This window comes from Haliotis asinina, chromosome 1 (assembly GCF_037392515.1).
Source record: "Haliotis asinina isolate JCU_RB_2024 chromosome 1, JCU_Hal_asi_v2, whole genome shotgun sequence".
Taxonomy (NCBI): Eukaryota; Metazoa; Mollusca; class Gastropoda; order Lepetellida; family Haliotidae; genus Haliotis; species Haliotis asinina.
The window spans coordinates 98,753,843-98,883,793 of NC_090280.1; the positions used below are offsets into that span (position 1 = coordinate 98,753,843).

The following is a 129,951-nucleotide window of genomic DNA, read 5'->3' on the forward strand; positions in this document are numbered from 1 at the left end:
GACACCAGAAGTGGGATTTACACGTTGTTGCCATGTGTGAATCGAAACCAGGTCTTCGACGTGACGAGCGAACGCTTTAATCACTAGGCTACCGTATCACCCCAGACAATCCTTGAGAGGACCATGTCATCAGGGAAGAAAGCTGAAAAAGTGGCCAGGTCAGCCTCGATTCCTCTATGGAACTACATATTGATACTGGAACCACAAGGGTACTTGTTCACAGCCATTTTGTGTCCAGGACAGACTCTTGCGTCTGCAATCATCCATCGGCACTATGTGTTAAAAACACTGCAGCCCGTATCATTACAAGAGCAAAACGCACAGAACACATCAGATTTGCCTAGATTTTCGAAGCTCTCTTAGCTCTAAGACAGTCGTAAGTTAATGTTAATGTATGGCACTACTATCTTAGCACTAAGACAGCTTTATCTAGGCCCGGGGTCCCGTTTCATAAAGTGATCAGAGCGCTAAGGTGATTGTAACTCCCATGGACACTAAGTCAACTTACTTATTTGGAAACAGATTACAGATTAAGATTAAAATGCAGCAGAGAGGGTTCTGGTGATCCTGGCACAGTCAGGCTGGTAAAGCTCATCATTAGTTCAGGGCCCTTGCTCCCTCTACACGCAGCCCGGACAGCGAATGAGACTTCTCCCAGGAGGATTACCTAGTCGAACCCACCAAGAACTTTCCGGAGGATGTGAAGGCTCCCCAACACTACAGCCTTCTGCATTACCCAGATTGTCAGAAGGGTTGTGCTCCCGGTGGAGAACCCGGGCACTCTATTATTACTATTACTTACCAGACTATGTTTTGACCATGTTGTGTGTGTTCCTAATACATCTATGGGATGGTTACAGATACCCATAAGGAGTTGTATATACACATTATTTTGCGGACCATTAAGAAACATTGGTCGCTTTACTTGTACAGGTGAGAAAAGAATACCTAAACCTTCGATCTGTGAGATCTGACGATGTGCGTCATAAGATGATACGATATGTGCCTTAATACACTGATATGCACTGAAAGAGGAGGATGACCAATGGTTATGTTGTAAAAGATATATACATTCTGTGATGGCAAATCATGGGAGGAAATTTACTGCAATTAATCGATGTTGTTTACCCCCTGTTACCTTTGTGAGATTATTGTTACCTACTATATTTTTCAGTACTTTCATATTCTTTAGTGTGCGTGTGGTGTAGTCTGGTGGTTTAAGCGTTCACTCGTCACGCTGAGGACCGGGTTCAATTCCCCACATGGTAACTATATGTGAAGCCCATTTCTGGTGTCCCAAGCTGTGGTCTTTCTGGAATGTTGCTGAAAGCGGGGTAAAACGCATTCACCCATGTTTCCAGTTTCGTTTGTTGCTTCAGCAATATCCCAGCGATATGGCGGCGTGTTGTAAATAATTAATTCTGGACCAGACAATTCAGTGATCGACATCATCGCTGAATGCAACTGAGATACGAGACTTAGTGTGCAACCCTGACCACCCGTTATTCGCCTCAACAAGCATTGGTTTCTGAAGATCAGTTCTAATCGGGATCGTCACACGTTTCAGGTTCTTAAACTACAGTCTTTTTCTGCAAGACAACTCTAGATAAATGCAGTCTTACACGTACAAAATTAGTGATAATCTCTACCACTTAACGTCAAGTTTACATTTATGTTGACATAAGTCTTTCTTTGAACTTTTAAGTATGTGCGTCTCTGGGGTATTAGCCACGTGTTACCTTCCAGAATCGAGATATTTCTGACCTTACCGAGTTACAAATTACCTTGGGAGTTGTGTTTCGCCCATATGCCGCACATCGACATTTTTTTCTAAAAAATGGGCCCATCTACTCCTGTGATAAATTATCAGGAATGAGAGACATGGCCAGTTGCCAAACCTTTCGTGGTACGTACTCACTGCATTGTTACTTACTTCATAAACATGTAAAGACGTGTAAATATTGTAAAGATATGTAAAGACGTGTAAATATTGTAAAGATATGTAAAGATGTGTATCATGTGTGAAGCAGACAAATCTTGAGTTGTTCGTGTACTGGACAGTTCTGAATATACATGTTCAATAAAACGTGAATTCCGTATATTAACATTTTTCAGCAGGATATGCGTACAAGCGAATAATTCTCCGGTTTATTGGTTAGATTGGTCGTCGGTATTCTGATACCTCTCTAGTCGAAGACTGGCGCTGTGTGTCAACTAGTTATGGCTTTATGGCTTTATAAAATATTTTAGAAGCTTGCCGTGTTGCTAGATGTACTCACCTGTGGCTAAAACCAAGGATCGTATTTCGTATTTCATAATCATATTTGTGTTGAAAATACTCAAAGATGTATTAATAAGGTCGCAGGATAGATAAAGATGTTGAGAAGAGTATTTGTATTCCTATGAACATTCTCTCAGATTCACTAACACGTTTAACGACTGTTCGACAGGAAAGTCCCGAATGTATTTGGCATTCAAACTTGTTTTAGCAGTGTTTTAATCCGTCCTTGTTATCACTTTCGGAAGTAATGGCAGCTTTAAATATGATTCAGAAACGCCTCAATGTAGAATATCCGTTGTTTCACAATGTCCATAAATATCCAAGTTATTATTTTCTGAAACACAATGCTCACTGTTCTCGGACTATTGATTCAATATTAATTTCGCGCATTGTCCCTATACAGATTCATTTCACTCTCAGTAGTGTACATCGAATTAATTCATTCGGTTTACCAATTAATCGATCAAGTGCACTTGTCACTCAGGATATGAATCTACCAGATTACTGTTTGTTTTTGAGGCGAAAAGGACAAGTGCAGTTACTTTGCTTAATTCAAGAAGCACAAGAAATCAAATCATTATGTGATATTAAATTTACTGCCTTCAGTGGCTTTTGAAATAGAAACAGGCCTTTTTGATAGCCAAGGGATAACAACCATTGTATTAATTTGCGATAGTGGCACTGAGAAGCGTCTAGAACAAAATATTTAAAAGTCCTCTAGAAATGTAAATCTTGGCGTGGCGTGGCGTGGCGTGGCGTGGCGTGGCGTGGCGTGGCGTGGAGCGGAGTGAGTGAGTGAGTGAGTGAGTGTCTTGATGCTGCTTTTAACAATATTCCAGCAAAATCACGACGGGAAACACCAGAAACGAGCGTAATAGGGTGAGCACAGGCCTTTTTCCGAAACAAAATGTTTATGACGACCGATTCTTTGTTTTCTCTCTGATTGTTCCCGACCTTCCCTCACCCCGTCTTGAAGGATGTTTTATAGTACGGACCATTCCGCAGTAGGTTGTCAGCAACTGTCCACCTTCGGCCTTAAGTCTGAGAAATTCTCCTTTAAGGCACAGTTATGACAATATCATGGAGCAAGTCCCTAGCCAAACCACTGTTCCAATTGACATTTACTAGAGCGTCACTGCAGACAGTCCTCAGTTGAAATATTTATCTCAAGACAGCTCCTCTTTTACTTGTTTGACATCACCATACCTGGACATCACCACATTACCAGACCAGACCAGACCACCCCACCCAAAACACCCGTCCCAAAAAGAAAACACAAAACAAACAAAAAAAAACAAAAAAAACAATCAAGCAAAAACAAACAAGCAAAAACAAACAAACAAACAAAACAAAAAATGAAATTAAAAAAACTCAAAACAACACACACACACAAAGGAAAAAAATTAAAACAAAAGAAGAAAATAAAAACAAAAACAACCCACCTCCAAAAAAACACACAAACAACGACAAAAAAACCCCAAACAAACAAAAATAAAAATAAGCACACGCCCGCCCGCCCACACGCACGCACACGCGCACACACACTACCACCATTACCATCAAAGAAACACCAAAACCAAAAGACCACCAAAACAAACAAAAAATGAGGACAATGAAAAAGAAAAACCCAAAGAAAAAAAAACTAATGCAAAATGTACTAAAGCAACAAAAGTAACCAACATAAAAGCAACAACAACAACAATAAGCTTAAAAATAAATCAAATATTTTTTTTAAAAAATACCTGTTATCTAAAGCGACAATATTGCTGTCAAACCATCCAACCATTTTCCCCACAGCGCCAGGTCTGGTGGTACCGCCTATATGAGTCAGACACATCAGCAGTCGCCGCTGTATGGAGCTGGTGTTTAGTGGCTGTGGCACACACAGACAAAAGTTGGGAGCACTGGACCGCAGATTGGATCTGAAACAAGATCACATATAGATTCACGCCCTTGAAGCGCTAGCTCGAGACACCCTCACTTAAGGTAACTACCACACAGATGTTCACTCATAAAAACGTTTTTTGGTACATAACAAGTATTCATATTAATATCGGTATTTAACATGTAGTATTAAGTGCAATATTCATAACAGTGGGATTTTATTATTTTGCAGGTATTAAAGTTTAGCGTTAATGTTTTATCGCTTTTAAATGGCTTTTACTATATAACCCATCCTTATCTACACGCTCTGTTGAACCGTGACAAAGTTATTCTGTAAGCGAAACAATGTTTGTTAGTGTGGAGGGATTTGAGGATAGGAGTGGGGAATCTGATTATGGGCAGGACGAGTTAGGGATAAATATTCGTAATTTTGATTGATGGACTTTTTGAGACGACAAGGATTGGCAAGAATTTCAGGTGAGATGAAGGCGACACTGTTCGCCTGCAGGTGAACCAGTACGGGAGAGACTGTTCAAATATTTCACTGTATTGTAGCGAGAGGAGAGGAGTGCGCGCGACTACTGTTACACATGCCATGGAGTAAGTGTAGTTTACGCGATGTAGTTTTAGATAACAACGTCATAGTATTTGTATCGTCATAGAGTAGTTCTGTAGCTGTAGATATATTACCACATGTTAATAATATGTTGCCATATTTTTCGTCTACAGACAATGTTACCAAAGGCATATTTTCCGTCTGTAGACAGTTTTACCATTTTATTCGTTTGTGCTGAATGTTACCATATCATTCGTCTACAGACAGCATTACCATACTATTCGTCTATGTCTACAGTGTTACCACATTATTCGTCGCTATACAGTGTTACCATATTATCATTTGTACAGAATGTTACCTTATCATTCGTCTGCATACAATGTCACCATAATCGTCAATACACAAGGTTACAATATCACTGGTCAGCAGACAATAAATATTACCCTTTAGTACATAATGTAATGGAGAAGGCGTTCAGCTCTAGATAATATTGATACTGGTAGTAGAGCAAGCTGCTTACCTCAAGACAATACAAGTGTAGCTCAAGATATTATCATTTTGTTCGAAATGTAGTGGACTGCACAAGACAATATTTCAATGCTATTCGTAATGCTGAAAAGATGTTTAGCCATAGACAGTATATTGTGCCGTGGAGAAGGTGTGTTGCTCTAGATGTCATTCTCATCTTCCAGTATAGTCAAGTGTCTGGTATGTTACATTTATCCTTAGCCCAAATTACAACTGGTCTGGTAATCGCCCTACCAGGATGTATGGCCAGCAGACCAGCTACTCATTAACGTACCCTGGACACAACGACCACCTTGTATTGGACCAGAACAGTTTGAAACCACTAGTTAATATTACTAAGTTGTCATGGAGATTTTATTCGTGGGTTTTGAACGCACAGAAATGTTCTCTTTGGGCGTGCCCACCCGTAAATGCTCTGGTATGACAGTATGTCTGTTTCAGCTGCATGAGCCATGTCACTTCTCCTCATAACCCTGCAGTGATACCGATTGTACGTAACCTTTCTCTGAAATCTCAGTCCTGACCCACGCCAATTTAAAACGTGGATTATAACTGTATATCGGCAAGTAGGGAAATAACGGCAGTTACACATAGCAATTGTGTACATGACCTGAGCCTGTACGGAGGAACGCCGTTGGTAAGCTATCACTTGCATGTACAAATAACGACGGACTCACGACTATTGTAATGTTAACATTGTCTAACTCCAATCCTTCAACGTAGACTTACGATCGTTGTGTCGCGCGGATCTCCTTGTTGAATGACACTGGCCACGTCATTTTGCCATACGCATGTTTTCCTCTATCTTTGTTTTCTAGCGCATAGTTGAAAATGTAGTAATATTTTGAAAAAGAAAATGATACGTTTTTTCTGTATCTTCGTTGGTAGTCAAGCCTTCTATTCATAATAAATGCTTAACAGAGAAATAGAAAATGATACGGTTTTTTCTGTATCTTTTTTGGTAGCCAAGCCTTCTGTTTATAATCAATGCATAACAGATTAAACACTATTTGAAACAGAAAACTGACATGCTTTTCACTATCCTTGTTGGATGTCTATCTTCCTGTATATAATGAATGAAATATGAATAATATTTGAAACAGAAAATGATAAATGTATTGTGTGATGTTAGTCTATATGCTAGTATATGCACGGAGAGAAGTCGGAGAAGGAAGTCCAATTACATAGTGTATCAGTGTTAAAAGTTATACAGTTAGATGATTGTTTGTTAGCGTACAAGCTTTCACAGTTCCTGTTTCAGTTCTGTTTGCAAGAGAAAGCGTTCGCTCGTCACGCTGAAGGCCCATGTTCGATTCCCCTCATAGGTACAATGCGTGAAGCCAGTTTCCGCCATGACTTGAATATTGCTAAAAGAGGCGTAAAACTAAACTCACTCACTAAACTCACACAGCGATACGGGAAAGACTAAATAAATAACAGCAAGGCAACCAGGGAACATTTGAGGTAGTACAGCACCCGGGGAACACTTGTGGCATAAGAGCGATTCACACGGGGAACAATAGATATATGGCAGAAACAAAACCAAGGAACAATATAGGTGTTGCACCTGCCGGGGAACACTTGTGGCATGAAAGTGATATCACACGGGGAACAATAGATATATGGCTAAAACAGAACCAGGAAACAACAGAGGTGTTGTAGCACCTGGAGCACAGCTGCAGCATAACAGTGATATCACACGGGGAGCAATAGATATATGACATTGAGTTGATGGTTTCATGGGGCTCTTTGTCGTTGCAGGAATGCATGAAGTTAGTGATTATTTTCATTATTTGGTTAACTCCAGGCACGGTCTTTAAGTATAGAGTGTCCTTTATTCATGGTGATGAGTAACGCTCTGTTAATGTCATTCTTTGTCTACTTTGTCTCAGTCTCCCCCTGCTGCATGACAATTACTGTTATAATGCCACGTCACAAACACAAACAGCTGATAATTACCATCGATTAAAACAGCTGTTGCCACGGATAAAGTTCATCGTTATCTACTTGATACATTTGAAGATGTGCCCTCTACCTCCAGTGTTCTCCAGTTTTATTGTTCTAGTACCTCCCGTGTTCCCCAGTGAAATGTTCTTTTAATACTCCCAGTATTCCACGGTGTGATTTGATAATAACTCCAGTGTTCCCCAGTACGATGTGATTAAAAATCCAGTGTTCCCCAGTACGATGTGATTAAAAATCCAGTGTTCCCCAGTACGATGTGATTAAAAATCCAGTGTTCCCCAGTGTGATGTGATAATACCTGAAGTATTCCCTCAGAGTGATGTGATAATATCTGAAGTATTCCCTCAGAGTGATGTGATAATATCTGAAGTATTCCCTCAGAGTGATGAGATAATATCTCAAGTATTCCCTCAGAGTGATGTGATAATATCTCAAGTATTCCCTCAGAGTGATGTGATCATATCTCAAGTATTCCCTCAGAGTGATGTGATAATATCTCAAGTATTCCCTCAATGTGTAATACTTTGTTGATGTTGTAATACTTTCTGTGTTCCCCAATGTGACTGATTATACATCCAAGGCTCCTCTGTGTTATGTTGTAATGGTACCGCCAGTAGTCCTCTTTATGACGTTGTTATGGTACCATCAGTATTCCTGTGTGATGCTATTATGGTACCTCGATTATTCATCTGTGTTATGTTGAAATGGTACCGTCACTATCCCTCTGTGTGATGTAATGGTACCGTCAGTATTCCTCTTTGTGATGTTGTGATGGTAAAGGCATGTTTCTTTGTGTGGTTTTAGTATAAGAACTCCTGTGTCCCCAGTGCTGCGACATTGCTAGGATACCTCCAGTGTTTTACCAGTGCGACACGGCTATTATACCATCAGTGTTTCGTGTTTCAGACCTTCCCTGTACTTCAGACCAGTCATGGCCAATGAGAGGACTGCGATTATGGGGTCACGCAATCCACCAAAAGTACGTACATCTGTCAGACACCACAACATTATATGTGCTTGATATAGGCCCAACACCAGAACTACGGTTCTCAAGGTTGTATTGCACAATCGAATTGTATCAGCTTTACGTTGGTGGGCGTGGGGTAGTCTAGTGGGTAAAGCGTTTTCTCGCAGAGGACCCGGGTTCACTTTCCTCATGGGTTCAATAATGTGCGAAGCCAAATTTCAGTGTACATGTATTCACGAATGATGGATGAACGTAAGGCACAAATGTACATGGCCGTCAAGTACAGTGTGTTCACGATCTTGGATCTCTTCTCATGCAACAAGATGCCAGAGTAACAGCAAATGCCGAATCGTTACGTCTTTTAGAAGGCCGTTGAGCATGTAACCACGGATGATGGATGAACGTAGGGTACATGTATACAAGACCGTGAAGTGTCTGTTCTTTTACCTCCATGCCTATGGAGACCCGTGTAAGAATAGGCCTTCAGCAACACATGCTTGCCATAAAAAGCGACTATATGCTTGTGGTAAGAGGCGACTAACGGGATCGGGTGGTCAAACTAGCTGACTCATATCATCGGTTCCCATTTGCGCAGATCGATGCTCATGCTGTTGATCATTGGATTGTCTGCTCCAGACTCGATTAGTTACAGACAACCGCCATATAGCTGTAATATTGCTGAGTGCGGCATAACCCTAACCTCACTCAGTCGCTCGCTCTGTTACCTCCGCAGAAAGAAGACCAGGAGATGCTGAACAGTAGCTCCTACGTCACCAAGAAGACAGTTGCCCAAGGGATGCTGGACATCGCTCTGTTAATGGCGAACGCATCACAGCTCAACACCTTGTACTTGATACCGTCGGAGAAGCGAAATGGCATGCACTACACAATCATCGTCTTCATTTTCCTGTCGATCACACTTCAGACCATCGCGGGGATGTTCATCATCATCTTAGGATTCAGGCGCATGCGTACTGAGAAAGAGCGTAAAACATCAGAAGTGCTCAATAATTCTGTGGTGATCCTGATATTTTTCATAACAATCATCAACGTATTTGTCAATGCTTTTGATATCAATATGAAACATTCCGCTTGATAATGTCGACAGAGAGACTGGATTTACTGAACACAAACATCGATAAGTGTCGGTGATTGCCGATTGTTTTGCGCAAACAAAAGATGCTACTTCCGGCTGTTCATGTGATTTAGTTGCTGCTGACACATGTGTATATGATTTGTTTGACTGGCATTTTAGAAGTTGGTGGATAATAGAAAAGTATAATACTTTATGGACAACTACTTTTCTTTCATAGAAGAAGTATATATAGTATGCTATGGACACCTTGTCCCGCCTCCTCAACATTGGTCTCCTGGCTTTGTTACCGTATTATTTCCCGTCCCATTGTTGTTGTTGTTAATTCCTTTATGCATTCCTATATGCTGTCTTACTTAATCCCTGTTATATGTATAAAGCCGGTTCTGTGCTGTGTTGCTTCACTCTTGCTTGAAAACGGTATAAGAAGCTATATGGAAACGTCGCATCATAGAAATAAAAGGTGTCATCGATAAAGTCTTATAGTTTTCTAACATGTGTACATGGCTATTTGAATACTAGTATAAGCTACTCAACATCTAACGGAGACTCTGACGATATTCTAACTCTCAGAAGTGTATATTCCTTTTACAAGATCAAACAGATCTATTTCATTGGCCCTTTATGAGACCAACCAGAACTAAAAGAAGCTCAAGCTTTTCATCACGAGTGAATGGTCATCTCAGAAAGGGCGAAAAACGGTAGCTTTTGTAAGTGATTTTGGTTTTAACGCCACTTGGAACTAACTTGCAGTTGTCTCGTGGCATGTCACTTTCACGTAGTAGGGATGAGTGAGTGAGAGGTGGGTTTTACGCTGCTGTTATCTATATTCCAGCAATATCCACACATTGTATTCATGTGGGGAATCAAACTCGGGTCGTCGGCGTGACGAGTGAACGCCTAACGACTAGACTACCCCGCCGCCGCGCGGGATCCGCCAGTGCAAGGCGTTTCCTTGTGATCTGAACCAGTCATCAGAACATCCTGGTGCACAAATCCGCTATGCGATTAGCAGTACAACAGACAGGATGTGCCCTGAATAGTTTAATGTGCAATGCCCTTGTGTATTTCCTACTGGTTCTGTGGTAAGGATTATCGACAAACACGTGCGTCCCTATCCTTTATATGGCAGCTGAGATGCCGAATTGTTAAAGCGTGCACGCTTCACCCTGAAAGCCCGGTTTCGATTTCCCACGTGGGTACAGTGAGTGACGCCCATTTCTTGTGTTCTGCCGTGATATTGCTGGAATAACGCCACGCAACCATACTTACACACTCACTCACTCCTATCCCATGGGCTATAGTTTATTGGCTAATTGTACTTGTAGTCAGTTAAATGCACAATATGTCCTATGCGCTTTTTTTGTGGAATCTTTGAGTCCGAACTTATGAAACATTTTTGTCACATGAACCCTTGCATACGATATTGTCATAATCGTGAAATGAACTCTCCTTTTGCCTGAGTTGCCTGACTGAAGGTGGCTGTTATTTCACTAATGAGAAAACTTTGCCTTGATCATACAGACTGACGTACCGGGGTTGTATATGTGTTTATCTATTCATGTATTTTTTTAAACTTTAGAATTTATGACTGTGTCTATAAACGATTTGTTATATATGCAATGCTGCGCGACTGTCATTTATTTAGCGAGCGAGTTTACTTTTATACCACCTTTAGCAATATTCCAGCAACTGGATTTGATTTCTAAAATTCAAACGTTTGCATGGTGATACACACAGAGAGGAAACAATATGGATGCCAGGTTCTGAAGCTAGGTTCAGGATGTACACGTTAAAACGTTCGCTCATCTCACTGAAGACCCGGGTTCGATTTCCAACCTGTTACAATGTGTATTTCACCCACTTATGGTGTTTCCACCTTGATATTGCTGGAACGTTGCTAAAAGGAATATTGCTATAAATAAACTCACTCGCCCGGTTACAAGATACAGTACTTAAACGACTTTTTTAAAAATATATGGAAGTTATTAGCAATAAAACGTTTCATTTCTATTCATTTGATTCATTCAGCGACTACACGTGAAAATCCGGGCAAGACACTGGTCTTCAGCAAACCATGCTTGTCGTAAGCGGCGACTAACAGGACCAGGTGCTCAGGATCTCTGACCGTGTCATCGTGTCCCAAGCGCTCATGCTCAACATCACTCGACTGGTGGAGACTCGATTATGTGGGGGCCGCTGTCACATGCCGGGAATATTGTCGACAATCAAAGCATTCAGTGACAGTCCCATTCCTTCCTGACTGCATAGATAGGCAGACAGAAAGTGTAAAGGACAATTCCTAATTTTCATCGTCTGTAAAAGAGGGACAGTGGTTGTTGACAACTTTAACCCTGTCGCCTGCTGGAGGCACACGCCGTCGCCTGCTGTTAGCGACAAACACCGATTGTGTTTTAATTGTTTCACAGCGGTGCCAGCAGTGTGCGACCTTTATAGTGAGTGAATGAGATCAGGTTTAATTATTCCGTGAATAGAAATCCAACTGAGATGCGCGTGCAACACTGACTGAGACAGTTTACTTTCTGTAGGTAGGCCATCATAGGATACGAAACATCATGTTTGACAAGGCAATATAGACGTTATACATTATTTACACACATTTGATCTGATCAAGAGGGTGTGCTTACTACACATTTTTCTAAAGAATACACTGCATGGTTTTTTTTTCAACTTAATGATGTTTGAACACTGATCAAAATTTGATAAATATATACTTCGTAATTACATATGCATCACAGACAAAAAGAAAATATAACCCATCTCCTCGGATGTCAGTGTTGCACATTTTATATACATGTACGATCTAGATTTCAAGGAAGGGGTGGTGATGAAGTCTAAGTATACATAAATATCGTCTGTATTCTTTAAAATCTACATTTGAAGCATAAAGCTCTACATCAAATAATTATTCAATTGTCTTGCAGTAAGCTAAATGCGATGATTAAGTAATTCTACTCAATATGCTTAACCCTTTACACCAATACGCCTCTGCTTAAACACTGATATAAAATGATGAATATTGCCAACATCGTGACTAACCCACAAAGATCCAAACCCGTTTGTGATTAACAAACGTTTTACATATGATGCCCAAGGAATAACATTTAATTCATCTTCTATAGTATGTCTCCAAACACCATATGATTACTCGCAGCGATTAATCAGAAACTGATTCTTATTACCCCGGATAGTGAGTGAGTGGGTGAGTGAGTGAGTGAGTGATTGATTTAATATTTAACGTCACATCGGCAATATTTCAGCCATATCGTGGCGGATTACCCCGGATAACCCAAGCTGCCTGTTTGGATCTAAAAGGATATAGTCACATGACTTTATCCAACCGGGTACCCATTTTCTGCTGGGTGAACAGAGTCGATTTTGAACAAATTCCCTTGCCTAAGGTGAGACCACATGTATCACATGTACTTCATTGTGGGGCAGAACTCTCAGGAGTCAAACTGCCAAACACGGTCACCCATCCAAGGACTGCCTGAGCTCAACGTTGACACCAGCTGAGTCTAGATTTCTCATCAAAATATAAAATTGTTTAGGATACCCGTTTTCAGATGTATGAAGAAGTGTATAACAGTATCCTACACATTTAGCATAATAATCAACACTTATACAATATCTGCCACAATCAGCTAACACAGCATTGGCAGAAACATGTTTACCTACGCCAAGAACACATTTAGAGATTTCTAAAATAAAATGTGTCAATTTACTGTCACTCTTCCTCACACGTCTGCGCCATCAAGTAAAATTACTTCTAAATAGAAAATAATGCCTTGTTTATTTTCGCCGATAGTGTTTGTGTATATTTACATGACCATGTAGGGAAGAGTATTCCAAGATGTTTGTAGGAGTATTTAACAATTGCACCCTGAAAAAAACCCATTTTCATGAGGACGTAATGAACCTCCGTTTCGAAAAACCAATATCTCTGTTTTATCCACCATACGTTGTAATCCCCGCGTTGTATGGTGGCCATTCAGAATGTCATTTTTTCCTTGCAATCCAATCACAGCCATCGAAAATACATAAATCGACAGCGTACAGCAATAGCAATAATTCTAAAAATTCAGGTCGAACAGATATTCCTCTAATTTCTGCGCTTTCTAGCATTATTTGCAATTCTGTTCTAAATATCGTGAACAAAAAGAGGCTCAGGACACATCCTTGTCTATCTCCGCTAAGACAGTCAAAGTATTCAGGGACTGAGGTGTTGGTTATTGTGACAGCAGACATCTTACATAGTACATTAATGAACTGTCCATGGATATCATTCGTTAATAGTGAATACCAGAGAAGTGTTATGTTCATAGAATCAAAGGTTTTCTTTAAGTCCACAAACAAGCAATATAATCGGCAACCTCTCCTTGGTAGTTATTTCAGCATAAAACACTGTGAAGTAAAAGATATCAGCAGCTGTATTGTAGTCTTGCCTAAATCCTGCTTGAGTTTCAGAAATCTTGTCATAAAGAGCTGCAAATGTTCGCAGACGGTTGTTCAGAATTGAACAAAATATCTTTTTGAAAACGTTTATGAGTGAGATTCCTCTGTACAAAAGGCGACTATGCTTGTTGTAAGAAGCGGCTAACGGGATCGGGTGGGCAGACTCGATGACTTGGTTGACACATGTCATCGGTTCCCAATTGCGCAGATCGATGCTCATGTCGTCGATCACTGGATTGTCTGGTCCAGACTCGATTATTTACAGGCAGCCGGCATATAGATGGAATACTGCTCAGTGAGGCGTAAACCTAAACTAACTCACTCACTCACTCACTGAGATTCCTCTGTGGTTCTTGACCGCGTTAATGTGCCGTGGAGTGGTACGTTTAATCCCTTGGGCCGTTCAAAAGAATATTCGTCTTTAGTCAGGATGGTATTATATACAATGACTAGACATGGATTTAAAACTCAGCTCACGACTTCACCATCTCTGCTTTAATACCGCCCGGTCCAGCTGCTTTGCCAGGTTTCATGAATTTTATGGCTGCTTCAACTTCTTGGCGCAATACGTCTCTATTCATTAAACACATGATGAACTGTTCCTGATTTATTTGTGGGGTCTCTATCCTGTTGCACGTCATCTTATTTAGGTTTTGCCAGAATACGTTGTTGTCCTTGAAACGTACCACTAAAGTGTGAATTAAGAACTCTTTCTACTTTCTCTCCTTCTGTCTGCATAAATATCTGTAATTATTTCTTGCATGAAAAAAGTCTTTACTTCCAGTCAATGTGATAATTTGATTTTCTGTGATTTCAGGATTTCACATTCTCTGTACCGAACAGAACAGTTATGAAATTTATCTTAATACTTAGGTCTCTTTCCCACACCACGCAACGCAGCAGTGCATTGACGAAATTGCGGGTCGTGTCCACCCACATTCAGTCCCTTTCATCTGTGGAAGTCCATTACAACACACCCTCGCTTGTGAAAGTCCATTACAACACACCCTCGCTTGTGGAAGTCCATTACAACACACCCTCGCTTGTGAAAGTCCATTACAACACACCCTCGCTTGTGGAAGTCCATTACAACACACCCTCGCTGTGCCACCAGAGCTGAGCAACTGGAGGAAAGGGAAAAGCATGCTGTGACGTATTCCATATACACGTCATGGATGACCACAGTCTTCTCCGTTCTGAAGTTTTTTTGTCATTGCAACACTGCACCCTGGTTTTGAGAGCCCGACAAGCGTTTACTGCAATTACTGAAAACAGAAATGCCTCCTCAAAGGCAACGATGGCAACTGACCATCGAAGAATTAGGCAGATGCATAGGGATGCTTGAAAGTGGGACAACCCAACGTTCTTGGTGTGAGTCAAAGCGTGGTCTTCAGGACTTGGAACCGGTATCAAACTCACGCTTCAGCTACCCAATGACAAGGTCGAGCACGTTCGACTAAAGAGCGTGATGACCGGTTCCTTTTTCTTTCAGCAAGAGGTCATCATTTTGTGACGTCAACCACGCTGCGAAATGAACTGAGGAATGACACTCCTCCTCTTCGGGAGGCTGTTTTTCGGTCAAGAAGAGCATGAATTCACATCCTTCTTACCCGGTGTCGCCAGCAAGCACGTCTGGAATGGGAGAGAGATCATGTCAATGACTGGGCATTCTTACTCTTCACAGATGAACCAAGGTATTGTGTGGACCTCTCCTATCGATGTGCACAGTTGTGGAGAAAGCAGGAGATCGAATTCATGGGAAACTGGCTCATTAGTGGTTTGGGAAGGTACCAGCAGGGCCGTGAGTACTGATTTCCATGTGCTAATTAGCGGCACAATGACAGGTGTGCTTTACGGGAACGCGAGACGGTCATGATCAGGGCGATCATGGACGACGATGCACCATCGTGCCAGAAGTGTGTTTGATACACGTCGGTATGGAGTAGCCAGCTCATTAACAGGACCACAACCAGATAAACCACATTTGGAACATGCCTCAGGTTTCCATCTGACCTCATACTGTGAAAGCAGGTGCTCTAAAACTGCTCTCCGCTATGAGCGGATCAATCTTCCCCTGGTGTTTATTGGAAAGATCCATCACGTGGATCCTAAAACTGTAACTGATAAGTGTGTTATGGTAAATGACTTCTTCAGTGTTTTGGATATTTGTCTAATAGTAGTCTCATCTTGCCTACTCACCACGTTAGTTTGGCCTCTAACGCACGACAACTTCCTTTAAATTAAACATCAGGTACATACTGCTGCCACATAGCTATACTATTGTCGAGTGTGGCCATAAACAAAAAGGTAATGTTTATGAACAAATTGCCGTGCATAACCTTTAGTTACATAAAAAACATCACAATAATTGATTCGACAAACTTTAATGTACAATAATTTGGCATAATACAAAATTGTGCCAACACTTTTTACACTGCTGGTGGCAGACCAGCACAAAGCTCAAGGTACTGTATGGTAGGACACATCAGTTACCTCCCCTAGAAGCAGCCCTCCCACCCACTGTTATCCGAAAGCTTGTTGCACACCCACAGATCTGGAGCCAGCATGACAATGCCAAGGATACCAGTGTCACCATGTGTTCAACTTGGCCCAGTGAACAGATAGACAGATGGATGAATGGACAGACCAATAGTTCAAGATGATGAGAGGACATCAAGACAAAGAAACACATGGCAACACCTTCAGGAGCTCGTTACTGTCTGGAGCTCCAAACCTGTCACTTCACAATCTGAGCCGTTCTACGAGACACTACTCACCCTCCCTTGCGTCAACCTACTCGGCACCACCTTGAACGACACAGCAACCCCACCCCCATGTGACTACCCACCCCTTCCCCATGCCCAGTACATGTAGCCTGGCAAGTAATGATTGATGAGGGATATAAACAAATGGGGTCTTATGTTGCAACGCGGATAAAATGTGTTTGACATTTCCAGGATATGATGGCGTAACAAATGGTTTACTGAATAGCACTATCTCCATTATTATGACTTGTACAGCGAACTACAGTGATTAGAAGTATGAACATGGGTTTGATGTGCAGTCCAACTGCATGCTAGTATTCATTTAAAACAATAAAACACTTGGCAATTTAATAATGAAAGGTACTACCTCCTCCAGACTTCCTACTCTGAAACCTATCAGGAAACTGCTCCGGAAGATTTAAAATATTTCAAGCTAAAATCCAACGGACACACAAACAAATCATATTGTTCATCTAATGACAATGGCAACAGGTGAACCTTACAAGGTAAGATTCCATGCAAAGGCGTTTATTCCAATAACGTGACTGCTTACACTAACCACTAAACTGTACACAATTAATTTATTTCTTTTTCAAAGACAAAATACTTCACATCAGTTTCCAAAAGAGAACAGGAAAACATTTTTTGAGTCTTTAGTTGCCATACACATATAAGTTCACTTGACTACATTACCAAGATCTTTCCTAATGGCTGTTACATCTATCAAAACGACCACATGGTATTGAACACATCGACAACAATAGTCCTGCAGATTACACACAGGGACAATTCTCTATAGCGTTTCCCACACAACACATTCTTCTGAATACAGAGTACAGTCCTCCATAAAAATCAACATCTTAACGGACGTAAATAATACAGATTAGCCAGATCCAAAACCAATACCAAACCATACTGACGGTAATTTGTACCTAACTATCCATTAGGAAAAGAAGAAAACTGAGAAACCTTGTAGATCTGTCCTTACAAGCAATTCATATCCCCCTGAATTTCATAATGTCGAGTGAAAGAGTCTTAAGAAAGTAGCAAGCAGAGATCCTGGCCAGGCAGGCAGACAATCAGCATGCCCAACCATCTGACTGTGGATCCTGCTGCTGTAGGGAAGTTGTATCTGCAACAAGACAGTCCATTGGCTGCAGCTATCACGTGTGATGAGAACATGAGACACAATAAATATGTCATCCTGTCAAGTTGTTGTGGCCAGGTTATCTAGCCAACAGCTGTGTAAGCAGCTCTGATATGAATGAAACAATGGGGCTGTTGCCATGGAATTGCCAGGGTTGTGTTGTCATGGTAACAACGCAGTCAGCCCACTCAGCATTAGTCTGGCCACACAACCTCAACCTGTAATCAAAGGGAGATAAATCAGACAACCATAAATAATTGAAGAACTGTAACATAAATCTTTTGTTTTTCACATGCAGAAACCATCCTCAATACCTCCAAGCTATACTTAGGAGATAAACATCATGTGTTGGCCAAATTGTGGGTGCTATTGAGCATCTGAAGCATGGGAATGCATTTGGAACATGTTTCAAATGAAATATTCAAATACTCATTAACACCCGGAATTTGGCCAACACATAATGTTTATCGACATTGCAAACAAAAAAGTGAACCAAAGGGTTTTACTGCCTGCACTTGTTTATATCAAGTAAGGGTACAGCAGTGAAGTGTCATCAGCTGAGCATTTCAGCTGGTTCCCATGGTAGCATCTTAAGTTGCTCATTTGTAACTTCATTCTGACTTAACGTCACAATATGATTTGAATGACGACTACTGTTGATGACACAACAAAACAATTGTTTGCGATGTTTCTATGTGCCAATACGCTGGGAATTGTCTTGCAGTTTCCGGGAATCTAATACCATTTGATCATGTTTTCTAACCAATCGGATTGCAGAACAAAGTGACTTTTGGTTTACAATTTCTGATAAATCTCCACTACACCCTGGATGCATCTTCAGTTTGGCCCTTGTGAATTTATTACCTCCCTTGGCTGACTTTTTATCCAATCAGGTGTTAATACTGAGAATTTCACCTTACCAATCACAACTCACTTTCATTTTTTAAATTGTTTAACCGATTAAACTTGGCAACACATATCACGTAGAGATGCTCTGAAAGAAGTAAGAGTTCTTGCATAGTTTGTGAAAGTTTCGGTCCTGTCAATTTGTTTATATGATTTCCCTATCCCAATAATTATATTACCTCCCTTTGCTGGCTATGCATTCTCACAGTAGCCAATCAATTTAGCTGCCATTACATGCGGGCTTGCCAGTGTCAACAAAGACAGCGGTTGCAGCTGAGAAGGTTTGATTGCAGTGCCACTCAGATATATTGATGCATCCAGGGTACAGTGGAGATTAATCAGAACGTATACCCTGGAGATATTGATGATGATGATGCAGAAATGCTCTTTAAAATTTCCTTTTCTTCACACATAAGACTTTAAATATGGTACTCTGAATGAGGGAGCAAGCATATGCTCCAAACATCATGTTATCCACAATCCCTTAAACATGACATCCATAAATATGGCTTTTCTTAGGCTTTCCACTTCTGCATGCCCTTCAAAGATTTGATGGTACTATGCAAGCTCACTTGAAACAACAGAAGAGTTCACCTGTTACAACCTCCCAATGAGAGGCTGTCTTATCTCCATGCATCATTCCAGCAATAATCAAGTCTGGATCAGCCAATCTAATGACCAAGGACGTGTCAACTACATTAGGGAGCCTAACCACCCAATCCCGTTTGCTGCTTCCTATGGACCCTGCAGACCAATTCTCTACACAGATCTTCACTGGCTGGACACTTGTGCTGCCAAAGCTGGGTTATTGATGGCCTACTCTTCCCCGAACACTTGTGCTGTCAACTCTCTCCCAACACCTGTGATGTCACCTCTCCCCCGACACCTGTGGTGTCAACTACTCCCCTGAACATCTGTTCTCACCTTGACATAAGACGAACACGGCTACCATGCCATTCAATGCTGGCTACTTTCACTGGTGTTCCTGCTGCGCTGCTCATGTGTACTTTCGTCATCAACACCATCCCTTGGGCGGCCCGTACCAAAGATACTTGCATTTCTTGAGGTCTCCACTAGGGCATTGACGGGTGCCTTCACAGTTCGAGGCAATAACTTCAACCTGGGGCGCTGTGCTGCCGACTCTGTAACACAATCCATATCAATACAGTTGAGTCTATTATACATTGTAAACAAAAAGTCACTGTGTAATCTGATTGGTTGTAAAACATGATTAAATGGTTTTCGATTTCCCGGAAACTGCAAGACTATTTGCTGCATACTAACACTTAGAAACATTGCAAACACTTGTTTTGCTGTGTCATCAACAGTGGTGACATCATTCAAATCATATTGTGACCTAAAGTCAGAATGACATCACAACTCCAGACGCTACCATGGGAACCAGCTAAAACGGCCAGCCAATGACACTTCACTGTTGTACCCCTAGTGCAGGCAGTAAAACCCTTTGGTTTACTTTTTTGTTTACAATGTCATGTGTTAGCCAATTTCCAGGTGTTGCTAAGTATTAGAAGCACAGGAATATTTCAAATGTAACGATTTGATGCTGCTTTTCACAGTATTCCAGCAACATCATGGCGGGGCACCACAAATGGGTTCACACACTGTACTCAACTTGGGTAATTGAATCTGACAAGCAAATGCTTAACCCAATAGTCTACCCCATCACACCCTGTAGCTTACCAAGGCATGCTGAATACATGTACCTGGATAACAGTTCAGGGGTTCAATTTTTCTTAAAAACCCTCTTCCCATAGGGCAAGTGACTATAAGAAAGTAACTTGTCCTAACTTATTTTCCACTTGCCCTGATTTTTAGGAGTATTGATTATCTAGACATGTACCCAATTTCATTACATCTTGATCAAAACGCCTTAGAAATTATCCTAAAGACAGAGGTTATACTGGAATTGGATTTGAATAAACTAGGATCTCATGATTGGCATGAACAAACAGGTCTTAGCTTTATACGTCTTGTGAGTGAAAGGAGATTGAGAAGCTGGCCAAATTAGCCACAATACTGGCCATGAGGTTGATCAAGGGTTCAACAGGCTCAAATACCACAGCTACAAAGATGGGACCCATTCATTGCCTTACTTCGTGAATGTGTGAGCCACAATTCATTCTGTCTACATTTCTTCTCACCTGGTGAAGCTTCCCTCAACTCTTCTCTGTTGTCGCTGTCTCTCCGCTGCCGTGGACGGCCTCCAAAACCACTGTCCCGATCCCGGTCATAACCTCCTCGACCACTTCTGTAGCCACCATCCCTGTTGCCCCCCATTCCACCTCCCCTTGGCCCTCCTCTTGAGCCTCTGTCGTAACCCCGATCATAGCCCCCCCTGTCCCCTCCATATCCCCCCCTGTAGTCACCCCGACCCCCACGACCATAGCCTCCTGAAAGAGAACAAAACAACACGCCTTTCAAAGTTAAACATCACAAATGCTTACCAGCTGGAGCCACAGAAAGCATGCAAGCTGTTTTCCTTGCTATTGGAGTGAGTGAGTGAGTTAATGTTTAACGTCACATCGGCAATATCTCAGCCATATCGTGACGAGAACATTTAAATTAAATATATGCATATGGAAAAATCTGTCAACGGAGGACAGTAAAACAACTAGCATATCACAGTTTTAAGTAAAACTAGTATGGAAAGTTAAAACTAATAGCACTATTTAAACAATACATAATAAAAACAGACTATAGATCGCCAACAACTGCAGGTAGATCACCACACTAGGGACCATGGGGACTTACAGTACCTTTGCTACCTGCATGGACCCTAGTTGGATTTACATCATCCCCTCAGCTGCTGGCGATTGTACAAAAGGTTAGCCAAAATTAAAACAACATGAATACTACGATTAAAAACCTGGCAGACTTAAATTTACTGTGAATGTTTGTGGACTTACGTACCCTCTCAGGAGGACAATAATTTTACAATACTTCAACCCCCTTTGAGGGTACAGCCACCAACAATTCAAGTTACTAATTCAAACTACCAATCATTAAAATACATCTATTTACAGAAACATACTATTCAAAATTCACCCAAAAAATCAATTTCTTTTAAAAAACCTATAATAAAATGAGAATTAACGTTGGTAAAAAGATCCTTCATTGTTTTAACTGTAAAATATTTATCCCTTGTGATGGAGAATTCAACACAGTCAAGCAGAATATGCTTGACCGTGACTCTCTCATCACAAGGGATGCAAAATCGAGGATCCTCACCTTTCAACAGGTATGCATGAGTATATCTAGTGTGGCCAACACGACATCGTTGTAGTATGACCTCTTCAAATCTGGATTGACAACCCAAGTGGGTATAACCAATGTAAGGTTTTATCTCATGTAATTTATTTATACCCACTTGGGTGTCCCACTTCTTTTGCATCAGATCACGGATGTAAGATCTAATGGTGGCTTTGTAATCACTGTAGGGAATAAGAAGCGGTGTCACAGATTTGTTGAGTGCTGCCTTGGCAGCAAGATCGGCCATTGTGTTCCCTGAAATGCCTACATGGCTGGGTAACCAACAGAAGACGATGTCGTATTGGCCAGTAGCAAGATTATTATACAATTCAATAATGTCAATTAAAAGTGGATGTTTACATGATAAATTTTTAATCGCCTGGAGACAAGAAAGAGAGTCTGAATAGATTATATATTGTTTACGTTTAGGGTGTCTTTGAATATATTTGAGAGCTGTTAATATGGCGTTAGCTTCAGCTGTAAAAATAGAACTACTAACTGGTAATCTAGAAGATATTGTTCTGGATCCAATGACAGTGGCACAAGCCACAGCGCCACCATCCTTGGACCCATCTGTAAATAAGGATTTATAATTGCTATATTTATGTTTTAATTGATTATATTTTTGCTTATATTGTAATTCATTAGTCTCTGATTTTTTAAATGTGGTCAATGTTAGGTCTACTTGAGGCCTGACCAACTGCCAGGGAGTAGAAGAAAGAAGACGGGAGGGAGCTATGTTTTCCAGCTGAATCCCAGCAGCAGAAAGAAAAGGTGTAATTCTATGTCCCAGAGGTGGGACAAGAGAAGACTTTTTGTTGTATAAATCCTCATAAAGGGGATTGAAAACACAGTTATATGCAGGGTTAGAATGATTAGAGTATAATTTAGTAATGCATTGTAAAGCTAACTTTATACGGCGCTGCTCAAGAGAAGGTTCATCAGCTTCAACATAGAGACTGTCAATAGGTGAAGTTCTAAAAGATCCAAGACAAAGTCTCAGACCTTGATGATGGACAGGATCAAGAAGTTTAAGATTGCTTTTGCAGGCTCCCCCGTAAACGATTGAGCCATAATCAAGTTTAGAACGAACTAGTGATCGATAGAGATGGAGAAGGGTAGCTTGATCCCCTCCCCATTTTGAATTTGAAACAACTTTCAACAAGTCAAGTGCTTTCAGGCATTTAGTTTTAAGTGATTTAATATGTGGTAAAAAAGTTAAATGTGAATCAAAGATTAGACCCAAGAACTTGGCTTCCTTCACAACTTTAATGGGCGTCCCATCTAGAGACAGTTCAGGATCTTTATGGGGTTTATATCTACGACAAAAATGTATGCAGTTAGTTTTCGATTTAGAAAATTTGAAGCCGTTTTCAAGACACCATTTATTTATTTTGTTTAAACAAAGCTGCAGTTGAGTTCAATGGTATGCATATTTTTCCCACGGCAAGAAATATTAAAATCATCCACAAATAACGATCCATCAATTGAATCGTTTAAAACTTTTGATAAACTATTTATCTTGATGCTAAAAAGTGTGACAGACAGAATACTGCCTTGTGGAACACCCTGATCCTGATTGTAATGATCAGACAGGGTAGAACCCACTCGAACTTGAAACTGTCTGTTATTTAAAAAGTTGGCAATAAATTGAGGCAAACGACCTCGCAAGCCGAAGTCATGTAAATCTCTTAAAATACCATATTTCCAGGTTGTGTCATATGCCTTCTCAAGATCAAAAAAGATAGACACAGCATGTTGATTATTAATCAGTGCATTTTTAACAAATGATTCCAGTCGCACTAAGTGATCGACAGTACTTCTGTGTTTACGGAAACCACACTGTATATCAGTTATAAGGTTATTTGTTTCCAAGTACCAAACAAGTCGATTATTTATCATGCGTTCCATGGTCTTGCAAACACAGCTAGTTAACGAAATCGGACGATAATTGGATGGATCGGTATGATCACGTCCAGGTTTAGGTATGGGTACTACTATGGCATCACGCCATGATGAAGGAAAGTTACCCGATGTCCAAATATCATCAAAAATATTTAGGAGAGTTTCTAGGCAGGATTCTGGTAAGTGCTTCAGGAGTTGATAATGTATGTTATCAGCTCCTGTAGCAGTATCATGAGCTTGATCAAGAGCAGTATGGAGCTCATGAATAGAAAAAGTTTCATTATAATCTTCCCCATTATCTGAGTTGAAATTAATAGTTTTCTTTTCTTGTTGTTTTTGATACTGCTGGAATTTAGGTAAATAATTAGAAGAGGAAGAGTGTTTAGCAAGGGTTTCACCCAGTTTATTTGCGATATCTGATTTATCGGTAAGTACTTGATCTCCATGTTTAAGATGATTGACAGTAGATTTAGTACCTTTACCTTTAATTTTCTGAACCATATTCCATACCTTGGACATGGGTGTCCGAGAATTTATTTTAGATACATAATTTTGCCAAGATTGGCGTTTGTTCTGTTTAAAAGTATGCCGTGCTTTAGCATTTAAAATTTTAAATTTATTCAAATTATGCACCATAGGATGGCGACGGAAATAATGTTCTGCTTTTTTCCTTGCCTTCCTAGCTTGTTTGCATTCATCGTTGAACCATGGTTTTCTTATGTGTGGAACTGCAGAGGACTTTGGTATACACTCATCAGCTATGGAGTTCAATTCATCAGAAAAACATTTAATAGCATCAGGAACGTCAGTAAAACGTTCAGGTTTAAGCTTTTCAGAACACAGTGTTTCATATAAAGTCCAGTTAGCCTCTTTAAAATTCTGTCTTGATGATGGAGGAACATCGGATGGAGTTACAGCTTTTAATATAGTAGGAAAATGGTCACTTCCACAGAGGTCATCATGGACTGACCATTCGAATTCATTAAGTAGTTCTGAATTTGTGAGTGACAGGTCAAGAGCAGAAGAGGTCCCTGTCCCAGGGTGTAAATACGTATTGGAACCATCATTATAAATACATAAATCGTTGTCAGAACAGAAGTCCTCCAACAACTTACCTTTAGCGTTTATATCTACACTACCCCAGAGAGGGTTGTGCCCATTTAAATCTCCCATTATAATACAGGGCTTCGGGAGTTGGTCATAGAGAGCTTGCAGATCAGTTTTGGCAAACGTCGAAGACGGCGAAATATACAGCGAGCATAGCGTAAACGCTACATGTAAAGTAATTCTCACAGCAACAGCCTGCATATTAGTATAAAGTGATACAGGGCTTTGAATAACGTTTTGTCTGACTAGAATGGATGACCCGCCAGTGGCTCTATCACCCGGAGGTGAAAAAGAATGATATGCATTAAAATGGCGAAGGTCAAATGCATCTGTTTGTTTTAAATATGTCTCTTGGAGACATAACGCTGAAGGTGTGAAATCTTGGACTAATAGCTGTAATTCATGTAAATTAGTCCTCAAACCTCTGCAGTTCCATTGTACAATATTGTTGGAATAAACTATCTTTTGGGGGGATTTTGGGGGGATCTACCCCACACTCTTTTGGAGGGCGACAAGCTATGTGCCCTAGAATGGATGTTTTCAGAAACGTCCATATCTTCAAGAGACCCATATTTATTAAACAATTGAATTTTATTTTGTGACCCCTTAGGAGCTCTGCCACTTTGTTGCTTTGAAGCATCAGACTTAGGTTTGGGTTTAGTTTTAACAATTTGTTGTCTATCAGCTGTTGAATGAGACTCAGAGCGTGACTGTGAAGATGACTTATGATCAGAGGACTTTGATGTAGTAGGAAGTGATTCCTCAGTCTGGGATGATATAGCAGGGTATAAAACCTGTGGGGAGTCGGAACTGACCCAAGTCAAGGTAGTTTGGCATCCTGTGGATGATTTTGTTATTTTAGACTTGGATTCAGATGATGATTTTGCTACTGTAGCATGACTTTCTAGAAGGTCAGATCTCTTCACCAGTTTCTTTGCCTCAGAAAAAGAGATATTTTGGGTGAACTTTATTTTGTTAATCGCCATTTGCTCTTTCCATATTGGACACTGTTTTGACGAAGATGAATGGTCGCCAGAGCAGTTAGTGCATTTTTTAAAGTCACTGTCACAATCTTCTGTTGTGTGTGTCTTCTCACCACAGTGAGCACACACAACAGACAATGTGCAGGTAGATACACCGTGTCCATATTTCTGACATTTAAAACACCTGAGCGGGTTGGGGATGTAGGTTTCAACTTGGATATTGCAGTAACCCGCCTTTACTGATTTGGGAGCATTTGGCAATGAAAAAGAAAACAGATAGGTATTTGTTTGGATTGTTTCATTGTTTTTTCGGGTGGAAAAGCGCTTCACATACAGCACACCTTGATCCTTCATTTCGCATGCTATATCAAGCTCGGACATGTCAGCAAACAACCGATCACGATCTCTGACGATACCTTTACTTGTGTTCAAGGTCTTGTGAGCAGAGACCGTGACCGGAATGCCCACAAAAGATTCAATGTTCATCAGATTGGTTGTCTGCTGTTTCTTGCCACACTCTATTAGTAATGCACCCAAACGCAAGCGTCTAATGTTCTTGACATCCCCAGCAATACCTTGAATGCCCTTAGATACTGCGAAAGGGTTCAACTTCAATGGTGTCTTGTCCGGAGTCTCAATAAAGAGGAAACGTGGCCAATACTCAATCGATAGAGACGGTCTATGAGAAGTATCAACGGGATCAATTTCAAGTGGACGTTTGGTTTTTTTGGGGGGTATTTCATAAGCCATGATTGGTGTCATATGATTCATCATCCGAGCTCCCCACCCACCATGGAGTATCACAAGGACAATGCTAAAGCAAGCGGGCCTCCAGCTTGCAGCACCAAGGATACCCGGATGATATACTCCAGCAGAAGAATTAAGAGATTAATAATTCTACCAGATTGGCCCATGAGCCACCGCCTTCTGGCATAGGACTCTAGGCAAATTACAGAACAACATACTTCAAATTCAAAATGTTTTAGATTATATAGTCAAGTCCAAATTTACAACGATTCCAAATGATATATGTGCATTGATAAATATAATAATGCCCCATGCACAGGGCTTGGCATGACCAGCCGATTGGTCGAACCGGGCCTATTCGACCACCCGTCTAGGCGAAGTCAGGGCCGAAGTGGTGTATTGAGCAACAGGAACACGGTTGCAAGCTCCTATTGCTCTCAACCACCAGGATCCCCTCCTCCGCCGACACAGGGCTGCAACCCACGGCAAACGGGTTGGTGGACCAAATATCCTCCCGGGTCCACTACGGGGATGTCGGCGAGCTCTTGGCGTTACCCAGCACCCACCACGAGGAGGTGGCTCGCCACGGGTGCCCCTTGCTATTGGAAGACAGGATGATAGTGGCTACTCAGGCCACAGGCAATCGATGCATACGATATGCCCTATACTACTATACGAACAAGGTAATCCATCCGTGATATTGGATTCTTCGATTAACCTTGATTCTTGCTAATTTCTGGCTTGACATTGAAAAACATGGATATTTTCCGCAATGTAAATATTCTTTTTTGCTGTACAACTATGGCTCACCTTCATGAAACCCTTTTATTTGGCCTCATTAGGCCCTTTCGACCCCTTATTGACCGGTATCACATTTATGTAAGACGGAAGTTTACTTGACTCGATTGGGTACTCCACACCGAATGCTACTGAACTCTCTGATTTCAACCTCGCCATGTGCGTTGTGTTGTGATCGTAAATAACCAACCAGAGAGCTCAGTAGCATTCGGTGCTGAGTACAAGCTTGAGTAACGTCAACTACCCACATTTGAATCTGCCTTATGTATGGTTAAGATACCACTTTTTTTCTAGGTGCATTGGCTTCAGGTTCCATTTACAATTTCCAAACGTTATTTTACAAATCTTTAACAACAATAGACACATTTCAGTCTTTGTTAACTATTACATCAGGGAAAACTTACCTTGAGGGCCACCTCGACCACGACCTCTGCCATCTTTACGACCTTCGGCTATATCGACACGTATGTTTTTATCTTCAAAGAGCTGTGGACAAAGTGTGTGATACAAAGTCGTTTAAGACATGTCTTATTGAAACAGCTGGTGAGTGAGAGGTACACAGAATACACCACTATTCCAGCCACATGGAAGCCTCCAGCGGACAGCAAAATTTCATCAATATCAGATCTTAGAGCATGTTACCTCAATCCCACTGCCCAATCAACTTGAAACTTCCAAGTAGTCAGCTCTTATCGGGAATTTACTGTAACCATTCTCAGTAGTGTTTGATTAATCACTTCGGTATGCACATGATACATTCCTATGATGAGTCAATCAAAGATACCAAATATTTGTTTGTTTGTTGTCAAACACTGCCAAAAGGCAATATTCCGGCTATATTCCGATACTACTTTAATCACATCTTGCGATGAGCATGGGGTCTTGAAGACTGTATCTTAATGCTTTATATTAAATGCATAGGTAAAATCACATCTAAACAGAATACTCACAGCTCCATCAAAGGTCAATGCTTCCTGTAGAGAACTTAGATCCTCAAACTCCACATAAGCAAAACCTGAAACAGAGTTAGTGAATGAGCATGGACTTATGCAAGCATTAGCAATATTCCAGCAATATTCCAGCAATATCACAGTGGGGACACCAGAGCTTCACACATTCCAACCAGGCTGGGAATGAACCCTGGTCTTTCACCATCTGTTGATCTCCTTTCGACTCCTGACAAACACTTTAACCACAAGGCTACCTCAGTGACCCATCTGTAACAGAGACCCAAGAAGTACGAGTCTGCAGGATCCCCTGGAAATATCACTTCTATAAACTGTGTAATACCACTATAGGGCATCAGGGCTGCATGGTCATTCCATTGAGAATATTGTCAACGAGTGAGTGAGTAAGGAAGCAAGCGTGCGAAGATTAATGTCGCAATCCGCAATATTTTAGATATACTGTAAATAATCAAGCCCCGACCAGTCCAATAATCAACAGCATGAGCATCAATCTATGCAAATGGGATGCAATGACGTGTCAAGACAAGTCAACAAGCATGACTGCCACTCTTGTTATTCTTCTGACCAACCAATTCCGTTTTTTGTTAATGTTGAACATTAGTTACAACTAGCAGGTGGCAGGGGACAGTGAATTCTAACTGAGATCTTCATGTGTCGTTCTGATACTCCATCAGACCAACAGCTGACAGCTTACATTGTTTACTGTACACAGTCAATCTGAAAAGGGTTTTGAGTGGTTAAGTACTGCCAAAAATCCGATTAACACATAACAGTTCCATGACTCAGTTATTCTGCAGACAAACCAAAAAATGTCTTTAGTCAGTTTCACAACAATATTTTGTCATTGATATCTATCTGCATGCCAGCAACACAAAAGAACAATTTGGAAATATGTTAATTTCAATCATTCCACAAAAATGATGACTGCTACCTACCTTTGAAGACATCCGTTTCTCGATCTCGAACTAATCTCACACTGCGAACCTGAATAGACAATGTATCACCAAATAATCAAAGAGAAGCATAGAAAATTAACATTTTATAAATGACATCAATAAACACCGTAACACAACACAAGATCTGCTCCTTCCATTATTATCCAGAAGATACATGGGGTGGTGGGTTAGTGTCACCTGGTCATGCTGAGATCTGGAGTTCGATTCCCCACATGGGAGCAATGTGTGAAGCCAATTTCTTGCGTACTTTGCCGTGATATTGCTGGATTATTGCTAGAACAGGCATAAAACTAAACTTGTGACATACATTATCCTTAGGACAGATCATCTTGCATGGATAGGGATTTATTTAGCTGCGAGTACTTGTTGAACATTTGACTCAGCAATATTCTAGGACTGGCTTGGCAGATGCTCAATCATCAAATATGTACAGCCACTCCTGTGATTGATAATGTGAGCAACAATATACACCATCTGGGTATGCTCCTGATGTTGATCACTGGATTGACTGATCAGACTTGATAATTTACAGACTGCTACCATATTGCTGGAATATTGTGGAGTGTGACGTAAACAAGAAAGAAAGAAACAGGGTATACAAACACCAACAATCTAATGACTATATCCAGCCACCCGACCCATGAACTTGCTGCTTAAACAAAGCCGCAACAGACTGCTGAGGACAAGGTCAAACTCATCAACACAACAAAGATCTAAGAGAAAGCGCATTTCATCCTGGTGTTTGTACAGGGAAATGATATTAATCAAGCTTCCATAATTCATGCATACAGACAACTACATGTGCCCTGTTCAGTTGAGATGTGTGTATGCAAAAATCAATGCAATATCATTGCAACCTTACTTTCAAGTCTTTGAAGATGAGTTCAAGGTCGCCCTGTACGACCTGTAGAGGCAGGTTACCTACATATACAGTGTAGGGAGGTTCCGTAGGGAGGGGCTTTGATCCCCTGTTCCCTCCACGGCGCCCACCATAGCTATTGTCATAGTTGCTGTACCCCCCACTACGTCCTCTGCAAATAAACACAACATGTTATTCAGGGTTTGAAAAAGTGGAATTCAAGTCCACAAACATTGGTTCCTGCCATGCCTTTGGATCACAACATTTAACAGCCTCACCCAGTGGCTCATCCAACTTCCATATAATCCATCTGGTGCTCAGGATTATCTATTCCTCAAAAAACAATGGTAAATCTTTGTCAAGACTCATAGAGCCGCCTACATGCAAATCTAACAAATCTCACTATTGGACAACTTCCTTCTTGCACATTTTCTTTTATCTAAAGTTGGTAAATTCAGACTAAACTCTGAAACCTGGGGCTGCATTTCATTTCTGTCTACAAAGATACGCAAATTAATGTAATTTGGTTAAAATATACTAAAAATGAAGGAAGAGAGGCTTAGTGGACCCCAAAAGATAAGGCCACTTTTCTTCTAGATTTTTACTTTTGTGTTCAGAATTTGTGAAAATTACTCTAACTTATATCATGATGTATGAGACAGGGAGCAACACTTTATCTCATGTAAGATTAGTAAGAATCAATAGATAGCTGATAGATAACCTTTGCACTAAAAGGTGTCTTATGGGCATTAAACACTGCAAACAAAATGCATGGATGGAGACTGAGCAGATTCTGTCATTAGTGATATCCAAGCACTGCATTGCACAGTAAAACATTTCTCAAGGAAAATCACTGACCTGTTCCACTCTTGTAAACTCTCAGTGATTTCATTCTATCTATATGCGTAATGAACACTGTAATGAACAATATAATTGAAATTTCCACCGACTGTCCCATCTGCTTGCATGTTACTACATCCGTATCAATCTGAAAGGGATATCCACTGACAGTTCTTGATGGTTTTACATTATGCATGAATTAATTTCGACAGAACAAACTCATGTATGATTCAAAACCAATAGGCACTGTCACAATTAAATTGACAACCAATGTGCAATGCAGAATATCTACCTTCAGGTGCAACTGAAGACAAAGCTGATGTGTTTTTCTTACTTATGAGTCAAGAAACACTGCATCACAAGACGTTAGTCTTTTACAACACCAAATCACAATACAAATGCCTCTGTTATATAAACCTGTACGTCTCTAAAGAGGAGCTCTTGGTGGCCAGTCTGGTACAGCTTTCATTAAAGGGTACAGCCCATCAGATACACGCCATGCTTTTTTGTCTGTTTATCAAAAGCCCTACAGAAAGCCAGAGGTACACTCACTCTTGTATAAGGCTATGTTGTCATGGAGCTCAGTGATGTCATTATTTACTCTTAAAAAAGGTAGGGGAACCTGAACTTTGAGGTCTGGTAGAAAGAAAAACCATTGAGGAACATTACAATGACATTCATCTTGCATATGCAGCATCATTTCACGTTATCGCCACACACAAACACAATGCATGGGGTGTCATTGACATTTTTTCAGGCAGGTCGATAAATCACTGTAGACCATTTTATCTGATAATTTTCTTGCATCTGAGCATGGTTAGGGTTTTTAGGGTCAAATCACACATTAATGACTGAAAATAGTAAACCTGAAATTTACTCCAGTCACCTAACAAGGGGGATAACTGAACAAACAGCTTTGCTTTGAATGAAATCCAGGTGGTGATACATTCTCAAATTCCAAACATCCATTATTATTGCATCAACATTGATTCAATCCCATATATCTCCCAACTGAGACAATGGTACATTTAAATACAGTTCCCCTACCTATTTTTAAGAGTACAGTAGCCGCTTATCTATAAATTGATAAGTCAGGCCTCATGATTAGCCTTTACTCAAGGTGTGATGTGTTTTACAGAATAGTCTGAACAAAATGTGAGCTGAACAAGTTTGCAACAATGTTTCAGATTGTTTTATGAACAGATCCTTTCGGGTTCTACAGAAGATTTGGCACATATCTTAGTAGGTAACAATAACCTAATCTGAAAATTGAATGAGATCAAGAGAGTGCATTGAAAACATCCCGCATGTGATAAATTTATAGCTGAGAAACACATGAAAACGATAGTTACAGTGAAAAGTTTTATATCAACCCATTCAACTCGTGTTTGTACATGAGCGGTATCAAGACATAACAATATGCCGTAAAAGTGTTCCTTTCTGGTCGACTTGTATGGTTTGTGAAGCTACGTTATGCTACCACCGCACATGTATGCAGGACACCAAGGACCTCCACATGTCATAATTGTTCATGATAAAATAGCTCATTCACGTAACAACTGTGATCAAACATTTGAAGATGACATTGAAGTCTTTGCAGCTGCACGTGATATCAATAATTTGACGAACGAAACAAACGATCAACCCAAATAAATTGCACCGTACCCGCGAAAAGTATCATACTCTGCCATGTTGAAATGAATCCAAGATCTATTTCCGGCGAGACATGCGTGCGTTAAAAGGTGATAGTTGTTGGACAACTAGCTTTACTTGGTATTCTTCAGTCATGGAGTCTGAATACGTATGCAATGGTGCATTTTTGAGAGGGGGGGGGGGGGGGGGGGGGCTTCATCAGGATGCACTGATGAGATCTTGGTCATATATAACAACTTCTAAATGCCACTAGAAGACAACAAACAAACCCGTTTGAAATTGTCAACGTAAACTCTGTTTTTATATTGTGTTGTCTGATGTTATATTCAGTCCCACACAACTAAGTTTTGAAAAGAAAGAAACAAGAAGAGACTCACCAAAACATGCTCCTATTACATAGTGTTGGGGTCACCCGTTTTTTAACATTTTTAAATGTTGTTTCTTCATTAGAATTACTGAACAGTGTGCTCTTTGGAAAAGAGAGGTAGGCAAAATCAAGTAAGCCTTCACGCGTTTGAAAATCCAAGTTCTGTTAAATGAAGTTACTGTAGTAAACACACCTGAAACATAATTTCCTCAGTCGTCCAAGAAAGTGTAATGCCTAGCTTTATGATCTTCATCTGTTGAGAGAGTACACCGCAGGCGCAGGGTAGCCTAGTGGTTAAAGCGTTACAACACCTGGGTTCGACCCCCCAATCCACACCCTACCCACCCACAACCACACAATGTGTACAATTGGGTGTGAATCCCAATATTTAGAAGAGATCAGGCTCACAAGTGAGACAACTTTTCTTACAGTTTAGTAACAAGTTTAGTAACTGTCTATAAACAACTAATGTTTCATGCATATGCATTTGTGAATTTCCGTAGTAAAATTTCCCATTTTGTGTTTTCTGATATATTATGCATGTTATCTATCGTTTATATGAGTGGAAATACTATCATGTCATTTCTTCTTTGTAGTCTTTGCGTACGATAGAGATTTAATGTATTTGCGTCGATTCAAAATGGTGTCGCAGAGCAGTTATAATAATAGTTGTATTACAAATACAATCTTTGTCATGTTCCGTTAGTCATGCGCAAAGGTGTTTATGTCAAACATGGTGGCGAAGCACATGGACCACACGATTGCTTCAAGTGATCGTGTTGACAGCAGTGTTTTGGAAGTTTTCAAAACTCTGGCTGAGGGAAATGACAAAGCTAGATCATCTGCGACTAATTTTCTAATTTCACATTTACAAACACAACAGAAGCAGGTAAGAGCAGACGTATAACAGCTGATCAGCTGAGGACTATTGAGGGTATTTTACAGCTTAATGTATCATAGATAGTCGAAAGCATGAAATTTTTAAATTTATGCTCTGTATACTGTAACATATGTTTAAGTATGTTTGTAAACTAAAATAGGAAAACGTTGTCCCAGTCATGGGAGGTTTGGGTAATCACTTGTGAATTTGGTGTTAGAGTACGCACTAGTTCATATGAATAAACTCGTATTCCAGCCAAGGCCAACATCGAGTTTATACGGCGAGTGCATTTTCTTTGACGCACCTTTCTTCTCAAAAGAAATTTGAGCGGAACGGTTTAAGGCAAAATCAAGACTGAAAACTCAACCTATCGACTGATATTTTTGCAGGTTTTGCTAAAACAAACATTCATCGTAAAAGCGGGACACTTACCTCAAACAAAATACGCTCATTTTATTTCTGACAAGTCTTGAAACATATATACCCCCCCTTGACTGCCGGCCATTGTGGATATGTAAATGAGAGGTTGCTTAAATAAGGGAATCCATGAAAACGGACTATGACGCTCTGCAGGAGGCGGGAGGGGAAACGAACCGTTAGTGGTGTTTATCATTGTTTGTGGACGGAACATTTCAGGTTCTGAGATGTCATGAGACCTACAGTGTCATTTCTAGATGTTCTTGGTGTTGGATAGGTGTGCATAGTGTTCTTATTATCCAAATGGGAAAGCTTTTTTTTCAGACACGACATTACCATGGTGTCACATGTCTCATGCTACTACCTCGATAAAGACTGAAGTTCCTATAACGTTTGAAGCCTAGGGATTAAGTCAGTGGTGAAAATCAGGGTCCGAATTCCAATTTGTTTAGTCAATTTCTGGTGTTGCCCGTCTCGATAGTCCTGGAATATCGCTGAACACTGGGGAGTAAAACTTAACTCTATCACTCATCCACTTCTAATACGTAAGGTACACACGCGTGTTATTGGTGACGGTACACATGCATATTATTGGTAACGTATTAGAATGTGTGCCATTTACACGTGTTTGACACATATTTTCGGAAGTTATTCGACAACTGCCAAGCTTTCTAATATGCAACATTTTAGGAAGACTTCTGTCTCTTGTATGGGGAAGAGCCGTATTATTTCAGTTGACTTTATTAAATATTTGGTGGATGTCCTGCCCTAACGTCTATAATGTCCCTCCCCTCTAGCGATGAGCTAGCCCCAAGTTAAGTGTAAATATACGACCCTTCCTCCATCAAACAGTGATGCGTATAATTAGTTATTTTGTTTAAATAGTTATATGTATGGATATGAATCTTAAGAATGTTATGCGTAATTAGTCCTCAAATAATTCTCGGTACTTGATGTTATGTTTATAGAGCTATATGTGTGGATGTGAACATATGATGTTTACGTCGTTTCGTGAAACTGCAGGTGTGGTCTTTAGGAGACATCTTGCATGTACCATGTTCCTGCTTAACCACCTCCGACTTGTTGTGTTAGTTTTGTTAAGTCAATTGTTGGGCCTCCCCTGCTAACCTTCTGGGAGAGGGATTTGAAGTGGATGTGCCCGCATATGAAACACTATCAAATTATTCTTGACGAAATACAATCCCAAGAGCGTGCATCATACAGTTTTTCTTATCTTGGAAATACATTCACCGATTTGTTGAATATATCTTCTTTCGGCGTCATGTAACTTGCGTAATGGTGCCACTTTATTACTGAAGGATAGGATATTGTATGGTGTAGACATGTAGAACGTAGAGGAAATGAGACTTTTGAATGAATCAGTGAAGAAATCCTAATTTGGAAATATGTCAACTTTACAAAGTGCATGAAAGTGAAAACTGTCATCTCGTAAGACCCATTATGTATACTACATGCACACTACCATTATGATAATGGTGTAGAATTATAATTACTTACAGTGATTCATTTCGTTTTAGAGTAATCAATGTAATTTTAAGAGTTCAGTGAATGGTGCGATGATATATGGTATCCAGAAATGTCTACAAACGATGAAAAAATGCCTTAAGTTCTTTTCCCCGCAACCACAGTCAATTTATCGCTAACCGTTTTAGTGCGATTCCACTTTTTGGTTAACAATCAAAATGTCCGTCAATTGGTGAAAAACAGGGGGGGTTCTGTATCAGGGCTGATATAAAATAAAGTGAATGGATGTTAGTGGATGTAAGTATCTGTACAGCGCACAGTGCGTCAAAGAAAATTCACTCGCCGGCTAGACGTTGAGCACACCTTGGTATAGTGCGAAGTCGTCTAGTTATATGCTGGACTAAGTACGCACCTGTTAATTTTACAATACAAATTAGATTTTTTAAGAGGTGAGGATAAACTGAATGATAAATTGAATAAAATGCATGGTATATCAGATCATATATCCTCATATGTGGAATTTCAATTTTTAAGTTTAATTGTTGCCCAATAATGCTGCTGCAAGTGCATTGTTAACCAAAGAAACCCAACACTAAAAAGAATGATCTGGCGTTGTGAGTTCCTCAGTTCTTTACAAGTTACATTCAACGTAAAACACAACTTTACAAATTCTTATAACTTTCGGTTTGCACATACAAGAACAAATCATCAAAAATGCCAATTCGACCTATAAAATTGAAAAAAAAATATGAAAAAACGCCCTTGAAATTGGAGTTCAGACAATTCACTAATTTTCCCCCAGTGCTTGGGGGAAGAAGAGGTTTCAACAGCTGTGCTGTGCTGTGCTCATAACGCATGCGCAGTGAATAGGTTTGCAGAACACGAAACAGTATGTCTGGCCGGAGTATGAGGTCATGAGCAGTAGTCTCATCTTGGTTGTATACACAAATGCTGTCACAGAGAAAACTCAATGTCTGGTTTATTGACACCAATATGTCTGCCTGCCTGTCTGCTAATGGCAATATGAAGTGCACTACTTCAATCACCGATCACATGCAGTGTGAAATTAACATCTATTGGGCTTATAAGCCATAAAGAAAGAGCCGTCTAATCGCATCAGTAAATGAACCAGTTGCAAATGAAAAGGCTTTGTTACACTAGAGTGCTCACCAACCGACTCTGACTGGGTTCGGTATAATATGACTACTTGCTACAAATGCCAACATTATTCCGTCAGTAAGTTTGATGTTTGTGGTTTAACGTAGCATTCAGCAATATTTCAACTGGCGGTTTGAAAGTAATCAATTTTGGACCAAAAAATCCAGTGGCTAATGGTACAATCGTTGATCTATGCAGCTGGAAAGCAATGCCAAGCATCAATCAAGTCAACAAATGTGACAACCCGATCCTATTAGTAGTATTATGGTTTGTTAGCTCACTCAGCGGTCAGCAAAGTGTACAATTGCACCAGGGATAGGTATGTTTATTTTAGAGTTGAATATTTGTTTGAATTCATAGAGAACAAAACTATGAAAAAATAAGCACATTTTGTGTAAGTCGACAACACATGGTAGATGCTACACATAGTAATTGCTCATTTTGGAAGTCATGGCTACACATTTGTTGGTCACATGTGAGCAGGTCAGTTCATTGCTTAAGTATGGTAACTTGTTTTGAGGAAATCAACAACTAGTCTTTCTAAATGTGTGCTTGTTTCGAACCAACAGACAAGTGACTGCATTTATCCATGGAAGTCAGTTTCAACCAGTTTCAGAAATAGACAATAAGATGTTGCATTGCTCTAAAATCTTTGCCATTGTGTGCAATAAAATTATGCACTACATGCCTGACCTACTATATTTTGAGTAAACATTGTCTTGGGGCCCTTGCCTTGACCCAATTCTCCTGAGAGTATTGGTGATGAAACAGAGCATTCCTATTCTGGCAAGATGTTCCACTTTGCTATGGCTTCTAGTTCTACAGAGAATGAACAAATTCCATAGATCTTGGATTGCACAGTCTGCTTTATGTGCTATCTCAGAGTCAATTCAGAGAGGCACATTTTAGGAAGAGCGACATGTTTTCTCTTACATCATGTACATGTTTTGGGACAGCTAACTATGTTCATTTCTGAAATAAGAAGCACAGTCTTTTCTTTTGTGATCAATGTGATCCATTTTTATTTCAGTCCGAAATATGCAGTGATTTGAGCTACTCCTTACAAAGGTTGATCAAAGGACTGTCATCAAATCGGAAATGGGCTCGGCTCGGTTTCTCTGTTGCTCTGACTCAGGTAAAGATTCCTTGGTACAATTAATCTTCATTCTTTAGTGATGTGTAAATTGTGTCTTTTTGGGCCAGCATTCCCAGTCGCTCATTCTGTGATTCAGAAAGTGAAATTATCATTGGAAAAATGACAATTTAGTAAAGGTGTCTTAAAATGTCTATGGGAGGCATATAAAAGTTTGAGTCGTAAGGAAGCATAACAATATATGGATGAACAACTTGCTTGAACGTTGCTTTCTATCATCATGGTGAGGTATTTTGTGTCATGTCTGCTCAGGTACTGCGAGTATTTGAAGTGGTCACTGTCCAGTTGGTGTTGGAGGGGATTGACAAGCACCTGCTGGTCACTCAGCATGACAGTAAGAATGTAAGTAATGCTCTTGTATTATCCTGCCTCAAAAATTGTAAAATAGCGATCGGGTAGCCGAGTGGTTAGAGTATTCAGTCTTCATGATGAATACCCTGGGTTGACTCTCCACATGGGTACAGTGTGTGAAGCCCATTTCTGGTGTCCCCCACTGTGATATTGCTGAAATACTGCTGAAAGTGACATAAAACCACAGTCACTCACATTTGTACTTCCATAGTGATGTTTGTACTGATTTGTATTGGATTGGGACCTAAGTCAGTTTCAGAATACAATTGTTAATTACAGCAGATTTCTTGTAGACACAGTCCACGTACAGATTCATTTCCAGGTTATCTGTTTAACCCTCTTTAAAAGCATCAGTGTTTGATGAAATAAGCTTGAAAGTAGAAGTGATGCAATGATGGGGTTATCCATGAGTAGGAAGGAGAAAAAGGTTCATCGGGGAAACCTGAATTATGACATTTTTTGCTGCATTGTTTGTTTACATGTGACATTTGCCCTGACAGGAAGCTGGTGCAGTGTACATGGGGAAGGCCTTTGGCTACCTGGCTCTCATCCAGTCCGGGAAGCTTTTACAGGTCAGTGGAGTTTAGGGTGGCCGGAGAGTTAGCAGAGTATGGGGAAGCAATAGAGAGAGGAATAGTGCTAGCAGTACATGGGGTAGCACTTGCCGAGTGTGGGGAAGCAATAGAGAGCGGAATAGTGCTAGCAGTACATGTGGTAGCACTTGCCCAGTGTGGGGAAGGAACAGAGAGCAGAATAGTGTTAGCAGTACATGGGGTAGCACTTGCCGAGTGTGGGGAAGCAATAGAGAGCAGAATAGTGCTAGCAGTACATGGGGTAGCACTTGCCGAGTGTGGGGAAGCAATAGAGAGCGGATTAGTGCTAGCAGTACATGTGGTAGCACTTGCCCAGTGTGGGGAAGGAACAGAGAGCAGAATAGTGTTAGCAGTACATGGGGTAGCACTTGCCGAGTGTGGGGAAGCAATAGAGAGCAGCTTAGTGCTAGCAGTACATGGGGTAGCACTTGCCGAGTGTGGGGAAGCAATAGAGAGCGGATTAGTGCTAGCAGTACATGTGGTAGCACTTGCCGAGTGTGGGGAAGCAATAGAGAGCAGAATAGTGCTAGCAGTACATGGGGTAGCACTTGCCCAGTGTGGGGAAGCAGTAGAGAGCGGAATAGTGCTAGCAGTACATGGGGTAGCAGTTGCCCAGTGTGCGGAAGCAATAGAGAGCGGAATAGTGCTAGCAGTACATGGGGTAGCACTTGCCTAGTGTGGGGAAGCAATAGAGAGCGGAATAGTGCGAGCAGTACATGGGGTAGCACTTGCCCAGTGTGGGGAAGGAACAGAGAGCAGTATAGTGCTAGCAGTACATGGGGTAGCACTTGCCTAGTGTGGAGGAGCACTAGCAGATAGTGTGGTGGCACTAACAGAACATTGGGTAGCATGAGTAGAACATGGGTTGACACTAGCAGAACATAGGTAGTGTGAGCAGAACATAGGGTGGCACTAGAAATCACAAGCATGTGGGGTATCACTAGCAGAATGATTTACCTCCCATTGTCTTAGCATGACGGCCTAGTAGCAGAACAGGTGACAACAGTGTTCTTTGAATGATTGTGTTTCAGGGCGAGTCTGGTCAGGTGTCGGAGGTGGTTGAAAAGCTGCGGCACATCTCCACACAAAAGAGCTACCTCCAGCCCATCTGCTATCAGGGACTTGTGTGTCTCATTGCCAAGGTAACCATAGAGTTTCGATTTTTAACATCACTGGTGGATTAGCTGATTCAGACACTGTCCAACTTTTGATTTAGGATATAGTCCTTCTATGAAGAATCTGTGATAATGTGTATTTACACTGTTTCCAAACATGCAAATCACTGTTATTTGCAGATCAGAAACAGAGTATTGTTGATTGTAGTATGAAGAACACTCTTACAATTTTTCAAAGTTGATTTTAGCTGAACACCTAATATTTGCAGGTGTCAGGTGAAGTGTTCACAGAGCAGGTGTTTCCACACCTGCAGGCAGATCTGAGCCAGGGCTGGGACAAGTGCTCACCAAACACACTCCTCCTTGTCTACTGCGCTGTCAAGTTCCACAAGGTTAGCATATGGTGATGAGGTTGTTACATCGAATTCACAATACCAAATTGCTTGGTGTGTAAGTAATTAATGACGCTGTGACAAAATTTATAGCTTATAGCTGAAAAATCAGGAGAGTACCAGTCATTGATGGTGCTGTTGAGAGTTGCCACCCTAAGTATGGGAGGGTCGTTTGATAATGGTTATGATTATTGCTTAGTCAGCATAATAATCATATAGGTCTGTCTGTGTGTGTCTGTTCCTGTTGTGTGATACATTCTTATTGCTGTTTTAGAAAAGACTGACCAAGGCTCTGATGACTGAACACTGGGGAAGCATGAAGTTATTTGGGGAGAAGAATTACGCCAACATGCTACAGGTGTTGCAGGTGAGAATTTGGATAACACTGGGATTCACTGTGCTCTCGTTGTAGCAGTACTTTGTGGATAACAAGGTTTCAGTGTAGATGTGTTGTAGCAGTAGTGTTTTGATAACACTGAAAGACGAAGGTTAACAGGATTTTCTTTTCATTTCTTTCAGAAATCTGCTGAGAGTCATCCTGTTATACACAGTATAGTTGATGTCATGGTGGACGACCTTGCAGCCAGTGGCCGTGATGTTGTCGGTTTCTTCAACCAAATTGTCTGTAAGTGGAGGGTTGGTAGGTTGAATGGCATTTTATGCTGCACTCTCAGCAATATTCCAGCTATGTGACAGCGGCTTGTAAATAATCAAGTCAATACCAGACAATCCAGTGGTCAACACCATGAGGATCAATCTACGCAACTGGGATACGATATGTTTCAACCAAGTAGTTAAGTCTGACCACCTGATCCTGTTAGTCGCCTAGCATGGATTACTAAAGATTGATTCTAATCTTCACTGGTTGTAAAGCGGCCTTCACATGACAAAGTTTCGTTTGACAACATACGTTGTCAAACTTGACTTTGAGAGTGTTATATGTTCCAACAACTCGCCACCAACACCAATTTTGAGAGTTGGCAAACTGTTGTTTCGAAATAGGATCGGTTTCTATTTTCACCAACATTTCCATCCAATCTTAGGTGTTGTCAAACTTTAGTTTGATGTGTGAAGTGTTGTCAAACTTGTGTTGTTCAAAAACGACCAATTGCATTCAATGAGATTGTCACCTGACTACACCAGTAGAGACACGGCGCTCAGATGACACAAGAGTTTGACAATGTGTGTTTGATGTGTGAAAGCGTGAGTTTGACAAGTTTACACGACAGGTTTTGTTAAACTTCATTTTGCCAGGGGAAGGCTGCATAAGAGTTTAGAATTGATGGATTGCCTTGCACTGACCCTCTCATGGATTGCCTTGCACTGACCCTCTCATGGATTGCCTTGCACTGACCCTCTCATGGATTGCCTTGCACTGACCCTCTCATGGATTGTCTTGCACACATCCTTTCATGGACTCTCCTGCACACATCCTCTCATTGACTCTCATACACTCTCTCTCTGCTAGTGTATATCTCAGATACCAACAATGGTGATCCAGCTGTCCTTGTACTGATGGTGATTTTTGTTTGTAGTGAAGCTTCTGGAGGGCAGCCACAGCCACAAGTACCTTGGCCTCCACCTGTACCTCAAGATAGTGCCCACCATCACCGACCCAGACCAGGTGAGACAGACAGACAGACCGTCAGACAGACAGACAGACACACTTTGCGACATGATGGCGCAAAGTATAGTAGAATTAACGGCCAGTGTTGGGGGAAACTTCAAAGTTAGGCTGTAGTACAAATCACTATAAGTATAACGGTATGACAGCCTGGAGTTAAGCTTTAGTTTAAAGGCAGTTGAAAGTCAACTATACATCTCAATAGCTGAAATACATACCTCTGTGGAATGCTTGCCTAAGACACACATTGGGTAGAATGACAGAGCAATGGTAAGATATGTGTGTACCCTACACATTGTAATGGTGCTGTTATATAACATCTATTTCAGCTACGGAAAACCTTAAACCCAGCTATTATGAACCTGTTGGTGTTCAACTTGCCCCGGAAAGACAGCATTGCCCACACAACATGTCGCAGCATAGTGAGTAGTATCTTTAAAAGTAGTCATCAGATCAGAAAAAGTAGTCATCAGATGAGATCTTTGGTGGCCATTTTAGTAGCCATAGTGATAGCATATAACTAGATAACAGAAATAATCAATATCAAACAATACCAACCATTGAGTAATAGAGATCAAGGTTACTCCATCCCTGCTGCATACGATGAGCTCATCAATCAACTCTAACCACCTGTTCGAACAATGTAACAATCTGTGCTGTGTGCCTCACTGGCTTCTATATATATCCCTGTAACTCCCCCTTTGTTATCATCACATTGTTGATCTTGTATTATCCTACGCTCTGTGTATTACTGGCTTCTACCAGCCTCTATGTTTTACCTGGTAATCCTTTGTTATCCTTTTATTTGTTATCATCACTTGTTAATTAGTCTTCTGTTGTATATATATACCACCTGTATAATTCACACTTGGAAACGATACAAGAGCCTGTATCGAAAAGGCTTGCTCTAAAATTAAAGAAGTTGTCATCCATATATACTTGTTCTATCTGACTTCCAACTGCAAAATATGCCACTCAAACAAGCCATAGTGAGTAGATCTGTAGGCCATAGTGAGTGGATCTGTAGGTTTTAGTGAGTAGATAGGTAGTCTGTAGTGAGGAAATTGGTAGGCTGTAGTGAGTAGATCGATAGGCCATAGTGAGTCGATAGGTTGGCTGTAGCGAGTAGATCAGTAGGCTGTAGTGAGCAGATCGGTAGGCTGTAGTGAGTAGGCTGTAATGAGTAGATTGGTAGGCCATAGTGAGTAGATCAATAGGTTGTAGTGAGTAAATCAGTAGGCTGTAGTCAGTAGGCTGTAGTGAGTAGATCAGTAGGCCGTAGTGAGTAGATCAGTAGGCTGCAGTGAGTAGATTCATAGGTCATAGTGAGTAGATTCATAGGTCATAGTGAGTAGATTAGTAGGCCATAGTGAGTAGATCAGTAGGCTGTAGTGAGTAGATTAGTAGGCTGTAGTGAGTAGATTCATAGGTCATAGTGAGTAGATTAGTAGGCCATAGTGAGTAGATCAGTAGGCTGTAGTGAGTAGATTAGTAGGCTGTAGTGAGTAGATCAATAGTCCGTAGTGAGTAGATCAGTAGGCTGTAGTGAGTAGATCAGTAGTCTGTAGTGAGTAGATAAGTAGGCTGTAGTGAATAGATCAGTAGGCCGTATTGAGTAGATCAGTAGGCTGTAGTGAGTATATCAGTAGGACATGATTTGATGCTATGTATAGGGGTAAGTGAAACAAAGATTTAACTTAATATGTTTTGAATTTTTTTACGATGGTGTAACACAGTGTATGTGCAGGTTGGGAGAAATGTTTGATGGTTTAACGTGTATGATGGTGTAATGTGTGATGATGTTACATACTGTGTGCAGGTTGGGAGAAATGTGTGACGTGAGATGGTGTGCCATGTGTGATGGTTTGACGTGTGATGGTTTAACATTTGTGGTGGTGTAACCTGTGTGACGTTGTAACATGTGTAATGGTGTAACCTGTGTGACGGTGTAACATGTGTAATGGTGTAACCTGTGTGACGGTGTAACATGTGTAATGGTGTAACCTGTGTGACGGTGTAACATGTAATGGTGTAACCTGTGTGATGGTGTAACATGTGTAATGGTGTAACATGTGTGATGGTGTAACATGTGTGACGGTGTAACATGTGTGATGGTGTAACATACTATGTGTAGGTTGGGAGCCTTGTAGACAAGTTGGGATCCGGAGATTCAGCTATGGACATGGCTATTCTGGAATGTTTCACCAGAACCCCTGGCAGCCTCAACTTTGACAACACTACCAACACTCACACAGTGTCTGCCATTCTGCACAAGGTCAGTTCCTATGCAACCCATTGTTGACATACACTGCACTTCATGGACAATGCAAGAAGGTCTGGTTTACTTCAGTGTCAGTTATTGCTATGATATCTCTAACTCATGTATCAATACCTCTACCAAATGTATTGATAGATCTACTTCATGCATCTACCTCATGTAACGATATGCCTACCTCAGGCCTACCAAAGAACTTACCCACTGTGCAGAAAAACTCAGAGAAGTCCACATTAATCATGGAAATAGCAACATAAGCATATTACCTTGCTGCTGAAACAGTAAAAAACTGATCTAGCTGAAATGTTGATGAAAGCCATGCCAGCCTAATAAACATAACAAAGCATGGAATGTGTAAATGTGTGATTGGTAACAAAGATGGTAGCTGCTCCCTTGTTACAGATATCAGAAGAGGCATTGAAACAGCATGCTGCATCTCTTATGGCTTACATCAACGGCACAGACAAAACGTAAGTGGCTGCTCAAGTTGGACAGAACATTTGTAATGATACTAGAATTCATAGGGAAGCTACAGTACAAGTGTTATCAGTAGAAAGAAACTTTGAGTTTTGGTAAAAGTCATCATTGCTGGCAACATTGATTTTTCTAAATGCCAGTGCACAAAGACTATTGACTTACGAAATTGTTGTGATTGGTAAGACTTGCATCAGGAGTATAGGAGATCCATGGGCCAAGCTCTAGTTATGTCATAACAAAGGATATTAATAGATGTTACTCATTCATTCTCTGCCTTGTTCTCGACAGTAATGGGATATGGTGACGTTATACTATGTATGAATGGAATATCTGCATTTTCATTTCATCTTTTCCACACCCGTGAAGGTCCCATGGCCTTCAGCAACCCATGCTTGCCATAAAAGACGACTATGCTTGATGTAAGGGCAACCATTGGGATCGGGTGGTCAAGTTCCCAATTGCGCAGATCATTGCTCATGCTGTTGATCACTGGATTGTCTGGTCCAGACCTGATTATTTACCGACTGTAGCCATATAGCTGGAATATTGCTGAGTGCAGCGCAAAACTAAACTCACTCACTCACCTTTTCCATAAACTTCTTCACAATGGCCTTTGGGAGTTCCTTTGGAATTTGAAGGTCAGATGCCAAGGTGATGAATAAGATAAATGTTCCAAACTGAATTTGTAATCTCCGATGCTCAGTAGCACCTACATGTGAAAATATTATAATGAAAATAGGATTCATATCCAAACTCCCTCCCTGTCCAGATTTCCTGCTGGTTTTGAAAAGCAAGCTGTGAGTCAGTTCTGCACCATGTTGACGTCACCCATTGTCAAGGACTCCAAGTGGCGGTTGTCAGTGTTACAGTTCCTGTTGGCACGATCTTTCTTTAAAGTTACTTGTCCAAACAGCTCATTACCACAGGTAAATATCATACCTTAAAGGGTTTAAAAAGTATCTTTCCAACATATATATATATATATGTATTGGTTTTTGTATTGGACTTTCAGACATCTTTTACCCTGAGATGTTACTTCTTAGCATGAGGACACTTTCATAGACAATCGTGTCATCTGATCATTCAAACACGTCAGTGTGCATTAAGGCTTTGAGATAGTTTATGTGAGTGAGAGAATCACTGAGACAGACGTCTCAAACTGTATCATCATAGATCTGAAATGAAGCTGATTAAGAAAGGCAGCTTTAGATAGAGAAGTCAAGCATCCTTAAGCTTGAGTTTTGCAGCATTCTGTTTAGGGTTCCTCAGATTCACAGTGAGATCAGAGTAAGACAGACATTGTTCATCTATGAGTAAATGTATTTATGTTTACAGTGTGATGTGTTGGCAAACCAGCCAAACAATGCTGTCAGGCAGTGCCTTCGGGCCAACTTCTACAAGGCACTCAACACCCTGGCCACATCAAACCCTGGTAGGTAGACTTCTGACACGCGCATCCATCTGTACAAAGCTATCTTGGCACTGAGGTGATCATAACTCCCAAACACTAACAACAGCTGTAGCGCTAAGTTCTTTTTCAGAAGAAGTCCTCCTTGGGGTACATATATAGCATTAAAATGTCCATTTAAAAATGCCTACGACAGTTGTAACAATATTGAATAAATATTTTACAAAACAAAAAACTCGTTTTTGTCTTGTGAGACCACCCCTACAGGGCCCCCACCCGGGCCCCTTAACAGCCAAGAGCAGGTAACTCTCGCCATGTACCTCATACCTCACTTTTCATGCTGTCGTCATTGAGGACAGTCGTCCATCAGCAAGCTCTCATACTTAGAGAACCTACGAATTGAAGAGAAATGAGTGAGAAAGCTACGAAAACCGTATGTATGGTTCCTTTTTAACCCACGGGCGGTATTAGGAATGCATATTTCACTCTTTTTCATTCATGAAATGTTGTAACTTTCCGTGGCTACCGTGGTCTTCAGTCATGTGGCTGACAAGATGGCGGGCGGCACGTACCTGGTGGTTATTTCTTCTGCCTATTCCTTTAGGTGGTTTTAAATACAAACCGGATATTTGTATGGTTTTTTACCTTTCTTTTCCATGGTAAAGAAATCCTTATATGCTATTGTATGTTTTCATAAATAGCTTTCTTATTATTTAACGGTTAAATATCGCCAGTGCGTATTATTGTTTCTGTTAAATACTCATGTGTTTGTTGGATTAACGGGCCTTGCTATTAATCATAGCACGGTTCGGTTTTTTCCAGTTCAAGGGGTGTGCTACTTGTAACGCAAAACTCCCCCCGAGGGATAAGCATATTCTGTGCCTGCGTTGCTTGGCGGAGGAAGCTCACGTCGAGCAAGGATGCGTCGTATGTCAGGACTTTTCCCCCAGGGCTCATGCAGACTTGATCTTTTATAGATCTTTGATCCAAGCGGGGGGGGGGGGATATTTGGGCTCAGGAGCCGCCTTCAAAAAAAGCCAAAAAAGATATTAAGAAGGCGTCTTCGGCTTCAGTCTCGGGGGGGGATACGGCAAAACCAGCGAAGGGTACTTCTGTTCCACCTCCAGTGGTGGCTTCTACCTCCGCAGCACCTCCCACTGAACCCTCGCAACCGTTAACATTTGATTTACTTTCGTCTTTGTTACAGCAGCAAATGGCGTCGGTGCATACCCTGATTTCGGATGCGATGTCCTGTCTCCGTCAGGAGATCGGCGTTCGTCCGGAGTCGGGTGTGTATCCGGCTTCGGCTTCCATGGGACTCCCCAGCCACGCCTCTGGCGCCGGTGTGGGGACTTCCATTAGGGGTGCGCAGGAACCGACTTTAGAGTCGGTTGCCAGCCACTCCGAGGTTGCCAGTGTTGGTCATGGGACCATGCCTATGTTGGGAGCGTTGCCGGCGATCCGCCACCCAGACTCAGTCTCGGGCGTCGGGTCTATGGCGTCGGGCCGCTCGGCTCTGCTCGGGCCTCTCTCTCTTTCGGATGTTCCCTCGACCGATCCCCCGGAGCTATCCTTAGATGACAGATCTGAGGTGTCACTCATGGGGGATCGCGCCGAGGAGATAATGGAGGAGGGGGAGGACCGGGGTGGGCCGAGTGAGTTTTCGTTTTCGCTCGGCGCCTCGCTGAGGCAGGTACGGGAGCGTATTGCTTCTGTCCTGCCGCAGGTCGTGGTTGCTTCGGCGACACCTGACCCCGAGGAATTCCGACTGCCGGGTGAGGCTTTTTCCCCAGCCAAGGTGGTGGATTCTCGGTTGCGCATCCTCCCTTCTATTTTGTCAGAAGTGATTAACCCTCTTTTAACGGGAGCGCGGTCACGCTTCGATTTGCCGGAGCTAGACCGACGTTACCTGATGGGTGATCTTGACTTGTATAACCCTCCAGTGGTCGACGACTGTATCTATGCATCGGTCGCCCTGGGGGGTTCCTCTGGCAGCTCCTTAGCTTCGGCTAAGCAAGGACGCCGCCTGCCTCTGTTCACCTCTAACGTTACTGCCCTCAAATCGGCTTATAGGTCGTTTGAGGAGCAGTACCGAAATACAGCTCAATGCCTTAAAGTCACAATACACGCCGCATATACTTCGGTATTGCAGCGTCAGCTTGTTGACGGCGGCGGTGTTGAGGAGGAGTGTGTTTCCCCTACGCTCGCTCAACAGCTTACGGAGGTGCAGTCACATCTGGCGCGGGACTCGATCAGGTCCTCGGCGTGTCAGATGATGTCTGCAGTTATGGGCCTCCGTAGACTGTGGCTGTCCGTGGCACGGTATTCGCCGGCCACTCAACAAGCGCTACTTTCACTGCCATTCCGGATGGGATCTACTCTCTTCCCGGGAGCGGCATCAGTAGTCCGGGAGGCTGCGGAGGCTGTGTCTACATTCAAGGAGTCTAAACCCTTGTTAGAACAGCCTCACACTTCTCGTGCGCGTCCCCCGGTGCTTTCCTCCGCTTATCCTTCGGCTCCGGCCAAGGACTCTGCTAAGTGGGCACAGCCCTTGCAGGCGCGGAAGGGTAAGGGTAAGGGTAGGGGCAAGGGCAAGGCTGCGGCGCCCCAGCATCCTTTTCCGAGGAAAGGGAAGTCGGCCCCGGCTTCCCAGTAAGTCATCCTCCGGAGCCCTTGCAAGTGATCCCGAATCAAGCAGTCGGAGCACTGCCGACGTCGGGCATTCATTGCCTTCTGCCAAACCTTCCTGTGGGTGGCCGCCTTTCCCACTTCCTGTCGGATTGGGAAAAGGTAACCTCCAACCCCCTGGGTCCTATCCACATTCAGGGACGGCCACTTACCACTATGGAAGAGAGACCCGCCTCCCTTTTCCGGAATTCGGCGCACTCCTGTGCCGGTAGTTCCGGAGAAAGCCGAGGTTCTCCGCGCCGAGGTTCAGTCTTTACTGGACAAGGCGGCCATCGAGGTGGTTCCAGGGGGCCAGGAACAAGAGGGATTTTACTCCACTTATTTCCTGGTCACCAAAAAGGACGGAGGGTTCAGACCGATTCTCAATCTCAAACGGCTGAACACTATGCTGCAGGTACCGTCATTCAAGATGGAGACACTACGGTCAGTGATCTCATCTGTAGAAAGAGGCGACTGGCTTACGTCCATCGACCTCAAGGATGCGTACCTGCATGTTCCGATGCATCCCGAGTTCAGGAAGTACCTGCGGTTCTCCTTCGACGGGGTATGCTATCAGTTTCGGGTGCTTCCCTTCGGCATCGCTACGGCTCCGAGGGTATTCACCAAGCTTATGTTAATCCCAGCGCAAGTGGCCAGGTCACAGGGCAGGTGTTGTCACCCGTACCTGGACGATTGGCTTATACGAGCACTTGCCGCTCACTTGAGTCGAGACGCAACATTCGCCATAATGTGTATTCTCACCAGGTTGGGCTGGATTATCAATCTCAAGAAGTCAGACCTAGTTCCTACACAGGATCTGATCTTCTTAGGCGCACGGTTCGACACAGCGAGAGGCATAGTCTCCCTGTCGCCGGATCGGATCTCCAAAGTTCAGAGAGTTGTTATGCAATTCCTCGAGTCCCCCTCGGCTTCGGCTCGGGTTTGGCCCCAGTTGCTAGGCAACATGGCAGCGACGGTGGACGTTGTTTGGAGGGCGCGGTTGAGGATGCGACCCATTCAGTACGCCTTGGCGCGAATGTGGTCCCACGGCAGGAGTTACGAGATGATTCTCCTCACTCCGGAGTGGCTCCTTCCTCATTTACGGTGGTGGACAGTGGTAGGGAATCTATCCAGGGGGTTACCCCTGGACGCTCCCTCACCAACCCTTTCAATTCAGACGGACGCTTCCCTCACAGGGTGGGGTGGCGTGCTGGGCGCCCATTCAGTTTCGGGCCTATGGTTATGGCACGAAACGCGCCTGCACATCAATGTGCTCGAATTGAGAGCTGTCCGGCTAGTGTTCCAACACTTTCGGGAGACGGTTCAAGGCTGTGTGGTATGTCTAGAGATGGACAACCAGACGGCAATGACCTATATCCTGAAACAGGGCGGTACGGTTTCTCCGTCCCTCCTAGAGGAGGCGTGGCACTTTCTACAGTGGTGCGACCGGTTCAATGTTCGGGTGTGTCCCGTGTATCTCCCCGGGGTGGACAATGTTCGAGCAGACGCGCTCTCTCGACGTGTCCTAGCTCCTCACGAGTGGATGTTGCATCGGGAGATATTCGGGATTATCTCCCGGTTGTTCGGATCGTTCCAGGTGGATCTGTTTGCCTCTGGGGGGACGAACCAGATTCCGGTGTTTTGTTCTCGGATACCGGATCCGAGAGCCATCGCTTAGGACGCTTTCCAGCTCGATTGGACGGACAGGGTATTGTGGGCGTTCCCACCTCTGCCGCTGATTCCCAGGGTCCTCTCGCAGCTTGCCACCCAACCAGCTCGACTGTTAGTGCTTCTTGCTCCTCTTTGGTCGTCTCAAAGCTGGTTTCCAGTAGTGATGAGGTTTCTGGCATTGCCTCCTGTCCTTTTACCCTTTCGACCGGACTTACTATCCCAGAACGGAGCGCCGCACCCGAATCCCAGGATTCAGTGGGTGGCCTGGCCACTGTCAGGAATCGCCTCCAAGCGAGCGGAATTTCTGCACCAGTTGCAGACACAATTCTGGCTTCGCGGAGGGATTCGACAAACGTTCAATATGAGGATAGATGGGCCTGTTATGCGCGCTGGTGTGTCAACAGGGGGATTCTTGATCCCTTTTCTTCAACTCTAGTTGAAGTACTGGAATTTTTGCAGTCCCGGTTAGAGTCAGGCCTAGCCGCCTCTACTATCCGGGGCTATTCCACGGCCATTTCGGCATTCCATATTCCTGTTGACGGTGCTCTCTTGGGGCAGCACCCTCTTGTTCAGCGTTTTTTAGCGGGTGTGGATAGGATCCGTCCGACTGTCCGGCGGATTAGTCCCCCGTGGGACTTGTCAGTCTTTCTTGACTGGTTGTCCGGTCCTCTTTTTCACGAGCTATCGTCTCTTTCTCTCCAGCTGTTAACGTGGAGGGCTGCCTTTCTTGTGGCGGTAACGTCTGGCAGGCGGGTAGGTGACATTCATGCAATGTCAGCGGATCCTGCTTTGACCGTCTTTCACAAAGACAGGGTCAGTATTAGACTGCCGGATTCTTACCGTGAGAGGGATCGCAGGCGCTTTTCATGTTACAGCGCCTATCGAGCTCCCTAAGCTCATGCAGCCTCCCTCGCCCGGTACCTCTCTTCGACGTGCTCACGTCTTAGATGTCCGTAAGACCCTTAGGGCTTATATCAAACGAACTGCTGATATCCGAAAAGATAACCAGTTGTTTTGTTGTTATGCCGGGGGAAGAGCTGGTCTGCCGGCGAACAAGCAAACCATATCTAGGTGGCTTGTCTCTGCCATTTGTATGGCATATACTCATAAAGGGTTACCTATCCCTAATGGGTTAAAGGCTCATTCTGTTAGGGCAGTGGCTACGTCACAGGCTTATGCCGCGGCTCTGCCCATTGAGGAGATCTGCTCTGCGGCTATTTGGAGCCGACCGAGCACGTTTATCCGTCACTACCAACTGGACAAACATTCACGGGAACGTGCTCGGTTTGGCCATACAGTTCTCACCAGTGGGCAGAGTCGTGATTCCCCTAGCTGAATGAGCGTCTGAGATCTCGACTTTGTTTATCATGAAATGTTCCTGGTGGTGGGTTTTCACGAAACATTTCTTGTTATATTGGTGACGGATATCCCCTGGTGGTGGTGTTTTTATATATATATATATATATAAAAAAAAAAAAAAAAACACAAAGAGAAACTACCTCTAGACGGTTTTTTCACTATTAGCGTCAACATACGCTCATATTTACCCTTGCACTGTTATTCCCGGCACTACTTCGCTGGTTTGGGGGAATATTTACAGTGAATGGCATGAGGTGTGGTCATATGTCCATCACCTTTCCTGGGTTATTGTCGATTGGCTCTTTCGGCCCTATGTTGCCACGCCCCCGCCTGATTGACATCAGCGGCTTGGTGATTGGGTAAGTGTATTTCTCTATCTCTCGCAGCTTCGGCAGTGTATGAGAGTGTGTGTAGGGTACACATCAGCAGACAGAATGCCGCTCCCGACTCACGTTCGTTGGGAGTCTGTCTTATGCTATATATGTACGCCAAGGAGGACTTCTTCTGAAAAAGAATTATACAAACCTGTAGAGGTTATGAATTCTTTGAAGAATGTCCTCCTTGGGGTACGGCCACCCGCCTCCCCACATTCTGTCTGACAATCTCAGCATGAAAAGTGAGGTATGAGGTACACGGCGAGAGTTACCTGCTCTTGGCTGTTAAGGGGCCCGGGTGGGGGCCCTGTAGGGGTGGTCTCACAAGACAAAAACGAGTTTTTTGTTTTGTAAAATATTTATTCAATATTGTTACAACTGTCGTAGGCATTTTTAAATGGACATTTTAATGCTATATATGTACCCCAAGGAGGACATTCTTCAAAGAATTCATAACCTCTACAGGTTTGTATAAGTTTTCTTGATGACGGCACCCACATGTGTCACTTAATGCTTGTCTTGGTCTGAATCTGGAATGTGGTACTTAGTGTTGGTGCAGTCATGTAACTGTGTGTTGCTTTGTTACAGAAAAATGCAGCAAAACTGAGCACTTCCGGTCCTATGTTGGACTTGTCCATGATGTGGTCAAGTACACAGATGTGAGTACGCTTTGCATCAGCTGATTCTGAGCTTTGAATTCATTGGTTATACTAACAGTGTATTTTTGACAGATACACCTGACACTGCTATTGTTCATGATTAGACATAAATAGCAAATCACTCTCACTCTCTCTCCCACCCACTTACCCACCCTATGTGCAATTCCAGTGTTGTGCTGACTTCACTATTGTTTCCTTTCAGACTCTTATCAAGTCCCCCGACTCGGTGACTCTCCAGCTGGAGACTGGTCGTCAGGAAAAGGTAACTCTGGATTCTACCTGCATAAACTATTCACCAGTACAAATATGCACCAGTGATCAAATGCCGAACATTGAATATGGTAACCAGTCAACAGTTAGTAGTTCAGATTCTTTGTTGACGAGTTATTTGTCAGGAAAATGTTGCCTGGGGTGTATGAATGTTACATGCTGCTGTTGCTGTTGTTGCAGATTCTGAAGGTTTGGGATCAAGTGGTGGAGATGACAGCACAGATTGAGAAGAAAGTAGGTTGAATACTTCTGTCAATATTTCATGTCTTTGTACCCCTCTGAGTTTTCATCTCTCATTAATAAACTGTAACTGTCCTCCGCCACAATGTGGAATGGGGAACTTTGTAAGTTGTTCACTGTTCATGAGTGGGGCAAGGGGACCATAAACAAACATTAAGGGTACATCAACCCATGGGACCAACTCATATATCTGACCGAACACCTCAATGTTAATTTTGAACTGTTTGAAGCATGGGTATTGGATCGAACTCTTCAGCCAACCCGTGTGAATTGAACGATTCGAATCTTGCGGTTTTTACTGTAGGTACTGTCTGAGTAAAACTGTTGTGGTGTAATTCCCCAGTTTAATTTTCACAGGGACCCATGAAGGTCCCAGGGTAGACTAGGCCTTCAGCAACCCATGCTTGCCATAAAAAGTGATTATGCTAGTCGAAAGAGGCGACTAACGGGATCGGGTGGACAGGTTCTCTGACTTGGTTAACACGTCATCGGTTCCCAATTGTGCAGATCGATGCTCATGTTTTTGATCACTGGATTGTCTGATCCAGACTCGATAATTTACAGACCGCCACCATATAGATGTAATATTGCTGAGTGCGGCGTAAAACTAAACTCGAAAGTTTTGTCAGAATGTATTTATTGGAATGCGAGGCAACACACACGAAATAGGAAGAGTTATCTCCCTCTCATGGTTTTGCATTTGGTAGTTTCCATGCACCATGCATGATTCTGTGTTATTCAAGATAAAGAAGTAGAACCATGAAGTATCAAATGGACTGGCAGTGACTTACATTACAACATACTGGTTTGTAAGTGGGGTACATTGAAAATGATAGCATAGAGCGAATCTGGAAACAACATATGTGTTTGAGGTAAGATAATGGGGATTATGCAGACGCCAGCCGTTTCAGGCATCATATATTTGACCAAAAATTAGAAAGTAGAAAATATGTTATAAGTATCTCATTCTTCTTTAGTGGTAGGGGAAATGGCCATATTAGTGTCAAACAATTCTTTTCTACCTTCTAACAAGGAATCCTCATTCCAGCAAGTAAGAATCCAAGGAGTGCTTATGCCAAAAGACGCCTTTGCCAAAATGTGTTTAGGTCAATGCTCACTTAGGCCAAATGTGCTTAGCCCAATAAGTTCTTAGGCCAAAGTGTGTTTGTGGCAATGCATGCTTAGGATGCTTTTTTCCCCCTTTGCTTTAACTCCAGGGCAAAAAAATGTACTTATTACACTACATGATGGCATGTTGTATTTCTTAAATATGTGTTGAATACAGCTCAGTCTAAGTAAACTTAGTCTCAGTACTTCTCGTTACACTCCACTACTGTCTTAGAAAACCTGGTAAGAGGTTGTGTCAGGTAACCTTTGAGATTGACCAAACAGAACACAGCTTACCATATCGCGAAGTTAGACATTTGCAAAGGTTTGTACTTCTGAATGCTATTTTCCCCATACAATCGCTACCAGGTGATGGACATGGAGTACCCTACAATACTGTCAACAGTGAGTAAACAGTTGCTGAAAATAGCGTTTTTGTCAATATTCAAGGATGTCAGCTTGCTGAAATATTACCTTAGGGTAACCTTGTCATCAGCAAGGTCTAAGCATGTATACTGCAGGTCAAATACCTGTCTTTTACGCAGATTTTCGTTTATTGTCGGTAACTAGCAAATTTTTTAAGTCGCGCCAAACCCCAAACTGTAGCCATTGTCTGAGTGATTAAATCCGTTCGGCCTTCTTGCATTTGATTGGTGATTCACAGGTCGCTCAAAAGTTTTGTTAGACTCACTAGTGCAGTGTATCGAAAAGTACTGAGACTAAGTTTATGTGTTGCTTGTTGGAATACAGCAGTACCTTGTGTGTAGTGGCATTGTTGGTTGTTGACTCTCCAGCAACAGAGGAAGAAAGAGAAGGTCATCTCCCACCATGATGCCTTTCTTTTGCTCTTCACATATGTTGGCCTGTCTCTCTTCTCCGAGCCTGAGAGCGTCGTTTCAGTCATGGAGGTAGGTACAGGGAGTCTGTAAAACATCAAAATACCAAACATCTCGTTACCAACCTAATAGATCATAACACAACATTTAACATATCTTTTCTATAGAGATGTAGGTTGGAATCTTCAGCTGGTTGAAATGGTGCCTGATTAAAGTAGTTGGTCAGTCTAGCTAACCAGTTTGTCGAATGTCATTGTAACCCAGTTGTGTCAAAATGCATATGGTATCAGTCGTGGGATTTACCAGTCTAAGCCTTTATACAAGTCCACATCATATATCATGCTAAAGCTTAAGTGTTGCTCGTTGTAGTATTAAGCATTGAACAGAAAGATGGCATATTGATCACACATTCTTATCTCGGCTCCTCTGCTATTTCATGTTGTTCCAGGATCTTTGTGTATGTTACGAGAAGGCCACACAGAAGAAGAAGGTCAAGCATGATAATGGTGACTCTGAGGAGACATTCTCAACTTGTCTCTTTGGCACCTGTAAACTTCCGGGTAAGTGTTTGTCTTCAGTAACCCATGCTCGTCATGAGAGGCAACTAACACGAAATGTAGTCAGTCTTGCTGACTTGTTTGAGAAAATATCCTTTCCCAGTTGCGCAGATTGTTGCTCATGCTGTTGACTGCTGGATTGTCCAGACTCGATTACTTCCAGACTGCTGCTATATAGCTGGAATATTGCTGAGGGTGGCATTAAACAACAAACCAACCATGTATTTTTGGATACCGTGTCTATATCAGATGTCTGATTCTGTGTATTGTCCAGAAGTTTTCTTTCTGTATTTTGGTTTGTAATAGTAATAACCAGTATTTATTTAACCAGTTTCAGTTGCTAGAGAACAGAGATGTTTGATCCTGATGTCATGAAAACTAATGATGTCATAATGGCCTGTGAAACAATGTGATGTAATTGCACTGTTGCGGACGTGATGAATGGTCTCACTTCAGGCATATCTGGATGAGTCGTCATTTCTGGGCCCAGTGCTGCACCTAATAGGCATACCAGAATGTGGGTTAAAACCCTGCTTTAAAGAACGAATAAACTCAGTTTTTTGGTACTCTTTTTATCACTGCAGATGAAAGACTTCTGGTTAGTCATAAACAGAACACCATTCTTTTTTAAAAAAAACTTGTTAATTAATACCAAGCGCTTAAAAGTTGCTAAAAAGTTTTCTGCTTCTCTATCGCCTGCAAACAAAACCACAGACAGGTTACGTAACTCTGTCTCCAGAGCCCTGCAGTGATGTCATAGAAGGAACGATTTTCAGTTAGTTGTGTAGAAAATGTGTAGGAAGCTCGTCATTTTGCTGATTTCTCGACGTCACCAAAGACATGCGGAATTGTTGTGTTGCCGTCAATTGCTCCTTGGGGTCGGGTGATTGTGTTTCTATGCACAGAGTTCCATTGGAAATGTGTGTGCAAAGCGACCGTTGTGGATGCCTGTGGTGTATACTAAATCGGTTGGTTCGCCCCCTACCAAGCTTCCAGGATAGAAAATGGAGTTCAAGTTTCATCGAGTTTATAAAATCAAGACTGCATACTACACTTTGCAGATCAAAAGGATTTTGCATGAATATAAGACTTTCTTCCTCGGAAGCAATATCATGTAAAATCCCAATGTCCATCAATAAAATACATATTTTACTACTAGTGAAAAGTTATTTTGATTTTGTATGTCTGTGAAAACAAACTTAAATAGCATTCATCCTCGAAAAGGGCGCCGCCATTTTTGAAAATCGTGAAGTCACGGACTAAAGTCCATTTGAATTATTGAGATTATGGTTTCTTTTCATCAAGTTAGAAAATCAAAACTACTTTCTACTAGTAGTTAAATATGTATTTGAATCATGGCCACCATAACATAAGCGAGGTTGGGGGTCTCAGTGAAAATACTGCATGATAAATTTCTTCTCTTGCTAAATTTACTTTGTTTGGAACGTTCACTCACCAGTATGTAGACACTTGTCAAAATATGTCTTTATATTTTGGTCTCATAATCCTAATTACTTTATTACTAATTCCTTTATAGTCATACTTGTATGCATTTTGAAACTTAACAAAAAGAAGCGATCTGCGATTGTATAACAGGAATGTGATATGTAGACATTTTATAGTTTTCCTATGTGAATCATAATTGTCACGCACGCCCTAGTGTATGTAGTCTGTATCATTACACTTCATGATGGAAACAATGATTCTGTTGAAAGCTACGACAACTTAATAAAAACAAAATGCAAATATTATAATTAAAACAAATTAAAGGTATAGGTGCAATTTCGGACTATTACCTTGTTCGAGGAATGTATCCATCAATATTCACAAAAATGAGTGTTCACCTACAGATTTCCAAAGTGGTGTGTCTTTTAATAGTCTAGTACACAAAAACGTGATATATCGTTTCAGGTTTTTCACATTGCTGTATAGTCTCATTGGTCACCCAAGATAAAACACCTGGCGACTAATTGCATAAGATGGGTCATTCTTTTAAAAAAGTAATTTAGTTAGCCAATAATGATCAACCAATGTATTGGGGGTTAATCCTTTGAAAGAAGGGTGTTTTTTTTTACATAGACACGACAGAGTGTATTCAGTATATCGGTAGATTAGTAAATGTACATACATAAACACGATCCTTTGACAAATCCCCAATTAAATCAGCATAAAAGTAATCTATCAGTCAGCGTTTTATCGGTTAATCCTTTGATCAATCCAGACACAAGAAATGCCAAATTGGGACCTTTGTTGGGTAATCTAAGTGGTGTTCCCACTAATTATACCTGTTATAAAATCATTAAGTGAGTGAATGATGACAAATAACGTGTAGGTTTATACCACATAACACAAATTATACCTTGTGACACCAAGTGATTTTGACAGGATCGTAAATGAAAACAAGGGTTGTAACTCGGAAACTAGCAAGGCAGGAGACAAAACTAAATGATAGTAGATTGTGAGAACATATAGCTTTCATTTTTCACAAGAGCTGTTGCGATTTCAGGCTTGTACAAACCTGTAAACGAAATAGTTTACCCCTCAAATGTAGATCAATTGTGCATAGACCCTCATATCTATACCTACAATTACATCACGGAGACGCGCCGCTCTGATTGGTTGAACTTTTGTTTGCGGTTGAGAATTGTGCACTGTTGTCAAAAAGGTCGATTTAAGGTAATTAAAGATCGAAATGAGCAGTTTTAATGATGGGATTTCATTTATAACGATGTCAATGAGTGATTTATGCATTTTGATGCCCTAGAGTATATGTGATCTTTAACAAAGTGGTTTACTCTAAAACTTGTCTCATGATTTACTTTTCTCCCACTTTAAGCGGACATTGTGTGACACTAAAGAAATACTGGTCTAAACACCATAAGCACTCACTCGAGCTCTACTTTGTTGGGGCCATTTTACATGTTTTTTGTGTTCGTTTTTTTCTTGTTACTCTCAAGACAGCTCCTATGTGGGTGACAACCTACAACTTGTCCCTGGCAGCTTATGCTGGTTGTAGGCGTGACCTAATGGGTGTCGTGGTTAGTGGATTAGTAGATATATGGTATTGTATTCTCACATGAAGTATTGAGCATGAACTTGTTGAGATCAGTACTAGAACTAGTCTGCAGCAACACATGCTTGTTGTGAAGAAAAGGTGACAGATGGGATCGGGAGATCAAGCTCATTGACATGACTGACACATCATATTGCAGTTGCGATGAAATTGACAATGCATGTATACGTAAATGAAGGTGTGTTGTTATTTCAGAGCCTGCATGGATGGAGGTCGTCACCGAGGTTCTGGTCAATATGATGTCACAGAGGTCAAACCTGACTCGCATCATCGCTAACACTGTCTTTACTGCACTACAGAGCAATCTGACAAGGGAAGCTCTCAGCATCATCATCACTGTAAGGAGCTTCTAATAATCTGTTTATTATTAGTGAAAAAACTGGGCCCATTTGCACTAACTGATCTGTATGCTGCAATAAGTGTGATTCTGTATGAGAGTATACTATGACTTTAGCTCAAAGGTCACTTTAGAGCAACTGTATGCTGATGATTGTAGGTTCAAAGTCAAGATTCCTTTGCATTTTAACCCCAGTTTTCTCACCATGGATCAACAACTCGGACACATTTTCAACTGATAGCATATCTGATAATGACCCTGACCTTGACCTTGCAGGCACTGCAGCCAAGTAAAAGTATCGATGAAGAAGAGGATTTGTTGACCTTTGAGAATGATGGTGAGTTTTCCATCACTGTAATTGCTCCAGCTTTGAGAATTTGGTTGGATTTTGGTTTGAGTATCCAATACAGAACTGTACCAAACAAACCGGGATGAGGTGATCTTCCTCTGTTGCATGTTGTTGGTCCAGACATAAATGATTAATGTTGTCTGGTATTTGTTCTATAACCATATACCTAGAATATTTCTCAGTGTGGCAAAAAAATAAACACACACTCACTTACGCATATAATTGTGGTATGAATGGTATATGTTATGGTTGTGTCTCGTTATTGCCCACAGGAGTTTTATGGTTTTATTTTTTGAATACATTTGGTTATTGTTTGATTTGCTCACCTTAGATTGTCAATATGCATATATTAGGGTTAGATCCAGAGGGATGGTTTGATTTTTGACTGCATGACTCGTGCCTGCCCATATGGTGTTCTACGCTTGCACACATGCACGCGCGCACACACATACAGAGGAATATTGCTAAAAGCGATGTGAAACTAAGTTCATTGATTGTGCTGCTGGGATTACACTCCCATCTCACGGAAACCATGATCTCAATTCCAGCGGAGATGGACGCTGATTCTGTGACAGATGACAACATGACAACAGATGACAACAATGAGGAGAGCAGCGATGAGGACAGCGAGGAGGAAAGCAGTACAGATGAGGAGCCTGAAGTCTCAGTGGATGAGGCGTTGCGGGAGACATTGAAAGTTGCGCTGGGGAAGGCCGCTGTAGGAAATGACGAAGATGAGGATGAAGAAGAGGTAGGTCTTCCCAATTGCTGTGCCTTGCGCAGGTTGTGATGTGTGAAGTGGCTTATTGTTGCATAATAACACATCTCCAGATCAGCTATGAATATTGAATTCAGAAGTGATTTGTCCATTCAACACTTAACCAGTCTAAAACTGCATTGATATGACTAGACATTAGCTATAGAACATCTCATTCATTAATATTCCGGAAGAGGAACTGACGAACACGCTGCCCTGTAGTTTTACTGTGGTTCATCTGTAATGCTGTGGCAGATGAATGACAAAAGTAAGAAAAAATGTCAGTATACTTTGCCCAATAAAAAATAATAAGACACTTAGCAGAAGGAATCTTATTTTGAGAACCCTTTGTTCATGTTTCAGAGTGAGTCTGACCTCAGTGACTCTGAGATGATAAAGTTAGACCCGAAGCTGGCTGAGGTGTTCAGGAGCCAGTTGAAAGAACGTTCGCAGGAGAAGAGGGAGAAACGAAGGCAGATCCTGCTCTTCAAAACCAGGTGTGTATGGCTTTCAATAGTTGTATGTTGCTTATACTATTCGACATACAAGTCTGCGTATATTCGTGTATATAGGTGTATACTTGGTCATAGAGTTAAAAATATGGAGATGTCATGTTCAAAGTTTAACTTGTGTAATTATCCCTTGCCACGTGTTTAGCGTGAAGTGGTGGATATATTATTTGGCTGTGTCAGTCCTTGTCATCAAGACCTTGTCAGCGAGATATCTCAAGAACCATTCACTGGATTTTCTTCATTTTCAACACCAAGCTGTATCTAGGGAAGGTGCAGGATCCAGTCGATTTTGGTTGATTTCAGTTAATTTTCAAGGTCACTGCGACTATTTTATAGGAGTTTCATACACTGGTCATGGTCAAAGTGACTCTTCAGAATATTTTTGTGATTGATTTACTACAGTGCAAGATTTCAAGAAAGTTGGAGAGTAATGTTTTTGTTGACATTTTACTTCATTTTAAACTTTGACCTTCACTTTCATTTCTTTTTATGTTTGATTTGATAATATGCGGCGGGGGATTATGTCACCTTAGTGACAATGCTTGTTCACATATATTTCCTTATCCTGACTCATGCTTATTTGCTTTTGAAGGACTCCTAAACTTTATCTTGAGGGTCCTTATGGACCCAATATTTGAAAATTATTTTACAAAAGATTTCTCAAATAATACGTATGTTTGTCTTTTTCCCTAATTCAGTGACTTTCCACTTGCTAATGTGATGCAACAACGGGAAATACCTCAGTTTTCAAAGCTTTGTATGAGTAACATTGCAATATCACTGCACAGTTGCCAGGAGTATTTTTGCTGTTGTAAGAAGTGATTTTATTGGATAAGTATTGGTTTCTAACGATGCTTATTGCCCGCAGTTTGCTATAAGGATCGTGATTGGTCAGAATTGTGCACATGACCCATGGCAGGCAATCATGTTACAGCAATGGCTATCGTGCTTGTAAACGAAAACTTGCACATTCGGACAAAAGTTTGGGGTACAGTTTCGCTATTGACCTATTATACACATATTATGGAACTAGGTGGACATATCGTGCTTGGTTATTGACACTACGCTCATGTGGGTGAGTGCACTCACAGGTCTTCTCGTCAACGGAGAAGATCTTCAGCAGTCTCCCCAGCTTGTCGAAGGCTCCCTCAGTACTTGTTGTCCCCTTCAGACGTTGACATCCATCGAATGAGTTGCACTCACGGAAGGATGAAGACATATATTACTGATTGTCTTCTCCGAAGGAAGTTCTTGTCTCTGATTTGGAAGTCACATCATGAATCATGAATAGTCTGGACTTAGTTTCACCATCCAAGGACTCCAACGAGCCCAGCATTCAAGTCAGCAACCAAGTTTCAACAACAACCTTTGCAACCTTTCAATGATCGTCGCTTCCCTCTTCACCATATGGAGCCCTCCATCAGAGAGACACCTCTGTAAGACACACCTTTTTCGGACAGGCTCGATTTAGAGCCGTCAATAAGACTCTCATCTCAAGTTCAGCCATGCTGCGAACGAGGAAGAGTGAATGATCCTTCAGTTAGTTAGTTAGAAGAAGGATCAGCAGTTTACGTCCAAACACCTCGTCTCAACAACTGCTGGACTGAATCTACGTCCTCGACAAGATTGAAGAGGTAGTAAGGATTATCGGCCAAGACTTCAGACAAGTCATGATGATCAAGTCCATTGTCTTCTTGACAACGGTGCTCAAGCAGACAAGTCAGTGTTACACTAAAGAGTCCAGAGAGCGATAGAAGTTTAATACCGGAGTGTCCAGGAGGTAAACATTGAAGATCAGGGTTGGAACAACTAGAGTTTTCCACCCTCAGCAGTTCCCATACAACCGTCTCCAGAGGGTGAATGTCTTCAACTCTACTGGAAGAATTGGGGAATTCTCAACGATGAATATGTCACGAAGATTTTTCGAGACGACTACAACCTACCACTGCAAACTACGCCTCTGAACACAAGTGATGACGGTATTATCTTCGGGGAAAAATTCTGACACATCTGCCTGGAAGACATTTTGTCTACCTCAGCTTCAAGCGACAGAAGTTTTTTTGCGTGCTTTACTCATCTAGAAGCATGCTCGCCAAACAGCATGGTTGCAGACAAACCTAAATGCTACCAAGAGTATCACTGTTTGAAAGAGATTTCACGATGATCAGTTGTCTGCTACGCCAGTGACATCACGTCTACAATGTGATTGGTCCCCGAGAAACAACGCCCTGCAAAGAAAACTGGTGGCGTTACATCTACAATTTGATTGGTCTTTGAGAAAGAACGCCCTGTGCAGAAAGTGATATTATTGTTCCAGTATCAGGAAGTTGTCGGTGACTTTCAATGCTGGAAAGATGTCGATAACACACTAGATTAACAGTTTACAGCTTCATTTGATTTGTCAGGCAGCATAGAGGTCTTCTAACAGCAGACTCGACATAGCCTATCACAAGGATTGCAGCAATGAATGACAGCTTCTGATTGGACAGGCGGTCAGCTATAAATGGACTTCCTGCAAATGTCAACACGCTCATAATGAATGGTATTGATGATCTGGAAACGAAGATTGACGTATCTTCACGGCATACAAGTTCTTCATGAGAGAAGTCAACTTAGTCTACAGTTGAACTTCACTATCAACTACTAACTCAGCACGGATGGAATATGAATCTAAATTCCTCGGGATTTGATTCATCGCTACATGGAAATACACCGTTGTCCCAGAAAATTGGTGGGTCAAAGTTCAAGTTAATGTTAGAACAAGTTCTACTCTCTCTGCTATCATTACGACAGTGTCAATGTCTACTCGGTCTGCTCACGTCTTCACAGACCAGAAGATGACGCCTACAACTATGTCTGTGATGGCGATTTCTGAGTCACGGTTTCATGTCTTGACTGGTTTATGATGCTAGACAACTTGAAACCACACCCGCTATGGGGAACTCGCCAGTCAAATGTCTGCGCAGGAACTTATACGTTACAGTCAGCATTCAACAACCATCTCTAAGTAGACACGTCTATCCAAAGATGGGGTGCCGATCTAAACAATGACATTGCAGGAGGAATCTGAAAGATGGAAGATCGAACTCTTCCCATCAACCAGTTGGAGATGAAAGTGGTGATTCATGCTATTCATCACTAGTCGACAACACTGAGAGACAAGCTACTGATGATCCACACAGACAACTCAACAGGGGCTTTCTACTTAAATTAACTAAGGTAAGTGAGATTGCCATATCTACTGCACCTGTTGTTTCAACTTTTCGACATGGTCGACAGTCTGAATCTCCAAATAAAAGCATGTCACATACCAGGATCTGCAACATCATGGCATTTGCCGTAACTCGTCCTCTTCATCCATCACCAACAAAGTGGATGCTTCTTCGAGAGGCGTTTTACAATCAGCAAGACATTTGGATCGCCGCAAAAAGACTTATTTGCAACAAGGTTCCACAAACAGACTACAACCTTTGTATCACAGGCACCAGATCCATTAGCCTGGGCAACAGACACTCTCAGCATCCCAGGGAAAGGACTAAAATGCATTCGCGTTTCCCTTTTCAGTGATGCTACCAAAAGTCATCGAGAAAATAAAACAGACCAAGAGGCTATAACTGACTTTGGTCGAGCCTTACTGGCTAACGAGACACTGGTTTCCAACACTCATAGAGGAGCTAGGACAACCAACACTACAACTACCAGATTGGGAAAGTCTCGTCCATCCCCACACGAAACAGGAACCCATCTGCATTCCGACTTCACGTGTGGAACATATCAAAATCTGTTTAAAACACAGAGGATACTCGTTGAGAGCAGCAAAAGCAGCTACCTTAGCCTTACGGAAATCCACTCGCACCCTTTATGATGACAAGTGGAAGACATACGCCAAGAAGAAAGGGAAAGGCTTCACGGTGATGAAGACAACATATTCGCAGATAGCAGAATATTTATGTCACATTTGAACTGCTAACTCAAAACACGCTGTTTTTACTTGCCTTGGATTCAGCTGCACTAATGTCAGAAATTCATGCTCTAGACTTCAACCACATGAGCTTTGATGCAAGTCATCAGCAGAGAGCTCATCCGGGTCTACGATGGGGTTTTATCAACTGCCAGGTCAAGCGGATAGACAATACCACATACCGGCACTATCTTCAGTTCCCAGACCCCATGATACTCAAGATTTATCATTATGTCCAGTCAGAGCATTGAAGATATGCATTGCAAGTACCAAGTCTAGAAGGCAATGTTTCATTCATTCATTATCCCTATATCTACTGAGACACTTACAGAAGTATCCCGCAACACTGTCTCAGTGTGGATCAGAGCTGTTATATTGAGAGCCTCTAAAGTAGCAGGATTGGAATCTCCGCAAGCCTCCAATCCACATGAAGCCAGAGCCTTGACCTCTACACTAGCGCTACATGGGAATTGCTCGCTGTCAGCTATAATGGAGGGCTACTTTTGGAAGTCAAACATGGTGTTTGCCAAACACTACCTATGAGACATAGCCACGGAGGACGTCTCTGGCATTCATCTCAGTCGTTTCTCAGCGACTAACAGTTCCCTGAACACACCCGTTTTATCACGTGTCTTTTGGAAGCCAGACACTCTGCGGAGTATAATGGTGGAAAGTCCACGCACACGTCTTAAGCAGACTAACATGAGTGATTATGACCCTGTACTTGTGATGAAGATACTTGTACATGAAGAGGGATCGCAACTAGTCTCGATTGCTATATCTTGACATTTAGTTGCATCAGAAACTAGCAGGACACTAGTTACTTTTTATGTCATCACATTCCAGTCGACGAGGTCGTCTATGGAAGACAAGTTTGACTGGATGTGATCCCCCCCAGAATCTACAATGAATATTATAAAGGACAGGACTGAATTATTGCTGTTACAAGTTCCCGTTAGTGGGGTGAAATTATTGGATGTGATTTTGAACAGCCAGCAGAATCCAGCGTGGTCTGACCCACCGCCGTTTCCATCGGTTTCTGTAAGCAATTAAGTATGTGTCAGGATAAGGAAAAATATGTAATTTTCTAAATATAGTTGATAATTTATACTTATCCTGACTCATGACAAAACCCCTCCCAGCCGTCCCTCTCAGATAGGCTGAATTCTCATATTCTCATGTTGGGCGATTATAGGAGAGAGTGAGTATTATGGCCGATCAGCTGACCATGTGCATGGGAGGGGAGGTAACTCATGGGTGAGTGTGAATTTTATGTCCGCTTCTTTTAGAAGGGAACTTCAAGGGATTTCAGTTATTCCACTACCTTGGCAAGGAAGAGGAGAGGAAGCAATTAAGCATGAGTCAGGATAAGTGTAGAAGATCAATTTTATTCAGAAAATATATTTTAAAAAAAAAAAAAATTTTAACCCTGTTGATAATGTAGTCATTTGAAATTTAGTAAGTGTTTTCTGACATTGTGAAAAGCGATTGATTTGATAGCAGGTTGATGCGACAACTGTCAGACCGGTTTACTGGCCTGTGGTGTGTGTTGGGAGACTCATGACATCTAGGCCGTTTTTCCAGGCTACAGTGTTGAATGTATTGTCACTGTCAATTTCTCTAGTCTTATTATGTAGTTCAACCTGAATAACATACAGTACCGAAAGGTGATGTGGTGTCATGTAATACTGCTATATGATACTGATTACTATGTTCTGTTTCCAATCATTATTCTAATAACATTGAAAGTTACTATTTTATAACAAAATCATTATCAACTGATAACTGAGTTTGATGGACTCCCAAAATAGGAAATGGGACTCCAAAAAAAATATGCCATGAGTCCCCAGGACTCCCTGTTTTGAGGAGCAATTTAAAACCCTGAACGTCTACACTCAGTCCATCGGATGCTTCTGCGAATCACCATCAATCATCAACAACAGTCACCTTGCGTGACGATTCAACAGCTGCAACAGGTCCGTCGAATGAAGAAGATGCATACTGGGTGAATGCTCCCATTCATGAAAATGTTCACCACCAGCTGTATCATCTCAACGTTGGACAACTTATCTACAATTTTCCATACAAAGTATCAACATCAACACATCCCTTCCTTCAATACATTTGGGGAATGCAAACTATCTTACAAGACCGACACATGCGGAATCAGCATACTGACATTCGCAGTTTAACCCTGGAAGTTTCCAACTTTGAAAATGATAGATGATTTTATCGACTCTACTTAGTTTGAAGAAGGATCAACAAATTATCTCCACGCTTCTGACACTAACATCAGATTGTTGTTCACCAGCAGCGAGGAATTCAGCAAGATTATTTTGACACTTAATGGAACCCAGTAACTGCAGACAACCTGTACCAAGGGGGGATTGCTTCACAAGAACTGTATAAGATTACGATGGTATAATCTTCAGTTAAAAAACACTGACACGATCACTAGGAGTACAGTTTGCCTACATCAGTATTTAACGGCGGAAGGTTTCACATGCTTCTACTCAGTCATCTATACACACGTCCACTCGTGTATCTCTGAGACAAGCCTGAATGCTAATGAGGGAATCACTGGCTGTGCAAGACTTCACAATGACCATTTAGCTGCAACACAGGTGGCATCACACCTGCAATCTCAATGGTCCTCAAAAGAAACGCCCTGCACAGAATGCGACCATTGGTAGCTTGTCAGAAGTTGCCTACATATGTAAAAAAAAACCTTTCTGTGTTGGAAAGGCTTCATTTACAAGCCAGACGGCGGTCTACAGCGGCATTTGATTGTCTTCACGATGCAAAGAGGTCTCTGCAGCAACATAGCAACATGTGATTGGTTTTGCCATGACAGCCAGTCAGTTATAGATAGACTTCACATGTAGGGTGTACCCATTTGTACTTCCTCACTGACTGTCTTGAATATTCAGCTGATTGAAATGTTCCTGCAACTATAAGGATGGCATACACAGCAGTGTATCGCATTACTGGAAGATTTGATGAAATCAGAATTGAATCTGATGCAAGTGTTACATTCCACAATAGAAAATCTCAACAACATGAAAGAGTTGAGACAAGATTCAAGCCATGATACTGCAAGTTCTATTCTCTCCATTACCATTACGACAATGGCAGTGTCTTCTCAGTCTAGTCACTTCAGCGGAGCATTTTGGCTAAAGGCAGACTACAACTACGCCCATTACAACAATGTACATACTTAATTGACAGAGCTGAACTGCAACAGCCCTCTCTATGTAGATGCATCGCTAAAAGGCTGGGGTGCCCACCTGGACAATGAGATTGTGAGCAACGACTGCACTCTACATATCAATCACTTGGAGATTAAAGTTGTAATCAACACCGTACAGCATTGGTTGACCGCATTGAGGAACAGACAGCTGAGTCCACACCGGCATCTCCACAGTAGCATTCTACGTAGATCACCAAGAGTCAATATGTTGTCACAGACAGCCACAGCTAACCTTATCCTGGCTCATGACATGCCCCTCTCAGACATGTTGGATTCTCTGAAATTCTCGTTTCAGAGTTATGGAATTACGGAGACCCAAACCCATATACCACTAAATTTTGTGTAAAGGACCGAAATATAAAAGGATATTAAATGCCGTGTAGGGACTCAAGTTGGCTACAACTGTCTTGTTGGGCAATGTAGGAGAGAGCAACAAACAGGACTGGTCATGTGACCTAAGTGGCGGGGACATTTCCTGTGTGTGAATGTGAATTTACGTCTGCTCCAAAAGAGGGGAACTTCAAAGGATTTTAAGTGTTCCAATATATTTGCATAGAGGTAGGATAAGTATAAAATATCAATTTTATTCAGAAAATTACATATTCCAATAAAGAATTTGTCTTTAGCAGCCCTTGCTTGTGAGATGCCACAGAGATGGTTTCCTTGATCGACACCTGTCAATGTGTCCCAGATATGCAGATGAAGCCCATGCATTGCCCATCCTGAAACCAAAATAGTGTTAAGTGCAGCACCAAACAACAGATAAACAAACATATGAATAAATTACATGTACCTGTGCTGCTTTTATGTTTGAGACTGGACCTCTTAAGTCTGGATCCAGAGTTGGTTGTCAGTAACCCATTGTTGTCTTTCGAGGTGACTAAAAGGATCAAGGGGTCAAGCTATCTGACTTGGTAGCACATGTCATCATATCCCATTTGTGTAGATTGTTTATGTTGTTGATTACTGTATTGTAGGTCCCAGCTTGATTCAATTTATATACTTACTGCCACTATGTAGTTGAAACATAGCTGAGTGCAGCATTAAGTAACAACCGACCAATCCTATTGCTAACTTGATGTTTTATGTTGTAGACTGTTGGACCTGGTGGAGACAGTGGTGAAGGGTCAGCTGTTGTCCTCACACGCCATGGTGAGTAGATGCAACATCCTTAAACAGCAGACTGGATTCAGTAGAGGAGTCCCCAAACGGGGTTAATCAAGTCCCCTGTAGATTTGCATCCTTTCACCTTTGCCCCTTATTTTCTCTATGACCCTGGTAATAGTTGTCTCCCTTCTGTGTTCAGGATGTGGTGGAGCTGTTGCTGCTGCTGATGGAAGTCGGACATCGACGTATGGACGATAAAGAGCTTGGAGACAGGGCATTCGTAATCTTTCGACGTCTTGTCAAGAAACAGAAAGAGGTGAGATATCTCACACAGGATAAGGGTAAACTTGCTTTCGTATATCAATACCTCAGCTAACCAGAGGAGTACCAAGTGCCATACATTGTCCCGTACCAATACGTTGAGGATAGTGAGTAATAACTGTCAATGCTGAAATGCCAGACAACTTGTACACTGACAAGTTAACGTGGATGAAATGCAACATCTTTCCAGATAAAGACTGATCCTGAGTTCGATGAAACCAGTGCCTTTGTGATGATTGACAACCTGATACACTACTCCAGGAAAGGTGGGTCTGTATGTGTGGACAGTATCATTCTTACACACCTGTGGGTGTGAAATCCATGTGTGAAAACTTATATCAAATAGTATATATGTGAGATCAATTTCTAATCCCGTGATTGGCTACTCCATGGTGATGACCTAAGGTCAAGTTATGACTGACTACTTTACTGATTCATTTACGTTGCTTGTGCTTCAGTCAAAGAGAAATTTGTTCCCGAAAACCCTTTACACCAATCATTGATGCCTGTGTAATCAATATATCTGTGAATATTGTGTTAGAGATGAAGGATCAGATTCTCTTCCAATATTCAAAATGTACAACATTGATACTTTTACTGGGGAGATGAGACAAGTGTCACGCATCGTCTTACAAAAATATCTCACACGATGACGTTAGTGCCTGTACATTGTGAGAGCAGCTTGTCTTGTTTCTTTGATGAATTGATAAAGATGACTTTTTTCATGGATAAACATGATGATTTTTTCAACAGCGATACACTTCCAGTTCTGAGCTACTATGCAATTCGAATGTTATCAAATTCACTCTGCCAGTCAGAACCAAAACACTCTCATTGAAAAAATGGTAGAACGTGGAATCTCTGTAAGGGTTCATGAGTGCAAAATGCAATGTAGGTTCTTTCTGTTCAATCAACCTTGTTCAGGAATGGTTTATCTACACACATAAAGTCATTGCTTAAGATATTCCTCCGATGCAGAATAATGCTCATATCTTGGGACAGAGTAGGTCAGTACCTCTGCATGTTGTGATAGCTGACGGTGTTAGTGGTGTGTGACATGGTTCAAATTGAATGGTATCCTGAGGGTGGAAAAAGCTCATGCTGTCACTCTCTGGTTTTGCCGAATCAAGAGTCACTGGCAAAAACGATTGCGATGCAGCTTTGCTGAGGTGTAGGAAAAATGCGGGTTGTTGGCTAATTTTGTGTTTTGTATGCAGACTGTAAGTAGCCTATGCAAATGAGTGGAATGATTGAAATATTAGGTTTATGAGTCGACAATGATTTGAGTATCTTCGTACAATTTAAGCATACCTGTTGCCATGGTTACATGTATGTTTCAGCCCACAGACAGGATCTGGTGAAGGCCATCTCTGATGCATGTCTTGTCATAGTGAGTTGAATCATTTAATCATTCTTCTTTAACCCCAGTTGAATATGGTTCAGATCCCTAATTTGCATTAAGCACTTTCATGGATTTTCTTTTTCATGGATGTTGAAGACACTGCTATTAATGCAGGATTTCTGCCCACATCAAGCTGGTGAGCTTGTATAACCAAGCTAACATCCTGTTTTGTTTTCACAGATCCGTCTCTTGATCCACCAAAAACTTGATGCTCCTCAGTCTGTGAAGACAAGGTCAAGGTCAAAGACAGATGCCGTATCAGTTGATAAAGTAAGCAGATTCTCAATTAGGAGATTATGTTTATCCAAGTGTTTGAGGCCTAGCATAATGTGCCATTTGGCATTAACAACAAGTGTAAACTTGTGAAAGTTGGTACAGTGAAAATTCTCTGCTGATCAAGTTACTGGGTTTAAAAATTAAAACATTTTTTGGTTTAGTGTATATAAGTTAATAAGTATATAAGTTTAGTGGGGTAACCTAGTGAGCTAAAGGGTTCGCTCATAAGACCCTGATTTGATTACCAACCAACATAGGAAATCACAGTGTGTGAAGCCCATTTCTGGTGCTGACTGCTCTGATATTGTGGGAATATTGCTCGAAGCAGCATAAAATACACTCACTCACTCACTAGTTGTTATCTCATGTTATTGTCCTGGTCTCATGTTCTACAGTAAATTTGAGCCAGTGGGTAAGAAACTATTTCCCAAACTCAGTACACTTTGTGAAGCTGTCTGCTGTTATTCCCCACTGTGATATTCTGGAATATTGCTAAAAGTGTTCTGAGATTGATTTACATCCCACAACTGTATACATAGTCGAATTGTATTCCTGATTGAGAGAAATTCTAAGCTATGTTAGAGATGGGAGAAACTACATAGGCAGTGAGAGTGATTGTTATAATAGAATAGAGATATAGTATTGTTTATTACTGTAGATAAGCAATATTGACCAGAAAATGCACTCTGAAGAAGGAGGATCAGCTTATCTACAGGTCACATTCACACACAACTTTCGACAAACCTTTTTTTACAGCTTATCTGCCATTTTGCTACTGATGTTAAGGATCAAGTTCGGACCTTGCCTTATCTATGAGATTGTCTTATCTATGGTAATATACGGTACTCCTTATACAGATGTAGAAATGGTAGATGTTTGAATATGGTTTGCTTTTAACTGTGATATCATGTCTGTTTACAGGAGGAAGGGTACCTCCAGGAGGTGTTGGACATAGTCAGGTCGTCCCTGTCGGACTTCCTGTACAGGCGGTATGTTTTTTTGTCATGTGATCAGTTGTCTTTTTGTTCTTTAAAGCAAGCACAGAATTTGAGCTAAACGACAGGTTGCTGCTGTACAAAACAACCTTAGCGCCTAACCAGTAGTAAGTTTGTGTTTGGGTATTTGAGATGAGATCACCTTAGTGTGTATGTTATGCTATGGTAAGAGCTAAGATTGCTCTGTACAATGGCACCCAGGTGTCAAATCTTCAAGTGGGGAGCAGACAATTCAGTGATTGATACCATGAGTATTGATATGCACAACATTGGTGTCACTCAGTTATGGCCAAGTCACCATCCAGACAGCAATATTGTTTATGTTGCCTCTTACAACAAGTTTAAGTTGCTTGGGACCAACTGTGAACAAGGATGTAGAAATGACTGATCTCAGTCCAGGACGCAGGTACATGCTTAAGAGCATAAGTGACAGTCATGCAGATGTACATAGACAGGCTAGAACTGAGAGTACTAAATGGATTGGGTGGCCAGGTCATTGACTTGTTTCCTTGTATATCATTACGCCAACTCAGCATTGTTGTTTGTACTATACTTCGCTTGATTGTCTGGGCCAGGCTGGCAGGCTGATCTTGTGTTGCTGGAAGATTACAGTGTAATGTCATACAACACTCAAACAACTGAAAATAAACTCTTTACATGGCTTGCTGGCCTGTCTTCCATGGGGCTGTGGTGTAGCCTTGTGGTTAAAGAGTTTGCTGATCACACAGAAGACCAAAGTATCTATAGAAGCAGCCTTAATCTGAACTCACTCATTCTCACCTATCTTCCACACCTTAGCGTGGTCTTACATGACTTGAAATGAGTCGGTATAATTTCTGAAATCAAACTTGGTCTTTCTGAGGGGGCAGGTCAAATAAAATATTTTAGATTTATTGGTGACATCTTTATTATTATCCTTTTTGATTTGCATATTTCAGGGATCATCGTCTTCACATGGTGTTCTTCCATAATATGCTGAACAAACATCCCGTGAGTTGTCTAGACAGGAGCTGTTAACATGGGTGATAACGGGTGTAATACCAGGGTGATAATAGGTTTATTGCCTGTGTGATAACACATGTAGTGCCAAGGTAACAACAGGCGTTAAGAGGCAGGATGAAAATGGGCATGGTGCCAGATTTTGTGAAGTGTGTTAACATGCATTGTGTCAGGGCTGTATTATGTCATTATCCAAGTTTATCAAAAGCATGCATTTTGCCAGGCTTCGTGACATGGACTGTGTCTTTCCTTTTGAAGGGCAATAAGATGTATAGTGTGATGTTTTGCAGTAAGGTTTAGACATGGAATTAGTTGGTTTATTCACAGTATGTGACATACTGAAACAGTGATACTCTTGTCCTGAGATTGTAACACCACTCCCTCACTCACTCACTCCACCTGCAGATGATGTTTTGGCCACTGACGGATGTCCTCTTGCAATCTCTTAACGATGCCAAGGTCAAGGTTCACTCCAAGGTAAGACAATTATTTTGTTAATGTGTACTCTGTCAAAGTGACTGAAGTGATCTAGTCAATGGAAATGTTGTGTTTTTTTTGAAGAAATATCTTGAAATTAGTAGCCAAATTGTTCATGCTGAATAGCAACGATTATGTTAATGATTTCCAGAAAAGGTGATCGTGCGGGTTTTGTATTTCAGACCCAGGCCTGTTCTCTCCTGTCGGCTCTTTTCTCAGCAGGGAAGAACCTGGTAAGTAGACATCCAATATAGCATGTGCTTGTTCTGCAGTACCCCTTATTATTCAGTTTCAGTGGTTAGTTTGTCATTATTGAAAAGATTTCTCATGTAACATTTGTTTCATGCAACATTACAGCCACGTGAAGTCGGAGATGACAATTGGGAGCAGTTCTCATCTGCGCTGTCCAAAACACTGCACACGGTCAGTCTCACCATCATTTGATAGTATAACTGGGCTCCAGATAAGGGTCGTATCGGAGTATGTGTGGGTATAAAATATGCACTATAACATTGGAAGTGTAGCAGATGCGCACCACAGCAATGGTGTATGGTCTTAGGATCATTTATGGAAGTGCTTATTCTAAACAATATTGTTTTATTGTTTATTGACCTGGTTGCACAATAGTAGCAATGCTTTGGTGCATATATGAAACACAAGATTACTTGTACGCCATTAAACACCATTCAGTACTCAGATTGTACTTTTAATTATTTTCCAGTACACCTATATTGAAAAATAAGGCGTATGTTCTCTCAATATTTAAAAATAATCAGGAGGCCTGGTCCTTTCACAAAGCACTGAGGTGATTGCAAGTCACTAAGGTAACCCCAGTACAATTTTAATGAATGATATCCTAAGGTTCATCTTTGTAAAGGTTGGCCTTAGTAAAAGTTGCTTCGTGAAAGGTGCCCCTGGTATGATATGCTGGCACACCAGTGATGAACCTTGTGTGTTGCAGCTGTTGCTGAGTCTGTCTGTGGACAGCATCAAGCCCAAGTTCACACTGGAGCTGCTGCACATTGTCGTCCGCCTCTCCATCATCCACCCGGACACGGCACGCCAGGTACATCACCCATGCTGTCACCTTGTATATAATATCATATACTTAATACATTCTGGGATTCTGGTCCACAAAGCGTTGATAGCATTATAACCTGTTGGAACTATATACCTATGTTAAGATTACAAATGATATGCAGCAGTGACGCTACGGCTTAGTATTGATCTTGAGTAACCCATACTTGTTGTAAGAGGGGACTAACTGGATCAGGTGCTCAGTCTTCTTGTCTTGGTTGACACGTCATCATATCCCAGTATTACTGAGTGAGGTGTTAACCAACCAACCAACGTATGATTTAGAGCTATGAATGCTTCGTGGATTGGGCCCCTGATGTGATGTTATAGGCATGTTGTGCATTAGTTAACTGCCTTCTTCAAGGGCGATATGGATTTTAATGCCCAAGGTAAAACACCAAGGTCAAGACTAACCTCTTTGCACATCAGTTACAATGTATGTTTGGGATTAGCACTATGAGCATACTTCCGAACATGTATTTGTGTGCTACCAAAATGTGAACTGTTAATATTACTCATCTCTCTTGATTCAGGTGGCAACCAACGAAGTGACAGAGAAGCTGACCGGACTGAAGTCTCACTTCAACAAGGATGCTCGCAGCATGTGTAACCGTCTTCTGAACTTCACCAGGTGAGGACATGCTTGACTGTCGGGAAGTTGTTCACAAGTTCCAGATCTTCAGTTGTTCAGATTAGCTTGGTGACGTAGGAATCTACTCTGAAATGTTGCTCTATGCAGTAAACAAGAACTTGAGTATATTTCAAAACTGCTATCAAAACCTTTTGATATATTTGACATCAATGACATTTGGATTGTCAAAATATTCCAGGCAAAAGACTAGCAAAAAACAGAAGAAGAGGAAAAACAAGAGCAATAACTCTGGCCAGCATAATGGGGACGTAGTGGAGAACTTGGCTGAGCTGACGTTGGTCAATGGGGCAGGGGAAAATAACTCTAGCGACCTCCTCTCGGATTCTGTGACAAGTACCATGTCGGTGGAAAGTGACAGTCCACGCAAACGCAGGTCCTCTGATGAGGTGGATGACGCATCTGCAGGAAGTTCCAGGAAGAAGAAAAAGACAGGGAAAAAACAGAAATAATTAGAAATAATTATTTATGAATAAAGTTTTGATATGAAATATGATGTAATGGGATTGATATCACCTCTGTGTGAGTCTTCTGAAAGTGTGGAAGGCATTGTGGTAAGATAGTTGGTGTTTATGAATCCACTTCACTCACTGAAGGGGAAAATGTTGGAGACTTGCATCACTTTGCAGGGTCTTAAGCAACCCATGCTTGCAACAAGAGGCCATTATGTCGAAAGAGGCAACTAACAGGTGGTCAGACTCGCTGACATGGTTAACACGTCGTCATCGTTTCCCAGTTGCGCTGATTGAAGCTCATGCTGTTGTTCACTGGATTGTCTGGTCCAGACTGAATTATCTACAGAGCGCAACCATATAGCTGGAATATTGCTGAGTGGCATAAAACTAATTTCACTTACTCACGGCATCACTTGCGAACATGCAGTGGTATAAGTGAAATACTGTTCAGTATGGAGTTGAACCCAACACACTCACTCACTCACTGACTAACCCCATGTTGGTAGATGGGTGTGTATGATCCATGTAACTGTTTGAACAACTGGTTGTTGAGCATCTAGGACTGGTTCTAGCAACTGTTTATGAATAGCCAATATCAGATCCTACATCGGACCATGTGTACTTCTGTCGCTGGTTTCAGACAGTGTTCTCTTCTTGTTATGAATGGTTATCCATCTGTGAAATGTACAAGAAAAGTACTATGTTAAACTCTGTACGTATGAAGTCTTTGCAATACAAAATTGTATGCACTGTGAATATATTGTAGACATAAACACGAGAGAATCTGTGAAATGATTTGTGAAAAATGGATTTTTGACAAATAAAACTGGATGAACATGACATTTGTGTGTGTGAACAACCTGTGAGCTAAGTAATAAAGGCTTTCCTGGGAGTGAGCGAATAATGCTCTATGGCAGTCTGCATGTTTTATGTGGTTGCATTTATTGAAGTCTGGCCTTGAGGGATAAGTATTTATTGAATGTTCTTACTACATTCTCTCTCTTTCTCGCTCACTCTCACATTAATATTTGCAATACTTAGTCAGGTGGAGAAACAGGGCCTGCTGCCGCCTGCAGTCTTTGGAATCTACAAGCCCTGAATGGAATCTGCAGGCCCATTTTGTTAAAGTCAAACCAATAAACTAAATAAGAACTAAAATAGACTACACTGTACACAGTTTCACACTGTTCCTCGATATCAGGGAGTAGTGCACTTTACCGGGCGCACTTTTTCGACTTTTTCGGATAGATATACTCGCACCAAAGTGAAGCCAACCCTAACCTTTACTCACTAACCCTAAGGATCTAGGAATGGGGTGCCCAAAGGCTAAGGATCTAGAAAGGGGGTGCCCAAGGGCTAAGGATCTAGAAGGGGGTGCCCAACGGCTAAGGATCAGGAAGGGTGTGCCCAAGGGCTAAGGATACAGCACCGCGCTCATTAGCAAGCCCTCAGCAGTCCTCGGGTAGCGCGCACGGTAAACTGCACTCTAGCCAAAAAAATATGGAAAATATTCCACTAGAATAAAGACAGATAATTTTCTTAAGACCACAAGGACCTGCAGATATTTTAAATTGCCGGCCCGATACAGTATCAACCGGCGCTGGGCCTTCGGGACGGCAGTTATTTCGAATGCTCACATGCTCGCACGTTCGCACGCACGCATACACACTGATCCGTGAAGATCCGGGTTAGGACTGGTCTTCAGTATCGCATGCTTCCAAGAGGCGACTAATGGGCGGGGTGGGTGGTCAGGCTCGCTGACTTGTCATCCTACCCCATGTCATCCTATCCCAACAGCGTAGATCGATGCACATGCTGTTGACCACTGAATGGTCACATTTGATTATTTACAAACTACTGCCATACATCTGGAATTGCTGAGTGCAGTGTTAAACAACTAACCAGTTAACAAACACATATTCACACATAGTACACCTCACACATGCACAAATAAACAAAAAGCATCAGCAGACACTGTTGCTCCCATTTTCAGACACTGGATTGTTTGGTCATGACGTAATCCTTTACACGTTACCGTCATATAGCTGTCATATTTCTGATCTTGTCCCACAACAAACAAATATAATACATAGCGTAGATAAGTAGGGGTGGCTCTTTGATTTCGAGGCAGTAGATTGTCCACAGCGACGAAGCTGGGACATTAATCCCGACAACCTTGTGAAAGTACCACGAGAGAGTGGGTATGGATTTATTCGTCCCGTGTTAGATACCACATGTTACGATATAAAGACAATGCAACCTGATCAAAACTAAACAGTTATGTTACCGTAGTGTTCCTAGGAAAAGTCCCCAAGGCTTAGGAAACGCTACAGCGGTCTCGCTTCTAAAGTAATGGAATCATGAAGCCATTCCTACCCAACCTTCCCGATCTTGCAAAGGGCTATCGGGATCGGTGGTCAGGCTCGCTGACCTTGTTGGAAGTCCTGCTTTCCAGATTAAGCAGTTCCATGCTCATATTGGTTCAAGTAATAATTTACAGAGACCTTCATATAGTGTGGATATTGCTGAACGCGGGGTTTAACAAAACAAACACCAAAACAACAACAACACACACACACACAAACGTTCTCATCACCTAAAAACTGGCAAGATCATTAAACCTCGTCTAACCGGATTCGCGTTTTGGTTGCATAATTAAATTTGTATGAATTTTAATTTGAGCGTGATACGCCCACCATGTTTAACATCACGAGCAATGATATCATCCGTTTTATCTGAATCAGTTCGAGTTTTTACATGTACATTTTGCCCTACTCTTCCTCTTTTCCTGTCATTTTCATGAGACCCTGATTATATCTCCACTCTAGCCTCTAAACATCCCAAAATACACTTAAAAATTAGGGTGAAGGTCTCATGAGTCTGTACACAGAATTCGTCTTTTCCAAGTGAGAAACGACATCGGCTGAATACGATGCGCTCACCCCTTAAGCATCGACGCGGTATTATCCGCTGACAACAGTTCAGTCGGAGAGAGACAGCAGTCTCGGTGGAAAGGAAGACGGCCCTGGTGTCATATATTCCGTCAGTATTTGATGTTTTGCGGTATGTAATAGTTGTTGATCCGTGTCACAAGTTTTAGAAGCAAAGAGTGTGCCGTTTCCTTACTTTCCGCGACAAGGCACACTGTAGATAATTTGTACTCCTGTTGTTTCTGACGGTATTGCATAAGATCCGTGTAGTGACCTGTTTGATGAAATGATATGGCTGAGGTAAGGGAGGTAACTGGCGTGCGCAGACTAGGTACGCCTTAAGGAATGAAAACACCCCTGACCAATATCTCCGCGATTTTACGGCGAATGACAGAAATGAAATACTGTAGGAATTATAAAAGTGTAAAGGATCGAACCGTGTTGTTCAGCTCGACAAGCTATTTTTCAACGGTCATTTTACGTTTAAAACTTTTTTCGGAGCATGGATGATCATATGTGTTTGTGCTGTTTCCCGATGCTTCAAACAGGGAGCCTATAAAGGTTGCAGATTATCCCTGCTTCAAACGACAGGAAACAGATGTATGATATCTTTGAAAAAACTTGTAAACTGTTCGTTTGGGTCATACTTCGTACAAAGATGCTCTAAGTTAAAGGTCGTATGATGATGTCACCCCAACGAGACGCTAACTTTTAAGAAATTCAGAATTTCCGCAAGTGCAGTTATGTAACCCACCGGGCGATTGACAACGTAATCACGGAGAATACTGACGCCCATCGGAGAAATGAAGTACAACTGGTTTGGCAGTGTTCATCAGACGCAACGCGGCAGTGGGGTAACTTAGTGGTTGGAGTGTTCGTGCATCACTTCGCAGATTCTGGTTCGATTTCCCATATGGGTACACGATGTGTGAAGCCAATTTCTTCTGTCCCTCATCACCATACTGCTGGATTAATGATAACGACGGCGTAAAAACACATTCACTCAAGTTTGTTTATAGCTTGCAGCCGCATACCCATGTTGGTGGTTTTAACCTATATCTTCTCTCGCCGTTACTTGAGTGAATGCAGTTTCCTTGATACTGTTTTGGCCACTTGCTAATGTATTTAAACTGATTATGGGGCGGCGGGGTAGCACAGTGGTTAAGATGCTCGCTCGTCACGCTAAAGGCCCCGGTTCGATTTCTCTCGATTCTTTTGCGGTAAACATACAGCACGACATTATCTCTTCCTTGTAAAATTACTTTTCGAGAAAAATTAAATAGGATTTTTTTGAACACTTCAAAATAATTCAAGGAATATTTATAAGATTTATCCATTTTAGTCAAATGATAAATCGTCATCACAAGTATAAGATGCTTAGTCCCGACCAACTGTCAGACCAAGCCAAAAAATATACTGCCGTTGTCACATTTCACGTTTATATGTATATAATCATCCAACCCAGGTAAAAATATTTTAATCATCTATGGAACCTAAGAAAGGTGTGATACTTTATGGATAATATCTCATATATTTTTTGTATTATGATTCAACGTTTCGGTATTGAGTTTTACGCCTTTGTCAAGCAAGACAGCGGTTGCTTGACAACGGTATAAGCATCTATACCGAAACGACACACCGTGATACAATAAAGACGTTTTATCCATGAAGTATCGTACTACTTGTATTATTCATCAACTTCTAAAATCTCTATCGCCTCAAATCAAACTCTAAGGTCAAATAAAGAATCATGTACAATGCATTTTATTTGTTTTAATTTTTAGACCTCTAATTTTGTAGGGGACGACGATGGCAGCACCAGCTGACGACCACGACGGTGATCCAGGTGACATCACGAAAAGCGTGGGATTCGGCTTTTCGATGGTCATCAAGAGCATCAAACTGAAATATCCCCAAGTCACTAACATCACCACCAAAGAGCTAGCTGATTGGCTGAAACCTGGATCCGACACCGATGTCATCCTAATTGTCAGTAGATCATTAACGGTGCCAGTCGACATATCACTTAGAAAATATTAGATACAAATTTTAAATTTATGAACTTCCGTCGTATACATTGACATGTATGATGAAATATTTCTGTGATACTCGGATATTTTTGCCTCAAACGTGCAAATCCTTACTTATACAGTGGATTGGTCACAATACTGTGACATAGGAGGTGCGAATGCTACGAGAAAAGTTACGAGATCTTAGGCTTACGAGAGCTTTGAGAAACGGGGTCTTGGTGAAGTGTTTGAGCAAATGCAAATTTCACACTACGGTTCTGTCTTGACCTGATATATAAAGTGACTGAAAGGCCCGGTGTTGGCAACTAATGTTATGGATGTCAACTTCTTGATGTCAAAGAAGCTGACATCAATAACATTTTGTCTTATTCTTGAATACCAACGTTTACATGCCTCTCAAGGACTTAATCAAGCTGACTGTTACAAGGTTATAGTCACATAACTTGTCCCACCGGGTACCCATAGTCTGTTGGGCGAACAGAGGCAATTTTGAACAAAGTCACATGTATCATATGTTGTGCTTCGTTGTGGGGCAGGGCGGAGGTCCTAGGAACTCTCAGGACTCAAGCTGCAAAACACGGTCACCCACCTAGGAATTCTCCGTGACCTACATTGCTTAACTGATTTTGACCTGAGCTGTATGCACAGGACCACACACCACCACCATTGTATTTACATATACATTGTAAATAGATGGATGCCCTAGCACTAACACTTTCAATGTTAGTCATCGAAGCTGTCTTTAAAATGCATTCACAACGAGTTGATTATTGTGACACACCTATCTGTGACATATACATAAATCAAGAACTTTATGCGAGGAGTACGTGCAGGTTTTTTATGTTTAACGTCACGCTTATTAATATGCGGTATGTTGTTATTAGAGAGAGAGTGAGTGAGTTAGATTTACCGCCACCTCGGCAATATTTTGGCTGTTATTAGGGAATCTTGATCTGAGAATCCAGTGATTGACATCATGAAGTCGTATACGTAATTAGGATATGATGTAATCCTCCGTCTGACCCCGATTCAAATACTCTTTTACGTTTTTAAAACAAGTACACGAATCCGTACCTTACTGAAAAGGTGTGATCCCAAATATAACACTGACAAATTTTGGCATTGTCTATTCATTGTAGTAAGTTATTAAATCCAAAATCTGTAACACATCTGCCTTTCCTCCCACAGCAGACTGACATGTCGAGACCGAGAAGACGTTGATCTCAACGAAGTAAAAAAAAAAAAAAAAGTCATTACTCGAAGCACCCGTAAAATGTTCGCAGTTCGCTCATTATTATTTCATATATGCCAGGACAGTCGACCGAAGGAGGAATATGACGTCAGTCACATAGAAGGCAGCACCCGTGTAGACTGGGAGGCTGATGATACTAAGATCGTGCAGGACATCCCCTCCTTAAACCAGCCAGGTAAACTGCTCGTGCCTCTACTCAGCCAGCATACCATATTCCTCTTGAAACAGTGTTCTATTCTCATGGGTTGAGTATACCACTGGCAGGGAACTTGGTTACAGTGAGAGTGGAATCTGTGTAATTTTTGAGATGCAAACTTGTGATTTGTGACAAAGCCTTCGTGATTTGTCACAATCTTTGCAATGATATGTGTAATTATAGGTTTAGTTTGTAGTTTTTGAGACTATAATCTCCTTAATCATCTCATGATATCATCATATATAATTCACTTTAATAAATCTAGCAATATCACAGATATTTTCATTAATTTTTGCAGTGAAAGTTATGTTTATAATAAAAATGAGCAAAATCTCAAGATGAAAAATGCTTGAAAACCAAAATATCAACAATGAATTTATTTTCAACATATAATTTAGTCATGTATATCAATAATTCAACATTAATTTCTCTAGAACGATATTTTAGAAATGTCACAGAGTCCTCAGCACTGTTAACGGAGAGATTGAAAAATGAAAGTACCATTTTGTGTTTATTCAGGATAAGGCATAAGTTTCAGGATAAATTGTTCTGTTGAATATAAACATTCCATTGGCCAATAAATGGTGTGCACCATGTAATTGTCATAAGATAAGATTATTTCGTTATTATTCTAAGGGAGATTTTGTGTGCATCATGTGCAGTTCTCCATGATGCACATTCTTACACCATGTCTATATAACAATGAATGCCTGCAAGTGATTGCACAGTATCATTACCCCGTGAAAAGGAACAAAGGTTCGGATGATTGTGATCTAAACACATCTTAGCAGTTAATGACTTACATGAGTCTCAAGATTTTTCAGAATAATGTAAGTATATTTCTACCCGTAGGAACATAGCAGTGGTGTAAAAGAGAAATACATTCGAATATGAAGTTGATTTTGGACGTCTACAGGGCATTTGTTGCACCTTATCCTCGCCATGTATTTGCTAAAATCATAAAGACTGTCACAAATGAGAACGTTTGTGTTGCAAAAATCACAACGACTCCTCTCTCACCGTAACCAAGTTACCTACCAGTGGTTTGACAGAGTGATCGAGCCTGGCTATTTTCCTGAAGCAAAAGCAATAATAACAAATACTAAAAAAACCTGTATTTTGTTAAGAGTTACTGAGTGAGTGAGTTTGGTTTTACGCCTCTTTTATTAATATGCCAGCAATATCATGGCGGGGGACACCAGAAATGGGCTTCACTCATTGTACCCAAGAGGGGAATCGAACCGGGACTTTCAGCTTGACGAGCAGACTCGTTCACCACCGGGCTATCCCACCGCCCCTTCATTTAGAAAAGAAACATATTTATGATCTTATAACTATTACATATAGTAATGTTACCGAGTTCTCATGCTAGTTTAGGTGGTGGGGTAGCCTAGTATGGCCTAGTGGTTAAAGGGTTCACTTGTGTGTGAAGCCCATTTCCGGTGTCCCATGCCGTGATATTGCTGGAATATTGATTGCTAAAAGCAGGGTAAAACTGAACTCGCTCACATTTCATCACTATATACAATGCTTCCATGTAAAAACAAAATACTGAAGCGTTCAAGCGGGTTCTGTCTTGTTCCAGTCGAGTCCACAGAACGGAAGCGAGTTGTCGTCTGCTACTGTTCTGTAGGCTACAGATCTAGCGCCACAGCTCAGAAGATACAGGCTGTTCTTGCCAAGCAAGGTATTAAAAAACTTGTCATGTTCACATCTATATAAACCTTTATCGCAACATGGTTATAGACATGTTATGTAGTTGTCCAAACCTCATACTGTTACGTGTGTATATCAAGCTTTCAACTGTAAGACGAAAAACTAGATCGTCAAGCCTAGAACACAATATAACGTCAGTTTCAGAATATGTATATATCCGTGAAGATCTGGGTTAGACTTGTCGTTCGGTAACCCATGCTTGTCGTAAATAGCGAAGGGATCTGGTAGTCAGTCTGGCTGACTTATCTGGCATATGTCATTTGCGTAGATCAATGCTCATGCTATTCTCACTTCCCATATTCCCCTCTCATTTCTCGTATTCCCCCTTCGCTTTTCATAGTCCTCTCTCACTTTCCGTATTCAGATCAAACTTTCTGTATTCCCATCTTACTTCCTCTCTCACTTCCTGTGTTTCTCGCTCACTTCCAGTGTTCCTCTCACTTCCCGTATTCTTCTCTCACTGACAATATTCCTCTCACTTTCTGTATTCCTCTCTCAATTCTTTTATTTCTCTCTCACTTGCCTTATACCTCTCTCACTTCGTGTATTCCTCTCTTGCTTCGCGTATTCTTCTCGCACTGTTCGTATTCCTCTCCCACTTCCTTTGTTCCTCTCTCACTTCCCGTATTTTTCTGTATCTGCCCATATTCCCCTCTCAATTTCTGTATTCCTCTCTCAATTTCTGTATTCCTCTCTCCCTTCCCATACTCGTTTCTCTATTTATGGTGGATGTAATAAAAATAGACGTTTATCGGAATATTGTTAGAATTTTTACAAACGAAACGCAATAAGCTTATATGGTCTTGGATACGATGTAATATTTCAGAGTCCCAAGCCAAAGTTCCTGTGTATAACCTGGAGGGTTCCCTATTCAAATGGGCCAATGAAAGGCGGCCCATGGTAAATGCAACCAGTCAGAAGACAGAACTTGCCCATCCATATAATGGTGTGTGGGGCAAACTGCTTGATAAAGAACTTAGGCAGACCTCTTGTTTGTGAGTGCTTGTGTACTTGGGCAATGGATATTTGGCTATGTAATCATAGCAATATGTCTCTATTTTTCACATGGCATAAAATATATATATTATATATTTGTTATTCACTCAGTGCCAAACAGGCTTAGTTCTGTTACTAAGCCAACGTAATGTATGCTGTGATTCACTGATTAAAATTGTTTAGACTAGGATATTGTTCTTTGTAATGAACTTCAAGAACACCCACACCTACGTCTGGCATCACAAACCTACCAAGTTCCCGTGTGGCGTCACAGTCCCTGTTACGTCACGTCAGGCGTCACAAACAACAGCCATGTTCCCCTCCTGGCTTCACACACGTTGCTGTTACGTTACTCATCTGGGTTCTTAAACAACACCTGTTACGTCACATGTGTAACGTCACACACAGCTGTCACGTCCCCCGTCTGGCGTCACATACAACGCCTGTCACGTTAACGTCTGGCGTTAGAAACATCTCCTGTCAAGTCAACGTCTGGCTCTAGAAACAGTACCTGTCCCGTCCCCGTCTAACGTCACAAACAACACCTGTCACGTCCCTGTCTGGCGTCATAATCACCTGTCACGTCTCCATCTGTCGTCACAAACCCCCGTCACATCCTCCGCCTGGCGTCGCAAACCCCTGTCACGTCCCCGTATGGCGTCGCAAACCCCTGTCCCGTCCCCGTATGGCGTCACAAACCCCTGTCACGTCCCCGTCTGGCGTCACAAACACCTGTCCCGTCTCCATCTGTCGTCACAAACACCTGTCACGTCTCCGTCTGGCGTCAGAAACACCTGTCACGTCTCCATCTGTCGTCAGAAACACCTGTCACGTCCCCGTGTGGCGTCAGAAACACCCGTCACGTCCCCATCTGTCGTCAGAAACACTTGTCACGTCTCCATCTGTCGTCACAAACACCTGTCACGTCCCCGTGTGGCGTCAGAAACACATGTCACGTCCCCGTCTGGCGTCAGACACCCCTGTCACGTTCCCGCCTGTCGTCAGAACCACCTGTCATGTCTCCATCTGTCGTCACAAACACCTGTCACGTCCCCGTCTGGCGTCATGAACACCTGTCACGTCCCCGTCTGGCGTCATGAACACCTGTCACGTCCCCGTATGGCGTCACAAACACATGTCACGTCCCCGTCTGGCGTCAGAAATAGCAGTCACTTCCCCGTCTATCTTCGCAACCTTGTGTAACGTTCCAAACTCGCAAGACCATTCACTTGATCTCCGCCATGCATTTGTGTGACGGTTGATCATGACTTTATATCAAAGTAACAAACTTATACCAAACTTTGGTAAAACACGATTTGGTTGTTGCCTTTTGTTGTTTTTACACACGAACACGTCTGAGACATAGTTAATCTGAGTTAATTTTCCGACACACATGTAGTTGTGAGTAAGCTGGCAATCTATCTACGAGGGTTGGCTGAAAAGTTCTCAGCCTGAGTGGTTTTTCCCCACCAGGTAGAGACAGATGTTTGCCACCAATGAGGACAATCATTTAGTGAATCATAGACACAAGAACTACAAACGTACTAATAGTTTTATCTCAACTACAGCTCTTTTGGTAAACCTACCCTCTGAAATCATCAGAAATGGACAAAACTGAATACAGGGCAGTCATCAAGTACTTGCAAAAGAAAGGGATGTCCCCAAAACAGATACATGCTGACATGGTCTCCACTCTAGGGGATGATGCTCCTTCATTTTCCACAGTAAAGAAGTGGGCTGCAGAATTTAAGCGTGGCAGACAAAGCCTTGATGATGACCCACGCTCAGGAAGGCCTGAGCAACCACTCCAGAAAACATCACGTGAGTGCTCAATATGTTGATGGATGATCGACGATTGACTACTCGACATATTGCTAGTGTAGTGGGCACCTCTTATGAGAGGGTTGAGCATATTATCACCAACGAATTAGGAATGACGAAAGTTTCTGCAAGATGGGTGCCAAAGCTCTTGAGAGCAGAACAGAAACGTGTCAGGTTCCAGACGTCCCTTGACATTTTGCGTCGTTTTGAAGCAGATCCCGATGGTTTTGTGGCACGATTTGTAACCATGGATGAGACCTGGATACATCACTTTCAACCAGAAACAAAACTACAGTCAAAACAGTGGAAGCATCCTGATTCACCAGCTCCGAAGAAAGCCAAGTCTGTTCCTTCAGCTAAAAGGTGATGACATCAGTCTTTTGGGATTCCAGGGGTATTCTGCTCATTGATTATCTTGAAAAAGGTCAAACTATCAACGGCAGATACTATGCTGATCTACTGAACCAGTTGCGAGAAGCAATCAAAGCCAAACGACGAGGGATGATCGCTAAAGGCTTTGAACTCATTGACCATCCTCCTTATTCACCTGATTTGGCTCCTTCTGACTTCCACCTGTTCCCCAAAATGAAAAAGGAACTCGCCGGTCGCCATTTGATGACGTCATTTCCGCTGTGACTGATTTTTTTTAGGGTAGCTGAAGAAGATTTCTTCCTGACCAGGATTCGGGCCTTGCAGCATCGCTGGCAAAATTGTGTGAACTTGGAAGGGGACTATGTAGAAAAATAACTTTTTTCACAGTGAGGCTTAGAACTTTTCAGCCAACCCTCGTAAATGTCTAAATGCGTTCTTTTTCTCGCTGACGTGATTGGCACTTGTCATCAACAAAAACCAAACAACAGTCTATTTCTGTCTATGGTTCTAATAAAATTGTAACGGAAATCTGTTCTCTTCTACTATTGTTGTGCAGAGGTACTGAAAACTAAACTAGCTTGATATTAAGTTTCGAAATGTACAATTCGGGGAACTATAAGTGAATGTCTTTGTAAACTGATAAACTAGTTCAAATACTAAAATGGGATAGACGTGAATCTCTTTAAACAAATGCAAATGCGACAGCATAAATGCGATCTTGAATTCCATCCCCCACATTACAAAATCGTTATAACCCATTAGGATTATGTACCAGAATAACATATAAGAGTAACGGTCGTGATGTCACCAACAACATCACCATTCCGAGTTATGGTAACTGTCAGTAATAATATAACATGCAGTGTTATACAAACACACGACACGGCTTTGACATTATTTAAACTATTTATGGGCGTAACCCCTGGATAATATTGCTTAATTTCTCATTATCATACTTCAACTTTGTGTCACAGGCACGGTTAATGCTCCTTACTCTTCACTAATGAACGGGCTTCACGGGAAACAGCTGTAGGTGACCCATTACCATGTTGGCTTAACTGAGCATGAATGCTAATTTCAGAGCTGCGTTTCCCTATTCCTATCACCGTTACTTGCAACCTTTCACTTGATTCAAGCCAGTTAGAATTCCGTTTTAGAATTGGATCCCTGGGGACAATGCCACAAAACAATCGTAGCGCTCACACTTGTCCTTTACTCCAGATTTACGACAGTTGTTTGTTCACCATCGCTTTACCACGCAGGGCCCCGTTTCACAAAACTCTCGAAACATTTGCGGATATATCGCACAGTAATTTATTGTAGAACAATGGCATAACTGAAATACGTTGTTTCTGGTAAGACAGAGAAGGGCAGTGAGCCTGGTCACCCGTTCCCGTTAGTCGCTTCATACGATGACCACTCGATGACCTTTAACCTTTTTTTAACCTTGAAAGGTTCCGGAAACCTGGGCCCCGTTTCACAAAACTCTCGTAAGCCTAAGGTATCGTAACTTTTCTCGTAGCATTTGTACCTGGTATACTGTAACATAGGAGGTGGAAATGCTACGAGAAAAGTTACGACATCTTAGGCTTACGAGAGTTTTGTGAAACGGGGCCCAGGTTTCCGGAACCTTTCAAGGTTAAAAAAAGGTTAAAGGTCATCGAGTGGTCATCGTATGAAGCGACTGACGGGAACGGGTGACCAGGCTCACTGCCCTTCTCTGTCTTACCAGAAACAACGTATTTCAGTTATGCCATTGTTCTACAATAAATTACTGTGCGATATATCCGCAAATGTAGGAATGTGAACACGGGGAAACCTTGACTCATGAACATCCAGGTTAGAATGGTGTTCAGTAACCCATGCGTGTCGTAAGATGCGACTAACTGGATCTGGTGGTCAGGCTCGCTGACTTGGTTGGCAGATGCCACAGTATCTGAATTACATCGTTCGGTGCTCATGTTATTGGTCATGCAATTGTCTGATTCAGACTCGATTATTTACAGACCCACATCATAAAACTGGAATATTGCTGTTTGCGGCGTTATACAACAACCAAAACATAGTTTGAAAATAATCAAGGCTGTGTGTTTAATTCACGGAGTGGCGTATTTGATCCAAAACTCAACACGCCAAGGCCCCAGTCCACAACATTTTTAAGCGATACCATTCATCGTACCTCAAAGCTGCGCAGAGGATGCGTTATGGATAGATACAATACATCCTCACCGAGTGGCAGATATTCACCAGAACTTGCTGAGAGTTTTAGCCGGTTTATTGCTGAACATGAGGCCCAGAGAGGTCATTAATGTAAAGGCCATCTGTTGGCTTCCTCCAGCATGTTCCTAACTCGGAATCTTCTGTTAATCCTGACTCTGTAGCGAGTGCCAACGTAGGGACGGTACCTGCTTCGGTACGCTCCGAACCTGCCACTATACCTAGAGCGGGTCCTGCCGGAATACCTAGAGCGGCCGCGGCTGCTGTATCCTACCCCTATGGTCATCCCGCCCCGAAACCGATCGTCTTCCTCCTCCTCCTCCTCATCGTCCTCAAACTCCCAGCCTCGCTTTTTCTTGTCTCCCAATATGGCGTCATTTGACTTCCGGTTCCGGAGAAAAGCTTTTGCAACTTCAACAGAGCGAACAAAGTGATCTGAAACAAGAGATAACGCATTTCTGTCCTGTTCTGCTGGCACAGAGCCATAGGTATTCTATATTAGCGCACCTGAATATCAAATGAATGTCGCTGCGGCGATTGTGGTTAGGCATATAGGGACCCGCATAAAACCATGAGTACTGAACAACCTAACGTTCTGCGGGCAATAACAATTCCAAAGATAGCACTGCAGTCATACATACTTAAAGGTATAGCTTCTCTGTAAAATTCATCAAGTTATTGAACTAGATACCAACACGATGCGTCAGATCAGTAGAACTGAATGAAATGAATCGACCGAGAATACCACATTTGACTCAGTTCCGACACAGGCTGACTCAGTTCGAGCACTGTCATTGAAACCAAACTGGCGGGAGTACCAGAGAGAGGCACAGAAATGTCAGCCTGATATATGTACAATACGAACAGCTTTGGGGTTTCACTTCCTTCTTCCAGCTCTTTATACATAACGCACAGCCATGAGACAAGTATTTTATTGCTTGACGATGCTACCATAACGTTTTTGTTTACTGTCTGTTAAAGGACAAGAAAATCCGAATAATGTGTCGAACGTCAACAGAAATACAAAACTGACTTCAGAGTTATATTTTGGCTCCTAAGTAATTTAGATCACAGTCGAAAGTTAAACTTGACGTATATCACAACGTAGACTATGAATACAAAGTAAATATTATATGTAGCTATTAGGTGCCTGACTCCGAGAGTGGAGATTGGAATCCCGAACAAAACTCAAACATTCATGTACTAGAATCAGGGAAAATCTACCAAATATCACATACGTTCAATTACATTCCGTGAAATGCTTAATATGTTGATGACTATTCAGTAAATAATATTACCACTTAAATAGCTCAGCGCGCCACAAGGGCGTGCTCTGTTGCGTGATAATTTGTAATAATGTGTGGATTACCGTGTAATAATGTTAAATCATGTGTAATAGTGTTAAATCGTGTGTGGACTACCGTGTAGTAATGGTAAATCATGACTGATAATGTGTAATCATGTGTGGACTACCGTGTTATGATGTTATATCATGTGTAATAAAATGTAAACATGTTTTGTAGTGTGTAATACCGTTTGATAATATTAAATCATCAGTGGTTATATGTAATCATGTCTTATAGTGTAGAATACGGTGCAATAATGTTAAATCATATGTTGTAGTGCGGAATATCGTGTTATAATGTTATAGCATGTGTTATAACATGTGACATGTGATTTGGGGTTATAGTAGTAGAATGAAACATTGTATAATTTTGTAGTGTGAAATCACGTGTTCTAGTGTGGAATTCCGTGTGATAATGTTAAATTATTTCGCTTACCAGGAAGTGAACCAACGGAATCCTCCGATGACTTCACCTTTGTAACGTCACACAACACTACCGTCGCTGCAACGAAATACAAAAACTCAACCACAAGAAATATACACGACTAACATTTGATATAGGTCAGACGAAATGGAAGAACACTCTGTCTGTTGCTTCCTTTAGGGAGAGCAATGGGTTGGCCCAGTGGTTAAAGAGTTCGCCCGTCACAACGACTGGTTCGGGTGCCAACGAGTAACCAGTGTGTGAAACCCATCTCTAGTATTCCCCGCCGTGATACAGTGAATTGCTGGAATACTGCTAACAGCTGAAAAACGGCGTATAGAATTCCAGGATTTTTTCAGAAAATTGTTTCGACAAATATCTATGTGAGACCTCCTTACCCGGCAATACACTATCGAATGCGCCGAGGTACACTACAGATAAAAAACATCATGTCACAGCGTATCCACCTCTTCCTTCATATCCTAGTTCCCCACACATTCTCAGTGGGGTTAAGATCATTCAACATTTTCGTCCGGCAGATCTGAGGTAAACACACTCAGTGCTTTAAGGTGCGAACAATTTACTTGGGAACACAGATATATAGATAAATAATTAACCTAGTTCTAACCTAGTAAGACAGTAATTTAGCACACTGTGACGTGGCAAAATTAAGAGCTGATGTGAAGATTTTGACTGAAATGAACCACTTCAATTTTGTGAGTGGGTATAGTGTATCTGAATGAAGAAACGTTGTTAAAGGTTTGGCCAAGCACTGGCGCTTTATATTCTCAAACACTGCGTTTCATTTACACAAAGAGTACAAATGTTTGTCAATTAAGATGAAACAGGCGTTGTGAAATTCACCCACTGCACGTGACTATATGGACGTGATGCCAGAAGATGTCACGCAGACATTATCACGTGATCTTCTGATATATGCAAACTACACCTGGAGCTACCTTGTTCCAAGATTATAGACACACTCTTTTAGTTGCCATACTTGCTTTGAACATTAATATATTAAGAGGAGCATAAGTGAGTGAGTTAAAATTTAACGCCACTTCGTCAGTATTTCAGTCATATTTAATGAAATGATAACAAACAAACTAGTGTCCCGTTCCACTGTGCGATCTCAACGAGAGCCAGTGATCGATATTGTGAGCAGCGATCAGATCTGATCGGTTCGGGTAAAGGTAGTCGGTGAAGTGTGCTAAGCTGCTGTTAGTTTGCTGTTGATCACCGGATTTTCCGGTTCCGACTCGATTATTTACAGAGATTACATAATGAATAACAAACAAACATGCAGAACATCGGTGAATCACAGATGCACAGGTATAGTGATGACAAACCAGGACACACAATCAGGACCAATTTCGGATTCGAACCCAAGGTCTTTTCTGGCAAACACTATGGGCACTGCACAGAAACGGACCACCATGCACTCTGTATATAAAAAGTGAGCGATATATGTCGCCAATGACATGACATGTTTATATGCACACTGGTGCATATTTCGACTTTGTATATAACGTGTTATTTCACGACGATTGTATAAACTATGATTACACAATACCATTTAGAAATTAGTCAAACGTAACATATGTTACATTTGGGTTTACAGATTCCAGTGCAAAAAGGTCAACCACCCAAATAGCGACTTCCACCATTAGGCGGCTGACTTTGTGTGCTGTCGTTTAGGTGCCTGACTCTAAGAGTGTGGGTTCGAATCCTTGATGGAACGCACCTCAAAAACGGACTGGAATTTGTGCTTTACTAAGTATAATCCCAACTATAACGCGTGTTACACTGTGTAAAATGTACAAATGAAGCTATTGTGCATCAGAACCGTATATAACATGACCCCATCGATTTATGTAAACCAGCTGTGTTCAGCATTGTCTGCGTAAAATTGTTTACCTACCCAGTATTAAGGCCGTCCCCGCTGCCACGCAGGCCCTCATGGTGATGTGTACAACCTATGTCCCCAAGGCTTGAAGCACAACTGGCCTGACATTACCATCAGCCCGCTGAAGGTCGTTAAGTCTATTATGGCAGGAAGTCGCTCATTTCTGGTAATAGAATCAATTAAGATTGTTAGGTCATGTGATCGACCCCCAACTGCAGATTGGGGAAGACCGCACCGCCTGACCTTTTATTTTGAAACGCACGTGTAGATCCGAGTTACAATTTGTCTTAAACAACCTATGCATGAAAGAGGCGACTAACCTCATCGGATGGTCAGACTCGTTGAGTTCGTTGATGTTGTTGTGCAGATGGATGCTCATGATGTTGATCACGGGATTGTCTGGTCCTGACCCGAATATTTATTGACTTCCGCAATATATTTGGAATATTCCTGGATGAGGCGTTAAACAACAAACAGACAAACAAAACACCAGAAACTGGCGAACAAGTATATGTTTATTCAAGTCGTGACTATGATACACAATGCCACGTAACGTGACGTGATGTGACGTGACTAAACTCCCCACCATTCGTCATTCATGCCATCTTCATCGCCCAGCTGGCTAATTTCAATGCTTTCTCCGTTGCCAAGCGACCACGTTTCAGTCTTTTCACCATTGGCTATGCCACTGACTTGAACGTTGACGTCCCGACTGACGTCACCGTTCCCCCAGCCGCCGTTGTCCCAGTCATCCCCAGGAATGTCATCTGGGTCCGCTAACATCTCCTCATCAGGCGAGCGTTCCACGGCATCCGCCGAGTTGATGGAATCGGCGGCCAAAACCAGAGCTTCTCTCACACGACCTGCAATATATGGAACGGTTCTCAACACCTTCATGCGAGTACTTGTTCGTTTTCGACCAACCGAGCAATATTTATACTATTTTAATCCGCATGCTCATGATTGGGTCTGTGTCTGACAAAAGAGTGGTCGATAGCATGAGCATGTTTGATTCGATCTCTCCAACAGAATATCTCTCGAGGTGCGGAGTTCCCCACATGGAACATGAGTACGTGAAGCTCATTTCTGGTGTTCCCCGCCGTGAGTGAGATATTCCTGCAATATCACGTCGGAGGCACCAGAATTGGGCTTCACAGAGTGTATCCATGTAGGGAATCGAACCCGGGGCTTTGGCGTGATGAACGAACGCTTCAACCACTGGGCTATCTCACCATCCCTTTAACTGAAAAAGACAAATCGCTAACGGGCGTGTGATCAACAAGTGCCAAATAGTTCACATTTAGCAATGTTAAGCTATATCTGACACTGCCTTGACACCTGACCTTCACCACGTGCCCGTCACCTGCTTGACTGGACACTTTTACTGGACGGTTGGATATTGCCAAACACGGCATGAGTTTTCGTTAACTATTTTCAAAGGTAAATGATACCACAACTATCACTCACGTGATTTAATCAGATTAATTTGTGGGGAAAAGAAATTTTACTAATGAAAACTGATTTAGACCCAAAAGCACAGCGTCATAAATCCTTCAACTTAAGGTCAACTTGAAATCCGTATCAAAAACTTTGCAATCAAACTTTTGGTTGGTTGTTTTTAATGTCGTATTCAGGTCTGTAAATAATCGAGTCTGGATCAGAAACTCCAGTGATCAACAGCATGAACATCGATTTACACAACTGGGAGAGGATAACATGTTTCAGCCAAGTCAGTGAACCAGACCACCCAATCTCGTTAATCGCCTGTTACGAAAATCATCCACAAGTAGGGAAAACATATGCATGAAATGCAGTCCAAAAGACTGAACCCAGTGCAGAAAACCAGAGACAATTGCGTCCTTGTTTCAGTCAACTGGAGTTAGGGTATTTTCTAGAGGACTACGCTGCGTTCTCAGCGCAACGAGTTAAGAGATATGTACGGTACAACACCCTCAATCAGAACCGTATAGTTGACAGTGAAATAGTTCTGATTAACAAATGTCCGCTTTAACGAACTGTAGAATACAAAACAGACGTGAAGTAGACGGATGTCACCAGTGGCAGGTCCACATTGAATGTACAGCAGATACTCACCAGCGACCGACTGTGAATCCGGCTGTGAGTCAGCTCCATGTAGAGCGCCCAAGAGGACTGAAACCAGCGTTCATAGCTTTTGATAGGATATACTTTAATCAAATCAGTACAATCGGTGTTCAAACACCATCACGTAATTTCTCTATGCACTTCCCGAAGGACAAAAGGCCGCGTGACTCACCTGTTATTGCCACGAAAGCCAACATCATCCTGGGTGTATTTGAAACACGTTGTCTGTGTCTATTCTGGCGTTCTGCGAGTAGATTTGTATACCTATTATCACTATCTCGCCCCCTCGCGTCCTCAGTCCTCCGCAGTCACACAATTGAAAGCCATTACTATAAATTAGCTGTCATAATAGGGGCGGCGTTAAGTGGGTGATCTTCTCCGACCCTCCACATACACAGGGACTTGGCCATTTGGCGAGTTATACGATGCTTTTGAGCCAGTTAGCAATTATCACGGAAGGGGACTCCCGAAATGGCCATCACTGATAGAGAAAGTTTGGGGAATGTAACCTGGGTTTTAGGTATTACAAGCGAACGCTTTAACCATTAGACAACCCCACCGCTCCTCAAAGTTGAAGACAAGTATAGTCTTGCAGTCTATCCAGGGGGACACCAAAATGTTGCTAGTGTTTCAGCTTTGGTAGTAGACACTGGCAGACATTATCCCAAAGCTCTACTTTGCTATTTTTGCTTTTGGAAGTTGGACGAAATCCGTAATGTGGTAAGGTGTGTGAGTGGGTGAGTTTAGATTTACGCCCCCTTTAACAATATTGCAGAAATGTCACAAAAGAACTGGTCTCCCAACATTGTTCGCAATCGAGGAATCAAACCTGGGTCTTTGGCGGGACGAGAGAATGCTTTAACTACTTGGCTACCCGGTAAACGTATGGTTGTAGGTTGAAAGCATCCCCGAACCTACTGACATAGATTTCCTTCTCGAACCAACGCTGGAATATCAAAAGCTATTACATTCCCGTGTCGTTTCAAGTGGATACGTAAGACACGTATCGAACACTGCAACTTATCCCTCCTGTCGTCCCTGCTGCTGTGGCATTATATTAAAAACAGAAGAACAGAACGTATCTAGACTTGCGCAGCAATGTCAGGTACCCATTGGTTAAAACCAAACACCTGCAGTAGATATATTTTTTGCTAGTATGTTAAAATGAACCACGCGCGTCCTTAGTAACAATATACCACCAAGAGTTATCTCCCTTGTTTGCACTGTCTGCGAACGGACACCACATTTTGACAACGAGATTTGGTTGGGCGACATAGCGATAATACGACAAATGGTTAGAGTGCCACGTTGCCGTATTGTTGGTTAATTTTGCCACATTTTATTGTTCCTGTACTTCTGTAAGGCGACAATGTCCTTTCTAGGATTCCATAGAAAGGCAACTTTGTGTCTTACATAAAATTAGTATCCCGGGCTGCTATGGCTGGAATATTGCTACTTCAAACACAGAGGTCCATCGGTGGGTCCACAACACCATATTCCAGTTAATACACAATTACCTCAAGTACAGCTATGGTCAAACAGCACCACCGAGGCGAACAGCCACCCTCCCTAGCCGCTCTCCGAGAGTCCCTTCCCTCTTGCGACAAATACTCAACATGCCTACTGACTGTCAGACAGCCCTGAATCGTAATACAGACAGCCCCAGCTAAGTTATCAGGACAGTTTCTCCATCACTACACTGACTAGCAGGTCTGTCTGGCACGTCATTGATGTCAACAGTGTGGAGTTTCTCCTTTATTCCTTCTAGAATGTAATTCCCATCATTGTCAGCAACTGTGAGCCAACATCCTAACCCTATGTAGTTTAAAGCATAGGCGTGGTCATCAGGATCATTGTGGCGTCCGTGTGCAGAGATTGCTACTCTCAATTTCCGTAACACAAATTATTTAGCTTTTCATCCAAATGTGATATTGTTCACAAGAACACTTGGTAATGACAAAACTTAATTAAACGTCTTTATTTTTACAGTGTCTACGTTTCGGTATAGATTCTTACACGTTTTCAAGCATCGCTATATGGCCACCTTCTAGAATGCCTGCGTTCATAAAACAAATGCACGGAAGTATTGTCATTTTATTCGGGTCAACTTGCTTCTATTTGATCACCAGTGTAGTGGCTTCCCATAAAGCATCGATTTATTTCCTTTTTTTATCTTTATACAAGGCAGCCACATAATAGCTCAGAACGCTGTTATGAACTTGAATATGTACATAGAGATATGTGTACTATCACCTCAACGGGATGTTTCCACTCTTTCGCTTCGCTACTTATGCCTGGGTGGTGGGTGGTGGGTGGTGGGTGGTGGAATCTGCTCAGGGTTTTAATATAGCGATATGCGGCTGGCCTAACCCACAGACTTGCCTGCTGGATTAAAACACCCATGTTATACATCTGAAAACAAGCATATCTCAATGAAATTTGAGTTATCTGGGACAGACACCCATGAGCAAATTGAATAACGGTAAAGTAGAATTACACCGTGTGTAAGTACCAAATATTTATACAGATCATTTGTTACTGACTGAATGCAGGATAGTGCTGCACTGAATATTCTATGGGAACATCTCTCATATTTAAATGATGTATGTTCGTTAACAGACAGGCAAACAGACAAGACAGAGAGTAAGGTTTATTCGGCAAGATAATTTGAGTATCTTTCACAATCTACAACCAAACAACTACCAGACCCAGCGTGAATCAACAAGATTTAAACAAGCGCTTGAACGGAGCCATTTTCCCTCACTCACCTTTGTCCAAGGACTGACAACTTGAAGAGAGCTGGTGACCTGACGGAAAAGTGTTCTCCAGCATATCACTGTTTTGCAAAAGCCAGGCTCTCATCGGTAGAAGTTTGATGATGTCGTATGAACCACGGTGCAACAACTTCATCATTTGTGAAAATATCACAATGTCAAGTCAGTATTTCACAAAGTGGAACATTCTGTGGTCGCTTTGTTTTAGCAGAAGGAATGGTAGCTACGTTTCTTAAGCATGAAACTTTTAAAAATTGAAAATGTTTCTCCACCCGAATTGTTCCGAGCGGTCACTTGGCAACCGAAATAATTATAACAACAATAAGACCTCTTAGAGCACCAGACAGTACAACAGCTCTAAAGAGCTTTTAGAGGACGCATGTCACATATCAACAATGTCCATTTAGTATGGTGTAGGTTCGTATGAAAAAGAGGGTTTTCAGATTGTTTTTTAAAGATGACCAGGTTATCATCTAACCCCGACTATGACTGGGTCAACTGGTTGGTACTGTTTACCTGTTTTAAAATTTAGACGAAACAAGTTGATATCGTTGTTATTGTGTCCGGCTTCCTATCCTTGATGTACGGTACAAACATCTCCTCTAACATATGGTCTTCTATTCTTATGCTGTTCATCACTTGCTTGATAACAGTGTTAGAACTTACACCGAACGTCACTTTCACAGAAATAAGAAGTTGTTCATCCATACAATTCCATCCTCCCTTACTGCCCCAGCTTCTAAAGGCCACTATAAGAAGTTAACTGGCCAAACGTCTGAGCGTTATGCCGCTATTGTACAGATTGGTAATAAATTCTCTCTCGACTGTACATCCAAATTGGAGAAATGTAAGCACCAAAGACCGGAGCTGTTGAAATGTTGACAAAGGCAATTTGACTCGACAAAGGCAATTTGACTAATGTGATGTTGAAATCACCCCTGTTGTTCGCACAGAGTATTTGCCACTCTGAATCTAAACATGAAATAGTCGAGGCAGAAGCGAGAAAGTCCAGAATGTCACATATTGTTTTCAAATGACATTTGCTTTCCTTCTAGACATTTTGAATTCTTGAGAATGCACATGATACCAATTCCCCTTGTCTCAAATACTTTCTGTTAATCTCAAGGCCAGAAGGATAAACATATATGGATTAACAAGTTCTTACCAGTGCGAGCGACGTTTCATTGTAGATTCCAAAACCGGAGCACGTCAACATCAAACTGACTACATACTGCTTCTCAAAGACGTTATCAAGAAACGCTTTCCTCGACAGCATTAAGGGTTCTTGTTATTCTTTGGGACAAGGCTTTGGTGGTGCATTTGATGGACATTGGTATAAATCTCCCTTTGTGCGGATTTCTGTGTAGCTTTGGAAGGTAGAAACAGTTTATTCAATAATTATTTTGACTACTTGTCAGTGGGAATTACTACAAGGTTGTAATACAGGGCAGCTAGACTTTGGTTGACAGCTAACTGGAAAAGAATGTCTTTATTCCAATTGTGGGCCTCCTTTCATTAAGGTGATCGCAAGTCACTAAGGTAACCTTAGCGTAATGGTAAAGAATGGGCGTTAGGGTTAAATTTAGTAAGGGTTGCTTTGTGAAAGGAGCTTGTTCTCGGCCTGTCCTGTGTTCAAGTCCACCCCACCCATCCCACGGTCTGTCTGCGTCGTTCCCTAAGCATCGCTACCGCCTATGGTGTACATCCAATGTTGTTGAAATGGAGACCATTTGCACCCAATTGCCAAGTAGAGAAGCTGCTTGGGGAAAGCTGTTTGGTTAAGGCGTTCGCTCGTCACGCCGCAAACCCGAGTGATGCCCATTTCTGGTGTTCCTCGCCATGACATTGCTGTAATATTGGTAAAGGCGGCGTTAAACTAAACCCACTCACCCACTACTTTCGTAGGGTAGAGCGTAAACAGTTGAGCAGATGAACGGTTATGCCCTAGATGTACCGTACATTTACTGTTAAATGAAGCGTCTTATTTTCCTGACAAATCTGATTCTTAGCATAAGGCACAACTATTTTTACAACATTTTCTGTAATGATTATTTCCTATAGTTGGTTTGGTCACTTAGCAACGCTAGATGTTCCTGCTGAAGAGGCATGTACACACTACATAAAAAAGCGCGTCCCTCTGTCGAGTTGAGTTCATTGGATAGTTTGTATGGGTGAAGCGAGTACAAATATTCGTGATATATTTCAGCATATTGTCGTCGTTTGTAACCCCAGAGTATTTCACCTTGGATCACATAGATGTCAGCAGAGGGAGCTAGACCATGTATAAGAGTCGGGTATGTCAGTTCCACAATTACTCTCTCCCGACGAAAGACATCTGCCAAATATCTGAACTGGTCGGCCATCTTGGACGGAATATACATCAGGTCAGATGACGCTTGATACACGTGACTTATGTCCCCAACGTTGGCAGTATACGTTTTCAAAAAGTTGCTCACGTGTATATTCCCTGGTTCCTTGCTGTTTGTTCTGACAACCGTGTCTAGAGCACGGTTAACGGCCTTCTGACCCGAGGCACGTTTCCACCACACCCATCCATTTCTTTCTTCATCCCGCCGGATTAACTGCCCGTGATGCACAATCCATATCCGGTCACGTGGTAGGTCCGCGATATTCCACGAGTTCAAGAGGGTGTCGTCCCCGATCTGTAGGTAACCTCTGACGTTAAGGTTAAACTTGGAGGTCAAGGTCAGACACTCCCACATGAAATGCCACCCTTCTTTTAAGCCCTCTATAAACAGAATATTCGATGAGGCAATAGATGCAGTAAGTTTGGCCTTGAATCTGTCCTGTCTTGGGCCACAGTAAATGATGTGAGCAAAGTACCGTCTGTGAATTGCTTCCAGAAGGGGAAGATTGCCATAAAATTTGTCTGAGTTGAAAGTGATGATGAGAGCAACATCGGTTATGACTGGTGCAGGTGAGTCTGAGTACATGAGTTGAGGACACAGAGTGTTTATCACAGTAGACAGGTCAGAGGTGGACGGCTGACCTGCTGAAATCAAAAGCGGTCTAATCAATCCAGAGGTTGCGATCAAAGTGCTCTGACAATGAAATTCATGATTAGCTCTTTTAGGTTCCTTATACCCGGCGACTTCCAGATCCGTTAGCCAGGCTTGGATCAGGCCTCTGTCTTCTGACGTCATCACAGTGTGGTCCAGCAGGTGTCTGCTAAGCTCTCGTATACACTGGAACGCGGTACTGCCGATCTTACAGTCCCATGGGTCCACAACATCTTTCAGCAATGATTTAAGGACCCTGGATGTGTTTGTTGTCCGATTCAGAAATTGTTGATAGCTGTCCCATTTGGGGATGAGCCCTACAACTCCCCCAACCTCCCACAACAGCCTCTGTGACAACGCCTGCCCCATCCAAAAGCCGGATGGTAGGAACAGCATCAGCATGGACCAGAACCCTTCTTTATGATATAACGTGGGCACATCTTCTAATTCTGTGTACACGTGGTTGGGTAGGAAGACAGTGGGGAGTCTGTTGTATACCTGTTTAAGGGATTGCAGGTGTGCTGACGTTTGAGGATTCAGATTCCCAGGTAAAATGGGCCCTACCTTCTGTTGAATCAAAGGCGACAAATTGTTTTGAGTACAATATCGTAATAGCCGTCGATTTGCATAATTTGTGTTCGTACTTTGAAACAGCTTGTGTCTATTTAAGTAACCCTTTCTGTCGACATAGACAATGCCGTGGGTAGGGTGATTGAGGAAATAGCCCTGCACATTGTCTTCCTGGTTGTAAGCGGCGCATCGGTCATAGATGACGTCGGCACCTCGCGAGATGACAGTCAAGAATCCCAAAGCCCTCTGTCGGAGTCTGTGGTCGTTAATTACCTTGATGACGTCATAGGTTTGGGCAGCTGGATCACCAAGGCTAACTGTGAAACAAGATTGCTTTCTGCGGAAGAAAAAAACTGATGGTTAATATGGAGAGATGGGCCAGTCTAGCGGTTAAAGTGTTCGGTCCGCACGCCGCAGATCCGGGTTCGATTCCCTACATGGATACAATGAGTGAAACCCATGTCTAGTGTCCACCACCGTAATGTTGCTAAAATATTGCTAAATGTGGCGTAAATCCACACTCGCCCGTCCTGATGGCAATACCACTTTACAGCGAGTAAATGATAACAAATTCTTGTGAGGTGACAAATATGTGGCACTGTGTATAATGAAGGCGAATCTGTGATTGAGACATGAGAATTGCAGCGTTGTTTTTAAGGCGTTATATGCATAATTATGTTTCCTTTCCCGCACCAACAGACTCCGATCTAAAATATAAATTCGTCATTCAACTCCATGTGCAATTACCCGTTGCAAGCCGGCATAGAGGCATTGTCGTCGACAACAATCAGAACCTTCCAACTGTCTTCGTGTTTACCATCCGTTAACAGCCGATCGTTACCGCACATGACAATCCATCTGCAATGTATGGACGTCAATAATCTGCTCGGTCAGACAATCATATGTTGGTATTTAGGCAACGTCCATGTTGTCAAGTTACGGAAACATACATTCATCCAGTGATTGATATCCAGCTTTGACATTCATCTTGTGAAAAATAACTAATATATTTTCAGTTCTTATTCACATAGGCTGATGACCTATAAAAGCAGTTATTGCATCAAACATAGCAGGATTTTAAGCTTATTCCTTTTCTCGTTATTTTGATATATACATATTCACATGTAAGCAAGAAATCTGAATTTGATATTACTGAAGTGAGTGTTGTCACATGGCGTACATGATCATGCCCACCTGTCAGTGCCTCTCCCCTTGTTGTGATGCCCGGTACCATTGAAACGTAATGGTTTCTCGCTGCTCCACGTCATCCTCAACAACAGGAACAGCAACCACAACGTCGCCATCCCCGCCATCAACACCAGACTCTTGAACCCTGAGCAATATAACATCAATGAAAGAGGTCAGCACATGCTGTTTGTCATAAATTAATCATGATCTTCTACGGTGAATGGAATGAATGGTCTCCCCGTCCCATCACGACGTGTCAACGTTAGTGTTTGTTTTCGTGTTTGTTGCTTAAAGGCGTACTCGGTAATATTCATGACATTATTGATGACATCATGAGCATCGACCTACGCATATCGTCCCAGACACCTGAGTATAGTCTTCCATCGCTTTTAGCAGCCATCTTCCAACAGTCTCTCGGCGAGGAAGCACCAGAAACTGGCTTCACATAATGCTCCTCTGGCTTCACATAGTGCTCCTCTGGCATCACATGATGCTCCTCTGGCTTCACATAATGCCCCTCTTCGGGGAGTTATTTGAGTTATAATATTTCAACCAATGAGTGGATGATTAGTTTAATAACTCAAGTTTGGATTGACCGATTTTCTTTCAAATAGTAGTTTTGGAATTCTCAGATCATGATTTACAATTCGGGACAACAGTATCTTATCTTACCTCACACATGAATGCCGCTTTCTGATTGGCTAAGCGCTATTCTATTATTTTCGATGTACCCCGCTTACAGGCGATTCCGCTGGGAATTCCGAACTCTTCTGGTGTTACATGGTAGTAGTTTTTGCCTCGAATAACATTAAATCACGCATCAAGCACGGAAATTACTGATGTTTTGTGATTGAAAATCGATGGAAGGGAGATAACTCTAAATCTGTTTACTTTTGTCGTCTGCAAAATGGCGATTCGCCTTACATTCATAACAGTGCATAACAGTTTAAAATTAAAATTCAGGTGTTCGGTAAGATAAATACGTTGTTCACTGGTCCCTCGGGGTCCATGGTCTCATGTACCCTCGAGGCTTCTTTATGTTTTCTTTAACATAAACAACCTCGAGGGTACATGAGGCCATAACCCCCTCGCGACCAGTGAACAACTTATAAAGTATGCTCATCGGAAAATAAAACATTCTTGAGGTCAAATGTCAGTTTTAGCAGAAAGTGCATTTAATGAGAAAAATGTGTTACACTTCACAAATTAACGGCAATTTAACTTATGTTTTTTTAATTCAGCAAGGAAACAAAAGTTGACACTTTAGATCAGCAAAATAGTACATAAACTCTGTTCAGCAGTATCGTCAACAGATCAGTGATTTACATGGTATCAACGATACCAAATATGTCGAAGTTACCGTCATTACAATCACACAACATAACCGGAAACTCTTAAATGTATAATTCCTTTAGTCCAGATTCCTTCCTTTAGTCCAGATGCCTTCCTTTAGTCCAGATGCCTTCTTTGCTCTCAAAGAATGGAGAGTCAGTCACATCATCATGATGTAATAAATAATTCCTTCAGATGTGTTTGTATCGTTTGTTCTTAATAGTCACCGTGTATTCCCAGTTGGCGTGATAGTCAATGTCAACAATGTCAGGATCACGGGCACATGTTTCAGGTCCAGAGGCTCCTTTCACGGAACAACATTAACAACAGTTAACCTTAACTCCAGCTCTTTAAAATTGCACAGAGGTTACCGTAGTGACTTACGATCACCTTAGTGCTTTGTGAAAGGAGGCCCAGAACCACATGTCAAAGCACACAACAGGCTCAAACTCTTACAGCTTCACCCTCTTGTACATTGACGTTTACATGTACAGATCTGAAGCTGAAGAAAGTCAACCGAACGATTAGTCTGAATATATCTGCAACTTTGTCACAGAGGAATAGTTGATGTAGATCTATTACGACAGAAATGTATTGATTTTGATTTTAAATATTACGTACCTACTTCTATGGACACCTCGAAGATATTCCATGATAACATTTCTGTAAATTAATTGCTTCAACTATAACTTTCATAAAAGTATGCAGGCTCACGGTTAGTAATATTTAATCATATACACAAAGGAGTTACACGTGTCATGGTCATGTCACTATGACATGCATCACATAAGTCTGATCTATTTCTATAATCTTTTGCATAATTTCTACATTCAAATTTCGGGCTAGTGAATTATTTTGTGAGGTAGTTAAATTAGGCACAGCTGACTAGGAATATGAAAACCTCTTCGCGCACTGTTAACGCAAAACATCATATTTCACACAGGTGTAAGACGATGACTGGAGCATGCTCGAAGTCCCTGGTATGTGTCGCCTCTATGATGAAATATCACATAAGTAGGTTAGTGCATAGCGATTTAATATAATAGGGAAAGCTGAATATATTACTTGTAATTTAATATCTATTTATAATTTATAATACATATTCACGAGGAATGTTCTTGGCTCTAAGCTTGCGTCACACACGTTGAACTATTTACTTGATTTGTTTTCTTGATATGCCCGTCTTTCCTTTTACCCAAGAGTCATTTTGTTTTCAAAAGAGCCTCAAATTCTGACAACCGAGATACTTTGAATGGATATTACTCCATCTTCGCGAAGCACATGTATAAGCACATTTATAAGCACATTTATAAGCATATTTATAAGCATATTTATAAGCATATTTATAAGCCATCTTTTAGATTGAGTGTATAACGTTATGCATTGGCACACAAACCCATTGAATATATGTACAAGTCGTTCACGTATCAGTCAGTATTTCAGTCGCTCACACTTTCCGTAAAGATGCCAAATAGAATGAAGATGGCTGCACAGTGCTTTTATCGATGTAGGATAAAAAACCGCAGACTTATTTTGTAATGCATAATAACATTTCCGACAACGCTGAACAGCATCTGTTTTTTCTAACTGCGCATGTAGCTGCACTTTAATGTACATAATAGCATAGGAAATCTAAGTTTCCATCGTCATGTGTAGGTTTCTAGCCGTAAGTAGCTTTACATTAATGCAGTGCAATGAGTTTAGTTACGCCGCACTCGGCAATATTAGAGCTATATACGGCTGCGGCCTGTAAATAATTAGTCTGAACCATTCAGTCATGTGATCAACAGCATGAGCATCAATGACATGTGTCCGCCGAGTCAGCAGCAAGCCTGACCACTCGATCCCGTAATCTCCTCTGACGACAAACATGGGTTACCGAAGATCATATCTAACCCGAATCTTCACGGGTTGCACGTGGGGCGTGAAGTGACACAAATATAGACAATATTGACATTTATCAAAACATATCTGTTAGACTTGTTTTTTCTGTTAGACTAAATGATAAACGGAAATGTGTATGATAGCCCAACAGATAGTTTCCTTGTAATGGTGTTTCACTCACACAGTACCAACCAGACGTCTACATGATCTTAAAATTATATAGCTTAATTAGAACAACATAATTTTGGTAAAAATACCTTTAATTTGTAAAGTTTAACTTTGCTTCCTCGACCACAGACTACTCAAACACCTTCTTTTAGGATGGGAAGACATGTATCAAAAGCCAGCAAGACTGACCACCCGATCCCGTTTGTTGCTTATTCCAAGGACCAGCTCTAACAATATGTGTGTGAATACTGCAGTAAAGGAGGTCGTGTGACGGGACCTACTACAATGTCTTACTCACCTATGTAGAACTGACAATCAGGAAGAATATAGCATTGAAATTAATTATTGATAATGGACTTAAGTGTGGCTACATGTATCAATATACCATATGTGAGCATTGTACCCCATATGTCCCATTCTTTTCAGCACTGAGAGAAAAATATGCGCTTTTCTTAAAGAACCCCCCCCCTCCCCCCTCGTCAAAATTAACATTATATTGTCATTAGCTGCGAGATGTGCCCAGTTGCACACAGCTATCTCAGCAAGCAACGTTTTCTGGTATACCATTTACCATAAAATTACGGAACTGTCAACAATGTAAAGTCATCGACAGTGAATAATCAGTCTCGTTGGGGCAAAACAGGTGAACATTGTATCAATGGCATTCTGAAAATCAGCAATGACGCCAGGTGTTTGCTGAAAGGGTTAAAACGTCTGGTCCCTGTCAAAATGGCTATAAAACATGTAAGTCGGTATGGCCACAAGAAAGTCAAAATGGCCACAAACCCCTATTCCTACTCAAAATTTTCCTACTCCTTGTGGTCATACATCACTTTTTATTGTTCAATACTCATAACATGTTTCTATATAGTATTATTTCATATTAAAGTGCATAAATTACAAAATAATTTATATCACTGCAGTCCGTTTTGGTTCATATGTGAAAGATGAATGATTAATTAATTTGAACTGTGGATAGGTGCACTAAACACAAATAAGGCACAGGGTCCTGAAACCCAAGAGTCAAGAGGATCTGAAATCTGACGTTTTATGCTCGATCATGGAAAACGTTGTTTACAATACAGTGATGTAATATTGTATTATTTTCACACTTCACGCCGAGGGGTGACAAACGGCAGGTGGAGCAGGCTCATATCACTCCTAACATGCTTGATAGTACGCTGATGATGATTCTGCAGATGAACGTCTAGCCATTCACACAATGCAGTTCTGTTCCCGCCAGTAATCTCTTTGCATCTGTAGTTTCGTAAACAACATTTTCCGTGATTGACAATAAAACGTCGGATTTCAGATCCTGATGGGTATAGGGGTTTAAGGACCAGGTGTCCTTTTATGTTTTGTGCACTTATCCCTATTTCGAGCTATGTAATCATTCATCCTCATTTAAACCCAAACGTGCAGTGGCCAGTGATCAAAGGGTCTTGAAATAACAACTAAAAGTATTTATTATGAAAACATTGCGAGAGTAGTTAAACAGCCCAAACTATTACACAAGCTCAAGAAAACAGCTCAAAGTACAGGATAAAAAAAATCAAAATAATAAATAACAGTCGCACAGTATCAATTAAGAAAACATTTCCAGAACAATACTTCATATGAAAGAAAAAATGTTTGGCCATTTTAACGTTTTCTATTGCCATTTTGATTTGGAAATTGTGGTCAGTTTTCCAGTTTTGTGTGGTTATTTTGACTAGGGTCAGTGTGGTCATTTTCTCGTGTGGTCATTTCGACCTGGTCCCTGGAACGTCCTGACCTACCAATAGCAGAACCAAACAGAAAGCGAAAACGCCATCGAAATCTGCAATCATGGTGGCACGCGATCCTCAGTCAACAGAGATAGGGAAAAACCTTTAAGCACGGACAACACTCTACCTTTTCGAATCCTGCAAGACATTGTCACGGATGAAGTTCCCTTTGTGACTGTTTCAACAGATGATCAGCTGTTCCTCCGCTGTGACCTGGTCGGTCGGGCTCAACAACAATACGAAGCCCCTGGGTGCGTTCGTTGGCAGATCTAGTGTAGCGAAAGCTAGGATCACACATCACCCGTCCAAAATGACAATGCCGTCTATTGGCCAGGTTGTTAGCTTCCTGCATTGCTTCCTGGGATGGTTTCTGAACGTTTAACGGCCCTCTTAATAGGTGTCAGACTATTTTACAACAAGCTGGTAGTAATTGGTCTTATAAATGCAAAAGCCTATTCTCTTTCAAAATGGTCTAGTGGAAATCGCTTCACTGAGCGTCATACGAGGTAGTATGGAGGGCATGAATAAGATCAAGTATGTCCGTGTGCATTATAGATGTGTATTCTCCCGGGTCCATCCACGGTGCCATTGTATGCCAGTTTTGTATTGATTGAAATGTCATCAGTGAAGTCAGGTGTTTCGTTAATGTTGTCGTGATTACCTGGTCACAGATCGGATACAGCAAGATCAATATTTTCTTCCGGAACAAAATCTGTTTCTATTTGCACATTTTTCTGGGTACAGGTCACATGTTACATGTTGTAATTGACAAAACGGTAGGTAACGCTGCATGGTCTTATATTTCCAAGAGAATATACAGGGCTGAATTCAAAGATTGCTATCCTGTTTGCACCAGATGTAGCCTATGACAAAAAACACAGCTACACCAGTCCAATTCCAAAACTTCAGCTGTAGAGTAGTGTGTAAAACATCAGAGGTTTCAGTGTATATAAATTTGGTGTAGTTATCATGAACCCATGGCAACACAAAGACAAAGCTGATCCCTGTTTACATGCATTGTCATAGCCGAGAAGTGTCTATGAACAGCATTGTTTCGGTGCCATATCTATTCAAAGTGTAGGAGAAAGAGGAGCTGACATATGTATGCTTATAATGTTAGACTAACTCTTTATGTATTTCTCAAACTAAGATTGACTTGCACCTTGTTCAATGCTCTCATTCGGTTGTTGGTGTCACTCATGGAAAACCCAAGCTTCATAAGTCTCATTGACATCTCCTAGACAGAATTCCTGAAATTTCTGTAGCACTACATTAATGTCATCTCTTTCACCATCATTTTGAAATGGCAGCCCATCATATGTGTCCAGAGCATCTCCTCCTATACACGTCAACAGGGTAGCAGTTCTGAACTGATCATCTTCCTCGGTTAACCGTGTTACAATCTCGTAATTGTTCCACATTCTTGGAAACCTTCTCCAGTTCGAAGCTAGGTTACCTTTCAGTTCGCTGGTGAGGGCGCGTTCATGCGTCCCCCCTTCCCCCAACCCTGCAGCCTGATGATTCCCCCGGGCTGGCACATGTGGTTGCTCGTCGGCTGCATAGACCGAAACCACTCAACAAAGCTCTGAAGCAGAATGAGTATCCATTACCCACCATAGACGCTTACTATTTCACACACCTCGATGCAAAGAACGGGTTTGGGCATATCTGCTTAGACGAAGAAAGCAGCTACCTCGCGACATTTGAAATGCCATTTGGAAAGAACCGATGGCCGAGGATGCCATTTGGCATTTCACCTGCACCAGAAGAATTTCAGAGGAGACTTGACAATCCATTCAAAGGACTGAACAGTGTGTTTGCAGCACATGATGACTTGCTAGTATAGGGTAAAGGCAAGACACCCGAATAAGCGTCACAAAACCATGATAAGAATCTCGAACAACTGCTTCAACGTTGCAGAGAGACGGGTCTGAAGCTAAACAGAACTAAAGGTTGAACAAAGACGAAAGTCAACTACTTAGGGCACGTGATATCATAGGATGGCTTCAGAGCTGACCCAAGTAAACTCGACGCCATTGAGAAGATGCCCTCGCCAGATGACAAGAACGGAGTACAACGCATGATGGGGATGGTTGGTTACCTTTAGAAATTTGCTCCAAACCTCTCCGAAGTGTCTGCACCATTACGGGAGTTGGTGAAGAAAGATATCAACTTTCGATGGGATGTGCAGATGCATGGACAGGCTTTCAACCAGATCAAGAAGATCTTGTCAAGACCACCGTCCTCAGGTACTTCGATGCAGACTGCTGAACAACAACACTTCAGTGTGATGCTTCCAAAAGTGGACTAGTAGCCTGCCTACTTCAGGACGACCAGAAAGTACAGTATGACTCCAGAGCTTTGATCAATACTGAAAAGGGTTATGCCCAAATAGAGAAGGAAATGCTGGCGATGGTGTTCGGAATAGAAATGTTCGAGCGATATGTCTATGGAAGAATGGTCCTAGTAGAGACAGATCACCAGCCACTTGTGACAATCCACAAGAAGAGTTTGCTGTCTGCACGGAAACGTCTACAAAGGAGAGAGCTTTCATCGCAAGACTCGAAAAAGATGTTGAAAAGGAAGAAATAAACTTAACTGGAGAAAGAGTTATAAGTCATGGACATGACTGAGAACATTGCGATATGAAGCGAGTGACGCCAACAGCTGCAATCAGCAAGAGAGGCTGATGAAGAACTATGTCAAGAAGTCCATCAAACAGGGATGGCCAGAAGAACACCAGAGAGTCCCTGAGTACTTAAAACCATACTATACCCTCAGAGAAGAACTCTGTGACACATATGGACTTGTGTTTAATGTGGACAGAAATCAGATCCGTTTTTGGCTCTCCTTGAGTTGAGGAATTTTCCAACGAGAAAATGGGTTCATCTCCCGCTCAACGCCTCTTCATTAGACGGACAAGAACACAGCTACTTGTGTCCAAACATCTGTTCAAACCGGAAACATAGCCCAATGTCAAGCAGAGACTGCTAGAAAAGAAAGCTATCCAGATGTCCTACTACAATAAGAGCACCAGAGAGCTGTCATCACTTCATAAAGGGGATGTTGTAAGGGTCCAGTCTCCAGGTCTGGAGAGATGGATCAAGGGCAGGGTTGAGAACCAGGTAGATGTGGGATCTTACAGTGTCCGCAGAGAAGATGGGCGAAAATATCGACGCATTCGAAAACATCTTCGAACATCCAAAGAACACTTTGAAGCAACAGACATACATAAGAGATACGGTGCAGTCCCAGGTTCGACGCCTATACAGCCAATGCAGTCACTAAGTGTGAACCCGAAACCAGCAGCTAGTATATGGAAGAATTGAAAATTGGTTATTTGAATTGTTGTTAACTTTAATTTGAAGAAGTTGTCTATATGTTTTATTAAACATTTTTAGCGCCACTCGTGGTATTCAGATCGTTCTTCGCCTTCATTACCCCTGCCAGCTTCCGGTTGAACGCAATCGTAACTACTCGTCTCAAACCGGATGGCGTCTCGTACCCCTCTCGTGGCCATGTCTAATCGCAAACGGGCATGGAGATGAAAACAGTCTAGTACCATTATCAAGGAAAGATAGCTCTCAATTTCCAAACATGGCTCTAAGAATATGATACATCCCGTGAGCAAAACAACAACACGGCCATTCTCTTTGCAAATGTGTTTCACTGTTGAAAGTTGTTCATCCTGTAGCTCAATGTTTATGTTTAAATTGTGCTTGGTATAGTTTAGCAAAGTTTCAAAGTTCCACGGTTCAGCCATTTTCATGCTTTGAAATGCTTTTTACTACGCGCGATTCGATTGGTTTGCCACGATTCTTGGCAATAATGGCGTCCGGGAGGGGTGTCAGGTCACTGACACAGATCTCTCTACAAACGAAAATCCGCATAAAACACAGGTATTTGACCTGCAGTATATACACTTTGCGGTTTCTGTTGAAATGGTTAACATTAGGTAATATTTCCGCAAGATAACATCCTTGAATATTGCCAAAAACTCTATTTTCAGCGACTGTTTACATCACGTACGTCGTGTGCATCCCTCTGAAGCGAGCGTACGCTAAATAGCAGTCGGAATCGTTCGAGTAAGAACCTTTTCGAGACAAATAGTTCAAAAGGTATGTGCGAATGTGCTGCGTTCTGGTTGGTCAGTCTCAAGGTTACTTGACGCGACCTCCCATCAGCTTTTGTTAGACTCAGTAGTGGAAAAGTACTGAGGATAAGTTTACTCAGACTGACAAAAACACTTCTGGCATAATGGCAGCCTGGTTCCCTGGGTCTGTTGCGCCTGTGCTAACGCTCCGACATTGGACCAGGCTACCACTGCCGAATGGCGGCCTTCACCGCAGGGAGACGCGCCATACATTTACTACAGGAAAACCCGAGAAGTGATGGTTGGAATTTTTTCAAAGCATTTTCATCAATACTATGGCAATGCCCACGTCACCAGAACAACGGCCATCGTTACTTTCAGCGTTGGAAAGTAGCGTTATTTAAGCAGTTACGAAACACGAAAATCGTCGTTACATGGGCGATATGCAATCAATGCCACACACCTTATTTTCATCACCAACATGTGCTTTGATATTTCGTGTCATTTCGCTATTACCACGAAATCACACAGAGTAAACATGGATCTGAACGATCACACAGATTGAATATAGTTAGCATCTACATTTGAGCAAATTTGATGACGTGTAATTCGTTGATTTTGGCCCCATTTTCTCCTTTTATGTGTGTTGGGAACAAACTGAACGCCCAGTTGTACTCACTCGAAAATGCTTTTTTACCACATTATATAATAAGTAATACTTTTGAAACACATAAATGATTCATTCAACAATCTTTGTTTTTTTATAAAAATGTATGTGTTTTCAAATATGGAATACTAAAAGAAGAATATGGCCTATTTATTATATATATATTCATTTGGTATGTATCATTTCAATATGACGTTGGGCTGATCATAGTGATGCAATGAGCAATAGTCATGGCAACATCTGGGTGATGCTGTTGGGAAGCTGATTACACATTGGAGCATTATATGTAACATTCAATATACCCCATTCCCCAACCTGTATATAGCTATAGTTTCAGTTGTGTAATAGGGAAACGGAGACATCATGAAATATTCATAATTGTGTGTGTTCGTAGCTTTTTAGCTTGTTTTGGAAGAGCCCATTCATGAAAGGAAAGTTCGCTTTGTCTAAAATACACTGATGTACAGCACTCCCAGATGGGGCTCACAGTTGTTAGTATTTCATAATGTGCCCATTTCCTATTACACAAAAGCACTGTAGTTATATCTGTGGTTGGAGATGGGTTGGGAATGGTCCCCTATACTTCTGCACACTTACACACAATAGGAACAATCACAGCATTAAATATCATAATTCATCTTGACATGGTATATTTTCAGCATTCTTTTGACATCTCTACAATGCCATAACATCATTTTTACTGTGTGCTCCAAAAGTAATTAGTGCTCGAGTCCAAATAAGTTTAGGTGTCAACAAATTATCCAATATCTATATGAAGATAAAATTTCTAGATACACGCCATAAAATCTGGATTCTTTAAAAATAAAATCACCATAGTATAATAAAGTAAAGCAAAGTCCATAACAGCATTTAACCAAACTGGTTAACTAACATCTGACTGATTAACTGCTGATGTCAGATGATGCCCAAAATAATCAATTTACAGCAAATGTATACACTGAGGCTGGTTCCCATGACAGGTTTCATAAGTAACACTCACCCTTAATTCAACAGTTCACAAATATTGGAATGTTCATCTGTCTGAAACGTTCTTCCAATATATGTATGCCAATGTATTAATATACTGATCATACTATGTATTTTGTATATTCAGATTAGGAATATAAAGTACCATATTAATTGTTTTAGCTGTATATGTGTGTGCAGTTTTGTATATTAGTCATTTGATTCACCATTTTCGTGCCTCGAAGTAGACATTGCCATAGTATCGATGAAAATGATATGAAATATTTCTAACCACCCGTTCTCGGGTTTTCCTATAGTAAATATATTTCTCGTCTCCCTGCAGTGAAGGCCGCCATTCGACAGTGGTTGCCTGGGTCAATTCGGAGCTTTAGCGCAGGCGCAACAGACCTAGGGAACCAGGCTGTGAGTGTATAGTAATTCTATCCCCTCTATATCCAAGTTCAGATAGCGGATAGGACTCTTATAGGGCCAACACGAATGCTTCATTTAACCAAGAAGTTATTGTTTAGGACTGAAAACTATCGCAAAATATAATAACTGTTCTCGGTGTTTTTTCACGGATTTTATCTGCTAACTTTTAAAGTGAGATGACACACATAATTTTGGACCTGTAGCAGCCCAATGTCACAGTATAATATGTATGTAAACACGCGCTGCTGATATAACATCCATCCATCCGTCCGTACATACACACACACATACATACATACACACACACACACACACACACACATATACATACATACATACATACATACATACATACATACATACACAGACATACATACATACACATACATACATACATACATACACACACACACATACATACATACATACATACATACATACATACATACATACATACATACATACATACACACATACACACATACATATACATACATACATACATACATACATACATACATACATACATACATACATACATACATACATACATACATACATACATACATACATCTCTTGACCCCTCTGACCCAGTTTAATCATCATGTAAAAGCACTTGTAGTGTCAGGTATCTGAGAAACCGGACCCAGGTGATATTGGATACGGATTGATAACCTATGACCATATCCCATGTCCATTCTTCCTAGTGCCCCTTTTACCCGTCAGTGCTGTTTTGTAGACGCCGGCCGAGGGGGTCAGAACTTATTGGACAATTTGGGACGGTCATATTAACACAGTTGACTGGGGGAGTTGTGGCTGCCATATTCTGAGCACAGCTTAAAATGAGGACTTGGCCGTTGTTGTTTGTCGTCACAGCTGCCGTTGGTGAGCATGACTAAACTCATTTACACTGATCTTGGAATGGATTATCCATATCTATCTGTTTTGTTATTGTTGAACTGCCGTTGATTTACAAACTTACAACTCGATGAAGGTCAACGTCAAATGTTTCGAAAGGTTTTATACTCACATCTGTAACTATATTTGGACTCCTGGATGTATTTCAGATTAAGCTGTTGACTCAGTCCACAATGTATAATTTCGATGCCATTTAGAAAGTGATCAATTGTAACATAGCCGAGGTGGCTGAGTGGGTTAGATGACTGTGTGCTGGCTAGGTGCTCAACCTAATAAAAATACTAGAATCTGCATATCATGGTGTTGCCTAGTGCTTAAAGCGTTGGCTCGTCATGCCGAAGATCCGGGTTCGAATCCACACATAGGTACATCTCTGGTGTCCCTGGCCGTGATGTTGCTGGAATATTGCTAAAAGCGCCGTGGCGAAACACCAAACTCATTCGGTCAGTGTATTTCACTAAGAAAGTGTAATCCCAGATATATGTAGATAAAATGTGTTACGCATCTTGTTTGGGACATCGGGGTCGCAGGGGGGCCTGCAAGTGAATGACCAACTCAGCAATATTCCGGCTATTGTTGGTTCGAATCCTTGTCGGTCCTGAATGTGTATATATGTTTCACAATACGCCATTGCTTGCCATCAAGACATTGGGGTCGTAGGTGGGTCTTGAGTGTTGAAATTCACGTTCTAAAGTTATGTCCATTTGTCGCGTCGGGAACCCGTGATCGTTGGTTCGAACACTTGCCAATCCTGTTTATCAGCATCTTGTTACTGCTCACCGAAGTAATAAGCCATTTAAGGTGATGGACACTTTCATCAACGACAGAAATAAAAAAATGCAGAGTGAGTGAGTGAGTGAGTTTAGTTTTACGCCGCACTCAGCAATATTCCAGCTATATGGCGGCGGTCTGTAAATAATCGAGTCTGGACCAGACAATCCAGTGACCAACAACATGAGCATCGATCTGCGCACTTTGGAACCGATGACATGTGTCAACCAAGTCAGCGAGGCTGACCCCCCGATCCCGTTAGTCGCCTCTTCCGACAAGCATAATCACCTTTTATGGCAAGCATGGGTTGCTGAAGGCCTATTCTACCCCGGGACCTTCACGGGTCTGCAGAGTGAAATATAGAAACGCGACAATGTGACATAACCTTTCTGAAATCCGTGGACACTGGCTTGGCGTAAAAAACATTTTCAGTTAATTCTGACATCTACTTGGCACTCCATATGCCGTAATTTGTCATTGAATCTGTGTTCACGAGGAAAATCGTTTCCTGATTCCCCAGGAACATAAAATAAATACGTCATATTTTTCTTTTGTTTCAGTGGCGGTAGTGTTTGCAGAGGAGGATGACCAGAGTCATCATGTTGCCAAGCGTAGTCGATCACGTGAACGTAGGGATTACGGGTGTTCGAACTGCTTTGGCCGAGGAGGTCGTGGAAGTCGTTGGTTCGGAGGTCGCAGTCACGGTAGTCACAGTCATGGACACCACAGTCACGGTGGTCGAAGTCACGGAGGTCACAGCCGCCGTGGTGGATGGCGGAGTCGTGGAGGAAGAAGTCACGGCAGGGGTCGACATAGTCGAGGTCGTAGTGGAGGTAGAAGCAGAGGTGGCCACTCCTCGGAGTCCGATGAGTACGGATATGGTGGACAACCTTCTTGCAGGTGCCCGTTCCAATTTCAAGGTCAACACTTTGGTTCAGTTAGAAATGGACATCAGACTGGACAAAATGATGGTGAGTGGGACCTGCGAAGAACATAGTTTTGCTAAAGGGGCACTGATGCAAAGCAATTTTCGTGGATTGATTGTTGCTTTTCTTATTGTTTTTGATTTCTTCTCCTGTGAGTACCCGGATGATATCCCAGGATTCCTGACTGGTTCGTGATCTCTGCTGTCAAGCAAGCGCAATTGCTAGTATAAGTATAGACTGGGCAACAAAGAAGAAATCTTATTTACTCGGTAATAAAAATGAAAAGACTTTGAAGTTTAACTATAAATATGCCTGTGAGAAAAAAATGTTAAGACTGATAAATTAACGAAGTCAATGTACGTTTTTATATTTTGTTTTATAATGCAAATTAGTTTATTAGCATATCCGTATGCATTTTGAAGCTTAATAAAAAGCACACGACACGACCTGCTTCTACTTATAGTGAATTTACAATATGACAATAATGTCTAGACATTTTATAGATCATATTTCACACACAAGCTCTAAGTGCGACCGAGTGCGGCCGAGTGCGAATGACTGTTCAATGGCTGAACAAATGAATAAAAACAAAATGCAAATATTAAAATTAAAAAGACTAAAGTTATAGCAACAATGCCCAGCTGTTGCATTGTTCGGGGAATGCATCCATCAGCTTCAACATAAGGGAACGAATCTTGTTCCATGTCACGTTTTTCACCACTCACATATGTTAAAAAACTGATATATCGTTATTACTAGTGGTAGTTTCTCAACTGGTCACCTGGCTGTGTCAGGTGACTGCACATTGGTGTATAGTCTCATTGGTCACCCAAGATAGTTCACCTGGCCACTAACTGCACGATGCCCTCCATTCCTTAAAAATGTAGTGTAGAGCAATCAATCAACGTATTGACGGCAAACTCTTTGAAGGAAGGGTGTTGTTTTAACACCTGCACTTTACGACAGGGTGTGTTCAGTTTAGATTTGTAAATCTACATTCAAAATTACTACCTTTTGACAAATCTGTTGTGCAAGATTAATTAATCAATCATCGTGTTATCTGCTAATCCTTTCATCGATGCTTGATTTTATAGCTCAGTTGATAATTCCTCTTGCTGCACTAACAGCACTTGCCACATCTGACTTTAATTTATAATGTTGAGTATTAACTCCAGACACGAAAAACAACAAATGGGAACGTTTGTGGAGTAATCTGAGTGGTGTTTCCACTAATTATACATGTCACAAATTCATTAACTGACCATCAAGAGAATGATGACAAATAAGATGTAGGTTTATACTATCAAACACGAGTTACAACAAATGGTGTGGTAATCGCTGTATTGCATGCAATTTCACTTGCATGAAAGTCATATGGGCCGACATTGTTTTGACGATACGAACTGAACTTCTTTGCTGCATAAGGAATACAGATGTGGTGTGAACTGAAGACAAAAACTGTATATACCTATTTACAAAAGTAATTTTTTTCAGATTTTTCTAGCGATGGTTATGTGTTGTTGTTTACTTTACGAATTCAGATATATCAAATATCAAATATCATAGGTAATGGACATAGTATTTTACATGACATGATTAAATATCGAGGTAAAAACATAGAAATAGGATCAAACTGGATCAGTCACTACGCTAAGCAGGCATTACAATATCGGGAAAGCCTACATTGCTCTGATACTTGATTAACAATCAGACAAGAACTACAAATAACGGCATGTGATGGGCATCCAACCTTCCTAATGGCCCAGGTTGAAGATATTTAGCCAGCTTGGACAGTAGTCAAGACCTGGTGTCCGTCACGGTCGAGGGAGCAGGTTATGACCATCTTGCTACATCTAGTAGTAGTAGTAGTAGTAGTAGTAGTAGTAGTAGTAGTAGTAGTAGTAGTAGTAGTAGTAGTAGTAGTAGTAGTGACGTAATCTTTGAGAGTCGTAAGGCCAAGATCTATGTTATAGTTTCATGCTTTGGTTTGGTTTGGATGTACGAATACATCAGCTGACTGCTGTTTTTGTCTTCTAGGATACTACCGTCAGTGGTACAGAGCGTTCTCCTCGCACCCCTGCTGCGGAGGTAGGAGTGGTATCATCACCTTCCTCCAAAGAACACAAGGCGTTGGCCAGGGGCCTCGATAGCTTCTCTATATCGTCTTAAACACCACTAACACTAACGAAGACTGTCGGAAGTCATGACGTTATCAATAAACATTCATATGGGAAATGTACAAATGTGTCTGTATTTACTGTTCAAAGTTTGTTTGTTGTTTAAGGCCGCACTCAGCAAGAGTCCAGCTATGATGGCGGTCTGTTAACAATCAAGTCTTGTTTTTTTGTTCAAGAATGACTCGAGTGAGTGAGTGAGTGAGTGAGTAGAAGTTCCCGGTGGGAGAAGTTGAAAGCTGGAATGGAAGAGGTAGTGAGTGTGTTGCTGGCAGACCAAGTGATTGAGGTTGTGTTGAGTATGTGTGAGTGAGGTTGTATTGGTTGTGAGTGAGGCTTTTTCTTGTGAGTGAGGTAGTGGGCGTGTGAGGTTGTATTGTGTGTAAGTGAGTGAGGTTATATTGGGTGTGTGATGCTGTATTGGGTGTATGTGTGAATGAGGCTGTATTTTGTGTGTGTGTGTGTGTGTGTGTGTGTGTGTGTGTGTGTGTGTGTGTGTGTGTGAATGAGGTTGTAGTGGGTGGGTGTGAGTGAGTACTCTCTGTGTGTGAGTGAGACCGCATTGGGTGTGAGGTTGTATTGGTGTGAGTGAGTGAGGTTGTATTGGGTGTGAGTGAGTGAGGTTGTACTTGGTTTCTCTGTGAGTGATGTAGTACTCAGAGCTCTGTTCCTGGAAGAGATCGTAGCGCTACGACAGTCGTATGTATGCGTTTAAGCACAGGAGTTACGATCATCTTAACGCTACGATCACTTTGATGAACGGGGCCTAGCTTTCTAAGAGGCTTCGGTGACAGATCAAAAGACAGTACTTAGGAGACGATAATGTGCACTTTTTGCATTGTCACAATGTTTTGGCGTCGTGTCTACATTTCAACATCAATGAATATTCTGTCCAAAGAACATAAACAACGGTTTATTCACTATAATAATGTAATACCCAAGAGCTTGGTTTATATTATCCCAACTCTACACGACTGAAACCAGCCTATTAATTATGTGTGCCGAGTTACTGTACCCCCATGGCCACACTACATGTATAACGGAATCGTCTGAACCACGTATTTTCTTGGAAGTAGAGTTACGTAACAGTTTCAAATGGCGAACGAGCAAGTGTTTACGTTTTCTCGTACAGTTACAGAATACCGTATACCTGGTGTCACGTCACTCTAACCCTAACGCAAACCCTGAATCTTACCTGAACCTAAACCCTACACTAACCCTAACCCTAACCCTAACCCAATCCTAAGTTAACGCTTTCAAAGGTGGCCGAAGGTGTCCAGTATTCTGTAATCTTGCCCATTTTTGGAAAATTTGAAATTTGAAGTGACAGTGGAAAATACTTGACTGGCTGTCGAATATGAAACCTCCAGAATCGAATAAAAGACCCTTTCCTGATCGACCTGTACGACCTGTACGACCTGTACGACCTGTACGACCTGTACGACCTGTACGACCTGTAACTCATCAAAGACTGTTGATTTTTATGATCGGCGTGTGTCGATCAATCTTGAATCAGAACTTACTTCGACCCCGGCATTCGACGAAAGAGTGACAGTGTAAATGCGACTAACTTGGGATTCCTTGCAACATTGTTATCATCATTTGGGACTGGATTGTGGCCAAGTTTTTTTTCAAGGTGTGCGAACATAACAATAACAAGGGGAGATGGCAGACAGCAGAACTCATGCGGTATGACATGTATTTTGTGAACGATGCAACCAGACATGAGGGAGTATGAGTGATATAAATGGGGTGTCACAGGGGCGTGTATTCCTGAAAATAATACGTCCTGGGTCCAACAAGCCTACACTGATATCCATATACACATAAGGAAGGAAAGGGATGTAACGCGCACACAGTTGTCAAACGCCCCACTCTCGATTATGGCCGAATTTCTTACTGAAATAAAGCCAGATACATTCCCTTTCGAATAAATCCAAAATTATCGGTGAACTATGTACCGTCTAATGTTACTTGGAAAAGACAACCTTTTCATTTGTACGCCAAAAACCTGCCTACGAAAACCATCACCTCTCGGAGAAGAAATACTAATATGTTTTTCACATAACAACACTCGATCGGCGAAAAAACATAACCTTTTCGTAATCGCTAGATGTTCTACTTTCATTTATACACCCTCTCAAATGAAATAGGGTATTCTTTTACCTGCAATACACGACATTATTGGGAAATTTGCGGTATCGACTGATCGAGTCCACAATGTTTGTCCTTCACCCTCAATAGGCTCGCACCAACACCATATATAGCGCCACGAAATAAAAATAATACTGGTATTTTATTTTTGACCAATCAGAGAGCTGGTTGTCGATGGTGAGAGCCTGTTGAGGGTGCAGTATAAACCCGATATCACTCGATACCGCTAATTTCCCGATAAAGTCGTGTATTGCAAGTAAAAGAATAACCTATTTCGTAACTCACGTGAAATATGTTTTATTTAACATTTTAAGCGCCACTCGTGGTATTCAGATCGTTCTTCGCCTCCATTACCCCTGCCAGCTTCCGGTTGAACGGAGTGACGGAACAAGAATAAGCAGAAATTAGAAAGAAATACCATGTTGCCTACTTTTATCATGACCCTATTGTACTTTATTTGTCTTATCTGTCGTCGTTATTGTTAGATTTTGTAACATTTATTCTAAATAAAAAACAGTTCTGGCGCAATTAGCGAATGAAGCAGGGGAGGTAACTGTAAGTGTTCCATATGGAATAATACCCTCCTGTTCCTTCACTCCTTTGAACCGGAAGCTGGAAGGGGGAAATGGAGGCGAAGAACGGTGTGATATACCACGGGTTGCGCTTAAAATGTTGAATAAAAATATTTCGTGTGAGTAATTGATCAACATGGGGTTGGAAATATGAGAGCACAACCCAGTGAAGAAATGGGGATGTACTTTCGATGGTGGCGATATTTTATTTTGACATGAAAAATATTTTTCCAACCGAAGCGAGAAAAGTACGTTGCCGACCTTTCCTCGCTTCGCTCGCGTGTAAGAAGACTGGTCATTTTCTCTATGCTGAGCAACCCACTTGCCCTACAATTTGCCTGTGATTGAATGAACAGAATTGTACAAATCCATTTTATAATTATTATAAGTAAACGTGTATCAGTTTTGCCTAGCAACTACTGGTCCTGTAGTCCGTCGCCTGTGACGTCATTAAACAATTGAACGTGGCGTGAATGAAGAGGGCCGTAATACATGTTTACCACATGTTTACTGTACAAATGTGAATGGATACAATGGGTAATACAGAAATAATTACACTCGATCTAGTGTGTCATACGACTTACACGAAACTCGTGCAAACTAATGGAAGACCGCACGGGCAAAACAAAATTTCACACACGTTTTGTATGAGTTGTATTACACACTTGGTCTTGTAAATGACCTTCATGTAGAAAGCAGACAAACAGGTGGTATGGATCGATCAATTCATGTCTGGATACACTGCTACGTGAGCTCAACCAGCAGCTTCGTTTTGTTGTGCATCTCGACCAAATCAGGTTAGCTTGCCAGTGAAATATTCAGAAAGGAGCAGTTCCCTTGCTGGAATGAGTGACAATGCCATGGAGGATTCGGAAAGGTAGACCGTTGTCCCTGCTTATGTGCAGGGTCTTTAAATATTTATCTTTAAATGACATTGTTTACTTTACATATTGAATTATTTGTTAACGTTATTTTTGTCGGCACTGAGTGTGGATCGTGTACCGTAGAATTAAATGATGTTTTCTCTTTCTGTTTGTTTCTACTATTGGCCGGGACGTTTTAAGGCTGTTTGCGAACACCCGGTGTCATTATACGTTGTTCACTGATCACGCGGGAGCATGGGCTTATGGACCTTCGATGTTTGTTTATGTTCCCTGGTCCCCCGGGACCAATGAACAACGCATTTTTCTTACCAAACAGCTCAATTTTAATTTTGAAGTGTTTGAAGCATGGGTATGGAACTTACACTTCAGCCAACCCGTGTAAATCAATCGATTCGAATCTTGTATCTTGCTGTTTTTCTCCGCAGGTATTATCTTAGTAAATTCCCCTTCTTAATATTCACTGGAGTAATATTTGAACGTTTTGTCAAAATTTATTTATTGGAAAGAGTGGCAATGTTTTTCGTAGCCATCGCTAGTTTTTGCAGACGACACAGGAAAAACAACTTTAGAGCTATCTCCCTTCCATCCATTTGCATTCGCAAAACATCTGTAAAACATCACCGCATCATGCGTGATTCAAAGTTATTTGAGATAAAGAAGTACCACCACTAAGTATGAGTTGCCACTGGCAATGTACCTCGCTTGTAAGTGGGTTACATTGAAAATAACATTATTCCCTGTGGATGACTTTACTTTGCTGACAATTCCGTAACTTGATGGCAAATGACAACCCACTGAACATTGCTTGCTGATGTGTCAGCTGTCCGTTCATATTGGTGTTTCCATGTCAGATTATTGAACAAAGCATAGGAAATAACTCTCAACGGAGCAATACTAGTAATGGATTAGGTTCACCCCTAGGTTCACCGTTACCTCACTTTGTGAGGTAACATTGTGTTTCCAAATTGATTTCAAAGGCAGTCAAAGGTTTGACAGGATCAAAGGTCTTAGTGAGACTGCTGGAATATTGCTAAAAGCGGCACAAGACAATACTCAGTCAATATCCCTAGACTATGCGCAGTTAGATAATGTCGTCGATTTAGAAGGTAAATAGGTTTCTGTGTACAGTTTGTGCTGGAATTCAACAACAATGTCGGGTATAAGGTAAATCTGCCCATGTTGAATTCCAGTAAATAAATCCAGGAAATTGAACTATTTATTGATATTGTGAACCAATGTTTAGTAACAATCGTTTTTTCGATGAACTCGTTGATGTTGCGAGATCGTGTGTTGTTATTCGGTTAGCCTCTCGTAGTCAAGTTCACGGTCGCCTTAGATACGAGAAACACAAGAAGTCTTACGCTATTATCTAATGGGTGAGATAGTTTGCTTCCTTTCAAAATAAATATCTTTCATCATAACACAGAAGACTAAACCTATACACTCTTCATGTTAATCTCAATTACTGCAATACAACTGGAATTACAATGACACTGAAATAGTTCCATTTTATAATACCTTCACCACCAGTCCTGATGTAATCTTACCTGGACTGGTCCAGTGAAGGATGGCCAAACGGATTTGAACGTGTCTCCTGTTGATTCACGAAGCCCACATTTAAGGAAGAATTCTGTATGCCTTGAAATATTCCCATTACTGACATAACAGAATAACTTTGCAAGTGTAAAGAGGACCTAATATATATGATTTCATTTGTTTGTCAAGTCTCAGATATTTTTATCAGCATTGTCTATTGTATGTCATTATTAGAACAAACGTGTTTGGTTGACTAAAATGTTACGTCACCTTATAAGTCATCTTTACTTTAAAAAGCATGTAAGATTTCTATTTGTTATACACATAAAATGGTTACCTTCAGCATTTATGAACTCCTCCAAAATTGCATCATCTCCAGAACATCCATCAAAGAAACCAGGAAAAAATATGGATCACTCAAAAATAGACAAAATAGAGTTTGTCTGCATTATGCAAATGAAAGTAGCGCATGTCCTAAGGTATCAGTGGCTGTTATTCGGCTTTTGGTATCGAACTATATTCCACGAGGTTTCTTGACCAATCAAATTGCAGAAAACACTCACCATTGGTTTATAATATGTCATGAAGGTCGTAGAAGGTCGTGATTGATATATGACAAACAGCATGTGTCTTTCATAAAAGTTCTATTACTCCAGCCTTCAGCAGTCTGGCGTTGATGGCCGGAATATCGACGTTGTGGTTGCTGTTCCTGCTGTTGAGGATGACGTGGAGCAACGAGAGACCATCACGTTCCAATGGTACAGGGCATCACAACAAGGGGAGGGGCACTGACAGGTGGGCATGATCGTGTACTCCATGTGACAACACTCACTTCAGTTTCATCATCCTTACATCACCATATCTCCAGGGTATACGTTCCGATAAGTCTCCGCCATACCCTGGAAGCATCTACGGTACGACACTCTTATTACCCCCCTTCGCTGGCACCGCATTCTCACCATAGCCAGTCAGCTAAGCCGCAGTGACAACCGAGCTTGCCAGAGTCAACAAACACAATAGTTTCAACTCAGATTGGGGGGAAATCATGCAGACAAATTGACAGGTCCGAAAATTAAAAATACAAGCACAAACTACCTCTACCTCTTTCAGAGTGCGTCTGCATCATCTGTCCTGCCAAGTTTAATCAGCTGGATAATTTAAATAGCGAAAGTGAGTTCTGATTGGTTCGCTCAACTTCCCAGCATGAAGACTTGATTGGGTTAAAAGCCAGCCAAGGGAGGTAATCAAATCATCGGGCAGGGCCGTAGATGCATCCACGGTATAGAAGAGTATTATCGGAAAGTCTACCCTGGGGATATCGAAGATGTGTTCACATATGAATAGGTATATATCCAAATAACGAGAAAGGGAATACAGTTAAAATCCTTCTATATTTTATGTAATAACTGCTTTCATAGGACATCAGCTTATTTGAATAAGAACTGAAAATATAGTAGCTATTTTTCACAAGATGAAAGTGAAAGCAGGCCAATGTTTATGATATCAATCACTGGGTGAAGGCAATCTCACCGTCCCTTGACAACGTGGACGTTGCCTAATTACAAACATATGACTGTCTGACCAGCTGATTATTGACGTCCATACATTGCAGATGGATTGTCATGTGCGGTAACGATCGGCTGTTAATGGATGGTAAACACGAAGACAGCTGGAAGGTTCTGATTGTTGTCGATGACAATGCCTCTATACCGGCTTGCAGCAGGTAATTGCACGTGGAGTTTAATGAAGAATTTTAGATCAGAGCCTGTTGGTGCAGGAAAGGTACATAATTACATGTATGTGTCCGGTTAACCGGTATATTGTAATTCGAACTTCACAATACGATACATTGGGATACATAATACTAATAAGATCTGTGTTTCAGTTCTGTTATTATACACTGAAATAGTTTCGATAAAGTCTATTGGTCATTTGATTGAATTTACGCTACTTGTAAACCATGTAAATATACTCGGACAAACAATCCAATTAAAATAGCAGACGCCGCTGTAGACGCTTTACTCGAGTTCCAAACTTAAGAGCAAAGTCTTCAGTTTGGAAACATTTTCAATTGACCTCTTGTACAATCACATCTGAGTCCTGGTAGTGGCCAGGGCCATTTTGTTAAAAGAAAAGAGACTGTAATTTCATTACCTTAAACCATGTGCAACACGTTCACAATATATTGCAATACATATCATCCTATTCGCTGTAAAGATGGTATTCCCATCAGGGTGGGCGAGTATGGATTTACGCTGCATTTAGAAATATTTAGCAATATCACTATATACATGGGCTTCACACATTGTATCCATGTAGGGAATCGAACCCGGATCTGCGGCGTGCGGACCGAACACTTTAACCGCTAGGCTGGCCCATCTCTCCATATTAACCATCAGTTTTGTTTTTTCCGCAGAAAACAATCTTGTTTCACAGTTAGCCTTGGTGATCCAGCTGCTCAAAGCTATGACGTCATCAAGGTAATTAACGACCACAGACTCCGACAGAGGGCTTTGGGATTCTTGACTGTCATCTCGCGAGGTGCCGACGTCATCTATGACCGATGCGCCGTTTACAACCAGGAAGACAATGTCCAGGGCTATTTCCTCAATCACCCTACCCACGGCATTGTCTATGTCGACAGAAAGGGTTACTTAAATAGACACAAGCTGTTTCAAAGTACGAACACAAATTATGCAAACCAACGGCTATTACGATATTGTGCTCAAGACAATTTGTCGCCTTTGATTCAACAGAAGGTAGGGCCCATTTTACCTGGGAATCTGAATCCTCAAACGTCAGCACACCTGCAATCCCTTAAACAGGTATACAACAGACTCCCCACTGTCTTCCTACCCAACCACGTGTATACAGAATTAGAAGATGTGCCCACGTTATACCATAAAGAAGGGTTCTGGTCCATGCTGATGCTGTTCCTACCATCCGGCTTTTGGGTGGGGCAGGCGTTGTCACAGAGGCTGTTGTGGGAGGTTGGGGGAGTTGTAGGGCTCATCCCCAAATGGGACAGCTATCAACAATTTCTGAATCGGACAACAAACACATCCAGGGTCCTTAAATCACTGCTGAAAGATGTTGTGGACCCATGGGACTGTAAGATCGGCAGTACCGTGTTCCAGTGTATACGAGAGCTTAGCAGACACCTGCTGGACCACACTGTGATGACGTCAGAAGACAGAGGCCTGATCCAAGCCTGGCTAACGGATCTGGAACTTGCAGGATATAAGGAACCCAAAAAAGCTAATCATGAATTCCATTGTCACGGCACTTTAATCGCAAACTCTGGATTGATCAGACCTCTTTTGATTTCAGCAAGTCAGCCGCCCACCTCTGACCTGTCTACTGTGATAAGCACTCTATGTCCTCAACTCAAGTACTCAACATTACCTGCACCAGTGATAACCGATGTTGCTCTCATCATCACTTTCAACTCAGACAAATTTTATGGCAATCTTCCTCTTCTGGAAGCAATTCACAGACGGTACTTTGCTCACATCATTTACTGTGGCCCAAGACAGGACAGATTCAAGGCCAAACTTACTGCATCTATTGCCTCATCGAATATTCTGTTTATAGAGGGCTTAAAAGAAGGGTGGCATTTCATGTGGGAGTGTCTGACCTTGACCTCCAAGTTTAACCTTAACGTCAGAGGTTACCTACAGATCGGGGACGACACCCTCTTGAACTCGTGGAATATCGCGGACCTACCACGTGACCGGATATGGATTGTGCATCACGGGCAGTTAATCCGGCGGGATGAAGAAAGAAATGGATGGGTGTGGTGGAAACGTGCCTCGGGTCAGAAGGCCGTTAACCGTGCTCTAGACACGGTTGTCAGAACAAACAGCAAGGAACCCGGGAATATACACGTGAGCAACTTTTTGAAAACGTATACTGCCAACGTTGGGGACATAGGTCACGTGTATCATGCGTCATCTGACCTGGTGTATATTCCGTCCAAGATGGCCGACCAGTTCACATATTTGGCAGATATCTTTCGTCGGGAGAGAGTAATTGTGGAACTGACATACCCGACTCTTATACATGGTCTAGCGCCCTCTGCTGGCATCTATGTGATCCAAGGGAAAATACTCTGGGGTTACAAACGACGACAATATGCTGAAATATATCACGAATATTTGTACTCGCTTCACCCGTACAAACTGTCACATGAACTGAAATCGACAGAGGGACGCGCTTTTCTGTGTGGTGTGTACATGCCTCTTCAACAGGAACATCTAGCTTTGCTAAGGGACCAAAGCAATTACAGGAAGTAATCAGTAAAGAAAATATTGTAGAAATGGTTGTGCCTTATGTTAAGAATAAACTTTTTCACACAAATACAAATTTCTTTTTGACTTCCAGAACATATTCGACATTCATTTGCTCAATTGTCTGTATTCAGTTGTCTATATTCAATTGTCTATATTCTACCGTGCAAACGAAAGCACAGATTGGTGATGTTCATTTGAAAACACTGACTGCAAATTGATAATTATTTAAACTGTGTTCATCGGCAGAGAAACGAAATATGACCACCCGAACTCGTCACACCAAACGTACTGTGCTTGGATGTTGAATTGGTACAACTGTCTTTATCTCAAAGCCCTAACTGCATGTTTAAAATGGATGAAAATATACTGATCTGAAAGGTTAGAGACACGTCTTTATTGTTGTAGACCATGAAAACAGTGAGAGAGATCACATATCCCCTATAGCATGAGATTACAAGAACTTTGGACGTAAGCTACGAGCAGTGGCCCGGCTTTTGGAAAGATGCAGACAGATACAGAGGTGGGTACGATGTGCTTCCAGATACAAATTATTCGTTACAGCTACCAACTGACATAACGTGAATAATGTTACATTAACTCACTAAATTCCACATTACCTGGGACACATGGTGGATGGCACCATACCTTCCTTTGCTTAAGACATAAGCCACTGTTTTCGTATATATATATATGGGATTGAACCTTAATCAGGAATGATTATTACCGGATTGTAATCATGTCAAGCCTTGATAGTCTTCTTCCAGAATCCTACAACCTCTCAAAGAGTGTAAACTGAACAGATTGTTGTTTTAATGTTTTATTCAATGGATCAGTTGTCAGTATTTACATATGATAAAGTTTAAACCAAAAGTCATATTTTATCACTGTGTTAGGAACTACTATAGGACAAGTAGAACTGGCTGTAGATGTAATAGTGGCCGGGATATTCTGGTTTGATAACAGCTAACAAAACCAGTTTTGTAATAAATCTGTTCTCGGCCAAAGCAACATACTGAAAAGGAAATAGTTGTTTACGTGTATGACTGTTTCATAAAAATGGAGAAACGTCTTTGAGTAAAGTAGACTGTGCGATGTATTTAACATCGTCACCACACTGCATGTTTATTCTCTGGTTACAACACATAGCTTTGACATATATACTGAAATCTACATGAAAGCATGCATAGGTTACACTGCAGACGGAACATTTCAATTCAGATTGTATGATAATAAAACAATAAAGAGCCAGAGACAACTAACCGAACAATCGTTTTACACGTGTTTGCTTCCTAATCTCCCTGACAGGGAAGAAGTACAATCTCCATTTTATTCCTTTGTTAATCAAGTTTGAGGGGAAAGAAAAATAATGCGGATCTCAGACATATAATACTTTCCCAGGTCAATTAGCTGATGGAAAACCATAAACATAATCGGAAAGAACCGCGACCAGCGCCTAAAGTAAGACTTCCA

At 41.7% G+C, this 129,951-nt stretch overlaps 9 protein-coding genes across 10 annotated transcripts; 5 read left to right on the forward strand and 4 right to left on the reverse strand.

Annotated features, from left to right (window-relative positions):
* Positions 1-4,706: 4,706 nt before the first annotated feature.
* On the forward strand, positions 4,707-11,291 carry LOC137284917 (ninjurin-2-like). Its single transcript, XM_067816968.1, has 3 exons — positions 4,707-4,765; positions 8,121-8,193; positions 8,915-11,291. Exons 1-3 carry the CDS (start codon positions 4,761-4,763, stop codon positions 9,275-9,277), a joined length of 441 nt encoding a protein of 146 aa, XP_067673069.1. The 5' UTR covers positions 4,707-4,760; the 3' UTR covers positions 9,278-11,291.
* Positions 11,292-16,118: 4,827 nt separating this feature from the next.
* On the reverse strand, positions 16,119-32,757 carry LOC137256410 (eukaryotic translation initiation factor 4H-like). The gene is made up of 8 exons (XM_067794256.1): positions 32,667-32,757; positions 30,165-30,333; positions 29,282-29,330; positions 28,329-28,393; positions 27,783-27,864; positions 20,731-20,979; positions 19,493-19,710; positions 16,119-17,880 (listed from the first exon to the last, which is right to left on the reverse strand). The coding sequence occupies exons 1-7, from the start codon at positions 32,690-32,692 to the stop codon at positions 19,526-19,528; spliced, it is 825 nt and encodes a 274-aa protein (XP_067650357.1). The 5' UTR covers positions 32,693-32,757; the 3' UTR covers positions 16,119-17,880; positions 19,493-19,525.
* Positions 32,758-33,715: 958 nt separating this feature from the next.
* LOC137256261 (uncharacterized) lies at positions 33,716-76,926 on the forward strand. Of its 2 annotated transcripts, none has more exons than XM_067793996.1 (36): positions 33,716-33,910; positions 37,992-38,096; positions 38,367-38,456; positions 38,966-39,037; positions 40,090-40,200; positions 40,443-40,565; positions 40,840-40,932; positions 41,085-41,190; positions 42,101-42,189; positions 42,519-42,611; positions 44,324-44,464; positions 44,867-44,934; positions 45,711-45,867; positions 46,277-46,373; positions 53,009-53,079; positions 53,282-53,341; positions 53,530-53,583; positions 55,491-55,604; positions 55,981-56,092; positions 59,358-59,500; positions 59,776-59,836; positions 60,397-60,599; positions 60,969-61,102; positions 69,423-69,480; positions 69,635-69,751; positions 69,947-70,022; positions 71,097-71,146; positions 71,339-71,428; positions 72,356-72,423; positions 73,368-73,419; positions 73,834-73,905; positions 74,088-74,138; positions 74,263-74,328; positions 74,867-74,971; positions 75,516-75,613; positions 75,813-76,926. In XM_067793996.1, exons 1-36 carry the CDS (start codon positions 33,746-33,748, stop codon positions 76,081-76,083), a joined length of 3,636 nt encoding a protein of 1,211 aa, XP_067650097.1. In that variant the 5' UTR covers positions 33,716-33,745; the 3' UTR covers positions 76,084-76,926. The 2 variants fall into 2 exon arrangements, with proteins under 2 accessions (XP_067650097.1, XP_067650103.1); XM_067794002.1 differs by having other exon boundaries at positions 33,746-33,910; positions 55,497-55,604; positions 55,981-56,038.
* A 2,111-nt stretch (positions 76,927-79,037) lies between these two features.
* LOC137284927 (uncharacterized) lies at positions 79,038-85,393 on the forward strand. Its single transcript, XM_067816981.1, has 5 exons — positions 79,038-79,149; positions 80,817-81,005; positions 82,359-82,473; positions 84,080-84,181; positions 85,037-85,393. Exons 2-5 carry the CDS (start codon positions 80,826-80,828, stop codon positions 85,207-85,209), a joined length of 570 nt encoding a protein of 189 aa, XP_067673082.1. The 5' UTR covers positions 79,038-79,149; positions 80,817-80,825; the 3' UTR covers positions 85,210-85,393.
* A 4,263-nt stretch (positions 85,394-89,656) lies between these two features.
* LOC137284934 (uncharacterized) lies at positions 89,657-93,389 on the reverse strand. Its single transcript, XM_067816995.1, has 3 exons — positions 93,307-93,389; positions 91,398-91,463; positions 89,657-90,051 (listed from the first exon to the last, which is right to left on the reverse strand). Exons 1-3 carry the CDS (start codon positions 93,344-93,346, stop codon positions 89,705-89,707), a joined length of 453 nt encoding a protein of 150 aa, XP_067673096.1. The 5' UTR covers positions 93,347-93,389; the 3' UTR covers positions 89,657-89,704.
* A 399-nt stretch (positions 93,390-93,788) lies between these two features.
* On the reverse strand, positions 93,789-95,718 carry LOC137284936 (uncharacterized). Its single transcript, XM_067817007.1, has 3 exons — positions 95,567-95,718; positions 95,386-95,442; positions 93,789-94,154 (listed from the first exon to the last, which is right to left on the reverse strand). Exons 1-3 carry the CDS (start codon positions 95,592-95,594, stop codon positions 93,865-93,867), a joined length of 375 nt encoding a protein of 124 aa, XP_067673108.1. The 5' UTR covers positions 95,595-95,718; the 3' UTR covers positions 93,789-93,864.
* Positions 95,719-97,060: 1,342 nt separating this feature from the next.
* LOC137277432 (uncharacterized) lies at positions 97,061-103,430 on the reverse strand. Its single transcript, XM_067809163.1, has 5 exons — positions 103,295-103,430; positions 102,953-103,091; positions 102,032-102,095; positions 100,411-101,686; positions 97,061-97,158 (listed from the first exon to the last, which is right to left on the reverse strand). The coding sequence occupies exons 1-5, from the start codon at positions 103,428-103,430 to the stop codon at positions 97,061-97,063; spliced, it is 1,713 nt and encodes a 570-aa protein (XP_067665264.1).
* Positions 103,431-114,994: 11,564 nt separating this feature from the next.
* Positions 114,995-119,112, forward strand: LOC137284940 (keratin, type II cytoskeletal 2 epidermal-like). Its single transcript, XM_067817022.1, has 3 exons — positions 114,995-115,139; positions 116,504-116,914; positions 118,907-119,112. The coding sequence occupies exons 1-3, from the start codon at positions 115,097-115,099 to the stop codon at positions 119,017-119,019; spliced, it is 567 nt and encodes a 188-aa protein (XP_067673123.1). The 5' UTR covers positions 114,995-115,096; the 3' UTR covers positions 119,020-119,112.
* Positions 119,113-124,865: 5,753 nt separating this feature from the next.
* On the forward strand, positions 124,866-128,484 carry LOC137277443 (uncharacterized). Its single transcript, XM_067809173.1, has 3 exons — positions 124,866-124,984; positions 125,802-125,912; positions 126,606-128,484. The coding sequence occupies exons 1-3, from the start codon at positions 124,866-124,868 to the stop codon at positions 128,482-128,484; spliced, it is 2,109 nt and encodes a 702-aa protein (XP_067665274.1).
* The last annotated feature ends 1,467 nt before the right edge of the window (positions 128,485-129,951 follow it).

Excerpts from the sequence above, each read along its gene's own strand:
- LOC137284917 (XM_067816968.1), top strand. Across the intron at positions 8,194-8,914 it reads GGTCACGCAATCCACCAAAA|AAAGAAGACCAGGAGATGCT; the intron begins GTACGTACATCT and ends TTACCTCCGCAG.
- LOC137256410 (XM_067794256.1), bottom strand. The coding sequence starts at position 32,692 with ATGGCAGAGTATGATACTTTTCGCGG. Across the intron at positions 29,331-30,164 it reads TCATCTTCAAAGACTTGAAA|GTTCGCAGTGTGAGATTAGT; the intron begins GTAAGGTTGCAA and ends TTGTCTATTCAG. Across the intron at positions 19,711-20,730 it reads GTTGAGGGAAGCTTCACCAG|AGTCGGCAGCACAGCGCCCC; the intron begins GTGAGAAGAAAT and ends ATTGTGTTACAG.
- LOC137256261 (XM_067793996.1), top strand. The coding sequence starts at position 33,746 with ATGTCAAACATGGTGGCGAAGCACATGGACCACACGATTGCTTCAAGT. Across the intron at positions 39,038-40,089 it reads AGTCCGGGAAGCTTTTACAG|GGCGAGTCTGGTCAGGTGTC; the intron begins GTCAGTGGAGTT and ends ATTGTGTTTCAG. Across the intron at positions 71,429-72,355 it reads ATGCCGTATCAGTTGATAAA|GAGGAAGGGTACCTCCAGGA; the intron begins GTAAGCAGATTC and ends GTCTGTTTACAG.
- LOC137284927 (XM_067816981.1), top strand. The coding sequence starts at position 80,826 with ATGGCAGCACCAGCTGACGACCACGACGGTGATCCAGGTGACATCACG. Across the intron at positions 81,006-82,358 it reads ACACCGATGTCATCCTAATT|GACAGTCGACCGAAGGAGGA; the intron begins GTCAGTAGATCA and ends CATATATGCCAG. Across the intron at positions 84,182-85,036 it reads GGCTGTTCTTGCCAAGCAAG|AGTCCCAAGCCAAAGTTCCT; the intron begins GTATTAAAAAAC and ends GTAATATTTCAG.
- LOC137284934 (XM_067816995.1), bottom strand. The coding sequence starts at position 93,346 with ATGAGGGCCTGCGTGGCAGCGGGGACGGCCTTAATACTGG. Across the intron at positions 91,464-93,306 it reads GGGGACGGCCTTAATACTGG|CGACGGTAGTGTTGTGTGAC; the intron begins GTAGGTAAACAA and ends ATTTCGTTGCAG. Across the intron at positions 90,052-91,397 it reads TTCCGTTGGTTCACTTCCTG|ATCACTTTGTTCGCTCTGTT; the intron begins GTAAGCGAAATA and ends CTCTTGTTTCAG.
- LOC137284936 (XM_067817007.1), bottom strand. The coding sequence starts at position 95,594 with ATGATGTTGGCTTTCGTGGCAATAACAG. Across the intron at positions 95,443-95,566 it reads GGCTTTCGTGGCAATAACAG|TCCTCTTGGGCGCTCTACAT; the intron begins GTGAGTCACGCG and ends CGCTGGTTTCAG. Across the intron at positions 94,155-95,385 it reads GGATTCACAGTCGGTCGCTG|GTCGTGTGAGAGAAGCTCTG; the intron begins GTGAGTATCTGC and ends CATATATTGCAG.
- LOC137277432 (XM_067809163.1), bottom strand. The coding sequence starts at position 103,430 with ATGCCAGAGGAGCACTATGTGAAGCCAGAGGAGCATTATGTGAAGCCA. Across the intron at positions 103,092-103,294 it reads AGGTGTCTGGGACGATATGC|GGTTCAAGAGTCTGGTGTTG; the intron begins GTAGGTCGATGC and ends TATATTGCTCAG. Across the intron at positions 101,687-102,031 it reads AAACCTATGACGTCATCAAG|GTATACAACAGACTCCCCAC; the intron begins GTAATTAACGAC and ends TCCCTTAAACAG.
- LOC137284940 (XM_067817022.1), top strand. The coding sequence starts at position 115,097 with ATGAGGACTTGGCCGTTGTTGTTTGTCGTCACAGCTGCCGTTG. Across the intron at positions 115,140-116,503 it reads TGTCGTCACAGCTGCCGTTG|TGGCGGTAGTGTTTGCAGAG; the intron begins GTGAGCATGACT and ends CTTTTGTTTCAG. Across the intron at positions 116,915-118,906 it reads TCAGACTGGACAAAATGATG|GATACTACCGTCAGTGGTAC; the intron begins GTGAGTGGGACC and ends TTTGTCTTCTAG.
- LOC137277443 (XM_067809173.1), top strand. The coding sequence starts at position 124,866 with ATGGCCGGAATATCGACGTTGTGGTTGCTGTTCCTGCTGTTGAGGATG. Across the intron at positions 124,985-125,801 it reads AAGGGGAGGGGCACTGACAG|ATGGATTGTCATGTGCGGTA; the intron begins GTGGGCATGATC and ends CATACATTGCAG. Across the intron at positions 125,913-126,605 it reads TCTATACCGGCTTGCAGCAG|AAAACAATCTTGTTTCACAG; the intron begins GTAATTGCACGT and ends TTTTTTCCGCAG.